We start from the raw sequence: 144,179 nt of genomic DNA on the forward strand, positions 1-144,179 counted from the left end.
TGCGGCATGATGCCCCAGTGAAAATAGACATCACTATAAACTGCCACACTGAAGGCATATATGCAATATGACTGAAAAATTGTTAAAGCTACGTTAAAAATCCAAATAGCACACACACACAAACACACACATACAATTATTTATTCATTTAAACAATACTTATATTTATACTGTTACAAATTCGGAAAAATCGGAAATAGTATTCATACAAAAAGGAAACAAGCAAAAAGTTCTTATTTAAATCAATGAATTTGCATCCAAAAATAAAATCAGTCGGCATGATAACCAAAACAATGCAAAATTAAATTCAAAGCCGACACGGAATTATTGTGGAAAACTCAAGCCGTATGAAGTTATTTTTGTTGTTGTCGTAGGGTTCAACGCCATTTTCAGCACAAGATAGGCTATACATGGTGGCCACTATAATTGGTGGAGGAAGAACCCTTGAAAACCCAGGAAGAACCACCGATCCACGAGAAGATACTGGCAAGCTTTCTCACGTACCCACGTTAGCCGAGCCTGAGACTAGAACATCCATATGAAGTAAATTAGAGTGTCATAACGTTGTTACGTCACGCTTTGTAACAAATGGTATCTGCTTTAATATTCAGGATATTGGCGTGATATTATATGTGAAAAAGATTTTTAATTTTGAACGTAAAAATAGCTCGAAATGTTTATTTTATCTCGAAGGCGGAAAATCTATAAAACGAAGAATAAAACGAAAAGAAGTAAAAAGGAGAAGAAAAAAATTTGATAAATGTCTTAAAACTTGTCAACTACATGTATATTTTGTGCTGCAATCAGCACAACATATTTGCATAACAAAATCAAAGAAGGGATTATCATGCCTATCGCACAAAAAACCAAACTGGACGTTAAAAAAATATGATATTTGCTCGTCTTATTCGTTACACTTTCGTATGCATGAATGTATAAATACGCAGCAAATAAGCAAATTGTTTAGAAATAGCTAAAATTCAAAATATCTGGACGGTTTAATGTAGGATAAGGATGTTTCATTAAATAGTAAATGGAAATTCAAAGCCATCTTTGTGTTAATTTTCATCAAATGGCTATTTAAATATACAAACCTAGACAAATTATTTACTAATATACTCGGTTTGATTTAACATAGAATTCAACGTTGATTGTACTACACTTGGGTTCATTTCAGGGGCTTTCTCAATGAGCAAATGTTGTTGTATCGACTGGCTAAGTGTTTTTTCGTATGGGTAGCTAAGGTTTCTGAGTGGAATTTAATTTTTCCGTCAATATTTTGTATGAGGAAAACAAAATATTTAAATAAAGCATGTAGTTACATAAATTGACGCTTAATTTCAAACTTTGTGTTTAAATATATACATTCAGGTCACACCATTACATCAAACGAAAATACACGTACGACAAAAAAAAAAAGGAACACAAGTAGTATCGTATTTTAATTGGAAATTAACACAAGAGATTGAGATATTTCCAAGCATATTTCATCTTAAAAAAAGAATAACTTAAGCGTTCTTCTTTATCCCTACTTTCGTCATTTCTATCCAAAATTGGGTTGCAGTATAAATAACCATCACTAAATCTCTTTCCAATTGCTTGGTAGATTTATTAAGTCATATTTTCCACAAAATTCCTTCCAGTCTGCAGCGAGAATGTCTAACATTTTCAGGAGGATATTGCATTTCAATCAATTGAGTGACGTAAATCAAACGCTGGGTATCACGTGATTTTGAATTTTGAGACATCATTTTGTTTCCCAATTTCTCTTTTTACAGTCCTTAAGCATACGAATTTGTCCAAGTTAACGTATATACTCACTTATTAATCGGATACAAGGGCAAACTAAACAGACCCAAATCTGCTGTCGAATAATGCGCTTGCAGAAATGTGTCAGTTCTGTTTGTTGGCACTACTCAGCACAACAAGTAAAACGGAACCCCATCTTATGTCATACAATGCGCTGGGAGATCAAGGTCCATAATGATTGCCTTTGGACCACACTAAAAATCGAGTAATTAATGTAAGTAGGTTATTTCATTCGTTTATCGACCACTACGTGGTGATAATTGAGTTGAATACATTACGAAATAACGAAGATCACGAAAATGCATGGCGTATCGGAATGATCTGAATACATTTGAAAGACGTTCATGCCAGGATGATTTCTGTCAAATCTGGTCGAAGTCTATTCAGCGGCATTTGAGATGAAACTGTTCAAACGATGTTTTTAAAATATTTTTTATAATTTATTTTAAGTTACGGTGGTCATAATAGGCATCAACTGAACACATCCAGAAAGCCTGGACTCCAGAATGCTCCAGATAAAATAATTTTTTAAATTGGCTGAGCTGTTTTTGAGATGTAAACAACTATGAACGGATGACGCACAAAGGACATTGGACCAATATTGTAAGCTCAATTCGACTTTGGTGTAGCGACCTATAAAACAGCCCCAAAGCAAGTCATTATTTGGCACTTTTGTAATGATCAATAATACAATTATAAATTTAATTTTGTGTATGTCATATGTGTATTAATTAGTTGATACGGTTAGACATACCAATTATTACACGACTTAGGTTAGACTATACCATACAACTAACACTGTTGGTAAAGGTTATATACACAGTACAATTCTAAGATAATTTGACAAAAATATTGAACCTTTCAGAAGCTAGTTTAATCCACTTGGGAATTAAAAAATTTCAATTTATTGCAAGGTATACTCATCAAATATAGTAATTTATTTATCCCTACAACATTTTATTTGAAATAAAGTCCATCTAAACAATCACCGCGTCGAAGTAATAACAGCTTTCTTTAATTGGTATTGTACTAATTCAACTTCAAAAATATTTAGAAATTATAAAAAAGTGCCACCATGAAGTACGATTTGGAAGAAAAAGATATCCACGTTGAGATGAGTTGCACAGCAGGGTTTTGAAAGACCTAACGAAGCAAAGTTTTTTTTTTTTTTTTTATGCAGAATTTGAAGCTATGATGATAACACAACCTGAAACTATGTTTTCAATAATTAAATGATAATTACATTGCCCAAAAATAGACATGACTTTTTTCAAAAGGTGTTCTTTTATGGTATACAATTTTGATCGAAAAATTTCACTGACATTTTAAACTTTAATTCAATGTCAACTCAACAATCACGTATCAATCGAATTAAAATATCCAAGACTCAAGATCAGACGTTTCTGCTAAGTTTCCCATTATTTGGAAACCTTCTGCTCTTATATGCCAAATTAAACACCCGAAAGTTCTAACTCCAGAAGTCTATAATGTTTGTATATAAATGCCAAACAAAATTTTACATTAAATAATAGACTCCCAATATAACATCGAATTTAGAAACAATTTGGATATTTATCATAAATTGTGTTGGAAAAAGCATCAAAAACACAGTTAAAGATTTAAAAAGAAAGATTTCTTGCAATTGCACCTGGAAAAGAGTAAATATAAAATTAAAACCATTAACTTCCTTGAAGTAAAATGTATTTCCTCTTGAATCAAAGGAATAGATTCTGACGGTTTATATACGTGATCTTGATGTGTCAAATTGAATTAGATATAATTAGCCCATTTTTTCCAATAAAAATTCTTCAGCATCATATTCAGAATAATAATAATAATAATAATAATAATAACAATGCTAGTATTAGTAGTATAATAACTATGGTTATCACTGCAGTTGACCAAATATTTAGCTTGAATGCATCTATTAAATAGGAATTTGATATATGGTTCTTTGTAAGATCGTACATATGATACTTCACATCACATAATGTGCACACAGCACAGGCCCAAATTTGCCATCTCATAAATGTATTTTATGGCATTTTTTACACACAGAAAAAATAAAAAAAACTGACAAAGAAAAATAAATGCTTTTTTAATGAGAGTATGGAAAAGAAGTTGTTGATAATATGCTGGCCAGCAACGTCATGAAATAAATACTAACATTTTATTTCTAGAACATAATTTTTCAAACATTAAAGTACCAAATATACCTGCATGTAAGTCACGTTACAACTGCAAAATCAAAATAGACCCTGATTTGTCATCACAAAATGCTAAAGAAGATCTGGGTCAATGTTGTTCGTTCTACTGACTAATCATAACAAACAGCAGAGACCCAATTTTTTTTGCAGAATAAGTGATGTCAAATGTGGCCCATGCTGTGTGCACATTATGAATTGTCAAATTTGGATCTATGTTGTGTGCACAGTAGGAGATTGCTAATTTGGGTCTATGCTGTGTGTACATTACGTGATGGAAAATTTGGCTCTATGCTGTGTGCACAGTAGGAGATTGCTAATTTGGGTTTATGCTGGGTGCACAGTAGGAGATTACAAATTTGGGTCTATGCTGTGTTACATTATGTGATGGCTAATTTGGGTGTATGCTGTGTGCACACTATGAGATGGCAAATTTGGTTCATGCTGTGCACATTATAAGATTAAAAATTTGTGTCTGCTGTGTTTACATTATGTGATGTCAAATTTGGGTCTATGCTACGTGCATATAATGAGATGTCAAATTTGAATATATGCTGTGTGTACATTATGAGATGTCAAATTTGGGTCTATGCTATGTGCACATAATAAGATGTCAAATTTGGGTCTATGCTATGTGCACATTATGAGATGGCAAATTTGGGTCTATGCTGTATGCACAGTATGAGATTTCAAATTTGGGTCTATGCTGTATGCACAATATGAGATGTCAAATTTGGGTCTATGCTGTGTGCACAGTATGAGATTGCAAATTTGGGTCTATGCTGTGTGCACAGTATGAGATGGCAAATTTGGGTCTATGCTGTGTGCACAGTATGAGATGGCAAATTTGGGTCTATGCTGTTTGCACATTATGTGATGATAAATCTGGGTCTATGCTGTTTGTAGCCTGATTGGACTTATATACACTAAACCTTTTAAAACTTTGGTCGTGCATCAAACTACTCACAAATGGCAGAGAAAACCAATTTACGAATCCTGACCACAACCTAAAACGCAGAGAAAGACACTCTTCATAAACTTTGTTGAATTTATCCAGGAAGACTTACCACGAAAAAACGATACATAACACATGCATCATTATTAGTCTCTTCCTTAAAGAAGAGAATAATACTGGTAAAACCCGTTATAACGCGATGGCAGCATGGCTCCCTGTTTTTAATTTAAGGTGACCTCTCTTTTTATCATCCTATATACATGCTCTCTGAAAAGCCGATTATTCGTATCCTTAGCAGATCTTTAATCCCAGCACTGCGTTGAATGTTGCCTTAACTTCCGATATTTTCCCAATCAAACGATATTTGATCAAGAGATCTGTTAAAAGTGGTAACACTCAAATGTCAATGCACATTTTCTGTGGGGAAGTTTTTCAAAATATTTGTTAACGCGATCCCACTAATATCACGATGGTAATCTTTGGATCCCGATCATCGCGTTATAACAGGTTTTTACTTGTATAGGGAACTGATTCGTGGTAAATGTAACGTGTATAAAAGTAGAATTTCCATTGTGCTGAGTAAACACTTTCTCCTAATTTGTAATAACATTGCTGTAATTTTTGTGCTTTGTTTTGTTTTATACAGTTTTATTTGGCAACAAACTGTTTTCAAGCAGATTGAATTGTGAACATTGATTTAAAACTGCTTTGAATAACATAAGAAATACTAAGAATTATTTTATTCATTATGAATTATAACCTCTATCAATTCTTAAACAAAAGACCTACACAAAGTTTATATAAATACTGAATATCTTAAACATTATTGTAGACTATATGAATATAAATACTAAACATTATTGTAGTCAGTATGAGTGTATATTGAACATTAATGTAGTCAGTACAAATATAAATACTGAACATTATTATAGTCAGTATGAAATATAAATATTGAACATTATTGTAGTCAGCATGAATGTAAATATTGTAATTTAATGTGATCAGTATGAATATAAATACTGAACATTATTGTAGTCAGTATGAATATAAATACTGAAATTTAATGTGGACAGTATGATTATAAATATTGAACATTATTGTAGTGAGTATGAATATAAACATAGAAGATTAATGTGGTTAGTATGAATATAAATACTGAATATTACTGTAGTTAGTATGAATATAAATACTGAACAATATTGCAGTCAGTATGAATACAAATATTGAACATTATTATTCAATATAAATATAAAACATTATTGCAGCCAATATGGATATAAATACTGAACATTACTGTAGTTAGTATGAATATAAATACTGAACAATATTGCAGTCAGTATGAATACAAATATTGAACATTATTGTAGTGAGTATGAATATAAACATAGAAGATTAATGTGGTTAGTATGAATATAAATACTAAATATTACTGTAGTTAGTATGAATATAAATACTGAACAATATTTCAGTCAGTATGAATACAAATACTGAACAATATTGCAGTCAGTATGAATACAAATATTGAACATTATTATTCAATATAAATATAAAACATTATTGCAGCCAATATGGATATAAATGCTGAATATTACTGCTGTCAGTATGAAAAATAATAACGATTAAAATGATTACATTAAGTACATGCAATTCAAAAAATTCCCTTTAAAAAAAAAACAATTTTTTTATACATAATATAACCATTTAACAAGATGGGATATATTCCAGTAACTGTTTTAAAACAATATAGCCAAGATAATCATAAAATGCATATAAAAATATGCTACAAGTCTCAACCATTATATTTTAAAACCAAATAATTGAAAATTTGAAAATGCAGAGCATCATAATTTGAGAACAAAATGCACACTAAAACTAAATATTCCAGAAAAATAATTATAATGCTACAAAAATAAAATATTTCTTTCTTGAGAAACTAGTTTTGATAAAAAAAAATTGTTTCTTCTTGACAATTAACCAAGCAAGCCATTTCAAAACTGGTAGATCATACAGCAACAATATCATTAAAGGTCATGTGTTACCATTTATTACCAAGATCTTGTCTTGTGTACATTTCAGCCCTGTCAATCGTTCCACAGTACGTGTACATTCACTGATAGATGTATCTCCTCTTTCTGTTTACATACCAAGGTAGAGAAAGATAATTTGCAGAGTCATTTTAAGCACATAAGATCAAAGCAACCATATCTAGGAAGAAGCAATTTAAATAAAGAGACAGTCAATAAACTTTTAGCCATCCTAAAATAAGATAGAAAAGTTGATACAAAAATAATGTTATGAACCCCTATTTGATGATTTAATTGAAAAATAATACTGCAACAATACTTGTTAAAAATCAATATAAGAGGAAGTTATGCGTCTAGACTTTCAGTTATCAAAGTGCATACTGTATAAAGGCATTCTAATATTATTAACAATTATAACATTTATAATTTTGTTACAAAATATTTTAAAAGGTCTCCTTAAGAGTTGCACTAAACATTTTTTCATATAAATGAATGATGCGTGTACTTCATTACATAGTCGAGTACATATTTAGTGAATTTTTACTAATATTTCTTAAATAAATTCACATTGCTTGAAAGATTTATTTTATCAATAATTTTATAAAAGTTTACATGAAAAATTATGAAGTCCTGCTTATTTCATTTTGACTCGTAATGGAACAGTATTATATACTTTTGGAACCAATACAGAATAATTATGTATATGAAAGATTTGCTACAACAGATGTGAAATACCATTTAATAAGAGATTATATCTCTGCAGGGTCTAAATGAGAAATAAAATATTTGGGAGACATTACCACCTCCTTTTTGAAGAAAGGGTCAGATTTTTAAATATAGAGAGGATTTCATGAAGTAATCAAAGGCAAAAAATATTTATATCTGATTTTGTTGTAATAAGTCAAGTTTTGTCATGATAGTTTGAAATTATGATAAATCCCACATGGCATCAAATAAACGTTCTGTTGGTTTTATTCTACTCCTTCTCATCCTTTGGATGCTGGAAGTTTTCATTTTTATAACAGATTGATTGTATCCTTTTGATCTATCATATTACAAGTTATTTAGAAACCTGATATACTTATAATGTACAACAGATTATTCACTAAGTTAAAGACAAATTATAAAATAGGATGGTCATTAAATACAATACTATTCAGAAATTATCCATGTCTTTTGGTAGAAATCTAATAAAGGAGTAAAATTTGGAGTTAAGTAGGTCCCATATTTAAAATGTTTTATGTTGTCAGTGGCTTATTTTCAATGATTAGAGAAGCACCAGTGATTAGTGTTCAATATGGCTTTCACATGGGTGACAAAAAATAAATTTCCATCAAATTACAAGCTGAGACCAGTCTGCTTCTCTTCTGAAAAAAGGATTTATGTCTATTGAAAGGGAGAGAAAAGTGCTTTGCATGAGCCTGATCAAATTCAGTGTGAAAATTCTGGCAGAAAGTATGGATGTATGGATGTTCAATGAACAAAGTTTGCAAATGTTCTCCACAGGATATACTTTTCATTCCAACACCAGAAATGTTTGCTCACCTTTTCAAGTTGGGTAAGAACATTTTGAACCCCTGCTGTAGAACAATCACAACTGTAAACTGGGGGCGAATAAAGTGGAGATGACCACACTTAAATTTGGAAGGAAAGACAATCTATCCAAGTTATTAAAATATTTAATTCAAAATAAAAGTGTCCATGTGTCTGTGGATCACTGCATACTCAGTTTTGATTTAATGAAGAGCTGGCCAAAGATCCAATTTTACTCAAGAAAGATTGAGACCTAAAAATAAGGTTTCCTGATGGAAGGAGTGATGGTGAGAACCTCTACAGACAGCAACAGAAAATCTTGAGAGAAAACAAACCTGTCTTAAGAAGATCAAGGCACAATGACCTATTCTATATCCTAGATCCTGCAGGGAAATAAATAATATTGACCTATTCTACATCCTAGAACCTCCAGGGAAATAAATAATATTGACCTATTATACATCCTAGAAACTCCAGGGAAATAAATAATATTGACCTATTATACATCCTAGAAACTCCAGGGAAATAAATAATATTGACCTATTATACATCCTAGAAACTCCAGGGAAATAAATAATATTGACCTATTCTACATCCTTGAGCCAGCAGTGGGATAAATATTGACCTATTCTACATCCTTGAGCCAGCAGGGGAATAAATAACAATTGTAATGGGATAAGTAATATTATGTCATACATGCATGCATGTGTGTGTGTGTGTGTGTGTGTGTATATCATGCATGTATGTTGTTGCAGGTTTAATATCATTTTCAGTATGGCTATACATGGTGGCCATTATAACTGTTGGAGAAAGAACCCAAGAAAAGCCAGGAAGAAGAACCACTGATCCATGGGAAGCTACTAGCAAGCTTTCTAACATACCCACAAAGGCCAAGACTGCGACTTCAACTCAAACAGACAGAGGTGAGATGTCAGTGAACAGGAAAGGCAAGTGCCTCTGACCACTTGGGCACAAGGGACTCCTGCATGTAAGTACATATATATGTAATGGGTGTGTATGTATTAGTTTTATTTTCATACAAGCACAATATTGGCTATAGAGTGCCAATCAAAAGTTAAGCCCTAAAATTGTAAAGATAAGGAATTGTAAAAAATTTTACATCAGATAAACCTTTCCAAATAAACTTAAACATGAAGCAGTTACAAGATAACTGTAAGAATATTAAAATTCTGTAAAAGATATTATATAATGAAATATCAAGGTAAATATATTTTGTTTAAAAATCATTAAAACACTGGATAAAACTTAATCTTCCTGAATCCTACAGTATAAAGCAATCCATTGAAAATTTATCTTATTTTAAAAGCTGATTCACAATTATCAACAATAATAGCAGTTTCAATAATTCATTGCCAAATTTCTCTCACAAAAGCAAATTTATATCTTTATAGAAGGGATAAAATGAAAATAAAACCCCACAAAATAGGAATGTTGTACACTTTTATTTCTTTTGTCGTCATCATTTTTGAAGAAAATAATAAGAATAAAGCAATCTTAATATAAAGTAAACTAAGTGTCCAGGTGATTATGAGAGTAAAAAATTACAAAATAAAATCAACTTAATAGTTTCTGGAATACAAATTTCTGAACATACAAAATACTGTTGGTGCAAAAAGGTAGTCTGCTCATGTTTATATGAGATAATGTTGCACTAATACATGTTAAATTAGCCAGACTTATTAAATATACTTTTGAACCTCGAAAGTATACTGTATGTACTTGCTTATAAGACGAGTCCAACTCCAAAATGCAACAACAGATCTGCCATCGCATAATGTGCCAGCAGATCTGGGTGTGTGCAGTTAGGAATAATCAGCAGAACAAACAACATAGACACTGACTTGCATGCATATTATGCTACAGTAGAAATGGATCTTTGTTGTTTGTAGTTAAACTCGACTTATAAGCGAGTACATATGGTATTCATAAACAATGGGTATATCAATGTGCTATACTTTATAAAGATTCTCAAAATGGATAAATGATTGTTGTCATGGAAGTTGAATGAGCTAAGAAAATAAAATTGAGCAAAATCACCCCTTCAAAGAAATAAACAATTAACCTCGGACTAATAATTTTTGCAATAAATATATGTAATATTCAACTTTTACCATCAGCTGAACCTTAAATTATAAAAAAGAAAATTTCCATCATCTGTGTTGATTCTGATTGATTTAGTTATTAATGCAATCTTTCCAGTAAAAAACACCACAAACAAAAACCTAATGTATAAATATTGGATTGTATCGGTGATAAGCTTACACATATATTGATATAATTAGTAAGTAAAAAACTGCATTTTCAATCAGAAAATTTATAAGTATTAAATATACAATGTATGTATGCTATCCCCATGTAAAATTTCAATAGAGCTGATGCACGTTCCCATCCGAGTTAACTGGTTTCCAAGTGAGACAAAGAAAATCAACCATCAAAATGGGATCCTGAAATTTTGCAGTATTCATTTATTTCTGGGATTTTGTTTATGCAGGTGGAATGACTGGGATAGTTTTTTTTATGCAATCTAATTCAGCTTTCAAATACAGCTTGTTCCTGCAGCAAGAAGCTGTCATTTTAAAGAGAAAAAAAATGTAAAAAAGGCTTAAAATTTGAAACAGAATGGAAAAATTCTGCATAAAATCTATGTTCAAACACTTTGTGAGCAAAGGTAATAAGAAAATCAAACTGAGTGTCATAATAGAACATACCAGATCTTCATTATACATTCATAATTGAGTGTGTGTGTGATTTGGATTTTAATATAGCTTTAACAATTTTAGTCATATTGCTATGATGTTGCAGTGTGGTAGTTTATCGTGATAAGTAGCACTAAGGCATCATGTTGCAGACATGTAGCATCATGTCCCACCAAGTCACATTATCCTGACACCAGGCCAACCAGTCCTAACACTAACCTTTAATTGCCAAGTACCATGCAAGGCAGCTGCAAGTACCAGTTTTATAAGTCTTTGGTATGACTCAGTTGGTGTTCGAAACTGCAACCTCCAGGGCCGACACTCTAAAAACTTGCCACTAGTGGAGTCCAAAATGTTTGTACTTATCCACACACACTGATCCTTAATTTAGTATTTCTGATCCAGGAAAGAACAATGGACCAACATTATGGCCAGTTTTATCTAAGATATTATACTGGTTCAAAATTTTCAAGTGATGTTGGACCAAGTTTTGTAAAACAATCAAAGTGAGGACAAAAACGCATGCGCATCTGAAAACAGAGAAATGATGGGACCAGTGTTTACTGCACACACAACTTAAAGGCACAGGCATTCAAACAAGGGTGACTTGTTAATCATTGGGTTGACACGTTTTGTATTTGGCCTATGTCTGTTACTTCTGAGGGCTGCGATAGCGCAATTGATAGAGTGATGGACTTTTAATCCATGGGTGACAGGTTTGTTACCTGATGAGCCCAGTCTGTGTCAGCTGCATCGGCATGTCTTTGAGAAAGGCATTTAGCTCACATTTTCTTGGCATGATATAGCCAAAATGCATTCAAAGTTAAACCAACTTCTAAGGATATGGACTCCAGCTGCAGAGTGACTTTTTTACTATACATACAATCATATATTGTACATCCAAACAGATGGGAAAACCCAAAGAAATCTATGAATAATATTTTTTTTCCCCACCAGATTATCTGAATAATAGTTAATCGCCTGAATATGAAATTCTGCCAGTATCCAGAAAAATGTCAAAAAATGAAACAGTCATTTTGTGGAATATGGTTTCTTGAATTGGAAAATATTAAGTCAAAACAGTCATTAAGTTTAATATTGTGTCTTCAATTGGAAGAACTAAATTAAAAAAGACAGAAAATTTTAATATTTATTGAAGCAGTTTTTAAAATGGGAGTGATTACAACAACAATAGCAATAATGGTAGCAATTGGAGGAAGTATTGTTCAAAAACAAACTTTTTAAAGGCAAATCTGCATTTAGAGATCACCTGTGTTGAAAGACCAGTTAGACCTGTTTCCAAAGGTGACTGTTTGAGAAAAGGTTGACTTTAAATATAAGAAAACTTCTCAACTGTTGCTGAAACTAAGCCAAAACTGTATATCTGAACATACTGGTGTCTTTTGAAATGTTTAAGTTTTTAGGAAATATGCTATTTTTATTTTATACATGTACTTAACTTTTCAGATTAGTGTACATTTTATCTGACAAAATGTCTGCACTGTTAAGACAGGCCTTGTACTAATTAGAACTTTTCTGAAGATTTCATATGTATGGTGAATGTCTTTGAGGAATTAAGATGTAACTAAAGAAATTTTGAAATCCATTCTATTCTGTATCTAACTCAAGGAAAGCATTTTAATTTGGACATAAATAGTAATTACTGAATAAAATAAATCTTCTTAGTTCCAAATTATTCTGAAAATCTTTTAAAACACAGCACTCAATTTGCACATCGATGTACTTTTTGTTGTTCAGTCCATGACTAATTATTATCTACAAAGATACAATGTAGTCTATCATAAGAGATCATTTGCAAATTGATGTCCTCCAATTGTAGACAGTTCATTGCGGTTAAGTTTTGTAAAGTACAGCCATCATGAAACAATATTGTAACAATTTTCCCCTGTATCTCAGGTCGGCCATTTTGACAGGTACTCCCATAATGAGAATGGAATGGTCCAGTTAAGAACAAACTCGTCTGGGTAACATGACAGGGCCCAGGGTACCATTGTACATAAAGCCCGAAGGCGAGCTGATTTGAGATTCAGATGCATATTGTCTTCAAAGAAAACTAGAGAAGTGGTAAATCATGAAGATAATTGTGTGATAATTTTTACAATAATTAGGCTAGAGGTGAAGTGGATGATGAAGGTTTTCCATGACTCTAGCAATATTAAAGATGATAAAGGGAATCGTTTGTATCTTCTTTGCATAGGCTAGCATCTTGGCTCAGTACCAATCTCTGAGTAAAAACAGAGTACTATCAGCAAGGGGGAAGGTTTGCTACCAAAGTTGTAAATATTCCATTATGCACACCACCTTACACATGACAATATTATAGTTTTACCAGTATTATTGTTGTTGTTGTAGGGTTTAACGCCATTTTTCAGCACACGATATACATGGCGGCCAGTATTAATGGTGGGAAATGCCCAGAAAGAACTACCAACCCTCAAGAAGCTACTGGCACTATCAAGATGTTCCAACCCAAAAGATTGAAAATCTGATGAACAATATACATCTGAATGCATGCCATGTGGTCCATGCAGAAAAAAAATTGATAAAGAAATAGAGATCAGCTTGAAAAGTACAAAAGTGAATAGATTACAGTGAAACCTTATCAATGAAAATGAACCACACTAGGATATGCTTAATTTCATAAAAGAAATGGGAAGAGCTCATTCAGGTTGTCTGGTTACAAAGATACATATCGTATTTAGTTTGAGTATTTTCTTTGGAACAACCAATGTCATTACACTTCTAGAACTGAACTGAAAAAAGACAAAAATGGATATGTGGTGAAGATGATTTGCACAGATAAGCAGATTTTGCAAAAAGTAGCCAAAAACCTGCTGGTTACAAAATTAGGCACAGCATTATGTTGCAGAAATTCATGCACTAAGGCATCAACTATTGGGAGTGGTTCCATCTGATTGCACTATGGAGAAAATCAGGCAAAAAACAGCAAGATGCCAACTTGAGACCGTTATTTCAGTGGTATTGGGATGACTTGGAAATGTGGCATGGAATAATATTTTGTAAGCTTAGAAAGAATAGTGGATCTGGAACATACTTGCAGTTACTGTACCAACAGTTACCAGAAATGAAGCACTTTTCAGATGCATAACATATTGTTAGCAGGTTATCTTGGGAAGAAGAAAGCCCGATGAATTTGCAACATTATTATGGTATGGAGCAAGAGAGGATGCAAATAATTGGATTGCTCAATGTGATCTATGCTGAGTTAACAAGCCATCAGTAAAAACAAAACCAAGGAACTGCATGTAATTGTTGGTTTGGGCTCCATTGGATCATCTGGCAATACACATGTTGGAGAACAGGTATCATCATGCAGGGAACATGTTGAAAACTTAAAAGAGAGGCTGCACTTAGCCCATGAACTATCACGATCAGATCTGAAAGATGCACCAGAAAGGTATAATTGATTCAATTCTGTGAAACAACAACTGCTGAATGACTAAAAGAATGGAGATGCAATGTGATATCTAAATGACAGCAAGGCTGACCTATTATGTCAGAAAATGTGTATATCATATAATGGAATCATTCGCTCTGAAAATGAACTCATTTGGTTATCAATTACAGATGGATGATAAAGAAAGAAAAAAAACTGATATATCAAATGAAGTTGAAACACCTACATTTGATCAAACATCTGCAGCTGGATTGTGTGTGTGTGTGTGTATGTGTGATTTAGATTTTTAAGGTAGCTTTCAAATATTTTTTCAGCTGGATGGTAAAATTACAGATGAAATTGATCAAGACAAACATTGCAGTAAAAGCACGGAACAATGTCTGTTCTAGGTGTTTTAATTTCCAAAAACCTTTATTAATCAAAGAAAATAACTGGCAATGCAGTAATAATTTTCATTCTTCTTCTGGATCATCATGCTGGCAATGGTGAGACCAGTAAGAATTAGAGGAAGAACGTACAAATGTGGGAAATGTTTGAATTATGTTGGAGAGAAAAGTAAAGTGGTGGCCCATATTTTTAAGCCTCATGTCCCTCTGGACATGTTCAGATGCACAATAGAGAGAGAGATGGCAAGCCCTGACTGGGGATTCAGGGTCCATATAGAAAAAGTGAAGGCAATGTGGAGCCAACAAGCTTTTGTAAAAGAGTTAATATCTCTCCACCAGAATGACAACCCCACTAGAATGATGACTCTTACCAAATGCAAAAGATTGATGTGTCGATCCGAAGAATCAGAAAGAATATTGCTAAAGAGGTTCAGAAATATCAAATATCTCACATCTCCATCCATTTCAGCAAGAACATCAGATTTTAATGCTGGGCTGACCATAGAAGACTTCGCAAGTCAAGCCATGAACACTGCTGGCCTCCTTCCTGTTCGTGAAACAACAAAAGAAGAGGAATTTAATATCCTGCCTGACCATACTGGAGACCCATACAGAGTATATCAGGGAATTTTACTGTGGGGTGACATCTTGCAAGATAACCATCAGCAGACAACTGCATTAATCAAGAGTAAATATTTATGATAGAAAGCCCAACACCAAAACACCACCATCCATCAAGTGCCACAAAACCAAGAAAGAGACAATGGAACTTCCCAATTATGTACATCATCCAGTACACCTTCATGCAGCCTGCAAAGAGTACCAAGTGATAGTAGATTTTATCACAGAGACCATTAAAGAAACAAGGGAAACCATCACTGAGTTGAGGAGGTCAATCAAAGACCAAACCAGAGCTTTTAAAGGCTTTCAAAAGTTTGATGATGGAGCACATGTGTGTGGGATTGGATCAGAAGAATAACAAGCTAAAAATGCCTGGACTCTAAATCACAACTGCAACACATCTGAAATAAACTATCAATGTATCATACGTGAAGCAATATACAAACATCAAGTTTCAGAAAAAAATGCAAAAGGAAGAAAGATTTAGAAAACATGAGGATAAACATCACAGTTCAATGGATGTGTCTTCTCTTGGACCCCAAAATCAAATTGTTGGGAATACAGATATCATTTGAGATCCATTCCTAATGATTTTTCAGACACTGTGGAAATCAACTTTGTTGAAGGATTCACTTTTGAATACATAATGAGTCCTACAGTGTTTGTGAACTTAATGCCAGTAGAGATAAATTTATCCAATTCAGCCCGTGTCAAACCCCACCACCAACAGCTTCAGGAAACAGAATCCCCATTCTAGAACCATCTGAAGATGTTACAGTTCATCCATTCATTAATCCTGTGGACAATCTCACTATACCACCTGGATTAGTATTACATGACATAATGATACCCCAGTGGACACAAAAACAACCACAAACTAGTTATTACCATGGCGATTCTATGTTTTGCAATTCAAACTTAAACTCTGTTTATTCATACATACAGGATAACCAGTACTTTTAATTATAAAACAAATACTTCACAAGAGTTTTCTAGCCACTCCATTTGTTTATATTCCTATTCTGATGTAAAACCTTTTTTGGGGATTTCATGTTCTATCACTAATTAAGCTGATCCCAGCTGCATGAAACAGTAATGTCATTCTAACGCCTGCTGCATTAATGCAGTCCAAAATTTTTAATTTGGCTGCAACAATAGGTTTTGATAATACAACCATGCCTCCACCCCACCCCATCCTGAAAATGGGAAACAGTAAATGTCTCATTATCCAAAAAGTGACTGCATCATTCACTAGTTTTATATAAATTTTGCACTGATAAAACATAGTGCTCAGTTGAAAAAACTAATCAACAAGACCAATGCCCTCTTATGAGTTATAAAGATAACAAAACCAGTCAGGGACTGGTAGTGAATAAGACCATCCCAGATGATGAGAGGGAATGGCTCTTCATCATATTAGGTAGTACATTCTTTAAGAAAAAAAGGGATGACCAGAGACGTAGAGATAAGGATATGAGACCACTGAGATCAGAAAAAAAGTTAATCAGAAAGGTGCAAGAAAGAGGAAGAACAAAAAAAAGGGAAGAGAAGGACAGAAAGAAGTTAAAATGATGCATCAGTTAATATTTGAATTGTAATTGCAAATTTTTAACCATTAGGACATTTGTTATCAGTAACATAATTTTGGATAGAAATGTCATGCACATACCACTTATACTTTTGCACGGAAGCAAAATTTAAAAGGCAGAGGGCAGTGTGATGACTGACCTTGTTAAGTTTCAATAAAATCAAGGTTAAATACTTAGCTGAACTGAAAATCTAATAGGCTTAAAGTACAACAAAATTGGATCACTAAAGTGCAATATATTCATCTATGATGAAAAACAGAGCAAGAAATACACAAATATTTAGACATTTTAAATTATCTGTTTTGGTTTGGATGCAAAATACAGGTAAAGTCTTAAAAAACCCTGCCCCAAAACAGAAAAATACCGGAGTATATATGTCCGTAGGGTAAGAAAACTCCCAAGACTAAACTGTCTGATGAATTGGGTATTTAAAAGGGTGTGAGATGCAGCATATTGATAAACAGAAGCAGAAACAGCAAGTGAAAATTTACAGGGTTTAGTCAATCCCTACATCTATGGGAGACCACTCTAGTCTTGCCTTTTATTTTAGCATGCAGATGATTTTCAAACACTTCTGTTGCTAAACATGCCAAAAGACACAAGTAATGTCCATTTTAGTTTGAGAGGGCTATTTGCAAGATAGTATATGTAATCTTAAAATAATCTGATTAGATAATGCATCTGAAGAAAAAACTTTATTTCAATGGGATGAATATCTTCCTTACCACAGTCATGATCAACATGAAACTATGAACCTTTTAAAAAAAATATGGAAAATATTCAAAATCATACTCAACCTAGATAGGGAAGAATCAGATATAAAATTTTGATCTCTCCATTTTCAATCAATCTAGCATATCTTTAGCTCTTGATTTAAAAAAAAAATCAAAAATGGAATCTACATATAAACAAATTGATCAAGAGAAAACAGACTTTACAGCTGAGATCAGGCATTAACAATGAGACTTATGAGCAACTGAATGTCTTGATGAGTCACAACATGGTTTATATTGGCTGGGATTCAAATGACTTTACAACATTTAATTAAATTGTATTCAAAGTAATGTTTATGCATACCTCTTTTTATTTTTCAATTAATCCTCTTTTTATAGTAAAATGTTATGCTTTTATTTCTTCCAGAAACAATAATGTCAAAACTGAACTCTACACTCAAACTAATATGAATGTTTCTTTGTTCATGTCCAGCAACTGAGCTTAATTTGCCAAAAATGTCCATAATAAAACATAAAACTTTAGAAATCTTCATTTTCAGACATTTGCCCCACAATACACATGTAACCTAATGGCTGATAATCATAAAATGGCAAACTATTGATGTCTTTTATTGGCAGCATACATGATTGTTTCTTGTTTTTCAGATTACCATTCCATTTCCTCAATAGAAACAACCAGTCAGGCAAAATGTAATTTATCCAAACAATAATATGCCACTGTAATCATATGTTCAGACAATATTTTTAGATATATGAATTGCTGTGTATCCATGACTTCTACACTTATATCATAGTATCGTTCATGGCATGTAAAAACACAATATTCCCATAACTCTCATGGTTAATTCTCAAAACTGTCAATTGCTTTTCTTACAGAATTTCTCAACAACAACTAAGAAGCTCTTTAGAACAACTCTAAAAGGTATTTTTAAGATGAGTTTGCATCACAAAACAAAACATAATTTGCAAGGACTTCATTCATCAATAAAACTAAGAATCCAAAAGCATAAATAACATGTAAATTAGTTATTCAAAATGCAAAAATAATTTTTTGTGTATAAAACCTGATACTGACATAGTGACATCTGCAATATAAAATATTTAGACATATTTCATGTCTCTTGACAAGTCTCAATTATCAACAAATAGACTCAGTCAGGCATATTAATTATCTGTTTGCTATAATCCATACATTTATATTCTGTACATGTTATTTATACTCTGTACACATTATTTATATCTGTACATGTTATTAATACTCTGTACACATTATTTATATCTGTAGACATTATTTATACTCTGTACATGTCATTTATAGTCTGTACATGTTATTTATATTCTCTACATTTATACTCTGTAAATGTTTTTATACTCTGTACATATTAGTTATACTCTGTACATGATAGTTATACTCTGTACATGACTGTTCTGCTCAGTATATGTTGTTTATACTCTGTACATGTTAGTTATACTCTGTACATGATAGTTATACTCTGTACATGACTGTTCTGCTCAGTATATGTTGTTTATACTCTGTACATATTAGTTATACTCTGTACATGATAGTTATACTCTGTACATGACTGTTCTGCTCAGTATATGTTGTTTATACTCTGTACATTCTCATCACATACCATGAGGCAACATGTAATCTTGGTAGAGCTACCAAACTAAAAAGATGTCTGAAAGGCAGTCAATATTTTTCAACAAGCTACATCAATTTTTTCAGTAAGGTGCAAACAAATATTGTGTACTGCTTTTGTTGACTTGGGTCCAAAAAGGCATCGACCAAGATCTGCATACATAATGCACTGGCAGATATGGGTCAATGCCTGTTTGTTAGGAGTAATCTGTAGAACAAATAACATGGACCCTGATATGCCAGCACATTATGCAATAACAGATCAGGATCTATTTAGTTTGCAGTTGGACATAAGTTATAAGCAAGACTTATAGGATATGTGTGCACTGAAGGAAAAGACATTAACATCATTTATAAATCTGTTGACAAATGTTAATGTATGTCATCAAAAATCAAATTAGCTGACATGAGAAATTAGAATGGACTGCGCGATATTCTGAATAACATTCTATTCTGACAGTTGTTAAAAATGTTTCACAAAAGATAATCCCAAAAATCTGTGAGAATTCATGGCCTGTTAGAGTTATGAATTTTCTTCATCAAGGCATATTATCAAGGCCTCTAACACTAAGCAACCAATTCAACAGAAACTTGAAGTCAGCATTTTCCTTCAATCTGTATCTACGATTTGCCAGATTTTCCTTCAGTCTTTCAAAACGATCCAGGCAGTATTCATATAGCTTGTCCCGTTGGAGATCACCCTGAAAATGAAAAAAGATCAAAGTTAAAACAAGAAAATCATACAAAATTTCACAACATATCTATGCTGGATTAAATTTATACATATTAAATAAGTTCCAATTGTCTTCCTCAAGAATGAAACACAAGTATTAAACAGAAAAATCTTTCTATGAAACTAGAAAACAATATGATGACCTAATATCTATATAAAGCAAACCTAAAAGGTGAAACTTGCATGCCTAAATGTATTCCTAAGGTTAACAATCATATGGTGGACAAGGACTCGACATTAGCTGACTTTCTGTAACAATATTCAGTTTAGGATTTCTCATTGTGTTTCAAAGGTTATCTAATGTCTAATTTAATAAACTACTTTTACCTAGATTTTACACAAATTTTGATAAGCTGCAACACACATTACTGACCTAAAGAAGTACCAAGGACACATACAGCTGTCAAGTTAACAATCCAAATACTAGTATAGAACAAATCTTTGCAAGAAATTAATCCAGTGATCTTTCATTGTAACACCATTCAGTGGAGTCATAAAAGTGAACTACTTTGTAAACCTGGTTTCCTTATAGTGAGATCCGTTAAAAATCAATGTATTCAATGCATCATAAATATGGGATTCTTGCCCCTAGCCATGCAGTAAGTAGAATATTGTACCAAGGTGCTTCATAGTCAAGGGCCATTGCAATTGCTAGCAGAAATATCACTAGTCTGGCCACATAACCTCAGTTTTATTTCTTTTTCTATTATATCTAATATGCAAATATAATTATGTTCTAGGGACCCTCCCACCCACCACCAAAAGGCATATTCCTTGAAAATGGAACCTGGATTCTGCTCAAAATGCCTCAAGCAATAAATTCACTACACTAATGCTGGTGTGTTATAGATAACCTTATTCCTTAATTGGAAACTGTTTTTAGTTCTTTTAAACCCCCCTCCATAGCCTGAGATATAGACAAAGATCAAAAGAAAGTAAAGGAAGTAAATTTCCACCGACCTCAAGGGGTGCTGTCCTGATCCTCATAATAAAGTCTCTGACTGGCCCAGAGCATTTTACTGGTGGTATCATCCCTTTCATGAGGTATTCCACACTTTCCATCTTGTGAAAAATCTGAAATTAAGAATGAGATGAGTCAGTTGTATGATACATCAACTAATGATACTTCATTAGTTCAACAAGAGTTGCATCCCTTGAATTAGCAACACTATTAAGCACTCAAACAATAAATACCAATGTTTAGATGTCTACGGAATTGCATTCTTTTCAACTCTTTACCTTCTGCTAATGCATATATGTGCTGCTAAAATAGCCTTGTATCCTCTGAGACACATATACAAGTTGCTAATAATACTCTCTTTGTAACTGTTGACTTGTAAATGGGTTTCTATCCAATGGGTGGGAAACCTCCAAGATGCATATAAATATTTCATATCAAAGCTTTGCATTGGATGAAAATGCAAACTTTCTGGTCTTTTAAGCAACATTTAACCAATGAAAGTAGTCCTTACATAAAGTGATAAAAGTGTTCTATTAGAAGTTTTACAGCCTATAAGCAAGAATTTCAAATGAAATTGAGGTCAGTTGTGAAAGAGAAACAAAATGGCAACATTCATGTATTCAGATGATTCTAACTAAACATTTTAAAGGATCTGACAGTCATGACATTGCAAACGACATCAACTTTAATGATCAGACTCAAGATGAGTGACCAGGCATTAGTTTAAATCCTGTTTTGACACCTGATATTTCAGATTTATCTGAATCTAAGGATGAAACACTTGGCGGTCTTGTATGTTTGGAACACATGAGGCCAGTACATGTGGACAATTTTACAGCAAATTCTAGGCCAACATGTCTCTTCAATGAAAATGCAAGGGAGAAGAAAGATTCCGGCCATTGGTAGCTTAAACAAACAGATATGCTGAAAAACAAAGTAGTGTGAAGTCTGATCCAAGATTGATATAGAAAACTTTGCATATGCAATAACTCAAATAGCTCTCACTCAAGTAGCCATCATGATACACTGGGGTTTAGCCTACAAACAGCCACTAGAAGGTAGGCAGCTTAGCAGGCTTCATTGGGAGAGCACTTAGTACTTACAAAACATAAAGAGTTAAAAGGTAACACCTACTAATAATGACTATTAGGACCGATGTTAATGGTTAAATTATCATCATCATTACCACCACCACAAACACAACTATCATCATTATTATCATGATGAAATCAATACTGCTATTGTAGTTGTGAAAAAATGACATTTTTTGAAAAAGCAATTTCTTCTATACATGTCTAATAGATGGAATAACTACAAGATAGTGTGAATTGATTTCGACTGAAATAATTACAATAGTGAAGGGCACTGTATAATGAGAGTACTGCAAAGGGACTGATTCTTAAGTTACCAACAAGAATTTGCACATTAAGCCTGAATTTTCCTGCTTTTTTTTTTTTGGGACATAGGAATATTGAAACTATCTCAGACATTCCTAATAAACTCCATCATACCAAATTTGTTTGCAAAACTATTTTGTTATATGTTTGAGTTAACATGTTCACATTAAGTGTAGTAAAAAATCAAAATGCTGTGTGTCTCCTATAAACACAAATTCATTTTTTTGTAAAACCCAGTATCATGGATAGAAGATCAATGAACTTCTCCCAGATAATGTCAAGCTATATCAAAATGTACAATTTAAGTTATTGTTGTTGTTTTGGGTTTAAAGCAATTTTTCAGTGCATTGTAAGTGGCCAGGATAAATGGTGTACAGAGAACATGGGAAAACCCTGGTAAGAACCACTGACGCATGGGAAGCTACTGGCAAGCTTTCTCACATACCCACATGGGCCAAGCCCAAGACTTGAACCCACATGAACAGAGGTGAGATAACAGTGATCACTAAAGGCAAGCACTTCAGGCCACTTGGGGCCCCATATGTTAAATTGAAAATTAAAAGGATGCCAAAACTGGTGTAATTCAAAGTATGGTTCTGATATATCCAGAAATAGGATTTTATGAAAAAACTACACGTTTGTGTTATCATGCTCAAAAATCACTATATATGAAACCCCAAGCCAGGAAGTGTGGCTTTAAATCAATATCTGAGATCTCGCTATCAATATGTTCATTAAAAAAGAATTAAATACAAAGTCTTATTTAAAAAAATCAGCTAAATAACTTACAAGTCACTGTGTTCAAAAGCTCACAGAAGTTTTAAATAAAAGCAAGCTGTGACCTTTGATTAGACCCCCAGGTTAAGCAGCTCCATTTGTCCAAACTTATCTTTAATAGCACAGACATCTTGGTGGCCAGATTGGTATTACTTTCACTGAGGACCAATCACATAGTGCAAAAAAGTATTTTACTGAAAGCTCCATGAGAATCACACCATTCCTTCAGGAGATTCTGCACTATATAGCAAAGACTGTTCTTGTGATGTTACACTGTACACATCCATCATTTGAAAAGGTTCAGTACTATATAGCCAGGACTGTTCTCATGTCGTTAAACCCTACACATCCATCTTTCAAGGGGTTCAGTACTATATAGCCAGGACTATTCTCATGTTATTAAACCCTACACATCCATCCATCAAGGGGTTCAGTACTATATAGCCAGGACTGTTCTTGTGTTGTTAAACCCTACACATCCATCCTTCAAGGGGTTCAGTACTATATAGCCAGGACTGTTCTCATGTTGTTAAACCCTACACATCCATCCTTCAAGGGGTTCAGTACTATATAGCCAGGACTATTCTCATGTTGTTAAACCCTACACATCCACCCATCAAGGAGTTCAGTACTATATAGCCAGGACTGTTCTCATGTTGTTAAACCCTACACATCCATCCTTAAAAAGGTTTAGCATTATATAGCCAGGACTGTTCTCATGTTGTTAAACCCTACACATCCATCCTTAAAAAGGTTTAGCATTATATAGCCAGGACTATTCTCATGTTGTTAAACCCTACACATCCATCCTTCAAGGGGTTCAGTACTATACAGTAGTCCCCCTCTTGAACGGACCCCTGACCAGCGGCCACCCGCCCCTTACGGCCAGAATCCGTTGGCACCGACGAGTTTGTGTTCAAAAGTACCCCTCGCGAAAGGCCACCCGGCTAACGTGACCAGCAGCCAGCATATTAGTGCAAAATCGTAAAATTTACCCCTCACAAGCAGCCGCATTTTATTTGAATACGTATCCAGAACCAGTATTGTATTCATAACATGTGTTAAGTAATCCGATTTCTGTTTCCCGATGTCAGGTTTTCGTTACTGAAAGAAGTGTTGAGTAAAGTACATTTACCACTAAGGTTAATATTATATCATTTACGCCTCACGAGAAGCCAAATTTATTCCATAAAAACCGAGAAAGACTCAAATTTTAATCCATACAAAAGGGTACATACATGTAATCCAATTAGCCTGACTGCTGTGTTATCATAAGATGTCCGGTTTAGTCACTCTGATAATTGTTAAGAATACAATTATCGAACAGTAGTAACAGCTGAGAAGTGGCAGTATCAATGTACAATACCCAAGTCAGCAGGAAAATGGTTTAATAGCCTTTATGGCTTCCCTTAGTAAGATGTTGAGCTTGTTCACTTTGGAAATCAGTGGCTATTACTACTGACAATAATTGTCAAAATTACGAATCCTAGCGGCCGCGAGGTCAAATCTGCGTGATGTTATTCGTACATATCGAAGCCGTTTTGGCTTCTCTCACCTAGTTTCAAGAATTGTATAAAAACAATAGGGTACCAGACTGCGACTAACAAATCACGTGACAAGATCACTTCCTTTAAAAACACATGGCAATTTGTTTAGATGAATACAAAATTGTTTTATCAGTATTATAGTTGGCAACATGAATAACTTACTGCAAAAAGATCAACATGTCATCGAGAAAAATAAAAACTCTCAGTTTAGAGGAGAACGTGAAAGTATTTCAACTGATGGCAGGGGGGAGGGTCGTCGAGGATCCTTGCAGAAAACTAACGTCGGGAAGACTCAGATAAACAATATCGTCAAAGATAATGAAACAATTCTGCAGAAGTGGAAAGGTGAAAGGGACGGAGAAAGGAAGATTGTTTGAGGCAGGAGATGTTTGTATCCTGATTTGAAAGGCAAGAAAAAGCAAAAAATTTGTCAGTTGAACTGGGATATGACGACTTTACCGCAAGTAACGGATGGTTGCACAGATTTCAAGTGCGACACAATATGAAGTGTTCTGTCATTAGCGGCGAATCAGCTGATGTTAATAATGAAGTTGTCGAAGATTGGAACAAAAGACTAAATGATATATGCAGGAGATATGACAGCAAGGATATTTTTAATGTGATGAGACTGGTTTGTTTTTTAGACTGTTTCCAACAAAGTGACGTGATGTGAACTGTAACATAATTAAAAAGACAGTTTTAAAACTGTATCAATGGTCATTCATAGCATTCTTTTGCAAATGATGACAAAGTTTGTTTTACATTTATTTCACATCATGCATGTGATTTTTTAATTAAAATATTAAATATTTAAAATTAAATGTACTTGTGACTTTTTTCATATGTATTTACTATTCGCATTTGTCATCCCCCTCTAGAAAGGCCACCCGCATTATAAGGCCACTTCCCTGCTGCATTAGGGGTGGCCTTATAAGAGGGGGACTACTGTATAGCCAGGACTATTCTCATGTTGTTAAACCCTACACATCCATCCTTCAAGGAGTTCTGTACTATATAGCCAGGATTGTTCTCATGTTGTTAAACCCTACATATCCATCCTTCAAGGGGTTCAGTACTATATAGCCAGGACTGTTCTCATGTTGTTAAACCCTACACATCCATCCTTAAAAAGGTTTAGCATTATATAGCCAGGACTGTTCTCATGTTGTCAAACCCTACACATCCATCCTTAAAAAGGTTTAGCATTATATAGCCAGGACTATTCTCATGTTGTTAAACCCTACACATCCATCCATCAAGGAGTTCAGTACTATATAGCCAGGACTGTTCTCATGTTGTTAAACCCTACACATCCATCCTTAAAAAGGTTTAGCATTATATAGCCAGGACTGTTCTCATGTTGTCAAACCCTACACATCCATCCTTAAAAAGGTTTAGCATTATATAGCCAGGACTATTCTCATGTTGTTAAACCCTACACATCCATCCATCAAGGAGTTCAGTACTATATAGCCAGGACTGTTCTCATGTTGTTAAACCCTACACATCCATCCTTAAAAAGGTTTAGCATTATATAGCCAGGACTGTTCTCATGTTGTTAAACCCTACACATCCATCCTAAAAGAGGTTTAGCATTATATAGCCAGGACTATTCTCATGTTGTTAAACCCTACATATCCATCCTTCAAGGGGTTCAGTACTATATAGCCAGGACTATTCTCATGTTGTTAAACCCTACACATCCATCCTTCAAGGAGTTCAGTACTATATAGCCAGGATTGTTCTCATGTTGTTAAACCCTACACATCCATCCTTAAAAAGGTTTAGCATTATATAGCCAGGACTGTTCTCATGTTGTTAAACCCTACATATCCATCCTTCAAGGGTTTCAGTACTATATAGCCAGGACTGTTCTCATGTTGTTAAACCCTACACATCCATCCTTAAAAAGGTTTAGCATTATATAGCCAGGACTGTTCTCATGTTGTTAAACCCTACATATCCATCCTTCAAGGGGTTCAGTACTATATAGCCAGGATTGTTCTCATGTTGTTAAACCCTACACATCCATCCTTAAAAAGGTTCAGTACTATATAGCCAGGACTGTTCTCATGTTGTTAAACCCTACATATCCATCCTTCAAGGGGTTCAGTACTATATAGCCAGGACTGTTCTCATGTTGTTAAACCCTACATATCCATCCTTCAAGGGGTTCAGTACTATATAGCCAGGACTATTCTCATGTTGTTAAACCCTACACATCCATCCTTCAAGGAGTTCAGTACTATATAGCCAGGACTGTTCTCATGTTGTTAAACCCTACACATCCATCCTTAAAAAGGTTAAGCATTATATAGCCAGGACTATTCTCATGTTGTTAAACCCTACACATCCATCCTTCAAGGAGTTCAGTACTATATAGCCAGGACTGTTCTCATGTTGTTAAACCCTACACATCCATCCTTAAAAAGGTTTAGCATTATATAGCCAGGACTGTTCTCATGTTGTCAAACCCTACACATCCATCCTTAAAAAGGTTTAGCATTATATAGCCAGGACTATTCTCATGTTGTTAAACCCTACACATCCATCCATCAAGGAGTTCAGTACTATATAGCCAGGACTGTTCTCATGTTGTTAAACCCTACACATCCATCCTTAAAAAGGTTTAGCATTATATAGCCAGGACTGTTCTCATGTTGTTAAACCCTACACATCCATCCTAAAAAAGGTTTAGCATTATATAGCCAGGACTATTCTCATGTTGTTAAACCCTACATATCCATCCTTCAAGGGGTTCAGTACTATATAGCCAGGACTATTCTCATGTTGTTAAACCCTACACATCCATCCTTCAAGGAGTTCAGTACTATATAGCCAGGATTGTTCTCATGATGTTAAACCCTACACATCCATCCTTAAAAAGGTTTAGCATTATATAGCCAGGACTGTTCTCATGTTGTTAAACCCTACATATCCATCCTTCAAGGGGTTCAGTACTATATAGCCAGGACTGTTCTCATGTTGTTAAACCCTACACATCCATCCTTAAAAAGGTTTAGCATTATATAGCCAGGACTGTTCTCATGTTGTTAAACCCTACATATCCATCCTTCAAGGGGTTCAGTACTATATAGCCAGGATTGTTCTCATGTTGTTAAACCCTACACATCCATCCTTAAAAAGGTTCAGTACTATATAGCCAGGACTGTTCTCATGTTGTTAAACCCTACATATCCATCCTTCAAGGGGTTCAGTACTATATAGCCAGGACTGTTCTCATGTTGTTAAACCCTACATATCCATCCTTCAAGGGGTTCAGTACTATATAGCCAGGACTATTCTCATGTTGTTAAACCCTACACATCCATCCTTCAAGGAGTTCAGTACTATATAGCCAGGACTGTTCTCATGTTGTTAAACCCTACACATCCATCCTTAAAAAGGTTTAGCATTATATAGCCAGGACTATTCTCATGTTGTTAAACCCTACACATCCATCCTTCAAGGAGTTCAGTACTATATAACCAGGACTATTCTCATGTTGTTAAACCCTACACATCCATCCTTCAAGGAGTTCAGTACTATATAGCCAGGATTGTTCTCATGTTGTTAAAACCTACACATCCATCCTTAAAAAGGTTTAGCATTATATAGCCAGGACTGTTCTCATGTTGTTAAACCCTACAAATTCATCCTTAAAAAGGTTATGCATTATATAGCCAGGACTATTCTCATGTTGTTAAACCCTACACATCCATCCATCAAGGAGTTCAGTACTATATAGCCAGGACTGTTCTCATGTTGTTAAACCCTACAAATCCATCCTTAAAAAGGTTTAGCATTATATAGCCAGGACTGTTCTCATGTTGTTAAATCCTACAAATTCATCCTTAAAAAGGTTATGCATTATATAGCCAGGACTATTCTCATGTTGTTAAACCCTACACATCCATCCTTCAAGGAGTTCAGTACTATATAGCCAGGACTGTTCTCATGTTGTTAAACCCTACACATCCATCCTTAAAAAGGTTTAGCATTATATAGCCAGGACTGTTCTCATGTTGTCAAACCCTACACATCCATCCTTAAAAAGGTTTAGCATTATATAGCCAGGACTATTCTCATGTTGTTAAACCCTACACATCCATCCATCAAGGAGTTCAGTACTATATAGCCAGGACTGTTCTCATGTTGTTAAACCCTACACATCCATCCTTAAAAAGGTTTAGCATTATATAGCCAGGACTGTTCTCATGTTGTCAAACCCTACACATCCATCCTTAAAAAGGTTTAGCATTATATAGCCAGGACTATTCTCATGTTGTTAAACCCTACACATCCATCCATCAAGGAGTTCAGTACTATATAGCCAGGACTGTTCTCATGTTGTTAAATCCTACACATCCATCCTTAAAAAGGTTTAGCATTATATAGCCAGGACTGTTCTCATGTTGTTAAACCCTACACATCCATCCTAAAAAAGGTTTAGCATTATATAGCCAGGACTATTCTCATGTTGTTAAACCCTACATATCCATCCTTCAAGGGGTTCAGTACTATATAGCCAGGACTATTCTCATGTTGTTAAACCCTACACATCCATCCTTCAAGGAGTTCAGTACTATATAGCCAGGATTGTTCTCATGTTGTTAAACCCTACACATCCATCCTTAAAAAGGTTTAGCATTATATAGCCAGGACTGTTCTCATGTTGTTAAACCCTACATATCCATCCTTCAAGGGTTTCAGTACTATATAGCCAGGACTGTTCTCATGTTGTTAAACCCTACATATCCATCCTTCAAGGGGTTCAGTACTATATAGCCAGGATTGTTCTCATGTTGTTAAACCCTACACATCCATCCTTAAAAAGGTTCAGTACTATATAGCCAGGACTGTTCTCATGTTGTTAAACCCTACATATCCATCCTTCAAGGGGTTCAGTACTATACAGCCAGGACTATTCTCATGTTGTTAAACCCTACACATCCATCCTTCAAGGAGTTCAGTACTATATAGCCAGGACTGTTCTCATGTTGTTAAACCCTACACATCCATCCTTAAAAAGGTTAAGCATTATATAGCCAGGACTATTCTCATGTTGTTAAACCCTACACATCCATCCTTCAAGGAGTTCAGTACTATATAGCCAGGACTGTTCTCATGTTGTTAAACCCTACACATCCATCCTTAAAAAGGTTTAGCATTATATAGCCAGGACTGTTCTCATGTTGTCAAACCCTACACATCCATCCTTAAAAAGGTTTAGCATTATATAGCCAGGACTATTCTCATGTTGTTAAACCCTACACATCCATCCATCAAGGAGTTCAGTACTATATAGCCAGGACTGTTCTCATGTTGTTAAACCCTACACATCCATCCTTAAAAAGGTTTAGCATTATATAGCCAGGACTGTTCTCATGTTGTTAAACCCTACACATCCATCCTAAAAAAGGTTTAGCATTATATAGCCAGGACTATTCTCATGTTGTTAAACCCTACATATCCATCCTTCAAGGGGTTCAGTACTATATAGCCAGGACTATTCTCATGTTGTTAAACCCTACACATCCATCCTTCAAGGAGTTCAGTACTATATAGCCAGGATTGTTCTCATGATGTTAAACCCTACACATCCATCCTTAAAAAGGTTTAGCATTATATAGCCAGGACTGTTCTCATGTTGTTAAACCCTACATATCCATCCTTCAAGGGGTTCAGTACTATATAGCCAGGACTGTTCTCATGTTGTTAAACCCTACACATCCATCCTTAAAAAGGTTCAGTACTATATAGCCAGGACTGTTCTCATGTTGTTAAACCCTACATATCCATCCTTCAAGGGGTTCAGTACTATATAGCCAGGACTGTTCTCATGTTGTTAAACCCTACATATCCATCCTTCAAGGGGTTCAGTACTATATAGCCAGGACTATTCTCATGTTGTTAAACCCTACACATCCATCCTTCAAGGAGTTCAGTACTATATAGCCAGGACTGTTCTCATGTTGTTAAACCCTACACATCCATCCTTAAAAAGGTTTAGCATTATATAGCCAGGACTATTCTCATGTTGTTAAACCCTACACATCCATCCTTCAAGGAGTTCAGTACTATATAACCAGGACTATTCTCATGTTGTTAAACCCTACACATCCATCCTTCAAGGAGTTCAGTACTATATAGCCAGGATTGTTCTCATGTTGTTAAAACCTACACATCCATCCTTAAAAAGGTTTAGCATTATATAGCCAGGACTGTTCTCATGTTGTTAAACCCTACAAATTCATCCTTAAAAAGGTTATGCATTATATAGCCAGGACTATTCTCATGTTGTTAAACCCTACACATCCATCCATCAAGGAGTTCAGTACTATATAGCCAGGACTGTTCTCATGTTGTTAAACCCTACAAATCCATCCTTAAAAAGGTTTAGCATTATATAGCCAGGACTGTTCTCATGTTGTTAAATCCTACAAATTCATCCTTAAAAAGGTTATGCATTATATAGCCAGGACTATTCTCATGTTGTTAAACCCTACACATCCATCCTTCAAGGAGTTCGGTACTATATAGCCAGGACTGTTCTCATGTTGTTAAACCCTACACATCCATCCTTAAAAAGGTTTAGCATTATATAGCCAGGACTGTTCTCATGTTGTCAAACCCTACACATCCATCCTTAAAAAGGTTTAGCATTATATAGCCAGGACTATTCTCATGTTGTTAAACCCTACACATCCATCCATCAAGGAGTTCAGTACTATATAGCCAGGACTGTTCTCATGTTGTTAAACCCTACACATCCATCCTTAAAAAGGTTTAGCATTATATAGCCAGGACTGTTCTCATGTTGTCAAACCCTACACATCCATCCTTAAAAAGGTTTAGCATTATATAGCCAGGACTATTCTCATGTTGTTAAACCCTACACATCCATCCATCAAGGAGTTCAGTACTATATAGCCAGGACTGTTCTCATGTTGTTAAATCCTACACATCCATCCTTAAAAAGGTTTAGCATTATATAGCCAGGACTGTTCTCATGTTGTTAAACCCTACACATCCATCCTAAAAAAGGTTTAGCATTATATAGCCAGGACTATTCTCATGTTGTTAAACCCTACACATCCATCCTTCAAGGAGTTCAGTACTATATAGCCAGGATTGTTCTCATGTTGTTAAACCCTACACATCCATCCTTAAAAAGGTTTAGCATTATATAGCCAGGACTGTTCTCATGTTGTTAAACCCTACATATCCATCCTTCAAGGGTTTCAGTACTATATAGCCAGGACTGTTCTCATGTTGTTAAACCCTACACATCCATCCTTAAAAAGGTTTAGCATTATATAGCCAGGACTGTTCTCATGTTGTTAAACCCTACATATCCATCCTTCAAGGGGTTCAGTACTATATAGCCAGGATTGTTCTCATGTTGTTAAACCCTACACATCCATCCTTAAAAAGGTTCAGTACTATATAGCCAGGACTGTTCTCATGTTGTTAAACCCTACATATCCATCCTTCAAGGGGTTCAGTACTATATAGCCAGGACTGTTCTCATGTTGTTAAACCCTACATATCCATCCTTCAAGGGGTTCAGTACTATATAGCCAGGACTATTCTCATGTTGTTAAACCCTACACATCCATCCTTCAAGGAGTTCAGTACTATATAGCCAGGACTGTTCTCATGTTGTTAAACCCTACACATCCATCCTTAAAAAGGTTTAGCATTATATAGCCAGGACTATTCTCATGTTGTTAAACCCTACACATCCATCCTTCAAGGAGTTCAGTACTATATAGCCAGGACTGTTCTCATGTTGTTAAACCCTACACATCCATCCTTAAAAAGGTTTAGCATTATACAGCCAGGACTGTTCTCATGTTGTCAAACCCTACACATCCATCCTTAAAAAGGTTTAGCATTATATAGCCAGGACTATTCTCATGTTGTTAAACCCTACACATCCATCCATCAAGGAGTTCAGTACTATATAGCCAGGACTGTTCTCATGTTGTTAAACCCTACACATCCATCCTTAAAAAGGTTTAGCATTATATAGCCAGGACTGTTCTCATGTTGTTAAACCCTACACATCCATCCTAAAAAAGGTTTAGCATTATATAGCCAGGACTATTCTCATGTTGTTAAACCCTACATATCCATCCTTCAAGGGGTTCAGTACTATATAGCCAGGACTATTCTCATGTTGTTAAACCCTACACATCCATCCTTCAAGGAGTTCAGTACTATATAGCCAGGATTGTTCTCATGATGTTAAACCCTACACATCCATCCTTAAAAAGGTTTAGCATTATATAGCCAGGACTGTTCTCATGTTGTTAAACCCTACATATCCATCCTTCAAGGGGTTCAGTACTATATAGCCAGGACTGTTCTCATGTTGTTAAACCCTACACATCCATCCTTAAAAAGGTTTAGCATTATATAGCCAGGACTGTTCTCATGTTGCTAAACCCTACATATCCATCCTTCAAGGGGTTCAGTACTATATAGCCAGGATTGTTCTCATGTTGTTAAACCCTACACATCCATCCTTAAAAAGGTTCAGTACTATATAGCCAGGACTGTTCTCATGTTGTTAAACCCTACATATCCATCCTTCAAGGGGTTCAGTACTATATAGCCAGGACTGTTCTCATGTTGTTAAACCCTACATATCCATCCTTCAAGGGGTTCAGTACTATATAGCCAGGACTATTCTCATGTTGTTAAACCCTACACATCCATCCTTCAAGGAGTTCAGTACTATATAGCCAGGACTGTTCTCATGTTGTTAAACCCTACACATCCATCCTTAAAAAGGTTTAGCATTATATAGCCAGGACTATTCTCATTTTGTTAAACCCTACACATCCGTCCTTCAAGGAGTTCAGTACTATATAACCAGGACTATTCTCATGTTGTTAAACCCTACACATCCATCCTTCAAGGAGTTCAGTACTATATAGCCAGGATTGTTCTCATGTTGTTAAAACCTACACATCCATCCTTAAAAAGGTTTAGCATTATATAGCCAGGACTGTTCTCATGTTGTTAAACCCTACAAATTCATCCTTAAAAAGGTTATGCATTATATAGCCAGGACTATTCTCATGTTGTTAAACCCTACACATCCATCCATCAAGGAGTTCAGTACTATATAGCCAGGACTGTTCTCATGTTGTTAAAACCTACACATCCATCCTTAAAAAGGTTTAGCATTATATAGCCAGGACTGTTCTCATGTTGTCAAACCCTACACATCCATCCTTAAAAAGGTTTAGCATTATATAGCCAGGACTATTCTCATGTTGTTAAACCCTACATATCCATCCTTCAAGGGGTTCAGTACTATATAGCCAGGACTATTCTCATGTTGTTAAACCCTACACATCCATCCTTCAAGGAGTTCAGTACTATATAGCTAGGATTGTTCTCATGTTGTTAAACCCTACACATCCATCCTTAAAAAGGTTTAGCATTATATAGCCAGGACTGTTCTCATGTTGTTAAACCCTACACATCCATCCTTAAAAAGGTTTAGCATTATATAGCCAGGACTGTTCTCATGTTGTTAAACCCTACATATCCATTCTTCAAGGAGTTCAGTACTATATAGCCAGGATTGTTCTCATGTTGTTAAACCCTACATATCCATCCTTCAAGGAGTTCAGTACTATATAGCCAGGACTATTCTCATGTTATTAAACCCTACACATCCATCCTTAAAAAGGTTTAGCATTATATAGCCAGGACTGTTCTCATGTTGTTAAACCCTACACATCCATCCTTAAAAAGGTTTAGCATTATATAGCCAGGACTATTCTCATGTTGTTAAACCCTACACATCCATCCATCAAGGAGTTCAGTACTATATAGCCAGGACTGTTCCCATGTTGTTAAACCCTACACATCCATCCTTAAAAACGTTTAGCATTATATAGCCAGGACTGTTCTCATGTTGTTAAACCCTACACATCCATCCTTAAAAAGGTTTAGCATTATATAGCAGGGACTATTCTCATGTTATTAAATCCTACACATCCATCCTTCAAGGGGTTCAGTACTATATAGCCAGGACTATTCTCATGTCATTAAACCCTACACATCCATCCATCAAGGGGTTCAGTACTATGGTGGCGCTATACAGGTTCGCATTTTGCATAGGGTTAGGAATTTAAAGAAAAAGAATGTCCCCGGCTTTCCTCACTGGTTATACTGGCTATTTAAAAAAGACCTTGTATATCTTAGGTATAATGCAAAGAACCTTTAATTCCCTTTATTTTGGTGTATGATTGATGGGTGTACTATGGGTTATAGAGTATACAGCTTGGCCTTACTTCAAATGTGCACCTTTCAAAAAAGTGCTAGCTCTACTTGGTCATTTTCACTTCCTGAACTTCAGAGGTCAATTGTATAAAAAAGAGCCAATAACTTTTTTTACATTTTATATATTTGGTAATTCATTCATTGCACTTTCAGAAGCTGGTATTGTCTAGTCTGGCAAAATTCATTTTCCCTATTTTAATAGCTGCTATGTATAGTGTACTTTAGACTAATTCAGACTGATTTTTTAACACAAGGGAGCAGTCATTTTAGTTAGCAGTGTGCTTAAATCATGTAAAATTTCCAAAAGTACAATATCCAAAAGAAATATCATCCACATTACATTAATGTAGCATTGAGGTATGCAAACATTCTCTCCACTGTGCATGTTTTAAATGCGAACTGCTTCACCTTACATACATCACTCTCTCAAAAGTACATATTATCTGGTGAGCGCCACCTATATAGCAGGGACTATTCTCATGTTATTAAACCCTACACATCCATCCTTCAAGGGGTTCAGTACTATATAGTCAGGACTGTTCTCATGTTGTTAAACCATACACATCCATCCATCATGGGGTTTAGCATTATATAGCCAGGACTGTTCTCATGTTGTTAAACCCTACACATCCATCCTTCAAGGGGTTCAGTACCATATAGCCAGGACTGTTCTCGTGTTGTTAAACCCGACACATCTATCTATCAAGGGGTTGAGTACTATATAGCCAGGACTGTTCTCATGTCGTTAAACCCTACACATCCATCCTTCAATGGGTTCAGTACAATATAGCCAGGACTGTTCTCGTGTTGTTAAACCCTACACATCCATCCATCAAGGGGTTGAGTACTATATAGCCAGGACTGTTCTTGTGAAGTTAAATCCTCTATATCCAATTTTTTTTCAAAGAAAAAAGCATTCTGATATGACCATCCATTTAGGAAAAACAGTCATAAATATATTTTCAAGCTGGCCACCAAGCACACCATTTTGGAAGCAACAGAGGCATCGTTTTAATTTAGGAGCAAGTACATACTGCATGAACTGTTTGGTGAAGATCCCATGTTGAGATGAGCATGTAAAATTTTTAGGATTGCTACCATGACACCTATATTGGCAACATTTTCCCATGGGACCATTGACAGACTAAAATAGGTCTCTGAGTGAAAACCCCAAGTCAATAAACATTCATTCACGAGAAGTAGCAATATAACTTTCAACATGGTGACCATAATGAATGTCTGAGAGGGAAAATGTTTATTATGAACAACTAGGCCACAAAATGAAACTGTGTGCCAAGTTTCATAATGTTTCTTCATGTAGTTTAGGAGGAATTACAATAACAATGAAATGTTAATGTATGATGGATAACAGGTGCAGGACCATTGCATAAACTCTTCTGGTCATTGATCATTTAAACTACCCATTTTTGTAATAACTGCTGTTATTGCAGACCAACCTGATAGAACAATTTTCTTTCCTTTGTATTATCTTTAAGCTTTTCCTTCTGTAGCATCAAGATGTTATTCCTGATTAGACCCATGTACTGCTGAATTCCTCTCTCTGTAACAAACAGGGACCTCTTATCAGCTAGAGCCCTCCAGGCAGGATGTGTGTAGTTGTGACCATCTTTAAATAGGAGCTGAAATTGAGAAAAGCAAATTTTTAGTAAATTATGTTTCTCCGAGAATACTTACCCGATCACATTAACGTTAGGGATATAAGCCTGCTACCTTTCGAATCCAGCCTTACTAAAAGACGAAAATTCGTCTTTTCTGTCTATCTCATATAGACCAAAGGGCAATAACTCTTGCCCCTTACCTCCCCTTGCCACCGCCAGGTGTCACTAGTTTTTTTTAAGCTCAGTGATATATATTATACGAGGATGCTCGCATAGCGGGGTGGTTGGGAGGGTTTTTAAGTAATGTGATCGGTAAGTATTCTCAGAGAAACATAATTTACTAAAAATTTGCTTTCTCCTTCAAATACGTTCCCCGATCACATTAACGTTAGGATGGGGCCCCGAGTGGCCGAGTGGTCTAAAGCGCTGTCCGTTACAGATCACTGCCATCTCACCTCCATCTGCGTGGGTTCGAGTCTCGGATTCAGCCAATGTGGGTATGTGAGAAAGCTTGCCAGTAGCTTCTCGTGGGTCGGTGGTTCTTTCCGGGGTTTTCCCGTGTTCTTCCTCCACCATTAATACTAGCCGCCATGTATAGCCTATCATGTGCAGAAAAATGGCGTTAAACCCTACAACAATAACGTTAGGAGAATAGGTAATAGGAGGAGGGAATGCTGAGCATCCTACCTCCACCCCGGGTACCTTCTAGGGAATGATAGCTGGATTCCCCATTTGAAAGATAACCCGTTCTCCTAATTTCATCAGCAACACAGCCTAAGGTCCCGTGATATGTGACCCCTATATACGGTTAAGAAGATAGTTATTGAAATCTTCTTACCTATGAAATTTCACTGGCGAATCCAGCGAAGCTGACAGGCTATGCTGATTGTTTTAAATGGGTCTGGTGGTCATCTGGGCTGCCGACACCGGACCTACCAGATTCAAGGTTTGCCTCTGCGAAGCCAAATCTCTGAGATAAAACTGGAGAAGGTTGACTCTGCATGCCAGCCAACAGCTTCTATTATATCTCGGATCGAAATATTGCATTCGAATGCAAGGCTCGCTGAGATTGCTCTAATCTCATGAGCTGTAATCTTCATGAGGCGACTCTGATCTTGTGAGACCTCAGAGTAAGCTGAGCATATAACCCACTTCAGCCATGAAGCAAGGGCTTGAGGGGTGATATCCCGTTTACCAGCTTTGACTGGAAGAAAGAGGCGTTTACGCGTGTCCCGACACGCCTCTGTGCGTTTTAAATAGTGCATGAGTGTACGAACAGGATCTTGCATGGCTCTTGACTTATCTATGGAAGAGAGCGAGCGAATGACGATTCTTTGATTGCCAACGGATGGTAACCTATTTTTGGCTACAAAGCCTGGTTGCATCAGGAAGACCACCGAACCATCTGATCTGGACTGAAGAAAGTTCGGGTCACTGGAAAGGGCATGTAACTCACTCACCCTGCATGCTGAAGCTAAGGCTATCAAGAAACATGTTTTGTATGATAGTAGCTTTAACAAAGTGTGGGATCAAGGTTCAAATTTGTCCGAATTGAGCCATGTTAAAACCCAAGACAGATTCCATTTTGGAAACAGGGTGAGGGATTTTGGTCGATTGAAATCAAAATTGGCTAAAAGATCTGATAGATCTTTGTTATGCCCAATATCACATCTACCATGATGGCGGAATGTGTCTGATATGGAGCGGTAGCCTTTGATAGTAATTGGGGCCAACTGTTTCTCCTCGAAAAGCCAGAGAAAAAAGTCGGCCAGTTGATGGATTGAGACACTCAAAGGGACGATGTTATTGATATGGCACCAGTCCCTAAAAACACGCCACTTTCCCTCGTAAGCCTTCAGAGTGGAGGGCCTTCCTGCTCTTGAGATTCTCTCCACTATCGAAGGTTTAAATTGTTTGTCTCGCAAGGCTGTCCGGACAAGAGCCAAGCGTGAAGAAGAAGACGGTCCGGGGAGGGGTGGAACACCCGTGACCGCGGTTGTTTGAGAAGATTTGGGCTGGTTGGAATCTTCCTGGGTAGATCTACGCTAGATCGAGTAGATCGGTGACCCAGGACTTGTTCCATCTGAGAGGGTCAATCAGAATCATCCGACAGTTCTGACCCCTTAACCTCTGGATTATTTTCGGTACCAAAACCGTGGGAGGGTAGGCGAATGCCCACAACCCCTCCCAGCTGATTGACAGAGCGTCCACGGCCCAAGCCTCTGGGTCTGGAACCGGAGAGATGAAGATGGGCAACTTGCGATTCCACCTTCTCGCAAAAAGATCGATCATCGGACGCCCCCAAAGTGTGCAAATCCGAAGAAAGACTGATTGATGGAGTGACCATTCTGTTGAATGACTTGACCTTTCCTGGATAGAGTGTCGGCCAAGACATTGAGTCTGCCGGGAATGTGTCTGATTTGTACGTTGATGTGGAGGTTGTCGCACCAACATAGAAACTGCCAGATCAGAATGCACAGGTCTGGTGATTTGGTGTCCACTTGTTTGAGGAGGTAAGTCACCACCACAGAGTTGTCTGACATAATGAGGAAAGTTTTTCCTGAGAGTTGATCCTTCCAGAAATGAAAGGCATTGATGACAGCCCTCATTTCTATAAGGTTGATGTGGAGAGGCCTCTCCCCTGGCTCCCACGTGCCGCTGACTGTAGTGAAGTCCGGCAACAGGTGGGCACCCCAACCATAGGTACTGGCGTCGGTACATACTGTTATCTCCGCTTGGGGCATCTCCAGATGAATCCCCGTGGACAGCCAACCGGGGTTGTGCCACTGACGCAGGAATGATTGTATCTCGGGCGTGATCATTATTGTTTGATTGAGGGGACTTGAAAAGGGGCACCATTGTGCCAGTAACGTCATTTGTAAGGGACACATAAAAAGACAGCCAAGCGGGATCAAGTCCGCCGCTGCATTGAATAATCCGAGGAGTTGCAAGAATTCTCTTGCTGAAATCCACGTCCTGTTGGAAACGGACTCGACGAGTTCGACGATCCGGATTATGCGAGCGCGAGGAAGCCGTACCAGATTCAGATCGGTGAGAAACTCCATACCCAGATGGACAAAACGCTGGGATGGACGGAGATCGGACTTTTCCCAGTTCATGAGAAAGCCTAGATGATCTAAAAGTGCTAAAAGATCGTTTCTGCCTTTGAGCAGAATAGAACTTACCATATATTTCTGGAGGATGTCGTCCAAGTACACTGCCGTCCCTGTAGATGAAGTCGAGCGGAACAGGGTGACGACGCACTCCATAACCTTGGTAAAAGCCCAAGGGCTGATGTTGAGGCCAAAGGGTAGGACCTGGAACTGATAAACCATGTCGCGGTAAGCGAATCAGAGAAATTTCCATGACGCGGGGTGGATAGGGACGTGAAAATATGCGTTGGTCATATCTAGACTGATGGCATACTCGTCCCGCCGGATGGAAAGACGGATTGATCTCGCCGTTTCCATCTTGAATTTCGGTGGTAAAATGTATTGGTTGAGGTGACTCAGGTCGATGATCAGCCTCAACTTGCCATTTGCCTTCTGGATAAGAAACAGCCTGGAATAAAACCCCGGCGGCTTTCTCACAATCTCCACTGCCCATTTTTCTATGAGCGACTGTATCTTACGTTGTAGAAAGGTATCCTTCTCCCGATCAGACGGTACGTCTGTGAAGAGGGGAGAGGAGGACAGGGGAGGGGGTTGGATAAATGAAATCCGAAGCCCCTCCGAAATGACCTGGATCACCCAATCGTTCTGAGGAAAAAAGGTGGTCCAGTGGTCCTGAAATCCGGGCCGTCGCTTCCCAAGCGTGGTCATTGTCGGATTTTTCTGCGAGTCGGAAAATGGCTAATGAAGCCAAGTCTAACATTGAAGACGTAGCGACTACATTCCGGACTAGCTTTGACGTGGCATGAAACACATTTTTGTCCACTTTGTAAACAGTGGAGCGGACATGTGAACTGCTGCCATATTTTTGTCCAGGGCCAGAAGATCCGTACTGAAGGCATGTGAATGAGTTTTGTACCAGCGACACAAGAACATTGCTGGTACTTGGCTTTCTGAAAAGAATGCCTTAGCTTTCCCCGGATCACCTATTCGTCCTGATAGACGATCATTGATCTCCTTAATTTTTGCCAACTGGGGAAGGAGCTGGAAGGACGGCGTCTCTTCCTCCCAATCAAGATCTACAGACACCTTAACTTTGTAGTCTTGAGTGGCGGTAGGAGGTGGAGGGCATTCTGAAGTTGCCAACACCCTATAAATTTCTTCCACTGCTGCCTTGAAGCCAAACTCAGTCTGTTCCATGGTTGGATCTGTGTACGGCTGATTTGCAGGAGTTTCATCACCCTCACTGTGTGCCGAGTCATGTTCTGGAATAGCTTGCATTTCTGGATAGAGCATACCAGGTGGCATAGATGATGCGATTCCGTCATCCTTGACACTGTCACTAACTCTCCGTTGTGGATAAGCCATGAACATATGGATGGCCGGCCCTGCCAGCTGGTTTGTCTGGCTTGTGGTCGGCCTGAATGTTGGCAATGGTCATGCTATCACTGGTTCTGGCTGCTCCAATGGCCTGGCTGGACGGACAGATTTCTCACTAAAATCTCCGCCATAATATTGGTATGTTGCCGGCGGTACAGCTTGACGGACGGATTTATCACTAAGATCCCCGTAAATTATATTTGGTTGGACCGTTTTAGCAATAGGGTCCCCATGCTGGGACAGCTGGACGGCCGGTGACATAGAGGTTGTATAATGAAATGGATCCGATGGATCCGGTAAAAAAAAACATGCGTCCTGACTTACAGGCCCGAAGGCCATGCTCGGACATGGGGGGGGGGACTTACACCCATTGGGCAGCCTAAAATTGGGGGAACATTCCCCCAAAGAGTCAGAAAAAGCTGTGGAAGCGAGCGAGGGAAATAAGGGTAATATCTGGCCTGATGTCAATAGCTGTGTCGTCGTTTCCTGGACCAAACGACGCATCTGTTCAAAGGTGGACTGTTGTACCCTGTCAACATTATTTTCCTCCATTGCCGCTGATGTTACTGTGGCTGACGGTTGCAAACGATGAACTTTAGGTGGAGGGGGGACCCCAATGTCCCCCACAAGACTAGCAATGGAGGCTGTCTTCAGATGTATACTGAGAACATCAATGCTCTGTCCAAGTATTACATACGCTGCATGGTACAGATGATGTACACTTGGTACATACAATACAAGAGTCATGGTTGTCTTCTTTTGCTTTGAACTTTTTGCATTTCATGCATTTGGTTGAGATTTCTACTGAAACAACACAAGAAAAGAAAACAAAGCACAAATTAGCAATTCAGCATGTTCTTAATTTGCTAATACCACAACCGTTACTAACGGAGTAAGTAAAATTAGTCAGTGTTGCGTAAAATCTTAATTGACAACACGAGTTCAGCGATAGCATGTGTAACATGGTCTTCAGTAGACGAAATCCATAAGGGGGACAAAGTCACTCAATTTTGACAAAATTGTTAAAATAATGTATACAACCTGTAGAAGAATGATTGTCCAACACAATAAATCCAAATTTAACTTCAGATGGTCCAATTTAACACTAAGATGGCTTGGATTGTTTGGCGGTATAATGTATGTGTTATCAGTACAAGCGAAGCTTAAAAACTAGTGACACCTGGCGGTGGCAAGGGGAGGTAAGGGGCAAGAGTTATTGCCCTTTGTTCTATATGAGATAGAAAAGACGAATTTTCGTCTTTTAGTAGGGCTGGATTCGAGAGGTAGCAGGCTTATATCCCTAACGTTAATGTGATCGGGGAATGTATTTGAAGGGGAAAAAAAAATGACTACCTTGAAATATCACCATACTGCCAAACCTGAATGATATTTCCAAGTCTTCAATGCAGGAGAATAATCAAATCCTTCAGATGGTGTGCAGGATATCAATAAATAAAATTACAATGAAAGAATGTTTTTTTTGCTACTTTCTGCGGTCAAAATGGTGTACTGTCGCAAATACTGTTATCTGGATTAGGTCCCCTTAAATGTGTCATCAAATACCAAATGAATGTTACCTGCTTCAGTTAACGAGTTATAACACACGATGAGTATGAAATGAAAGCAACTACTCGATTGTCTCTGATGTGGTTGCCATTTTAATAACCCTCTAAGCGCAAGTATACATGCATGCACACTGACTAATTTCCAAAGAATTCCAGTTCTAAACATAAACTGTGCTGAATTGTATTGGCTTATGAAAAGAAGACTGTAGTATATTTTGAAACTATTTGAATTTAACTACATTTGTATTACAATTATGGTGGAATTTTATATCAAACACATGCAAATGTTATGTTTTGCATGACTTCTTCCTTTTCAAAATTTTAATCTTACAGGAGTTGCTCACAGAAGGGGAAGTGGGGGGGGTATTGCAATTGCAAAGAGTGGATGAAATGATGCAACTGTAACAAACAATATGATGGTGAGTGATGTCCTTATGACACCATTTGGTAACCAAGGTACATGTGTATGCAATGGCAGCTACTGAAATATTTTAACTCATTGGCAGAAAGGCCCAAACATGATCTAATTTACTACAGCCTCTATGAAATTATCTTCCCTAGAAAAATCTTCATGAGGGAATCTCAGTACGCTGCCTCTTCTGTTAGCTTTTGTCCCTGAAGCCAAGAACTATTTCACCACATAACTGAGTGAACGGCTAAATGACAAATGTGCAACTTCAGGATTTTCTTACTGAACACAGATCATACAGAATATGCCACAGAAAACAGGACATTACCTCCAAAATCACCACACTCCCCTTCATCAACATCTCACAGAAGCATCTCACTTCATATGCTCCATACTCAATCGTCTTTTGGGGCCCTCTGTCCTCAATACTTTCAGGCAGTTTCTTGCAAGCTGTTAAAATTTTCTTTTTGAAAAAGATATGAAATTTAGTTTTTTGTACAGTATGAAGAAACACTGCTGATTCTATAATATTTTATTGAACCAAGCCAAAATTTAATGAGATGTACACTGGGTAAACTATTGTAAGTAAACCGGGGTCAATTCTAGAACTGAATATGGCGGTGTTTTCTCCCTCATTTGAAACAAGAAGGATGGGGGATTTTCTAAATACAGGAGATATTTTATGAATTAGAGTTTGCAAATTTGATGAGCACTTCTTATGGATTCAGATGTTTTCTTGGTGTGAAAACTAAGCATATATCCCACAATTGTGCATCCTAGAATAAACCCTGGTTAACAAACTTGGCCAAAAAACTTGAAATATAAAATTTTGCATATTTATTTTCAAAGAAAAAACTCAATATCTATGGAACACAAAAAAAAAAATAGCATATGCATGACAAAGATTCCATTAGGAAAAATATATCCAAGTTTTATCAAACTTACATTTATTTACAAATTATATCATGTTATAAAAAGGAACATAATATCATGCACTTAAAAGAAATGAACCTGTCGGAAGACAGCAGAGCTCCACTGCACATAATGATTCAGACACAACAGTTTTGTATTTATCAATACTCAAGATAATCAACACTAAGTAATGATGAAGACAAAGCTGTTGATGTAGGTCACACCTACTTATTCTTTTTGATGTGGTGATGCTGTATTATTCAGGATGTATGCTTATATACAGTTTGATGACTTTACAAGTAACAGGGTCCCAAAAACTTACCTAAATATAAAAATCACTTAAGTGTTTTTATAATCACTTATGTGTAAAATGTTGGTCAGAGTGACCCATTTATGATATCACAATTTAAAGCTCAGGATGTGCACACATATCAAGTATCATGACTGTATAAGCAACGTTGTAAGAGAAACCCGTCTAAACATGAAAAATGTACATTATCAATGGAATGGAAAAGTAATTAAAGAGAGCTATTTTTTTAATATGACTTGTACTCTACGGCATGAATGCACATATCTATTTTCATCATTTCATAGCAACAGTGTCCAGAAAGTGACTTAAACTTAAAAAGTCTACCTGATTGCTAGAGTGTGAAAAGAAGGTCAAGGCAACCTACATTTGGTATGGCCATGTAGTACTCCTCAGCTTGTATGTATAAATAAAGTTTTATGATTGTACATGCATTAGTGCCCGTGAAACTGACATAACACAAGGATGTACATTTGCTAATGCCTATGCTGATGATGACGATGATGATGGAGGTAAAATATAGCTCTTCTGCATTTTTGTGAAGGAAAACGTTTTGAGTAGAGATGACCATAGTAGATAACAAGTACTATTTGTTTCATCTCAATCCAGAAATTTGACTTTATTTTTTCCTTAAAAAAACAAATTAAAAGTATTATGATGACAAGACTGACTGAGAAAGGACAACAACTTAGGAAAAATTAGTGAAAACTTGGAATCCAGTTATTTCAAAGAAAATGTACCTCACTTGGATCTGCATATATGATGATATAATCTATGTCACTGGTTGCCATGGAAAGGTCATACATGTGACTCCCAGCCCGAGTTACCATAAGGATTTGTTCAGGACGTAAATGGCTCATTGGGCCCCTAATATCCTCCATCAGAGAAAGCAATTTGGGATGCTCATCTTCAGGACCTGTATACAGACAAGAGATAATATATTGAAATCCTTTCCTTAAAAGAAACCTATAATACAAAACAGACCTATTCCACATGCGCATGCCAGGACCCTTCACATAACAATAAATCCTGCAAGAACATGTGAGGTTCCACTCAAGGGGGCAAACTGTTCAGCTAGTCCGCAGGCCAAAGAGAAGTTATCAGTAAAAAATAAAACTCCACAACATTTTAAAATTATACCTTGCACAGTAATGCTTTCATTTCATATAGAAAGCATAACAACAAATATATATCCTCAATTTATTAACAAGTTCTGGCAGTGATATTTGAGAGCATCATTTTCATTTAAACTTACTAGACATCATTAGAAGTCTTCTGGTGAAAATCCAATGTCAATATGACTCTCCATTGTGAAGTAGTGATAACAAGATTTTCAAAATGGATGTCATGGTGGCCATAATGGAGGTAAAAGCATCAGAATTCTCATGTAGGACCAACATGGTATCATATGAAGTCTCTTAGCAAAAACTCCATGCTCATACAAACATCTTTTTAGAGATTTATAATAGGGATAACAAGATTTTCAAGATGGCCACTGTGGCAGCTGTACTGGATGTCTGAGTGAAACCATTTTTATTTAGGACCAACTAGACAATAGAATGAATGTCAAAGGTCAAATAGTTTAGGTGGAGTAGCAGTGACAGCAATAACAAACTTGTGCAATGGATGAACAGACAATGGACAAATAAACCCATCCCATTAGCTTTTCTGGTCTATGACCAGCAGAGGTAAAAAAAGAAAATTATGCATCTGAAAATCTGAATGTACAGATTTATAATTCGAATAACCTTTCCTTCATGGAATAAAACTGCTAAAGAACTTGTCATGCAGAAATATTATAAGAACCTGTGTATCTCACGATGTTTATTAAAAGTAATTTTGATGCGTAAATTAGTGCAACAGGTGAGTTAGGAATGTGAAAGTGGTCTATTACATAAAAGTTTGGAAGTGAGCACAGACTGCACATCAATTTCAATGACACTGTATAATTACAGACCACATCATGTGATGCATAACAGAGGGTTCATAATGAACTCTGAATGATAAGTTCAAAGACTTTTCCCAAACTTTCAAAGACCACAAACATAGATTTTCAAGACCTATTTTCGCTAACATTTTGTATACAGGTTATATGAGAAAGGAATGAATGCAAAATACTACAATATTGTTTAATGATGAAATTCAAACTCTAATTAATTTCCTAAAATTGCTTTATAATGACCTAGAGGATAGGTTAACATTCGTTGTTATTTCAGAAATATGTAACTTATGCATAAGATTTAATACAAAATAAATTGTTCTCTTAACAGACATCAGTGCTGCTTTAAATGCATTATTATAGTTGCTGTTTTTTCTCTTCAATCATTTTGGAAAGAGAAGCCACTGCTGTCATCTTTTCCTCTGCTCTTCTCCTAAGAGCATTTGACACTGTGTCAAGCACAATGAGCCCTTTTAACTCTGCTTCTTCTGCCTTCTGAACAGAGGAAGCATGTAGGCTTTAAGTTCTTCCACTTCATCCATGGCTAACTCCCGTTTCCTTCCTTTTCTGATTTTCTCCTCATGCTCCTCCTCTGCTTTCTTCTTATCCAGATAGGCATAGTACTTATGTCCTGCAGAGGAGGCATATGTCATCATTTCATTGATAATGATGATTTCCAAAGGTCCACCTGCTTTTCTCATTGTGTCAATGATTAGCCTTTGAGCTCTGAGGCTTTCAATGCTGAGGTTCTCAACAGATATCTGTTTATTGACAGAAAATCCTTTCTCCACTGTTGCCTGCCCATGTGACAACAACATTTTCTGGAGAACATTCCGAAGTTCAACATATTCTTTTCTTTTGGAAAGGACAGAACAAAACACCTCATCAAAGCCGTCATCTGTTCTATTGAAGCATTTCAAAGGATGATTGTCTGATTGGATAACTTCATCCACTAATTTTCCATACTGAGTCAATATTAAATCATATTGGGACTCTACTTCCCTTCCTGCCTCACACATAATTCTGAGGACCCTACGGAGTTTTGCTTCTCCCTTTTCCTTATCTGACAATCTACAAAACACTTTTCGTTTACAGGTTTTATCCTTTTTCAGCCATTCCTTGTAATTCTCTCGTACAAGCCAGATATCATTAAAAGAACAAAGGCCTGGCATTTTTAAACAAGAGGTGAAACAAAACTGAAGATGTAAATCAACTGAACAAATTTTGAATCCTCGAGCATGTGTTACTTTCGCGCACTTTCTACATAGAGTGAGCGCTTGTTCAATGTAACCAAAATTCAATTGGCTGAACAGTCTTGTTAGAAAAAATTGTGAATTAGTGTAATGAACATTTTGATTGGCCAAAGCTGGTGGACTCGTCCAATCAAATTGAATAAAGAAGCCAGGAAAACCAACTACATCCGAGTCTAACTACCTTAGGCAATTTTATGTGATTATAATAATACTACTACTACTACTACTAATAATAATAATAATAATGACTTTGAATAGCACCTAATCTTTAGAAGCTTGAAGTGCTTTATAACATTAGATAACAACTAAAAACATATATAATGATATGATTACGAAAAACAAACACCATGAAATTAGAAAATAAAAAATGTACTGAAAATAGTTATTGTGCTGACTTCCTTTGATGAAGGATGTAGCCAGCTTGCTTTGATGAAGAGTGCATGTGTTACTGAAGTCACCGCCAAGGCCAACTTTGGATGGCCAAACAAATGCTCATTTGTTATTGTGGTGGCATTGAAACTGAATGGGTCATCAAAAGAAAGAAACCAGGAAAACTTGACTAAACAGTCCTGTTTGTTTGAACCCCACCAATTTCAATAATGAAAATGTTTAATGTGATAAAAAGTGCACAGAACTAAGTCAATTGAATCAATGATTTATAATTTATAACCTGACTGTGACCAGATTGGCACTAATACTGGCATCCCCTGCACCTTTCATGCTTAACAGACTTTCCATACTAACATGACACCATATTGCATACACTATGGGTTACTTTATTTCCATCAGACAATATAATGACTTAATTCATCCTATTCGATGCTGCCGGATAATTCCATAAATTACCATAACATTGATAGTTTGGAATTATATCCATTTGCACACATGAACATAGAAATTAAACCAATTAAATCAACGTGAAAGGCAAATTTGTTGTTGCCATTCTTTTCCTTTGCTTGATTTGACATTGTAAATATCAGAAGCAGACAACATATGTATGTACATCTGTAGTTGTGCACACACCCCTTTGCTGAAAACGGACTTGTCCAGGAACTGGAAATGGATCTCGAGCATGTCCATCTATTACAATGAAAACTTCCGTTAAGCATGAAACGTGCAGATGATGATGGTGTTAGGGCCACTCTACTCAAAGTCAGGGTAGAAATTATAAATCAATGAATGAATTGACTAAGTTCCTTGTACTTTTTATCACATTAAAGGTTTCCATTATTGAAATCAGATGGGGCGGGTAAAAACAAACAGGTTGGTATAGTCAGACTATACATCCGAATCTAACAACCTTGGATAATTTTATCTGTGATTATGGAAAGAAAATAAAAATTTTGGATTATTTCAATTTTCAAAGATTTTTAAAGACCTCAGGGTGATCTGCTTGATTTTCCCAAACTTTCAAGGCCTTGAAAATGCTACCTCATTTTTCCCAAACACTCAAAGACCTTCAAAGACCGCATGAACCCTGTAACAGGATACTGGCATTCTTTCCCTGTCAAACGGAACTGCAGCTATGTTATACTTAACATCTATTGACTTTCTATATCTATGCTGAAAACATTTATTTGGTGGATGTGTTGTTTGCTTTACAAAAATAAATCCCCTTGTTGTTTGCAACTTTGTTTATTCTTTCATTTTCTGAAAAAAATTATGGAAAAAACATCCCTATAAGGGACTGACAAGGGGTAGAGTAAATTTGTCCCTTTACAGTCAGGTGTCCTTAATATCAAGGAACTTCACTGAAGGTATTGGCATTTATAATTGCACATGAACATATGATGCATATCATTTTCCCTTACAACAATTAATGCTTAATTAATTGAGGTTTACTTTTACGAAGATGGTTATGCATTCAATTACAGTCAAAAGTAAACAGAGGAATAGATGTACCATAACAAACTTATATGAAAAAATTCAGCCATCATGCAGACCATCTACACTGTCTTCTACATCCAGTTCAAATTACCTTATCACAACAATTATTATATTTTTGTGGCCACTTTATTTTAAAAGTTCATTATTATAACAATTCTGAATCTGTTTATAAGTTACTATCTTGAAAAGTTAAATATTTCTTTTGCACTTTTGACAATTTTAAATATCTTTCTTCATCAATCATTCAAAGTCAAGCACTGTATCAAATTTCTCTGATTCTGAAGTTTAAAACACCACAATTTATTTCTAGATGGCTAATTTCAAATTGTTTCTGAAAAACTTACAACTGGATAAACATCTTATTGGGTTCCCCTGTAGTCTTACTTCCATCTGCCAGTTACCCACAATTCTGTACACTTCCTCTGGGTCAGTGAAGGTGAATTTTTTGACTTGCAGACTAACAAGCTTCTGCCACTGTTCTAGGAATTCAAACACATCCTTCTTGGATATATCTAAATTCTGTTAATGAAAACAGACTTCTATTTGTAAAAGGCATTAAAAGTACTGACTGTTGTGCTGTCAAAAAGAAATTTGTATATTCCACCAATGGGACTGTTACAAACACTGGAAAAATAAAAAGCTTGAAGCATTATTCAACTTTTTTAAGTGACATTAGAAATACCAAATTAACAGGAATGACCTCTCCTAACCCCAAAATGTATTACACAAAATACTGTACACTGATGATACATAAATTACTGCAAAATAAACAACAAAGAAACATGCAATTTTTTAACAAGATGAACATACTATCAGAAAGAAATTATCCAACTGCAATTACTACAGTAAAACTTGACTTGAAAGATCACTGTTGTAGGAAACCATGTATCAAGTAAGACCAAATTCTCAATGAACAGGTTGATGTTATTACATAATGTAATGATTTCTAGTGAGACCACCTGACTCAAGAGACCACTTTTCTGTTGGTGGAGGGAAGACATGTTGACTCTTGCTAATACAACAAGATGCTGCTGTTACACTAATCTGTTTTTGAATATTTAGCAGAAGAAAATATGTCTCCACATTTATAGACGATCATTTTCAATGTTAAACATAAGGTGAAAATCTCTAAACAAATTGGGTTAAAAACCTTCAGCAAACCTGATACATGTCTTTCAGCATAGTAACAGCCTCTTGTGCAACAGAGGGAAGCTGACTCTCATCCAGAGTGTCTAAGCAAAGAGGTTGTCCATTCAGTGTACTGTGGGCATGTTGCATCAATCTGAAGAAAACAAAGATATTAAAACCATTTAGTCTTACAGATCCTGAAATGGGCAAGTTTAATGAATCTGCATTAACATCTGCATTCCATTCATATCTGCATTTCATTTGCATTCCATTCACATCTGCATTTCATTTGCATTCCATTCACATCTGCATTCCATTCACATCTGCATTTCATTTGCATTCCATTCACATCTGCATTTCATTTGCATTCCATTCACATCTGCATTTCATTTGCATTCCATCACATCTGCATTTCATTCACATCTGCATTTCATTTGCATTCCATTCACATCTGCATTTCATTTGCATTCCATTCACATCTGCATTTCATCTATGATCTCATTTTTAGACCAAAGTCTCGGCTATTGTGTTTATTGTGTCCATCCATATTTTCTTTCATTTGTGCTAATATAGAACTAAATGCAAATGCATTTAAAGAGGTCAAGTTATCCATTTTCCAGTTTTATAGGAAGAAAACTATAGCTTTTATATCATTTATGTCATCTTATTAACAGTTTGCTTTCATGAAATACCAAACAAACAAAACATAAAGCACTAAATATAAACAAAAATGCATAAAGTGTATAATTATTCCTATATTGGACAGCAAATTTTTAGTTTTTATTTCACTTCACTCAAACACTGTACACTGCCAAATACATCAAAGAGACGGCAGTTATCTTTTTATGTCTGTGTCATAAAGAACAATGTCACAGCCTGAATGGGATGCAAAGTCACTATAAAGAATTGGATCCTGGATTATCATGCAAAATGGCTTTCAACCTGAACCAGTAGAAGCAGCATAAAATATATAAAAATTCAGATCCCTTTGGCTTTATGACATGCATTCACACTTCAGATTACTGTCATTTATCATGCATCATTCTGTTAAATCCGAGGGGTTGCACACAGTATGTGGGTTTTTTGATAAAATAAACAAAAATGAATGAAAAGGAAGTTCATAATATTTGAATTCAAGAAAGTAAGTCTTTACTTGAAAAGATTTGTTATACCAATCAGAAGACTTCACACCATGTAAGTCCATTTTCTAAGTCTCTATCTATAACAGTGCAATATTACATACACAACAATGTAAATACACAGATCTGACTGATCACATGTACGTAATTCCTACTTAGTCCAATATGTTTCCAAAATCTGTGTTGGTGAATCTATCTACTATATTTGACTTACACACTACTGGAAATACAGAGATAGGAATGATCATATGTACATAATTCCAACTAGTGATGGATGGGTACCCAACCAGGTCTGCACTACCTGGAAATATTCAGCCATGCCAGGTTTTAAGATAAATATTTCATCTTGCCAGGTCAGCCCCCCCCCCTTCCTGGAATAATATAATTTTATTAAAAAACAACCATTAATGGTTGATAAGAATGGGGGTGAGAGGGGTGGGGGTGGGGGAAACTGGACAAAAAAGGAGTAGAAAAACCTGACACAGTAAAAACAGACATGGCAGAGTGCCCAGACCCAGTAAAATATATGTACCCATCCATTCCTATTTTCACCGGGGTCCTAGAGAAATGTTCCGCATCTTTGTGATGATGTATCCATTGTATTTGACTTATTACTGTAAGTAACAAGATTGGAATGATCACACATACAGAATTTCAACTGAGTCTGATAGAAATATTCCACTTGTATGTGATGTATCTACTGTATCTGACTGCAAAACTTTTTCACAAAACTTTAACATAAAACTGGAATTTTGATGCCACCATCGTTGCTGGAAAAGTGATATTTATATCTTACCTTGTTCCAGGCTTTTTACAGGTGAGATAACATGAGTCTCATTAAGAGAGTGACACTCTACCAGCCAAAAAACAATTTCATCTTCTGAACCATTGAGCAGTGAAACCAACTTTGATATTCTTCAGTGATATCCAGATTTTCAAAACAGCTGCTCTGTTGTCCATATTGGATGCAAGATCAGTGTCATTTTCATTTATGACAAAATAGAAATCATAAGAAGTCTTCTGATGAAAACCAGATAATTACATAACCATACTCCTAGGAAGAATAGTGAAAACAAAATTTTCAAGATGGTTGCTATGGTGATTATACCTGAGGACAGGTCAGCATAATTTTCATTAACCAACCGAACATCATAAACATTAATCTGGCAAAAAAAACAACACTATGCCAATATGACTTTCTGTTCAGGAGGAGTACCAATAACAAGATTTCAAGATTACTGCCGTGGTGGCCATACTGGATATCAGATCAGCACTATTTTTACTTTGGACCAACTAAACACCGTAGTAAGTCATTTAGTGAAAACCCCATGGCGATATAACATCAATTCAGCAGGAGTAGTGATAACTAGATTTTAAATTTTTTTTTTTTACTGCTTTGGCAGCCATACTGAACATCCAAGTGGAACATTTTCATTTAGAGATCAGCTCAATGTCCAGTGATGCACCTGAAATTAGCTGGGTAGTGAGAAATTCCCTTTTGTCTTTTAAAGTGTGTGTGTGTGCATACATGCATGCATGTGTGTGAGTGTGTGTGCATGCATGCATGTGTGTGAGTGTGTGCATGCAAGCATGCATCAGGAAATTATAGGATATAAAACGTATTCTTCATATGTGTTTTTTCTTTTTCCCTTCCATGCATCCAGTTCCCTGTGAATCTGAAATCATTTTATCAACCACCATGTAGTTGTACTAACTTAATTTTGTTGATATCTACAGAAGTTAATCTCTTTTTGACTGAATGTAAGTCTGTACAGATAAACCCTTCTCACAATCTGTGGCTTAGAAAGGCATTTGCATGGCTAGCTTTTCTTGATTAACATAACCATGATCTCTGAAATTCTGATTAAATCATGAGAAACTTAAATTATTTCCATTTGATCTGATGTCTCCAGAGATGAATTTCATAGTACAAACTTTCTCCAACTTATCCATGACATGTTCAGTATCCTGACTCAGACTGCAGAGGGAACTTTCAAGCAATTAACTTATACTGGTCATTGTCTTGAACAAAACCAAATGGACTTCTAGTTATGCACAGTCAGGCAGTGTTAAAGATGAATAAAAAAGGTTGCCTTACAAAAAAATATTCCTGGTGATCAAGACTAAAGCAGATTACCTTATCCTGAGCAAAACACGGACTGTTACCATTTATTTGTGCATAGTATATTTCTGTTTTCAGTAGTTCAAATTTAATTGCACGAATTTTCACATATAATTTTAAATCACACGACAGAATGTCAATTTTGCATGATAAGTACACTTATGCTGCCTAACATCATCTGATTCAATGGATATCATAAGACTTCTTACGAAAACAACATGTCCATATGACTTTCTGTTCCAAAAAAGTAGTACAACAAGATTTTAACATGGCTGCTGTGTTGGCCACATTGGATATGCAAGCAGTACATGTTTACGACCAACCAGACATCATAGGAAATATTCTAGTGAAAAACTCATGTTTATACAATCTACCGATCCGATGAAGAAGCAAAAACAATATTTTCAGGATAGCCATTGTGGTGGCCATGCTGTGTGTCCAAGTGGCACCATTTTTATGTGGGACCAAGCAGACCATGGGATGAATATAAAATGTTTCTGGGTAATCCTTCAAACACTTCAGAAGGTGATAACAAGTTATAACAAACTTATGTTCATGGACAGACAGACAAATGCTACCTCATAGGCTCTACTAGTCAATGACTAGTAGAGCTCAAAATGGGATAACACATAAACCACCTGAATGAATCACAGAGGGCCTTAAATGTTGTGGAATCCTTGATTCTGAATTTTCCATCTTTCCCCTTTTTACCAACACCTCCAACAGACTGGCCCCTACAAGCTTCCAGAAACCCTCTCAAACCTGAAACACAAACTATACTGTCAGTAATCCTCAATCAACAATTACATTTTAAGAGAAAAACCAGAGTGTAATCAACAATTAAATATCAAATACCATTAAACCTTATACAAACATACCTATGGGACCATGGGTAGTCAAGTGGTCTAAGGTGCTAGCCTGTACAGATCACTCACATATCACCTGTCTGTCTGGGTTTGAGTGTCAAGCATGGCCAATGTGGGTTACTATGTGAAAAAGCTTGCCAGTAGCTTCCGATGGGTCATTGGTTCTTCCTCCACTGGATATACTGGATACTATGTAAAGCTTATCATGTGTTGAAAAATGGTGTAAAAAACACAGCAACATAAATGCATACATACTGTGACAAGGCATACAAGATATGAAACAAAAAAAACCCCATTCTTTTCAGTGATATCAAAGTTGAGGTACTATGACGAGCTGATAAATCTTGAAATTAGATTAATGTTGCTCTGTATTCTATTTTTTTTAAAAGAAAAAAATGCTCTTAAAATCTACTTCAGACATTATTATCTACTCCATGCCTAAGAAGCTAGATTTTACTAGATGAAAATCATAGGCAATGAATAACCCTAGAGCGAAAGCACATAATACAAGCCAATATCATGCATCAATAATTACCTAGATTTGACAATACAACTTAGGTATAGAATGAAAAGCAAGCTGCATGCTGTCCACTCATCTAATCAGTATACTCACTCATATGTACAATGTATGGTTAACTAGTACAAATCTATTACAGGAATCAACCATTACCTAGATCAGACAATGAAATGAAAAGCAAGCTGCATGCTGTCCACTCATTTAATCAGTGTACTCTCTCATACGTACAATGTATGGTTAACTAGTACAAACCTATTACAGGAATCAACCATTACCTATATCAGACAATGAAATGAAAAGCAAGCAGCATGCAGTCAACTCATTTAATCGCCATACTCATTCATAACTACAATACCCAGGTAACTAATGAGGGTAACTTATCAGGATGAACAAAGTATAGCAATAAATATGGAAAGTTTACCATTCAGTAAACCTATCTATTCCTACTTCCAACGGGGCCCCGAGTGGCCGAGTGGTCTAAAGCGCTCTTCGTTACGGATCACTGCCATCTCACCTCTGTCTGCGGCGGTTCGAGTCTAAGATTCAGCCAATGTGGGCATGTGAGAAAGCTTGCCAGTAGCTTCTCGTGGGTCGGTGGTTCTTTCCGGGGTTTTCCGGGTTCTTCCTCCACCATTAATACTGGCCGCCATGTATAGCCTATCGTGCTGAAAAATGGCGTTAAACCCCACAACAACAACAACAACAACCTACTTCCAACTGCAATGGACAGAAAGGTTCTTCTGAGTAGGCAAGGATATAACATATAACATGAAAGAGCCTATGAGCACAACACAAATACTCAACCCATGTTATCAAGGCATAAACTATAGGTCACAGTGACCTCTTTTGGGTGTAGTACCATCATAGATACAAACAATAACTCATGTGACAGTGTCCATCAACAACAACTGCAGCACCTGCAAGAGTGCAAGATACAGAAGATGACTCCAATTTTGGCTGGGGGTTTTGGGGTGCTAGCAGTAACTTACAGGTTATAAGTACCTACTTTTGTGATGAGGGAGAACTTATCAAACTGCATCTCCTCACCAAAGAAATGCGTAAAACCATCTAGTTTTTATGATTCTAACATGAACAGAGCTTCAGAACTGACTTAAAAACTTTGTGATAGGTTACAGTGGAGATGCATATACTTACTAAGCTGCATGATTCCATATATATTTACAAATTATAGAGGCTTGTCTGAGGTACTATGAAATATAAGAAACAGAACTCATTATTTTGCAGAAACCATTTTTCTTCTTTCTGACCCTTTGACCACAACATGAATAGTTGTCTTTCTTGTCACAAATGCTAGCCAAGCACAAAATCTGTTATAAGTATGAGATAGAGAACTGAAGATATTATGCAGAAACCATTTTACTTCTTTGAGTCAATGTGACCTTCTTCAAGCTGGCCACTGTGGCAACCATATTAAGCCCAGATCAGCACCCTTTTCATTGAGGCGTAAGTAGATATCATAGGAAGTCTTTTGGTGAAAACCATGTCAATATGACTTTCGTTAAGGAGAAGCAGCAATAAAAAGATATTGTAGATGACTGCTCTAGTGGCCATTTTGGACATCAGATTGGAACCATTTCCTTTTCAGACCTACATCATAAGAAGTCTTTCAGAGAAAAGCAAATATGTTTAAGCAAATTATGTTTCTCCAATAATACTTGCCTAATCAGATTATATTAGGATAACTTTCTGTTACTTCAGAATCCAGTCCTCCCTTTATGATGAAAAACATTTTTTTAATAAAAATTATATACACAATGGGAAGCAACTCTTATGGATTAACTCACTTTGACACCTTCCAACTGGCCACCATATTAGCTAGATGTGTCAGTTCTGTTTTTTTTTTACTTCAGTAACACCTTAATGGGTGCTCACACTACTGGAAAGGGTGGGAGGAATTATTTGTAATGTGATCAGCTAAGTACTATAGGAGAAAAAATTACCAAACATTTTCTTTGTCCGTTAAATACATTACCTAATCACAAAACATTAGGAGAATAGGTAAGATGTAGAAGAAATTATGAGCATCCTACCTCTACATAATGTCACTCAGAAGGAGCATGATAGCTCTACTAAAAGGATGAACTTCTCCCAATTTAGTTTAGCACAACAAGAGATAATTTGTTTATACATGTGTACAGGATTTCCATGTGGGATTCCACACTTTATTATCTCATTATCAAACGTTTCCCAGATGAACCCAGCAAAAGAGGCAAATTCATGGGTCAAAGGTTGCACTGTCTCTGCAGCTACCACTAACCCAGAGAGATTCAGGTCTCTCTTTAGTGAGGCCATTTCATGCAAATGGAAGTTAAAGAAGGCAGATTGCGAGTGCCAGTCATGTGATTCCACTATGTCCCAAATTGAGGCATAAGTTCAACACCAGGCTCATGGAAATCACTTGTATTCCATCAGCTGAGACATTCATTAGTGCACCTGATCTTGTGAGAGTTAAGAGTACACTGATTTAATAACTCCCATCAGCCAAGCGGCCAGTGCTTGTGGGATTGTGTCTTGCATTCCTGCCTTCAGCAGTAGGAATAGTCATTTACAATTGAAGCCGACATGGTCAGTGTATCACAGGTAACATCTGAGAGTACAAACAGGTTTGCTTCTCTGGACAGATCAATCAAGAACAGGGAGCAAATAGTTACTGCTGGTTGAGTAGTGACCACAAACTATTTACCAGGTTGTGTCATCAGAACGACTGAACCATCAAAATGGATCTGCATGTTGCTTGTATTTATGGGTATTGGATGTAGCTCACTCACTGCATGTTGATGTTGGAGTTCTCATATATTTCAAGTCATGTATGATAGCTGCTTCATGGGTTTTTTTTGGGGGGGGAGGGGGGCAATGGCTGAAACTCGAGTTTTGCTATATAAAAACCCAAGCAAACTTCCACTGGAGAATAACATGAGCAAGCATGGTCTGGATACATCAAAACTGGACTGCAAGTCAGGGATTACATTTTTCTGTTCAAATTTGTTCCTTCCATGAAGTCTGAACATGTGTGAGATATGGAAAAGTATTCTTTGATTGTAATAGGGGCTAACTTTTTATATTCAAGAGAAAATGAAAGAAATTCATTATGAGTATGGAGTGGTGTGACATCATTGATGTGACACGAGTCACTGACAATGCAAGATTTCCCCTTGTATGTCCTCAAAGTGGTGGATCTTCAGCCATTACAATCCTCTCCACAACTGAAGCTCCAAACTCCTCTGTTCTTAGGAAGTACCTGGAAGGGAGCCAGGAGTGATGAAGGAGCTCTTTGGTCATGGATGGAATAGTGTCAATCTTGAATTCTTTAGCAGAGTGGAGATTGCTGTGACTTGTCTAGGTATGTCTGTTGCTAAATCGAGCAGATAGTTGATCTAGGATGTTTCATTTTAGTGGGGCAATTAGAGCTTTCACAGTCTGAGCCCCTCATTTCTGAATTACCTTCATAATCTAAACTAATGGTGCAAGGGGGTATGCCCATATTACCTCACAGCTGATTAAAAGCATGCGTGGTCCATGGGGTTGGGGGCAGAATGAAAAAGAAATGTCAAGCATTAGATGGGCAACTCTGTATGAAGTTGTTGTACTCCATTGATAATAAGTTAGCAGAACATGGATAAGACCAGGAATGTATTGGAATTGAATATTACCTGGTATTGGGAGTACCCATGAAGATATTCCCATAACATGAGGCAAAAGTCTGGTGATTGCTCCCCACTTGCAGTTCACCACAACTGAATTGTCTGATATTATCAGGACCATATTCCATGGTTATCAACCTAAATGTGGAAGGCACTGAGACTGGCAGATATAAGGAATCTTCTCCTAAAGAATCCACTGCAGGTCCAGTAGAAATCTGACATTGTAAAAGATCCACCACCACCCAGACTGAGTAGGCTGAGGAGCTGTAAGAAACTTCTGCACATAACAATGTCTTCTTTGATGCTTTCTCCAATGCATGAGTATACTTTTGATGCATTTGGGAGAAAGATGCCAAGTTAATGTGTTAAGAGTTCCATATTTAGATGGCAAAATGATGAGAATGGATAAAATCGAACATCTCTACACTGATTGTAAATCATGAGGTGTGAATGAAGAGAGTATGGTTGTTCATGTTGTGACAACACCCACAAGACCAATCAATGATTCTACTGTACTTACAAATACAGTATGTTCGGTGACAGACCTGCCAACCCCAATGAGAGTCCTCAAAGGAGATTTTGAAAATATTTCAGGGAGATTTCAATAACTGCAGGGAGGATTTCATCAAGGGAGAAACATATTGAACACATTTACAAAAAGTGAATGGTTTTAAAATAAACATATACTAAATTCAGTTCTAAAATGGTTTATTTTTAGATAATAAATAACAATATATAAATAACAGACTGAACAAAACTTAACAGTGAAGAACATCAATTAACACTACTCCTGAAGAGACATGGCTGTTGCTCCTTTGCACCTTTTAAGGATAACGTTGTCAAACTGTCTCTTTGAGCAAACAATACCTTCTTGTTTAACATCAAGAAGACTTTCTAGTGTCTCAGTTTTCATAATGCTCCTGAAGTCAATCCTATTCTTCCTCATAAAACTAAATATTCTTTTACAGGATGTGTTGCTGTGAGGGATGGCAAGGATATGGCTCATCACTTTGGCAAGAAGTCCAAATTTTGCTTAACCCATGCTATCTCTGAGCTCACCAATCTTCATCCAAGTTTGGTCCATGGCAGCTGCTCTATTAGGCACCAGCATACCAGGAGGTAGTTCTTCAACCTGGTATAGAGAAACTGCATCTGCAGCTGATCCAGTGAAGCTCCTGCAGGCATGATTGCTGGAAACTGCTTCACAAAGAAATCCAGCATTGTGAAGCTGATGAAGGGCCTCTTTGTCACACCTGCTACAACCGCAATTTTAAGATAAGGTTCTGAAATATTTCCATGCTTAATTAGAAGTTACATGTTGTTGTAAAGAATGCTTTTATAGAGATAAAGAATGAGTCATCCTTTTCTTTAGGAAGTTTACATTCCTGCATGAAGCTCAAGCTGCTTGACCAATCATTATTTCTTCATCATTCTTGATGTTGTATCCAATCTGGAAGTCAACAGATTCTGTATCCTTGTAGATCATGGCAGAATGTTTCACAATCATGGCCATAATCTGCTTGATACGTTGTTTTATCTGAGCAGCCTGTTTGTGGATCATTGGTTCTTCTGACTGCAGCTCAAGATTCACCCTGTCAAAAAAGGGAATGATGAAGTCCAAGAAGAGGAGGTTCAACTTAAAAGTCATGGCCCTTAAATTTTCCAGAACTCTCTGCTTCCAAGAATGGCTGGCTTCCACACTTTGTCTTGTTATAACTTCTTTACTGGCAGACTTCTCCTCTTTGCTCTGTGCCTTAAAGAAGGCTGTAAGTGGATCCCACTGCTTGAGTACCCATTTTGTCATTTTTCCAAGAGAGAGCCACCTAGTACTGCCATGCTTGCACACCTTAGTGATATCAACACCTGCTTCTTCTTGGCAATGTATGAATGCATGCATCCTATTGGTGCTCTTTTCCATGTAGTAAAAAATGTCATGAAAGAACGATTCTACATTAACAGTGAGCTCCTTGCAAGCCCATTCGAAAGCCAAGTGGAGTTGATAACAAATGCAACCAGTTGCATATAACTCTGGCTGCTTTTGCAGCAAAAATCCATAGGCACCACTCTTCATTCTTATCACAACATTGGCATTGTCTGTGGTGAATGCAATACAATTCCTCTAAGGGATGCCTTTTTCCTCAAAATTGTTGTCAATCATTTGTGCAATATTTTCCCGTTCCCTTTTCTGTGCCATCCAATAATGTTAGCAGTTTCGTTCTTGTATTTCCATTTTCACTATAGTGAACAACAAGTGGGTATAACTTGTCTCTACTGTCATTGCTACCATCTGTAGCAATGCTAAATGACCCACTTTTTATTGTCTGAACTAAAGTTTCTGTAGAAGCTGCTGCCAGTTCCTTAACAATACATCTTGTCTTTGTTCGTCCACACTGATATTTTTTAATGATGTCATATGCTGAATGGGATGGATGCAGGAACATAGCCTTGAAAAGGGCACCTGCATGATTGGTTGCAGACAGAGGGATAGTATGTTCAACGAGAAACCCAGTAAAAAAAATGCTTCAGCTTTGGTCACAGGTTCTTCAAGGGATGAATCCACAAGTTTGAAAAAATATGACACATCCTGGGTGTTTCTCTTTGTCTGTGCAGATGTTAAGGGCCTGTGAAATAAAGTAAATCAAATTTAAAATACTGACTCAGAAACAAAATAAAACAAAATATAAATTGCATTCATTCACAGAAATGAATTGCATTTAACGTTTCTTACTTTTTAAAGTACATTTTCGGGTTTATGGCTAAATAATAATAATAATAATAATAATAATAATAATAATGAAGTCTTAGTATTTTTATTATCTGCAGATGAATCAATTCAATTGTCGTTTTTTCAACTGTACCTGATTTAACCAATCTATGAGTGTATCCTAATTTTGCTAAAGATAATCATAATTTTCATGCTGGCACTCAAATCAAAATTTGCAGCATACAATTAAAATAAACAGTAAGATTAAAAACTTACTTTTGTGACTGGAGATGTTGACAACAATCATCACTCTCGCCATTGGCAACAGTGAAACATGAATTGCATGTCTTGCAAAATGCTGTAGAAGAGATCACCAAACATATGGATTCAAGTTTGTGCACTTTATAAAGAACTTCTGCACACTTCCAGTCTCACATGCTGGGGAATTTCCAAAACATTTTTGGTTAAACAAAACAAATTTTTTCTGATTTGTTTTTGAAGAAACTAATTTATTTCAGAAGAAAAAATAATGCAGGGGTGCAGGAGGTGGAGTTGAATTCAAGGAGTCTCCTGCAATAAATGGGAGGGTTGGCATGTCTGTGGTGATAATTCTGCATCTGCAAGAGGGGTGGAGACAATAACAAATGATATGAAAACTGCAAAATTACTAACAAATTCACCAGATTTTATAAAAATGCTTCATGCACCATATGATACCAATAAACATTTTTACTTCCTGTACTACTGAAAAGGAGACATGGATGAATAAATTTCAGCTATAAAATTTATACAATTAAGCTGGATTGTCTGGAGGATATCTTAGCATATGGTAGTGAAAGTCAAAACTGACACATCCATGTATAACAGTGGCCACCTAGCAGGTAGATAGGGGGAAGTTAACCTGTAGGAGTTGCTTCCCCTTATCTATAAACTCTATTGACAGTAAGTTGTAAGTTATCCTAATGTAACATGATCAGGTAATGTTTTTTATGGATAAACTTCATGGTGATATGACCATGTAGGAGGAGTAGTTATAACAAGAATTTCAACATGGCTGCCATTTTGGTCATACTGGACCCCTTGATCAGCACCATTTTCATTTATGACCAACTAGACATCATAAGAAGTCTTAAGTGAAAATTTCATGTTTCATGTTGATGTGACCACTCATCCAAAAAGATTAGTGATAAAACAATTTTCATGATAACTGCCATGGCAGCAGTACTGGACATAAGATTAGTGCCATTCTCATTAATAGGACCAAGCAGACATCATAAGAAGTCTTTTACTGAAAACCAATGATATGACCACCCATTCAGGAGAAGATGAGATAACAAGATTTTCAAGATGGCTAATATGGTGGCCATAAAGGGTGTGCAAGCAACACCATTTTCATCAAGGACCAACTAGACCATGGGATGAATGTGTGTTTAAAGTTACACGGCAATCCTCCAAGTAAATTAGGAGGATTAGTGATAACAATCTTGTGTTAATGGATGGATGGACAACAAACCATCCCATAAGCTCTTCTGGTCTATGACCAGTAGAGCTATAAAAATCTATCAAAAACTTTAGAAAAAACATTAACATATTATTTGTTTTTTTTATTCTAAGAAAAGTTTTCATGGATGTCCCACCAGTGCCTGAAATGACCTAAATGCAAACCTTCAACATAAGTGTGATGGACCGTCAAGTGAAACTCTATATAGCTGCCAACCCCCGAATATAAAAATACTGACGTCTTCTGACAAAAATACTGATTTTCAGGAACAAATACTGATTTTTAAAATTTTAATGTATATGTAACTATTTACAACATATACAACCATCAGTAAAGTAGGACAGTGCTTTACATAATTATTTAATGTCAAATATACATGTGTTGTACCATATTCCATTCGGGTGCCCATTCAGAAGGTGCACGAGTGCAACACACTCAGACACATACTTTTTACAGTAGCCTTTTCCACACCTTATTTTTTTTCTCAATCATTATCAATTCTGTGTGATTTTCTTATTTAACTGTTTTTGTTCTAGCATATGAGTAATTCTTTGCGATTTTACTGTCTGGAAAACGTGTGCAAAAAGAATCACCAGCAACACTAATAACTGAAAGAGGAAGGTTAATTTCCAAAAGAAATTTAATAAACCGAATTTTGATCAAATTACATCAAGGTTCTCTCTGGTATTTATATACGTCATAAGTTCAGGCTGAGTTGTGTATGATGAAGCAGCAAACTGATGTTTATTAGCTTTTTCGTACTCTTTATTTCATAGGCGCCCAATAGCGAAATCACGTTACACAACTTGCAAACCGTAGAGTTTTCTCCATTACTAGATGATTTCACAAATCTAAACAAGACGGCACAATTGTCCTTCTAGTTCTGTTTTTTTGTCTTTCCTGGAGAAAATTTTGAATATTCTGCTTTCCTATTCAACATGATTAGAAGTTGAATATTTTGTTGTTGAGCTGAATTAAAGTGGTGTGCGCTCGCATTGAGCATGTACCACTGTAGTTGAATATTACAAAAATGAGATACAGTGACAGCAGTAACTGTTTATGCGAAATCCAATATAGCAGATAAAGACAGGCATTGTAGCCTTGATTTTGAATGAACCAATCAAATTGTAGAACTGTATTCCCATATACATGCGATACATTTCTTTCAGAATGGAACTGAGTGCCTGTTCTAAACTGAAAATTGCAAGGAACTTTTTTAATATATTTTTAAAAATAAAAAACGTATTTTTTGCCAAAAAAACGTACACCCGTATTCAGGTCCAAAATATGGGACAAATACAGAAAAAACGGGACAGTTGGCAGCTATGTATGCCCCTACTCTTGTCATGGTGACACATATCTCTAAATATTTTTATAGAACACAGGCACCTGACCACAGTGTCTGAAATTACATCAACATCAACCTTAACTGGGTGTGATTATCCAATGGACAAACAAGGGAAACACTATACTGCCCTATCACTGTCATGATGGGGCATGAACAAAAACAACAAAAACCTATTATGCAATGACAGAGGTGACAAATAGTCTTTACTGTGTAACGCAGAAGTTTAAGAAAAAACTCACCAAAGACTGGCAACCATTGATCTATTTACATGAGAGAACTAGGAAGCCAACCTGAGATATAAATTTGCGGGGTACCAATTTTCATGGATTATGGTGCTGCCCTGAGCCATGAATATAAAGACCTAATCAAAATTTGCCATATACAGTAAGAATGCCCCCCCCCCCTTTTTATACTGTGTTGCATTCAAAGAGACTAACAAAACTAGTTGATAAATCAACATTACTTCTGTAATCTGGTCAAATATATTAGCTTTTACTCAAGTCTGTTTTATTTTCACCTTTTCAAAACAGGAACAAGAATGCATTTTGTATTCTTTTAATGCAAGTGTATCTATAAAGTCAGGTAGCTGTAATTTCCACTCACTGCCTTAAACTGATATGTTGTAAGATAAGCAAGGGCCGAAGAAAAAAGAGAAATAGCAGACAGTATTCAAATGTTGTCACTAAAAATCAAAGAAAAAATACAAAAGGATACTGTAAATGAAAATTAGATTTAATACTTATTCAAATTGATATTCAAATAAAACTGTTGTAGAAAAATAAAAATCCTCAAGACAGCGTGTCTCCTTTTATCCATGCTTAATGCCATACATCACTGTAAAATATTAAAAGTATTGCTTAAGGCACAATTACTAATAAAACCCTTTAAATCAACTAATTATGCTTACACTTTTGGGACAAAACCACTGAATCAACATCGTGTCAATCAAGTCAGCTGCTACACACAAATGTTTGTTGGGTAAATATTCCTGAAATTGTTGAATTTAACAAGTCCAGGATTCTCAAAGCCATGATAATTAGGTCTTATCTTTCTAAGCTTTTGTGTAAGACACAATTATCCAGTCAGCATCTATCATCTTCATGGATGATGTTTTAAATAAAGTCTAGCAGATGAAGTTGGTTCAGACTTGAGGCAGGCTCAGACAAAGGAGTGATTCTATTGTCATTCAATTTAGTTAGCATCTTTGCACTTTGGTGGGCTATGAACGCATCAGATGTTGACACTACTTCCTGTCTGTATTGAGCATGGTGCTGCTGGTCACATGTTTCATTCACACATGGAATGAAATTATCCAAACCAATAGGAATTTAAGTTGATTTTTACCAATCTTATTCCACTTTGTCAACACCATGGTCATCAAATAATTGATGGTGCAACTTTATGAACAGAATCCCAAGGAAAAAATCATCCACAAACTTTAATAACTGATTGGTTTCTTAGTGTTGTTGGCTGTGTTGGCTCCTTTTGATGCTGAATGCATTTATCTTGAAATGTGTTTAATTTGTGCTCATACAGGTCATAGTATTGTTTTAAAAACTGAAGTGACCATTGTTTTTTGTCCTCATTTTTTTTGGTAATCTTTATTTGAGGTATTTGTTGATGTTAATCTACAAAATGAAATACCTACAAATATACAAACTGTGATGGGCAAAACCATGAATTTAAGTACCCATGAATTTTTTTCTTCTTCAAAACCATGAAAACTAAGACTTATGAAAATAACAGGTTCTACAGTAATTTGTATCTACCAGGGAGAACTGAGATTTCCCCACTAAAACAAAATCCTGTAGAATTTACTGGTAAGATGATCAAATACAGAGATGCAAAGCCACATGTGTAATTTTAGGATATGCATTACCATGAGGTTCTTAAATTCTTGCCTGACAGAGTTAGTTTAAACAATAAAACAGATGAATAAGCATAACTCAGTTACCAATCTTTGTGGAGGTAGGAAAATTTTAAACCTTGTGACAGAATGTTCATGACAAATATCAATTATACCCTGAGTTTTGCCAACTCCAACAAAAACCTGAGATACATTATATTTTTCTTACCAATGGTCTGAGATATATTTAGATCTGTCCTTAGTGAGTTCCACTGGGGATCTTCATAAAGAACAGCTTGAGGGGGGCAGTAAAGAGCCTCAACATTCCTAGTCTTCCCTTTACATAAGTAATGGCAAAAATGGTACAGCTCTGTTGCACTGAACCATCCCTGCAAAAATACATGCATATGAACATTCATACTGAAACACAACTGTGAATATAATGTAATTTATAATTAGTAGATTTAAATATTTTCTGGAAGTTAAATCAATTCTATACAGGAAGAATTTTAGATGATACTGTGATATTATGACTTTTTAAGATTTGGTGCCACACACTCATCTGTTTTCAGCTATTATGTGACAAAATTCCCACGTGTTGGAACAGGGTTTTAGTGGGGTTTAAGATCATTTTTCAGCACATTACTGGCTATACATGATGGCCAGTATATCTGGTGGAGGAAGAACTTGGCAAGACCTTGGGAAGAACTATGAACTGAGAGGAAGCTACTAGTAAACTTTCTAATGTTGGCTGAACAGATACTTGAGCTCACACAGACAGAGGTGAGACATGTAAGTAATGTGTAAAGGTGTGCACCTTAGACCACTTGGTCATCTTGGGCCACTGCCTTCATTATAACACAGTTCCTGTTAAAAAGGCAAGAATGTTCATGGATCCAACATTCATTAAGTGTCAGTAACATCACATGAATCATCTTCTTCACAACAGCAATATACTCTGTAGCTTCCATGGATAGTGTTAAAATGATATGGTAATGTACAAAGTAGATACCGTATATACTCACTTGTAAGTTGAGTTAAACTGCAAACAACAAAGACCTGTTCTACTGTAACATAATGTGTCAGCAGATCAGTGCCTATTTTGTTTTACTCCTAACAAACTCCACAGACACAGATCTTCCAGTGCATTATGCAATGGCAGATCTGGGTCTGTGCAGATCTGCAGGTGGACTTATCTTTTATGCCTGTATATATGGTAAGCTTTCATAGCAACATAACTTTTTCTTCATGAAGTAAAGAGGAAAGTAGGATCTTCAATTCCTTAACATTTTGAAGACTTTTTAATACTATGATTTCACCATTTCTCCATGGTACCACTTTTACTTCAAGGTTGCCAAAAGCCACAAATTTAAATAACCAATGAACAGTAATCCTACTGCAAAAGCAAGATGACCCTTTCTGGAAACTCTGTGTGTGTGTGCTTGTGATTTGGATTTTTAACATAGCTTTAAAAGCATTTCAGTCATATTGCTATGATGTCTACAGTGTGACAGTTTATAGCAGAGGTGCACAATCTTTCTCGGCCAAGGGCCAGATTGCATTTTCGAAGACCACTCAAGGGCCGCAAACACTAATTTCTTTAACATAATTACTGTTCATGGGCTCGATTTCTGTGTGGTTTTAATCTGCCCTGGGGGACAGACAGAACACTGTCGCGGGCCAGATTTCGCCCATGGGCTGGGGGTTGTGCACCCCCAGTTTATAGTAATGTCTAGCACTGGGGCATCATGCAGCATGATGTCTCACCCAACCACATTATCCTGACACCAGGCCTACCACACCTAGTACTAACCTCTTAAAGCTGAGTGCAAGTGAGGCAGCTGCTAGTACCATTTTATGTCTTTGGTGTGACTTGGCCGGGGTTCAAACCAGCGGCCTCCCGCATCCGAGGCAGATGCTGTAACCACTAGGCCACTAGAATAGTTCGGAAGCTATGAATTTAGGTATCAATGAAAACATGCATTACAAAACCATGCAAACTGATACACATAAAAATAAATAATTAAAAATAATCCTAGTGAAATTATTATGTATATGTTGTTATAGGTATAATTTTCTATACTCTACATAATTACTGTTATCTTGCAAAATACTTTTCAAACAGTCTAGTGAAACAAAATATACATCTACCTATTAATTTTTTTTAAAACCATAATTTTGCAAAAATATTCTTTCCCTCCAAAAAAGTCTAAATATTTTGATGTTTAACCAGTGATCATCCTTAAATATAAACTGTCCTTGGAAATTTCACCCATGTGATTGAGAGTGGGCTAAAGAATGCAGTTAAAGGGGCAAATGGCATGAGAGGCAATGTCAGATAAAGGGGGTGGGTAATAAGCAGCAACGTTTTGAGAAGAGCCAATGTACATCCTTCCTTGATAAAATTAAGAAATTGCAACAATTCTTACAAAACTATATTTCATGTTTGCAAAATACCAAATGATTCCACTACAGACTGAAAATATATATCCAAAATGCTGTTATGTCATGAAAATCTAAACACACTGAGATGGTCATGCAAACATGACTGCCAAATTCCATTTGTCAATCTAAAATGGTATCTATGTCCAAACAAAGCCCAAATATTTTACCAATTTATAGATATTTTTCAAGGCATTTAATTTCAGAAATATTGGAACAAATATTAGTATTTTACAGGGAAGTCATAAAATTGTATAGATTACCATGTGCCAGTATTACCAACTGAATTCCACATTTTTTAACTATTGTATCACAGAACTGATCCAATATTAAAAAAATATAATGAACTGAAATAATAATTTCAGCAGAGATAATCCCTTACTGGTACTTTTCAATGTTGTAAAAGTAAAAAAAAGCACCAATATGAATAATAAATACATATGCATACTTCAAGCGCTTTTTCGTAATCCTGCAACAATCTTGTCAAAAAAGTAAAAAAATTACATAAAAATTAAAATTACTACAATGATCTAAAAACCAAACCTCATCATCTGCATATGAATAACGATGTAATAGCAAATTTCACTTGTCAATGCTCAGTGGCTTTTGTACAATCTTGCCAAGAAATCTGTTATGCTGGGCAGATGTTAATGACCAGACGAAGGTGCCCCTGTTACAAGAGTGGGCATAAGTGACTCCATACATTTATGCATTTTTTTTAATGTTTTGACACACATACTTTGTCTATGACATTTGCCTGCTCGTGGACATGGGAACTAATGGGAGACAAATACTGGGACAGGCTGCATTTGAAGACGATGAAAATGATGTTATGCTTGGCTTGTTCACCTCGCTCCCTCTGTGTCCTGGCATACCATGGGCATGTGAGTAATGCAGCATAAAGAACCGTGACATTCTGACCTATGAACAAATGAAAAAAGGAGTACACCCATATTATTAAAAACTATATTCCTCCTGGAATTTAAAAAACACTTCATATCTGAAACGCGTGTACAATTCTAAATTCAGAAAAAATAATTATGTGGACAAACAAAGTATTCACTCCTGAGAGAAATTAAAGAAGAATGAAATATAATCACATGTAAATTAAAGATGGTTAAAGCATTTGTTATATAAAAAGCATGGTAACTGATTATAAAGAATGATATTTACAAAAATAAATGTTTCTTATTACTTTGGTTATATGCACCTGTGTCTTCCTCCTCTTACTCAAGCTTTCCATTACATCCATCCAATAAAAGATCAAATGAACACATGAAGATGAACTATGAGTAATCAGAGATCTCGGAAACGCTTAATTACGTGTATTTGGACGCCAATTTTTGATCTAGGATGCAGAAAATCGCTGAGGCGGGAGTCCTCCGTACGCATGTAATAGGTGTGAGACAAAATTCAAAGACTTGCCAGTCCTGCTTCAGCCACCTGCTTTGTGGGAAAATGTGTTGATCAGTTAGCTGTGCTGATATTTACAATGACAAAATTCAGTGACTGAAAGACCCCTTGATGTACATACATGATGCCATTATAAGAGTACATCAAAAAGAACATGATGCAATAGCTGGGCGGCCAGTTCAAAGGCTTTGACTGGCGACCGGGTGGGAAAATGTACTGATATTTACAGTGAGTCAGAAAGACCCAGAGATCTACATGTGGTCATCTATAAAAGTACATCAAATAAACAACTTTAGCTTTCGTTATTGTGTTCATTTCCGAATGTATCGGAATAAGTAGTACACGAGAATCAAGACATGTTGAGAGTTAGACAAAATGCCAAATCGTAAATTTGGATAAGTATTTTGTGGTTAACGGCAAACTTAATGAAAATTGTAACGAGATTCAGAAGAGTGCTAAAGCTGCTAGAATTGATAGTTCGGATAGGACAGTAGTTAAGTGTAAGAAAGTGTGTGATGCCTAGCTTAGTGTTTGAAATAAATCTTTACTTGGATTGACAAAATTCAGTATCACTCTGATGGACGAACAAGAGCTATTTAAGAGAAACATTGACTGACCATACTTTTTTTTAAATGCCCCTCACCTTAGCCCGGTTAGTTCTAGTGTTTGTAGCGAAATGTATTCATCAATAGATTTGTAGCTAGGCCAAGTTTTGATATCAATTATGTTGACAAACAAACTCCTACCCCTTCACAAGCATATGTTTTGATAGCTGACTGATCATTAACCCTTTTCCGAGTAAGGCAGCAACTATCAATTTCCTGCATGATATCCTTTGATGATAAAACATACAAACATGTTTTTTAAGATCAGAATGATCGGTGATCTGGATATATATTAACTGCCTCTTGTACACTATTTTGTCATAAAATTAGTTTGAAACTGTAAGTGAACCAGTAGGCCTAACAGGAAATAATGGCAGAATTCGCTAAGTCTGGGATGTACCAGTTTATTAGATTGTCTGTTTTCGTACACCATCGGGCAAATATTTTCAGAAAAATATGCAAATCATTGAAAGCAAAGCCAAGGTATTATTTTATTAAAGATTTAACTATAAACTGCAAATTATGTAGGTCAGAAACGTAGAGGACAATGCTATGTTGTGGAATTCGTGAGATGCGCTTTAAGGTCTAAGCTGTTTTCCGTTTTGACACGTATTTGCGAAAATATAGGGAAAAAACAGCAAATCAGATACTATTTAACCATTGCCTAAAATTACTACAAGGACGTAGACAAATAAATAAACCATAAATTTGCAATCTTGTCAATGGACTGTTGTAATGAAACTATATTAAAGTGAGTGATTACATTATGGAAACCTCTCCATCTAAAAATAGATGCACTCACATCTGTGTTGATTCTGTATGAAAGAAGGGACTGTAACTTTTGATGGTGGGACTCCTATTTTTACCGAACTGGGAGTCATGTACTCCTTGTTTTAAAATCTTAGTGAGATCTCTGGTAATGATCATGCCTGTCTCCTACAGCCTCTAATTGCTGGTTCTGGACTCAAAACCATAAATATGGATGTTACGGTTTCGTTTACACAAGAATGTAATGCAATCATGGTTCCTGAGGAAAAAATGTAATACCTGCACTTCCAGTGTTAAAATTCTAGCAAAAGTTTGCAGTAAAACAGTTTGCATAATGTAATTTTCAGTAGGAGTCAAATTTACAGCAAATATGACCAATTCAAGTTGCATATCTTACAGTGATAGTCAACAGATCCACATATCAACTTTTCCCTCCTGGTTTGGGGGTACAGAACAGGTCCAGTGTGCCCTCCTGTATGTCCAACAAGATAACAAATGGTGATAGGAGCTGTGATGGTGCAGTAGTTTGAATGCTGAATTGGCAACTAAAAGGATCCTGGTTTGAATCATCAAACTTGTTCAGCCTGGGTCAACTACAATGGTGTGCACTTTGTCAACACTTCACTACAATTGCATCAGTACTAAAAAACTATTTCTCTTGCTGTGCTGTAAAACACCAAACCAAACCTTTCAATGATTCCCATGTTACAAGTACCTTTGAAAAGGCTGAGAATATAATGCTGAAACTTTTTCCTGGCCTCATCTGAAATGGATTCAGGGATGTGCATCAGCGTTAACTGTTTTAGTTGAACGAGTTCATTTTCATCCAAGTCTGGAGTTGAAAAGTCTACATCTGAACCCTCTAGAGAGGCCTTTACTTCCCGAAGCTTTTCTAGGGAATCCTTGATTTTCAGAAAGTCTGGAAAAAATGTTAACAGCCTCATCTGAATACAGGAACAACAACATATTTTAGTATGATTATCAGTTCTGTAGGAATAGTCTGAACTAGATTTTGATGATAAATGATGTTGTGGTCATGCTGGGATTATCCAGTGCAGAACAATAATACATTAAAAAAAAGTGTTTTAGTGAAAATCTCATGTCAGTATGATCATTTATTCAGAAGTAGCAACAACATGAGTTTAAAGCTGGTTACCAGGACGATAATCTCAATATCATATCAGCATCATTTTCATTACACACCTACTACACATCATAAGAATACTTTTAATGAAAACCCCATGCCAATATGGCCAATAGGTCTGGAGGAGTACTGATCGTGATTGAGTGAAAATCCAATGTTGGTATGAGCATCAGTGCTTAAAAAACAAAATTTTCAAGATAGCCACTATGCTGAATGTCAGACCTATTTTATTTTGGACCATCTACAAGTCCACAAGTAAAAACCCTGTGTTAATATATCAATATATGTTAATATGAACATCCATTCAGGACGAGTATAAAGAACAAGATTTTCAAGGTGGCTGTCATGTTGAACATCAGGCCTATTTTCATATAGGACCATTTACACCTCATAAAATGTCTTCAAGTGAAAATGCTGTTAATATGACCATCCATTCCAGAGGCGCAATGATAAGGCTTTTCAAGAAGGCATCACAGCATAAGATCATGTAACTTCTAAGCTTCAGTTTTAACAAAAGACTGTACCAATAAAATGGTCTATCATTATAAAGCTCTTATATAAGATAGGTACAGTTATAAATCATAATGGGCCAAATGCATGTGCAGATTTTTCTTAAGGGATGGCATCTTCATAGAAATCTGCTATAAATAAGCATATCCTCAAATTATACTCCACCATCACCATGACAAACTATCTCATTTCAAACCCTAATCTAACCTTTTGCACCATCTCTATATGTATGAGTGTCTACAATTACTGTACACACCTTCACAACTAATTAATCACATCTTAAAGACTCTGTATCTTTGTGTAACTCTGGTGAGGACGTATTATACAATACAAAGGATGCACACAGATAAGCACAACATCATACATTAATCAAACATATACAATTTCTACTTTTCATATGAAAAGCAAGGGCATTATCAGGCATTAAAAGCCTATGATAATCCATTGTTATAATAAATATTCCTCTGTAAATATATACCACAACATAAAAGAATTACCCGTTCTCATCAAGAATACAACAGAACAATTATTTTACTGATTTATTCAAACTACTACATAAATCATTCAACTGCATGTATCTTGTTATTTAGGACCCTTCTAAAAATAGATCAACTGAAGCAGATCTCTCCACCTGCAGAAATCATTCTCATAATCAATATTTACAACACTGTAATATATTCATTTATTTTATTTCATACAGTATATTTCCTTTTAAATAATTTTGACCTAATTATCTAAGTATTGATAACAATGTAAAGATGTACTATTGATCCATAAATGAGATTACAATTTGTAAGTGGAAATCCATATTTGTACAAAACTGGTGGATCTAGAAAAAATTTTAGGCTGCAAGTATACATTATCCAATGCAGGGATGGTCCTGGCTTTTAAAAAGCTATCGCCAAAAAAATCGCCAACCTCAATATTTTGTCGCCAATTTTCAAAAAGTGTCGCCAGAACAAGTAGTGTACATTTTTTCAAGTGTTAATTTAGCCTATTAATGTAACAGGCAATGAAAATTACAAAAGATGGGTTAGTTAATACTCTGATTACAACAAGCATTAACAAAATGTTACAGAGTGTTACATGAAGATCCGTCGCGATTTTAAGGCTGTCCACTTGTTGAATGCAGTTTCAAAGTCTAATTTTTCACATCTGTACATGCTGATTCTCATTAAATTCTCGAGAGATGAGATGCGGAGTTTATTTCTGATGTCAGTTTTTATGAGGGTCATCTTAGTGAATCCACATTCACAGTCTACAGTGCTGACAGGTGACACCAGTAGTCTCTCAGCAGCCCCCCCCCACCCCCTTTATGGCTAGCTTCACAAAGCTTGTAGTGAATTGCTTCCTAAATCCCAAGAATGATCACTGAATGCTGTATAAATTTTCTCGACAAGCAAAATAGGATCTCCATTCCCACGAATGAAACTTACATGAGTCAACACCTGGCAATATTGGACCGTATATATAAGCATAAATTCACACCAAATTTAGGGATTCTTTCACTCCTGTATTTTGAGAAATAAATAATTATTATTAATTATGCAAAACTGGTTTTTTTTGTTATTTTTTGTTGCGGAGTTTAAGTCTCTGCAGCCGTAACACGGATTGATGGCAAAAGGAAAAGATCAATGAGTAAAATGCTGCACTGGCAACAGATATAATTGTGATTGAGATTTTTTCCATTTGCTTTGTATTTATACGCAGTAGTCAGTACTTCAAAGGTTATCAGTTTTCTATGAAGGTTCAACAAAACTGTTGTATTGGTATATGTAAAAAAAAAAAAAAGCAACAGAAGGATTAGCCATTCAATTAATTGTATCTGTTCTATTTGCATCTTCAGAAGTCAGTCAGTTGTAGGTATAGTTCGGTAGCATGACTGACTGTAACACAGCATACAGGACTCAGCCCAGATGTCAGCATAAGCAGATTATGATGTAACAATGCACTGTAAAGATGGGGTTGTCAATACGAACAAAGGATCGTTTGTGTAACAGATTGATTCCAATGCATTGCTTAGTCAAGTTTGTGGCTTCCTTTCATTCTCCCTTTTAACTTATCCAGTCCAAATCCATGATTGTATGTACAAATTAAATAACCAAAAAGTCTGTCACCACAAAAAGCGCCAGATGGGATATTTTTGTCGCCAATAAGGAAAAAAAATCACAATTTGCGACATTGGCGAAGCCCAGGATGATCCCTGCAATGGCTAAATGAATTGCAAGACACAATTTAAGACTGATTTCACTTTAGTGTGTGTGTGAAATTTGGGTTTTTATCATAGCTTTAACAATTTAATAAAATGCAGTATTTTATACTTAAGTTAACAAATGCTTGGCTATTTAAAACAATGTACAGTAAATTTACAAAATAACATACAATAAACATGCAGGTAGCATTTTGCTGACAAAACATTTTATTAAAAGAAAAATATACCATCTTCCTTGCAATTCTTGGATCTTTTCAAACCATGGTAAAGTCTTCCAGCTGCCTGCACAGCATCAGTTGCTAAGTTGATGAGATTGTTACTGGAAAACTCTTTGACCGTTGACCTAATGAGAATGAATCAAAACAAAACTGTTAAGTGCTTTCCATAATTTTCTTTTCTAAAACTATCAGACACTTTTAAAATTTCAACTGAAATGTAGACCAACGGAACATGAAAACATGTACATTTGCTTGTGTGGGAATTTGAATTTATTAGGAAAAAGACATCAGAGTAAGTAAAGTCTGACTAAAACATGATAACTTTAGTTTGTAGAAAAGCAATGATATGGGCTGCCAAGTGTTTGAGATATTTCTGAAAATTTGACTTATCGTTCTGAAGTTAATCGACATCAAAACAATTTATATAGCACCGTTCTTTGAGCAGTAAGACCTCAACACATAAAGCATAAATATCATAGTTGTGGTCTTACATTGTAGGACTACTTATACATCAGTGGAAAATGTGTACAAACATGTAAATCCTTTGTGGACTACTCTTTGTCAAAGTAAATCAAAATTTGTCTATTTCCATCTGTCCATGGTTTGTGCCCCTGAAATAAAGGCCATGTGATGTAATATTATAATGTAGCAATTAGACCAGAGTGCAGAAATCTTTTTTATGGTGTTCCTGAATTTTTATTATTAGCATCTGTAGAATATTTCACTGCTTTGAAATGCATGCTGACTGTAATAAAATGCTTATAGATAATGATAACAAATAATCCCCCCCCCCCAAATAAAAATATGACATATTATTAACTTGTCTTTTTTCAAACTATTTTGATCAAAATGATAAGTCTTACATTGTAGGACTAGAGCTTCCATTAGGGTAGTCCAGCAATGTAAGACATAGCACACGTTATTTACATTTTAGTGGTATGTCTTACTACCCAAATAATGGGCTTGTATAGCATGTTCCGATGTTGGTTGACATCGGAACTAGTAATCAAAGTTTCAGGAATATCTCACACTTGGCAGCTCATATCAACACTCTTCCACAAATTGATATGTCATTAATATACTTACTGTGCTGTTTTTATCCTGGTGGAATCAAAATCTGACACTACCAAATGGACACATTTTCTTGTTCTCTTGATATACATTTGAATTTGTTCAAATGTGACAGAAGTCGTGATATGTTTCTTGAATGAAACAAGACGTTGCTCACAGTTCCAATAGGCATAATATATTGTTATTTGCTTCCTTAAAGAATAGTATTTCAACCCGATTTCTGCATTTCCAGCTTTCATTGCTTTCCAGCCAACTGAAATGTAGGCCAACGAAATTTGAAAACAGGTCCATTTCTTTTGTGAGAATTTGATATTTTTAGAGAAAAGACATCTTAGTAAGTAAAGTCTGATCAAAACATTATGACTTTGTTGAAAAGCGTCGTTATTTTAGTTGCCAGTTGTGCGAGATATTCCTGAAAATTTGACTTTCGTTATCATTTTAGACGAGATTAAAACACGCTACACTGACTACACAGCGCCGTCGAGGTCTTACATGTAGGACTACCGTTATGGACCCCTTGGCGATAATCAGGTTAGAAATTATAAATCAAGGAATGAACTTACTAAGTTTCGTGCATTTTTTAAATATCCTTGATGCTTTTAGTTTTTAAATGGGGTAGGTGGGTTACAAACAAACGGGAAGGTGTGCGAATTCCATAGAACTTAGAAGGCATTTCTGAGACACCTATTGGCGTTAATTTTTCACCTGTTTGGATCACACTCATCCATAATGGAAATCAGACAAGATCACGAACAAATCTGAAACTGCATGCTGAAAAAACGCTGCGACAACCCGTGTATTGCAGTCTTGTGCAACAGAAACCAAACTTCCAAAGTTCAGGGATTTTCCTTTACTTAGCTGCGATGGTGCAGACTGCCATAGGAACACTAAGCTTGATTCATCTGAGTTATACAAATGCTTTGTAACAGGACGTTCAGAGCAAAATCTGTTCTAAGTTATGTCCCTTAACGTTTTCACCTTTACCAGAATGTGTGGGTTTTTTTTATTATTATTATTTACTTTTTTTCCATTTTAAAATTTTGTCGCTCCGTGATATCTTGTCTACCAATACTGAAGGTTACAGTTGATAGTACACCGCTCTGAATCAATTATATTGTTTCAACATCACGAAATCTAACTCGTTTGATGCCTGAGTGATCCCAAGAGACATTTTAAGTCAGGCCCATGGGATAGGCCTACGGCTTTGTTTCCCATATTGATGTCGGTTCCTTTAGCAATTTGTATCAGCTTATTGAAAATATTCAACTTTTCGTCACATTAAAAGGCAGAAGTTACAAGCCCGTGTTTGAAATTACGTCATAATAACTTCGAAAACGTCAAAATTAGGAGATAATGTGTCATAGCAAACAGTCACTTGAGCGATAGTTTTAGGCTGTTGAAACCAATATATTTCTTTTGTTGCCCAGTGAAATGACCAGTGTTTACGGGTCAAAATAAAACACCATATTTTCACAGAAGTACAGAACGGGGTCAAATATGCAGAAAGTTTTAAGCACCAATAAAATCTGACGAGCAGTGGGTTAATGTGACGTCATTGTCATGTCAATGCTCTAAAAATACCTCAAAACAAAGACAAACTTATTTAAAATGTCCTACAAGTAATTTACGGGTTAAAATTTAATGTTTCAATAACATATTTATTTAGGATGAAAATAAGTCATGGAAAATTTTTTAAGATGGGGTCATAATTTTGTGATGTCATGTTAATGATGCGATTATCTTCAAAAGATATTAAAATAGTGATACGACTGAAATTCTTTACGTATGGTTCAAATTCTTTCCTGAGAGGTTACTCTCTTGGATTTTTGCACCAGGACATCCTAAAGAGAGAAAGAAAGGCAAGATGAGGCAGGTGGTGTTGACATGGTAACGGTAGAAACCTTTTTCTACCATAAATGCAACCCATATTTTCATTTCGGATACGAGAACAGCAAAGGAAATATCTGATCAATCAAAATGACAAAGACATATGTGTCTACTGTGCGAACAAGAATTTGAAGCTGCAATTTCAAATGAGTGACAAACATGGACGCGATTCTGGTGCCTGTCTCCTCTTGTGTACATAAGTTTGAACGTTACTGGAAACATATCAGCACTTAATTAAAGTTTAAAAGATTGCCTATAAGCACAATATAGAACGGATTGAAATCAAATTTAAAATTAAATAGTTTTGTATTGTAACGAAACATAAATTGGACAAAGATCTCAGGCAACATGCACAGTTAGTTGTATTTTTCACCACGTTTTGATCAATATTAGCTTTTACATATTTACAATAAGACCTTAGTCAGGAAATTTAAACAAGCATTTACATTTACTATCCACCAGTAACCATCCTGTGCCATATTATTCAAATTTTTCAAGTGCTTGATTTGTAAACATGAATATGGTTCAATCCCTAGCTCAGAAGACTGCAAGGGCCACTGGACGCCTTTCACTTGTTTTTTATTTCCTCCAGACTTTCCGATTGTCTGCCATTGAAAGACAACATAACGCCACGACATGTACCGTTGAGAATACTCTGTAACTTTCTAAATTTATTCTTGATGTTTATACATTTTTCGTGATTACGATCCATTATCCAAGTTAGGGCAGACAATTAAATTACATTATATGCGGTTGTTTGATTCATTTTTTTTTCTCAAATGGACGTAGGATTTGGCTTCCCACCTTTTCAGAATGACAACATATACGGATTTTTTTCCGTTTCAAACGGTTTTTTTCATAGTTGTTAATACACAGATGGATTGTTCAAAGCGCTGCATTTTTTATTGTCAAGATTAAAGTAATACTGTTACCATTTCTTTTGAGTTCCCGCACTCAACTTTTAAAATGTTTTTAAATATCTCGGGTTCTTGAGTACTAATATATTGCCGGCTGAACGTTAAATTATGGATAAATACCATGATAATGCTAGATAACTCAGTTTTTGTGCTATTCCTTCCAATTTGATTTTGGGCTTTTTAAAATGTGGATTTTCTTCTTTAATAGTGAAATAAGAGATAGTTCTTTAGCAAAAGCTGGACCACCTTTTCAGAATGACCACATATAAACCTCATGTAGATCTACCAAATATAGCTATTGTGGGGCTTCACTTCAGCTCATGGTCACTGTACCAATGTCCAAATAAGTATGGTTCAGCTGAGTTCAAAATTGCATAGCACACGAACTTATCTTGTTTATAGTTAAATATACTATTGTCTGTTTCTTTTTCTATGCATAGTGCAGGTGAGCAGATAGTTGATAGATAGTATATCATTAATCTCTTCAACTTCGTTACCGTATATACCAGAAAGGAAACTAACGCCTTCTATCGAGCACCACCTGCTTGGATTTTCTGATGAAGACCGCCACAAATTAGTTCATATATAGCTGTCATTCCCTACGACATTCAGAGGTTTATAGAATGGCATGCATTGTAAACCACGTTTACTTGCGTGTCACCAAGGTGATGCTTAACTTAGGCGACCCATCGTGAATGTGGGGTAAATATGAAAATTGCTAAATTCGTCCAAGAAAACAGATACAACCGCAGAGACTAACCTACATAATGCATGGTATACGAACTAATCTTGCTTATAGTTAAAACTACCATTGTCTGTTTCTTTCTTTATGTATAAGGCAGGTGAGCAGTTAGTTGATAGATATTGTATCATTAATCCCTTCAACTTCGTTATCGTGTATACTATGAAAAAACAAAACAAACAACGACTTCTATTGAGCACCTGCTTGGATTTTCTGAAGAAGACCGGAACAAGTTAGTGTATATAAAGTATTCATTGTCTATGACAGTTGACGTTTTTAGAATGGCATGCGTTGGAAACCACGATCAACTGTGTGTCTCCAAGGTGATGCTTAACTTATGCGACCTATCGTGAATGTAGGGTAAATATGATAATAGTAAAATTCGTCCGAGAAAACAGATACAATTGCAGAGACTAACCCACTAATAATACAACATCTAAAATTCGATTATTTATTTCAACACCATTTTGTTCATGAGTATATGTCGTATGCAAACATATGGAATTCACTAATTGACTGGAATACGCAGTTTGGACAAGAAGATGACAGTACACGTCTTCTCGCTGTTTGTGATTTTCCTAATTCTATGTTTTCATATCCGCAAAGGTAAGCATGAATTATACTTTATTTCTTGAATTAAAACTATAACAGACAGACAACTGCAATGTCGTTAACGTTGGTAAGTATTGGTCTCAATATCAACATAAGAATGGTATGACCTCCCCCGTACAGAAAAAGTGCAATAACAAAATCTAAAACCTAATGACCTCGTCTTGTTATGACTTTCTTCTACTTGAAGATTGTAGCTGTATTTCTTTTGCCAGAGATTTATATTTATTCAAATTTGGATAAAAAAGGAGAAGTATATAGTAACAATGTAATAAATGTTATAACTGTATCGATGTGATGTGATGTGATTTGTATTTTTAACGTAGCTTTAACAATTTTTCAGTCATATCGCTACGATGTCTGCATTGTTGCAGTTTATAGTGATGTCTAGCACTGGGGCATCATGCCGCAGACATGTAGCATGATGTCCCACCCAGTCACATTATTCTGAGACCAGGCCAGCCAGTCCTAACACTAACCTCTTAATACTGAGCGCCAAGCGAGGTAGCTGTTAGTACCATTTTTGTAAGTCTTTGGTTTGACTCGGTCGGGGATCGAACCCACGACATCCCGCATCCGAGGCGGTTAGTTGTATCGAAGTAGGTGCAATATTTAGTATGCCATAGAAGGATGAGTCCTGTTAATAATATTCAAATATATAATTTAATTCGTAGTTCTTAAATAGGAATATTTGTTTACATCGAAAACAAGATTTAGTTTAAATTATTAACAAGATGTCAGCGCCCTTCCTTTCGGTTCCTTATTATATATATATAAATGGTTCAGTGGCCATCAATACAGAGCATGTTCACTGAAACATTATCGAAATAAGTTTGGTTCATCTGAGTTAAAAATTGTATGTCAGGTTGACTTTTATGTTTTTGTAGATAAATTTATCACACATACTCATCGCAATAAAGAGAAATATTAGATACAGCAGGGAAATTGTGTTCGTTTCCAGTTTCTTTCCTGTCATTTTGCTTATTCTTCAGTAAAAGTCATTATTATTGTTGTTCTTGTTATTATTATTATTACATTTTCTGACCTCTCTGGTGGCCTAGTGGTTATAGCGTCCGCCTCGGAAGAAAGAGGTTGTCGGTTCGACCCCGGCCGAGTAATACCAAAGACTTACAAAAATGATAAGTCTTTGGCATGACGCTTGGCGCTCAGCATTAAGAGGGACTGGTCGGCCTGGTGTCAGGATAATGTGACTGGGTGGGACATCATGCTACATGTCTGCGGCAGGATGCCCCAGTGCTAGACATCACTATAAACTGCTACATTGCAGACATCGTAGCGATATGACTAAAAAATTGTTAAAGCTATGTTCAAAATCCTAATCACACACACACATACACACACACAGAGACACACATACACACATTATTGCATTTTCTTTGGATTTACTTGTAAATACATTCATAGTTTTATTTCTCATAATGGTAATTATATCGCCGATGTAAAGGTAGAAGCGTAAGCTATTGCATATTAACAAAATGGAGCTTAACTCATTGACCCCTGTTTTTTTTGTTTTTTTCGCCTGAAATGCGAATAGAAAACACATTTTGGTTGCTATTTCTGAATACATCCTAATATAACGACTTTCAAGAGATTTTCCATTAGCCTAATGCATAGTTGTTTTAGAACATCGTTTTTGATTATTTTGCTTGCGCGTGAGCAGAAGTGTAAAAGTTGGAGTTCTTTTTTGTGTTTTTTGCTTAACGGACCAATCATTTTCGTATCGAGACCACTCTTTATTCCAAATGCCCACCTTATCCTACTTTTTGCAAAGGTTCACCTGTCTGTGTGAAGTTTAGACCGGTCTTCCTTAGATCTGAGGCCAAAAAGTCTAAAATCGAACACAAAATCGAATTCCGACCACGGGCGAACTTTGGGTGAAAAAAACCGGTAAAAAAATTAGGGTTTTCCCACTGTATTTTGTAGTGCAACTTGAACGTCCAGATTATTTGGTATCCTTGTAAAGCTAAATCTGTCTACCTTTCTATAATTCCATCCACTTTGGTGTATCATACATGACCTTGACGCTAGGAGCTCGGCAATAGGCTACTACCTCCTGTCACGTAAACGAGGCGCCAGGAGTTAATGAGTTAATGAACGCCGATCGGAACACCTCCCAGTCATTTCGGTCAGACCTTTAACTAACCTTGGAAGGTGTTGTAGGACACAATTTGATGCATTTGGTAATTCGCTTATGGCAGAATGCACCACCGATGTTACGACATCAAAGCGAAGAATGTTCCGAGTGTGACCTGGTCTCCTTCTGCCTCAATATCCCATGTGAACGAAAGTGGTTAAGAATATAGTTCTCAATGGTCTATCCTACATATCATATCTTGAATGTATATAGAGAGTTCCCATTGTGACCAGTTTGGCTATTTAGGAAACAAGCATTGGCCAAGAAGTTACCACTGACCGAACTATTGTTTTCTCATTCGTAACATTTCCTTAACAGCCAAGGCAGTCCTAATATATTTAGATTTCTGCTCTTGGACTCGGACCAAAATTAAAATAGTCTCTACATTTGTTTCTCAGTACTGAACTTTCCACTGTGTACGAATCATAATAAATCATATGCTAATCTAAATATCTTCAAAGATGAGCTCACAGCGAAGTTCTTGCCATAGGTTATCCTACATTTTTATTGAGACGCTGGACTGCAAATAAAACAATGTGCTCAGTCGCGGAAATACAAACAGACAACAATATAATGCTCATATTCTTAAGAATAAATCATTACCGTTAAATCTATGCCGAGAATGTCTCAATGTAAATGTTTAATCACCACCAAAATGAGAGGGGAATATGCTCTAAACTAGACTGGGACTACATTCATGAGTACTGAACCGGAAGTAATAATTGTGACCCGAGTCTTATCAGGACAAATTATTTATAGCTAATTTTAGTTAAACTTTTATATTTACATGCCACATCTATTTCAACTTAGCACATGAAATCTTTATGAATTTCATAGCAAACAAAGTGTGTGACAGCTATCAAGATGTGTGAGGTGCTGGTGTTGCACAGAGTGCAAGTTTGGGGTCAAGTTTTCTTGCTATACCAACACTAAATTTGCTATATCTTTCATAATTATTGGAAATGTTCAATGCAGTAAAACTTAAATGTAATACAAGCCAATTTCTATCTGGACATGCATTTTGAATTTAAAAGTATTGACAAAATAAATTTAAAAGAATTTTAAACATTTACATTTAAAAAAAAAACAAAATTTGTATGAAAGATTAAATTTTCAGGCAAAATTTAAAATTCAAAATTGCAAAATTTATACTAATAAATGGCATTTAAAGCAAGCGGTAGCTTGGGTCTCTACATCGTATAACCTCTTGTCCAGAAGTAATGAAGCACGACAATCACTAGACAATCAATACCACGAACGCCTAACCCTTGTATCACCACTAAAATAAGAGAAAGGAAAATTACATGATGACTGATATTTTCCCTTTGATTTATTCTGCTGACATACGTCCGAGAAATAGCCAAGGTAGGTCCGAGAAGAATTATATCCGAGTCTTCTTTCTCAACATGACGGAAGCTATTTTGAACGATTAAGTCCATCTCTTACCAGTTAACTTGAAAACTTGGTCACGTCCAACGATATAGTGCCATAGTGTACTAGCGTACATCAAGTTTCTAATAGGTCCCTTTTAGGGCATATGCTTATTTATAACTATTATGCAATTATATGATGTTTCTTATGCTTGCACCTTATAATTATATTAGATTGTTTTGACTTTATGTGCCTAAACATAAATATTTATTGTTTAACGCGTATCATTCTGCACGGGCGTGAAACTGTATGATCCTTACCGTCCCCAGATGAAGCTATAACTTTGTGTCTAAATGTAAGGTAGCTATGATGTTTATATTATATTTAAAACAGTCTATAAAGGATACTCAAAAGACCACAAAATATTTCTTCTATTACTTATTAATTTTACCAAGGTCAAAATAATACGAAAATGAACAAAACGACCTATTAACATTGTCCATCATATACATGTGTCTGCAATGAAACACAAGTGTATATATATATATATATATATATATATATATATATATATATATATATATATATATATATATATATATATATATCCTTTCTAACACGCCCGTGCGCGTGTGTGTGTTATTCTCTTTAGGTTATTCGTCATTTTTTGAATCCCTCATGTATATTTTCTCTTTATAATAATAAACTTGATATTTTAAGAGGCGGAGTGCCCTGCCCCAACCCTCCAACACACACGCACGCACACTCACATCGCATCCCACTGCCTATGCACGTTAATATACATTATTGTATAAATCAATATGTCCCCTTCCTTTATGCGTCATAACTTTTCTTGTACATTTGATTCAAATATTATAATGAGAAATATTTAAAAATAAACAATTAGTTATTTGAACAATACAATTTTTCTTCGATAAAGCAACTAAAAAGCACATATATTTATGGAATACAAATTTTACAAATATTTTGAATGAATATATTATTTAATGAAACTACGTTTCAGACAAACAGATTAACAAAAATTATACATAATTTGCACTATTTAATAAAGTTTGCTCATCTAGCAGTCTACCCGATATTCCGACATAAATTTGAAAGGAGCCGCAGTAGCCCATTTGGTAAAGCTTCGATAACGTTTCTTTCCATTCCAGGTGAGCTGCACCAAAGTTACTCCAATAAATCATCCCCCAGACCTGTATTGGTATCTTGGTGGTTTGGTGTCTGTTCTCACCTATCTACAATGCACTGCAATTATCGCAGACATATTTGTCTGCATCAGATCAATACACACATCAGTTATTTTTAGACACTTACCAGTAGGTCTTGCTCATCTTGAGTTACGGTCTGTTGAAGGCGTCTTTCGACGATCTGGACTCCATCTTTCCAACCCCCAACCCCTCACAAAAAAGCTCAATGTTTCACAACTTGTAAATCAACGTGGAATCATGTAGCCCCGTTACAAATTTGAATTTCCGGGCTATATGAATGTATATTCGGTTGTTTAACCAATATCTGGAGACCAACTTTAAATATTTTGGTTGTTTAAGTCATGTGACGCAAGCGTCCGAAGATTGCCATGTAATTGTCACGTGATGAATGTTTCGTCATGTTTCTTCATTCAAGATTCACTGTCAATTAATTATTTTTAGCTTGAAACACAAACATACTAAGAGACGTATGAGGCTGATTTATTGGACTACCTTCAGAGGCGGATCCTCCTACTCTCTCCTTAATAATATTGACCTAAGAATAAGTTTTTTAACAGCAAATTGGTTAAAATTATGCCCTGGAAAACGCTTCAAATTCACTAGCTTCCCACAGTTTCGCCCACTTGATCCCAAAATGCGGGGGGTTTTGGGGCGCCATATAAGCCTCTGGTCTATTTGCTTATGTCAATTCCCCCAGCCAATTCAAGGATATATTTCTGGATCCGTCCAAGAACTCATTGCGTCCTTGAGACAGGCACTTCTCGTCTTTTGGCAGAATATTGCCAAACATATGTAAAAAGTGTTGTAAACCCACACCCCACTCCCCCCCCCCAGAAATCAAATTAAATAATAGAACAATCGACCAACCAACTGGGTAAATTTGTTACTAACTATAACTAGTATTGCAAGTGTGTAATAACATTGCGGAAGCAAATGCAACCAAATGATTACAGTGAATTGCAAACAAGACAATCATCATGCTGCACAGGTTATTGATTGGGGAACAGAGCACATACTGCTTGAAAACGTCAAGAAGAACCCCGTTCAGAAGATTGCAAAGCCATCAGACAGAACTTCAAATAATCTTATTGTAAAACGTTCAAATTTGAAACATGAGAGCTATGCACGATATTACTTAGTAGAATATTTGCTTGATTTCATGCACAAACATGAAAAGTGGCAGGTACTAACAGTGCGAGTATGCAGCAATGCGATGAAGAATGAAAGGAATGACACGCAGTAACGGCACGGAGGTGTGTCCCACCTTCAATGATTAGAATGTATAAACAACTAATTTAAAGAAGAGAAAGGGGGAGAGGGGCTGTTAAAGGGTCCCGTGGCAGGTGCTAGAGGGACATCTTGTCCATGATGTAATTTGTCTTAGAGGATTATTGAAATTTTTTAACATCTTTAACATAAAAGTCTGGAACATTTCAAAGATGCGGGTGTTTAGGTCATTTGATAGCTCTACTGATCCAAGCAGCAAGACATTTATACTAACAGGGACGAATGACTGGTTTGAGCAATGTGTTAGTCTCAGTATTAGTACTGTATGTTTCTTACAATTAAAAATTATAATGTTAGGCAGTCTCATCGTTTTCTTTACATGCGCACGATGGGCCATCAGCATAGATCACTACAGTTATTTCGTATCCTAGCACGAATAATTGATGATATCCTGTTACCAGAATACTAATATAGTGGGACATGATTATGTGAAGGTGAAAATATAGGTTTAAATATTAAATAATTTGTTATGTGTTTTACTGGATCCGGCAGAGTATTCCAAACCTTTAACGTGGAAGATATATAAGAATTTCTAGAAATTTGTTGTGTAGTATGTTTTTGCTGAAAATTAATTATATTTCTCAAATTATATTGTGATATGTGGGCATCTAATAGAGGTACAAGATCTTGGAGGTAAGAAAGAGAAGAACCATATACAATTGTGTACAAGGTACAGAGTTTATGAAAGTTTATTCTTTCTGATAATGGGATCGAATAGGTTTCTTTGTAAATACTTTAGTAGACGCACTACGGGTAAGTCAAGTTACAGTTCTTCCAGTTTCAAATTGCAGTCTTTCGAGTAAGTCATCGGGAGAGCAATTATCCCCTATTGTTTCAACATAGTCTAGAGACAAATTCTTTCTTAAGTTTTACTATCTAGATTGCAATGTATGGGCCTCAAACAATTCAGCATTTTAGATACATGTAAAAGTATTATTAATATCTTTCAAAAAGCTACCAGATTTAGTGAATATCGGACCACTGTGTTGATGGTTCTCGGCAAAATGTGGAAGCACCTTTTGAAATTCAAGTTCAGGAAAAACTGCGTTTGTTTCTTTATGTATATGTAACAGTGGACCTCGAACAGATATTTAGGCGCCTCTTGCAAAACCCATATTTGTTCATTGATTCAGAAGTATTAACACATACTTCTTTTAAGTTAACCAGAAAGATAGTTCCTTAGCTAACTAATTAATTGAGAATCTAGTTCGCATGTTTTCAATTTAAAGAACAATCCTTTATGCTAGACGTGATCGAAAACCGTTGAAACATCACAAAATACAGTGCAGTGCATATGCTATGGTAGATACATATTAACTGAGAAATGGTGGAATTTTGGGGCAGGAAAACTAGACTGTTATTGATCAAGGAGCTTGCTTGAATTCAAACAGTTGTAAATAAATTTAAAAGCAACACTTTTCATTTTTCCCCGACACAGCTTAACGAAGAAGAGGTATTTAGTGTGACGGATCGTTGGGAATATTTTTTTTTAATTTAAAAAACTGGCATCGCAATAGCGTATTTCCAACTATGTGGAAACAATTGTTTTCTTAATAATGTATTGAATAAGATGATCAGAGGTTTGGCAATGGCTCAGGAGGCAGGAACCTTTTAACATTCGATGACTGATCTTGTCAAGTCCCTAAAACCTTTTTACTGCATTTAGCTAACATATCATGCTCTATAATCGTTACTTCCGATAATTTTTCATTCTTCTTGTAATAGATTTGACTTTCAACGCTAGTATCATCCACTTCGGATAGAGTACTAAAAGCATTGTTTAAACATTCTGCTTTTTCATGTATATATTGGTACTGACTTAAAATATTAAGAAGACACGATTATTGGTATTTTTCATCTGTTTTAGTTTAGTACTGATAATACACAATTAAAGATGTGATCAGAGATAAATCACAATTTTATTTAAAGTGACAGCAGATGGCGGCATCGCTGTACAGACCGAGAACTCCTATATAAACGTGAAGTGGCATGCAGCCGGCGACTCAGACAAATATGACATCAGCTTCCAGGTGATGGGTACCGGGTACCATTCCACAGTAGAAGTTCCTGGGACTCAAAAGGAGGCAAATATTACCACTGTATCGTACCCGGGGTCACTTTATATTGTCAAGTTGTATGCTGTTCGTAACGATACGAGGTCGGAGCTTGGGACGCGGTACGTTAGATCAGGTAGGTAAATTGTACAAATCTTAGTTAATGCAAAAAAAAAAAAAATCATATGCATGCTAAAGTGTTGGCCTGTATAATTAATATAATAGATGAATGGAATAGGTAACCCTCTCTCTCTCTCTCTCTCTCACACACACACACACACACACACACACACACACACACAAACACACACACACTCGTCCTATCCTATTTGAACAAGCAACTATTGAACATGACACGTCAAGAATTAAATAAATTTAAACCCAAAAAGGACTAACACATACAAAATAGATACTTTCAGTAAGTTAAGATTATAAATATGCATAAAATGGGTTCAATGAACAAATAAAAACTTTAAAACGAAGCAGGTAAAAGACAACTAGATTGATATAATTTGACAGTTTCTCCCAACCACGAAAAATAAACTGCAACAACAACGACAGTAATTAATATATATATATATATATATGTATATATATATATATATATATATATATATATATATATATATATATATATATATATATATATATATATATATATATATATATATATATATATATATAGAGAGAGAGAGAGAGAGAGAGAGAGAGAGAGAGAGAGACTCGGCCCTATATATATATATATATATATATATATATATATATATATATATATATATATATATATATATATATATATATATATATATATATATACAACATTTTTTAAATTATGGGGCTTTCATCCTATTATATTTAATACTCATAAAGAAATTATTAAAAAGTCAACGAAAATACTTTCACTTAAAAAGGAAACTATTTGTAAATGTTTAAGTTTACTGCTATGTCTGAGGCACATTCAGAAACACAAAATGATCACCAAGCTTGAAAAGCCAAACTCGCAAATACCTCAAAGCAAACACAAAATCCATCAAACTGGAATCAGAATATATGAAGATTAGCGAATGGACCAATCGCATCAATAGCAGGATGAATAATAGCCTATTCTTCTGATCTTGCAGTATTCGCCCCTATGACGAATTCGAACCCTATGTGAATGAGTCAATCAACGGAGCTATCAAGTTTGATTATTACAGTAAATGAACGAAGTCTAAAATGATGAATAACGTCTTTCATCTTTTAGAATCTTATATTAAATTACATTGCCAACAACTATTCCGTTGCTTCTTTACTTTTTTTTTTTTTGGGGGGTCTCTCCTTTATTTGATCTTTCCAGACCAGTACATATGTATGTATGTATGTATGTATGTATGTATGTATGTATGTATGTATGTATGTATGTATGTATGTATGTATGTATGTATGTATTTCATTCTAGATATTCGTCATTGTCAAGCAGATGTTGTTGGATCATCTCTTCATCCTCTTGTCTTTTACGTCTTCTTTTTTCTTTTTTCCTGAATCTTCTTTAAAAGCTGAGTAACCAACCCCAAAAGCCATCATTTGTGTCTTGTTATTGAATGGTTTATGTTGTTTCAGCATGTGGCTACGAGGTCAATACAACAGTGGGCTCCAAATACAGCCTTTTGTCGCCTAGTTATCCAAACGGAATTAACACAGGTGTCATCTGCAGGTGGTATTTCCATGGGAATGATGTCACATGGTTCAAAGTCATACTTTGGGACTATGACATTGAAGGAATTGAGAAATGTGTAAACAGTCTGCAGGTTTCGGACGCCATAACACTGTGCCACCCGATGGAGAGAAATCTCACTCTTTTGGTGAAAAATAGCTCCATATCTCTACAGCTGATCAACAAGTACACAGGTCCAGGTCGAGGAATGAACGTATCTGTCATTGGTAAATAAGTCTTTAAATTCATTGCACACTCATATGAAATTATGTAATAGAAATGCATTTAATATAAATGGACTATCAAAATCTGGGAAAAGTATTGTAACCCTTATGAGGGAGGCTCAATTTTTTTTGTCTCGGTTTGGCTATCTATTGTCCGAGTCTCCATATTAGAGAAAAATGCTGACAAATTTCACGAATATGTTATATGTAATGGATATCACTAAAATAATTTCACCATATTAATTGTTGATATGTTCACACATTGTAGCATTTGATTTCAAATCGAGTCGATGATAGCCCTAAATTAATGCATTATCATATTCATTTATTCTTTTTCAGCAATTCATTTAATTGATCCACCAAGGAACCTATTAGCTAATCTTTCCAGCCATGGTCTGGACCTCACCTGGATGCCACCCCTTCATCACCCAGACAACTTCACATACATGCTCTATTTTTCCTTTCCACCCCACCTTGGTGACGATTTGGTACAAGTGATTCCGGTAGATCAAAACGAGTATAGATTAAATGTCTCGGACCACATAGGGCAAATCTTAGCCATCGGGATTTCTTCAAAATCGCCAGAGATCGAAAGCAACAGGACTTACGCTAACATATATATTGGTCAGTGTTTATAGCTTCTTCTTCTTCTTCTTCTTCATGCATACATTATTTCACTTTTCCTGACATTTATCAGTACATAAGTAGATATCTGGCCGTAGCTTCCACAATAACAATGCAAAGAGAGCTATATAGTTATCTTAGATAGCAACTAGTATCCTTGTAGCTTCCACTCTGATACAAACGTTTAATCATTATATCAGACGACTTGGACCTGAATCCGATATAAAGTGGAGACAGCCTTGAGAGCATCTGTGTGCATGTATGTGGTGCTGGTGTGTTTCATAGTTTCTGTTTCAGATCTGTAACAGTTCTTAAAAATTGCATTTAATTGGGAGAGCGGGTAAAGATTAAATAAAAAAAAAGCCCAGAAAACGAGTAATAGAAAACAAAGATAGCGTTTCGTTATATGTAATAATTTTCTACCCAAGAATGAGCCATAAATTTACTATATAATCTCGAAAGGAGGAACACGATACCATCGATTTCTGACGTTTTATAACCATACTCTCCAACGAGTTAGGATTTTTTAAATGAGGTTTCCTAACTAAAACTGAACAAGTGTGAACAACTATGGTAATGCCTCACTTGACATTCAAGTGGAAATGGGTAGCATTCTCTTTACCAGATCTGTAGCATCAAGTTCCAACAATTTGTCTGTTCTCGCTGGAAGAAGTGTCAAAATAATGACACCATTCCTATGATAAGTCCCCATCAGAGCAAGGTTACAGTGAAACGTCTTTGAAAAATTCCTTATTTGGTGACAGAATTTTATATTGTTTGGTAGACATAGATCCTAGTTATTCAGCTGTTGAATTCTTCCATGATGCAAAATGTGATGTAAGTATGTATGTATGTATGTATGTATGTATGTATGTATGTATGTATGTATGTATGTATGTATGTATGTATGTATGTATGTATGGTTTGACAATAGTAGATATGCCTTTGCTTTTTCATGCAGTTAGAGTCACTGTCACAATGGTGAGAACAACCAGTGTCTTAAGTAGTCATATTGATTTTCACTGACCTGGTATTTGAAGTCTCTTTCAAGGGATAATAGTTCCCGATTAATGTTTCTTGACAAGACAATATCATTTCGGTCAGTAATGTTTAAAGTTCAGTTGATGAAAAGAGGTTTTCTTTTCATTATAAAAATTAGGTAGCTGGCATTCCCTGTATAAAAACGAGAGTTGAAAGTGTCCGTGGACAAGCACAAGTTAATCAAGGTGACAGTTTGATAAATCCACTAATGTTCGAGCAACTAGTGCATACGGGCATTGATAATTCGTATCATTTTGACTTCAGTGTGATTATTATATACAGAAAGTTGATAAAGTTAAACCAGTTCCTCATAGATACAGGTAAAAGAATCAACCATTTGAAATAACATAACCGTATTTAAATGGAGAATCAGATATATATATATATATATATATATATATATATATATATATATATATATATATATATATATATATATATATATATATATATATATATATATATATATGTGTGTGTGTGTGTGTGTGTGTGTGTGTGTGTGTGTGTGGACAAACGAATAAAGTTTTCAGAAATGAATGAATCCCCTTTTTTCATTTTTCAGCCTGTTCGGAACATATTTACCTACCACCAGAGGGTGCAATATCAGTAACATCTCCCAAATATCCAGTCGGATTCCGCGCTGGCGTCAACTGCATGTGGTATGTCCATACAGAGCCCGACTTTTTCATCCTTGTGACAAGGGCTGATGCAGACATAAGAAGTGCAGACGGATGCATGGACGCCTATGTTGAGATCTCCAGTCTCGGTAAACTCTGCTCGGCGATAAAATCCGGATCAGTTATTCAGGCGAATGTTGTGAACATCTCGTTTTCGTCAGGAAATATCACATCTGGACGTGGTTTCAATATAACACTGGAGTCGGTAGGTATGTCGCAAATTATTTTCTTTAGTAAAAAGTTATTTTGCCTTTATATTTTGACTTTTATGTATTAAGAAAGTTACATATCTTTAGTAGCAGCTATTTTTATTTTTGTAAATACACAATCTCATCTATAGTGTAAGCTGTAATGCATTTCATTTAACACAGGAGGTTCAATGCCTTTCATATTTAGGAACATTTATGATTTAATTTTCAGCCAAACCTTGTGGCCCACCAAAGGATGTCCAAGGTGCCGTGAACCATACGTACATACATGTCACGTGGGGAGAACCACCAGAAAGATCACAAAAAATCATTGGCTTTTATGTGGAGTATTTCATCGCGCCCCACACATTAGGGGCTTCACTGTATACTGAAAAGGGAACAAGGGAAGTATTCATATCAACGGAACATCAGTCGGGGAAAATGTTCATCATTCGAGTTGCCAGTGTGACCAAGGGAGGAAGAGGAAATTATTCAACTCCACTCTATGTTCGCTCAGGTAAACATAGGTATAAAAGAATGCATGTATTTTGCTTACTCCATAATCATAAACATTTTACAGTATTTTCACATTTTTACGTTTTATCTTGTACTTAGTATTACATTTCTTTGGAACTGTTTTCTTCCTAATGATTTTGCAATTCATTATACATTTTTTAAACTTTACATTTAGATGGCAAATATATAGCCACTCTTAGGCTGAGGTACAGTAAAACAGCTGCTACGACACACTTCATCCTGTGATTTTTCGTAAAATCGAATGTGAATTGAATACATGGTTAGGATATGAAAAGATTATTAACAAAGCGGCGCCAATGTTCTTTTGACTGTGGAAGTGATTCTAATTGGCAAGTTATCTGAATTATGGTAATAGGGAGGTATGATATCACACTTGTACAGGTCTTACTGTGTGTTTTCAAACTCTTGCCTTTAAATATTGTTAAAAAGCCCAAATATTTAGTTTGGATTAGAGTGATATAGCAACCGCTTGATCTCTTGTTTAAATGAGAATATATAGGACAGGTGTCTAACCTTTCCCCATATACAGCTGTAAAACCGTTCCGGCGTTGAATTTACAAAATAAAAGGTATTGGAGATTTACAATAAAACTGTCGATGATTCTGTTATACATTTACCTTAAAATACAAGCAGAAATATTACTAGAAATAAGTCGTATCTGAATGTCTGCAGGTGATATTTTTAATGCTTAGTTTCAACTGCTTTATTTAACTTAATATGAATTTAACTTTACAACTTAATATACACCGAAATGTATATATATTTCAGTTCGATATATCCATATTAAATTTATATGAGCTCCAAAATCATCAATATTAAACGTATTTTAAAAGTTGAGTTTTGTGCTCGCCAAATAATCATGTAAAATATTTCATTAGTCTATGAAATTAACACAAAAAGAGCATATATGTATATCGGATGTTGTCACCTGCCCCCTACGGTAATATTAAAAGATTAAATAGCTCCGAGTCCCCAGTCAGCAAGGCCGACGGTCTAGGCGTTTATATATATAAAATAATAAGATGAAACGTATGTCAATTTAATAACCTATATCATCGTATTTAATAATTAAGGACAATTTTTCAAAGCAATTTCTTTCAGTCAATACAAAGACCTATTCAGACTGCCAGTTATTTCATCGCGCGAAATTAAAGGTGGGATTGTTTCCTTCCCGTGTCCCTTCTATGTTACCCGTCTGCAACTTCCACCTTGCATCCCGATTCGGTACTTTCGGTACCCTTGTTTCCGTTCTCCGGCCCTGTACCGTCGCACAACTGCATTTTTCTACCGACCGTGCGCCTTCGCACAACTGCCTATTCTTCTGTGCACTCCACGTCTTGTCCTCTCTCAAATCTTCAGGTGGCGCCCTATCCCACCCTGAAAGCTTCATGTGGATTAGTAGGGACGCAAAATTTTGTCTGCTTGTTCAATCACACTAGAATCAACATACTCTCACATACCTTTCCTCAGCATAATGGCAATTAAATCATTAGATCAACTCATGCACTCACATCTAAATATTCCATACACGCTTGTTCTATAATAAAGGCTACACCAACACCAGAACTATCACGACTTCTCATGCATACACACCTATCCCTAATACTCTATAGTAAACTATCAATGTCAACGATATTTGTACGCATTTCCTAACCTACAAATTATAAAAGACACACTCAAATATAAAAATGCATAATTATATCTGCACGAGACCATCAATGCCTACTCTGCATAATCCACAACTATATATTAAAATAAGAACAAGTACAAGTTTCAACACCCAATTAAATTCATTTATGAACCACGACGCAACATCGTAGCATATTACACCATCCACTTCGATTATATCCTGACAACCTACATACATTAATCTTGAATATTAATAATTCGCAATACGCTATATTACAACATGTTGATAATTCATCTATACATAGAAGATTAAATTTCTACTAAATTAAATGCACGTAATAACGTATAAATCTTACGACACCTACTTAGGAAAGTGAGACAGATTCGGGCGAAGATATTTTACCTCAGAAGCCTTTGTTCCGAATCTCGTCCGAATTTCCTAGAACTCTTTTTTCGCCGCTCCTTTTTTTTACGACGAGTGCACACTTTGCTCTCGGAGTACCGTAATGTTTATTTAGTCCGTCAAAACCTGAACTGATTCTTCCACAATGAATGTAACAGGATAGTTTCTGGCTGTGTGATAAACCAGTCCAAAATTTGACTATCTTAGTTCTGCTTGGATACCGGCGGTTCTTTGAAAACCTCCTGGGGTAGTAGCATTGACATATTATAATGTCTGGTTTTTCGGTCTCTAAGCCTAAGCCGACAGGTGACGTCACTGGCTGATTGCAAAACAAACACAGTTTCTTACCACGGTGGTAAGGTTCTCTTTGAATTAACCGCAAACTTGACTGTGACGCAATGGCCAAGTCACAGACAAGTAGTTGTTTCAGAATCGGTCTAAAGTCGTAATATTAATTAACAGGTATTGACATTACCAAAAGTAGTTTGAATTACGAATTCTATCAGAAGACAATTGTAAACATGAGGCAGGAATTGTACGCAAATTTTCTTCCACAACGTGACAGAGGTCTAACAGATCATGCACTTTGTTTAGTTTTATGGATCGAACGTTTGTTTAAGTTTTTCTTCCTATAACATATGAACACATACTTAGGTACCAGTCTAGTATGTCAATTCCTTCGATATTGTTTTTGGTGACAATATATGTACTTGACTTCACCTGTACAATATCTTTATATTTTATAGTATGTGAGACGACTCTTACACTCTCTCAACACCAGACGTCTCTAATATTTTCACCTAAGGTGAATAACAACGGTAATTATCAACCTGGTATCATATGCAGATGGATTATCCAGACTGCGGAGCCTATGTGGCTGCAAATTACCATAGAAAAGTTTGCACTGGAACAATCACGAGACTGCTCCAAGGACTATCTTGAAATTTCTGGGGACAGAAAACTTTGTGGTCAAGTCTGGAACCAGTCATTTCTGTTGAAGAAAACAAGTATAAACATGACGTTTGTGTCTGATTTTGATACAGAAGATAGTGGCTTTGTTTTAGCGGTCAGTGCTGTAGGTGAGATGTTGTCTTTGTAAATACGAGCTATGAGTCTATGAATTTCTCATATATATTTATTCATACATGAAAATACATTGATGTGCAGGATGCTATCAAAAAGAGTATATATATATATATATATATATATATATATATATATATATATATATATATATATATATATATATATATATGGCTTCGTGATGTTTAATTTATAACCTCTGAAAATTAAATACTTTGTGGAAGTTGAAATATTGTTTTTTATGGATTAAAATTTTGGATAGCTTCTACTAATGTAATGTCAAGGTTGAGTATCAAGCAGCGTTCCCTCTAAGCGAATGGTAGATGTGCGCGCTATGCGCGCTGCATTGTGCAAGCATTACGGTTGCTTGAGCGGAGAACAATTCAGCTGCATTGTGCAAGTATTACGGTGACTTGAGCGAAGAACAATTCAGCTGCGCGGGGATGTCTGAGCAGTTGCGCGTCCGCGTGCGCGCGCAGCTTAGAGGGAACGTTGGTGTCATTGTCTTTTTTATTTTGTGGTGAATCACGATCTCTCTCCCGTCAATGATGTAAACCTCAAAGTCATCAGGATATTATTATTTGAGAAAATACAAAAGAATGTCAACTTTGTAAATTTGAATATAATTGTAGGTCCACCACCAGGGGTTCCACAAAACCTAGGTGTAATATCTAGCCAGTATGGATTAATTTGCACATGGGATTCACCCAAACAAAATGAGATATATGTTATCGGATACCATCTGACTTATAGAATACATCCAGAACGGACAAATCACACTGTGGAGGTAACTCGAAACACACGTCTATATGCAATTGACACGACTTATTTTCCCGGTCGTCTGGTTGAGGTCTACATACAGGCTAAGGGAGACGTCGAACCTGGTCCAACATCAAGGTCCCAGCTAGCTAGGTCAAGTGAGTATATTAATCGTGTAACTAGTATGATAAATGACCAGTATTCATTCGTATCTGCCTTCTTTTAATTTATTATGAGAAACGTTTCTGGAGTATTCATTCGTTAATGCATTTATCTATCAGTTAATCGCTTTTTCTAATTCCATTAGTCCGAACATGGCTGATACATTAACACAACTGATACATGTTCAAAAGACAATTTATCTCCAAAACAATCAGACCTTGCAAAGGCCTTTAAAAGAAACATGCGTACATTAGGTCGGAGGTTTGACATTAGACTGCGGGTCAAAATAGCATCAACATATATTATTCTCTAGTACCTTAAACAAACCCTTTGAGTGATAAAAAGATGCTAAACAAAGACAATAACTTGAGCCTACCTTTATCCAGATGTTGATAGCAAAAACACTGAGTTTAAAACAAAACCACACAAAAGCAAATTTTGCCCACAGCTTTGTAAAAACATATTCGCAACCAGTTAGAACATATTATTGAGAGCGTCCGTGTGAAAATGGATTGCGTCTTTGAAAAACTTTAGGTCTGTTTAGATCGGTTTGAGAAAGACGAGATCTGGTTTCAGATGTAGTAAGAAGAGATCTGGTTTCAGATGGTTTGCATCTTTGAAAAACGTTAGGTCGGTTCGAGACAGAGGAGATTTGCTTTTATATAGATACACTTGGATTGGCTGACTGACCATTTCTTTATGTGGTCAAGTTTTAAATCATCTGTATCTGTTGATCATCGTATCCCAATATGAATTTTAAAACGTTATGAATAGAAGACGTTTATTTTTATCCTTAATTTACTTTCCAGGTTGTGGTCAAGATTACTCTTTGACAAAAGGGAGGCGACTGTACATAGCATCCCCAAAATTTCCAGCACAGTACGACATTTCTGTAAGTTGCAACTGGTCCATCATGCTTGCTGATCTCTACAGCGTCCACCTCTCGTTCATTACACTGGATCTGGTAAACACGGAGGGGCATAACTGTTCAAAGGATTATGTCAACATTAGTGGTCTGGGTGTATTTTGTGACAAAACAGTGGAAAATACTCAGTTTATATTACAGTCCATTCAGAAGATTCAAATTACATTTGAAACGGATGAGACGGGTACTGGAAAGGGATTTTTGCTTAAATTGGACGTTATCAATGGTGAGCAAAGCAGTTAAGGGACGTTTAAAATCCTCTTAGATTCGATTCGCGTTTAATTTTCATCTTTATTCTTCTTCGTCTTCTTCAAGTACTAAAACTGTTAAGATGTCTTAATCCTCTATACAATCCTCATCCTCTTCGTCTTTGTCATTGTCTTCTTCCTCTTCAACTTAACATAAATATGTCACATAATATAAGAAAACAAACACATTTTTCCTATTATTATGTCCTTCCTCTTATTTGTTAAACATGTTTGGCATAAAAACAAAACTTAACTTCCCGATCTAAATGTAAAATTTGTTGACAATCTTTATGTGTAACTAAAACAAGGTTCAATCATAAACTTCTCTGGAAATTTTTTGAAACTTTGTGTCCCCGAATCATACAGCTAAACTTCATTGACGTGGATTTACTCGAAGTGTGAGATGTCATTTTTGAGATTGTCAGCTCGATCTCAGAATTTCTGGATAAAGTAAATGTCTCGTGATTACAAGGCCAATCAATCTCTAGTTCTTTATTTAGCTGGTTTGCTCATTGAAATTCAAACCTTTATTGAAAAGTGTAAACGTAGAATAATATGTCAGTGAGCTAGTAACTCATGTCCAGGATATATAAGCTGAACCCAATCTGAATACGCCTTGATTTGTTTTGCTTGTTTGTCATCATCACCATCATCGCCGTCGTCGTCATCGTCGTCGTCGTCGTCATCATCATCATCATCATCATCATCATCATCATCATCATCACGTGGATATGTAATATATTGGAGTCGTATTATAACATTAGCTGTTGATAAATGTTTTGCTAACTTCCATCATCCTCATGCTCTTTTTCATCTTCCATCTCCTTCTCCAACATGACGATAATAATGCTAATGATGACGATTATGCTTATTATAATAACAATAATTATTATTATGCCTCTCAGACACTTACTCAGAGCATATCAAGAGCATCAGACATGCATATGACCATGAAGATGACCATCAATATCTCTCTTCTGAACTGTATAGTTCAGCCTCTGATATGGACTTGGACTCAATGGCTGTGGCTTACACGCATGTAGGTATACTTATTTACTTATCTACTTAGCCTCTTCATTTTTTATCGTCCAGTAAATCTACGAAATTATTTATGCTTCAAACGCATTTATATATTTTAAATGCTACAGAGACCAAAGACGATCCTTAAGGAGTGGCTCTGGCTTCATTGTGCAAATGTTTTCATCCGCGACTCAATATTCACACCCTGCACGCCTTTGATAATTCTTTTCTGTAGTTTATTTATTCATTGATCTCATGACTAATGCTTCCTACAAAGTCGTTCTTCTTTCAAAAACATTTGATCAATAGTAATATTCACTGTCTTCTATTTTGTTAGTTGGCAGACCTGATTTTGTAGCAAAAAATGTAACTAAGCTAGGGTATTTAGGCTATTTGTTTTTGATCTTCATTTATAGTTTTTCATTTTAGATTTTATTATATACCTATCGCCACAATTCTTAACATAAAGAATTCTAGGGATATTTCCACGAGTAAGTGTTTAGTAATCTCACACATGCCTAATTATGTGTATTAGGTGTGTTTGGGTCATGTTTCCTACAGCGTGGCATAAAATACCGATTTGCGGCTGAGAATAGCATACAAATATGAAGCAAGAAAAAATATGCATGTATGAAATTAGGGGGTCTCTTGAATATGAGGTCTTTAGTTGTTTTGAGGAAACTATTTTATAGCATTGGCGCGTTTAAGAAGCAGTCGAAAACAACTGATTTCTTAAGGTCCTTGGAAACGGGAAATATTGATATCAATCCCGTCTCACGCAGTGGTGTTTGATTCTCCCAGTAGTAAGGTTCTCAAAGACTTCTCACGTGTTACAGTAAGACACAAAATAGTAAACTATACCATTCTAATGCCTAACTGTTCTTTCAATTTTGTAATGTTTGTTTGTTATTTTGCTTCGTTTCGTTTTTTTTCTTTGTGTCTTTCTTTATATTTTTTTAAAGTTTATTTTTGTAAACCTCAGATTCATCGAATGGAAATTATAAGAATAAAAGTACTCGAAAGATCCAAGCACGTTTAAAAACCGTATGTCTGACTTAAATTGTGGCATCACGCACTAATTTAGGATTTAAACAAAGATACAAACCCACCCAATCGCCAAAATCAATTTAAGTATGAAACCAAATAATTACCTATCAAATATTCGTACGAAATAAGGTAAAACTAATTCTGAAATCGTTGTAAGAGAATTTGTGCGGATTTAAATTCTGTGACTGTAATGCGAGAAAGTAGAAAGGATTACGGATCGTAGATAGACGTATGGTTGGTTGGATAGTTGGTATTTTCAACAGTATTTTGAGCACAGGTTTGGTTATATCATGCGGATGAATTGGAAGCTACTTGCCGTTCACAAGGACACACAGAGGCAGTCGACTCGGGCTGACCTGGGCGGGTATCGAACTCGCAACCCTTGGATTATGACTCGTAGATTCGATAAAAGCCCAGGCCTGACTGGACAGCAAAATTACAACTATAGGTACATGCATTGAGCCCCATCGAGTCGAAACTATCTATGAATGCATAGTTAATTTAAAGCAAAACATTACAAGACAGGGTACAACATCTCTACGAAAAGTACATGTGGCCATGTGTAAATCGGCAAAATAACTTAACTTTGCTATAACTTTCCATGGTATACTGACCAATATTTCTCATTAAAAGATGTACATTTGCCAGAAATTAATCCTTTGGTCAATTTCCTAAGCACTGCTACAGTCTGTCGTTTTATTTTCAATCCCCCAGATATACCGAACTCACGGAAGCTACTCTCGTACCAAATCATCAATTCAAACAAGTCATCCACCAGAAATTGTTTCCAGCTTCGTTAGTTCTGGAGACTATGTTTTCGCTAGCAGTTTGCAACATGGTTCCTCTGCTGCATCTTTTTCTCTCCTTCCTGAATCATCTAGTGTCATGACGCCATTCCGAAACAATGGTGGTAATAAGGTGCACACTGTATCATTCTCTGTTTCAAGTTCATCGGATTTTGCGTACTTGGTTGGGAATGATTTTAGCTTATCAACAAGCCAACTTGCAATGACTATGTCTACTGGAGTCAGTGAATTCACTAGCAGCTTGAAACGTGGTTCTTTTGATGAATCGTTTTCATTTCTTCCTGAATCATCTAGTGACATGACGCCATTCCTAAACTATGTTGATAATAGGATGTACACTGCACCATCTTTTACTTCAAGTTCATCGGATCATGCGTTCTTTGACGGGAAGGTTTATAGCGTATCAACAGGCCAGCTTGCAATGAAAATGTCTATGCCATTTTCCCCCATTCACCAAATGAGATCGACGAGCGCAGATGCCGACCAAAAGCGGAACCTAAGTGTCACCTCTGTTATTAAGGAATACTTAAACCTTGGTGTGGGTCATACTTATTTTAAACCTTTATATATGGTCATGTCTACCACATATAACCAAACAGCGACTTTCTCCAAGGCTCAGTCGTCGGTATTTATGACGGAAATGTTTTATGTTAAAAATGTTTCACTGCATAAAAGTTCAGATGTTAAGGAGACTATTATCGATGTAGCAAGTTCCTTCAAAACTCTGGATGGGAATTATCATGTTTCAAATGCCATGACATCGCATTTGGAGACAGTTTTCGAGCTAAGCAGTTATTATTCCTTAATTTCAAATACTAACAAAGACGTTGAAATGAGCATTGGCAAAGAACAGATTTTACAAACTGCTTTATTTAACAGTCAAAGATTATTTATACATGGGACGTTTTACTCGAATACACATAGTACAGTAACATCTAATTTTCCAACTATCACAGTGTCATCTGATACGAGGAAGCCATCAAATATGTCTCTTTCAGGTATGCTACGATATATTTTTCGCAAGTCTGTTTGTTTTAATTACAATTTGTAAAAAAAAAACGCCATCAAGAGATTAAATTTGTATTTGTAAAAACAACTGCTGCAGAAAATAAAAGTTCCAGTTAAATTTATACATTCCGTATGATATAGTGTTTAAGTCTTTCAAAATGGCCTTTTCATAACAAATTTGTATATAAAAAAGTGATAACTGTATATTTTACTTATGTAGCTGCGTGTTTAAAGGTCTTTCAATAACTTTGGGAAGTCATTGCTAGTAATTAACATTTAAAAGTGTATCATGCATTGTTTACTAAAATCATACAATATCATGAACCATCAGGAAATGTATACTATGCATACAATGCCATAAATCATCAGGTATTGATTATTAAGCATACAGTATCATGAATCATCAGGTATTGTATACTCTGCATATAACATGAATCATCAGACATTGTATACTCTGCATATAATATCAGGAATCATTAGAAATTGTATACTAAGCATACAATATCATGAATTATCAGGCATTCTGCACTATGCAGAAAATATGAATCATCAGACTTTGTATAATATGTATGTATATCAAGAATCATCATGCATCTACACTATCATGAATCATCAGGCATTGCATACTGTTCATACAGCATCATGAATCATCATGCATTTCCAATATCATGAATCATTAGACTTTTATAATATGCATACAATATCATGAATCATCAGGTATTGTATACGATGCATTCACTGTCAAAAATCTCAAATAACATAATCAGTTAAAGTATTACACTAAAAAAACTTAGATAGCAACATTATAAAACATACAGAGATACTGACTGATCATTAAATCATTGTTTTTACTTTGTCAACAAAATTGCTTTAATAAAATCTCATTCTTAATAATATTTTCGTTCGGAGACAGTAAACTAAAAAATAATGAGATGATATTTCCTTATCATAATTTGGCAGAAAGGGAATCACGTGCCAAATGCCAGTTAAGGAAGATACCTCACAACAGACAACGAAATTTGTTTTAATTTAGTCAGTGCTTTATTTCTAATAATAAAATATACTATGTATAAATAATTTTAATATTTGTTTCGGAAGAATTATCCGACTAAGAACATTAAAATGAATTTTGATGATAATAGCACAAAAGAAAATAACAAGGTAACATTAATCTAATATGTGTAATCGATTCTTTGAGCAGATTGTCAAAGTATGATTTTCTTAATTTTAAGTTTTAAACCATTACTCTATTGTAAACATTAACACTTCTGTTCTATTTAGTTATTAACAGTTATTAATAATATGAACTTAAATTATCAAATCGTTTTAAAAATGACTGACACAGAAAATTGTTGATTAACAAATTAACTTCTAATAACGAATTATTTATTTTATCTTAGCAAACAGTACTCATATATAAATCCGTAGCAAAATTCTGCTCTTGCTGTTTGAATACTATCCTGCACTAGATACATATTGAGTTAGGCAATACAGTTTGTTTACCACTTTCAATTAAGAAAAAGAAATAATGTGTATGGCACTGGATAAAATATTGCGTCTGATACATTTTCGTTCCACACGAAACAGAAAACTGTAAAATATATGCCTTCAAATTTTTCTATTTTTTACAGAAGTCACAGAAACCACTAAAGTGAATGGAAGTAACTTACAACACTGCTGTCATATATGGACCTTTTTCACGATTTTGCTTCTGCTGACTGTTCTTACGTAAGAAGAGTAAGTCATTAAGTTTCTGCATGGCTATTTCAACAAATATTGGAATACATTCCTGGCCGTGATGCACTGAGGAACATCTTACCACCGGAGAAAAATAGAGTTGTTAATGTTTACACCAGATAATTATCAATGATTGTATTACATCAACGTGTGTCATTTTTACAATGGCTATAGAGAGTGGATACAGTCACGTGTACATTTCAGTCACTCTCTGATGGGGTTGAGTCACTATCAACGCTGCTGTCGGTGGAACTAAACTCTTCTTGTGGTATGCATGCATAACATTTTCCCTGAAAATAATTCATGAAATTAGAAAAGCGGATTATTTTGATGTATATAGCAAGTTGCCTATACAAACTTGTACAGTATCAGTATGTGTTGTACCATCTCTTTGAAACAATATGAAATACTTCCCGGAAATGAAAATTGCTTATGTACGCAAGAATCACACGCAAGTGTAAATTCTCGGAATTCGTTCGTACTATAATAAACTACTGTCTCGATATTACAAGGAAAATTCTTTCCGCTGAATATACGTAGAGGTGTAATCACTACTTGGCTCGAACATCGTCTTGTTAGACTGTGTAAATTCTGGTGTCTTTAATACATATGTTCAATTGCTTTTTGTTAATATGTAGCAAGAAAATTGGTTTGCAAATTGTATTTGCCACTTTAGCAAATGAAGGAGAATGGAAGCAAATCAATGCAATCTGTCATAGATACAAATATACAGAAAAGTAGTTGGAAAAATTATTTTCTGAGTAAGGTTTGTGTAAGGAAAATTATAAGTCTTTCTTTTTCGTTATTAGAGATAACTTAATCTGTCTTTTTATGTCATTATCAGAGATAATTTAATTTGTCTTTCTAATACGTTATCAGAGGCAACATATGTCTTTCTGAGTCGTTCTCAGAGATAACTTAAGATGCCTTTATAGGTCGTTATTAGAAATAACTTAATGTCTTTCTATATCGTTATCAGAAATAACTTATTAAGTCTTTCTGCGTCGTTTATAGAGATAACATCAAATGTCTTTATACGTTGTTAGCAGATATAACTTAGTATGTCTTTCTGGGTCATTTTTAGAGATAACTTAAAATATCTTTATAGGTCTTTAGCAGATATAACTTATTATGTATTTCTATGTCGTTATCAAAAATATCTTAATAAGTCTTTCTGGTCGTTTTTAGAGGTATTTCTTTCTATAGCTCTAGTTAAAGTTATACAGGACATGCAGGCGTTCAACATCGACTATTTCAGTAATGGGTACCATTTGTTTTTAGAATTTGATTCAACATACCTTCAAATGGTAATTATTCTCTTGATTTGGATCCTCATAGATCCATATTTCTTTGGAAAGCCATTCTTTACACGCCCATAGAAGTACATACAGCAAAATCAATATTAAAAGTATTGGACATTTCTGGACGAGAGCAACCTAAAGATGTCACAACGAAAGCTACGCATGTGACGAATAGACTCGAACTGTTGTTTTCTTTACATAGTTTAGTACCTGATCACCATTGTCAAGGTCCAAGTTTATTGATGACAGTTAAGGCGCAGAACATTCAATAATCATGATTAAATAGATTTTAGTTGAACAAAATTAGTATTAAAATTTAAAACAACAATTTATATTAAATTTAGGATGAGTAAATGCCCATACATGACCTGCATGACTTTTACTAATGGTCGTTATTAACGAGACAACCTAATATATATTTCAACTTGTTTTTTCGTGACATAATGCAACACGGCTCTTTGTTTTGAATCAATTTCATTTTTAATTCGGCGAAAAACCCACCTTGACATTACACTATCCAAGGTTTTCACAAATGGTTGTATGGTTTATAGGTGTTTTTTAAAGGTACGTTAAACACATTGTTTACTATATTATGCCGAGGAAGTTAGAGGTAAGTGCATTTCCCAAATATTCACCGAGGCAGACGACCTGGGTCCTTAGCCCTATCCAATAACCTACCACGACTTCCTATATTCTTTTTAAGAAAAGAAGAAATAAGTTAAGGTAATACTAAAACTCTATAATACTGTGAAGTCTTTGTGAAGAAACACTATTGTTGATGTTGCTGGGTTACTTTTTAAAATTATTTCAGCAAATTGTAAGTTTTTTTTATATCTATACTTCATTACTGTTACGAGGATAAAGTGCGAAGTATTCTACAGTTGAGTAAACGATCAGTGCCAAAATACTCAGACGCAAAACAATTGAAACTATGTAGCAGTAAAGAAGATGGCGAGGGTTACAATAAAGTAAAGTTTTAAATATGTATTGTAAATTAATTAACCCTAAGTCTAATGTTCAGGTTAGCGCCAACGAAAACAATGACTTTATGTGTAATGGATAATTATTTACTGATAGACTCTATGGGATAGATCTGTGACCTGTATGAATTTCGATACAACAGTTAATTTATTGACATTGGGATGGAGTTCCCACTTTGCCACGTACCTCGACATCTTCCCAACACTCTTTACAATATCCGAATTTGCACCCATTCCTCTCGCACAAATGAAATCCCGGACCTTCAGGATCATTGCAGATGAGACATTTACTTTTTGTAGAAGTGAATATTCTGAGACATTTGCACAGGCGAGGAAACTGTTGTCGCAAAGCAAACAGAGGTCCGGTATTCTGCTATAAAGAAATAATTAGGATTTGATTGGAATGCTCATGGTGACAATCATCAACTTAATAACTAGTATATAATGGGAATGATTGTGGTGAAAATCATCAACTTAATAACTAGTATAAAATGGGAATGTTTGTGGTGATAATCATCAACTTAATAACTAGGATATAATGGGAATGATTGTGGCGACAATCGTCAACTTCAATTTAGAGCGAGGGTAAACTGGAATACGATAATGCATTCTTCTTTCTTTAGACTTAAAATATTTACAAGCCAAACAAATGTATGCAATTTCGTTGTATTGTACTCTGCATGTATTTCATGCAAGAAAATACAAAAAAAAAAAAAATTTAAAAAACTTTAGTTCAGATAATGACAGCACTTCCTTATTTTTATAACATGTGGTTTAGATTATTTTAATGAGATGATCATAATGTTTAAAACTAAACATTGCATGATAGAGGATACGTTACATCCTCCCTCTCTCTCTCTCTCTCTTAAACAAGCAAAGGAAAGTTGTTTTTAATATAACGTTTAGAAAACTGTTTACATGACGTACTCTTAACCCTTCTTTCTTTGCCTTACGCTTTATTTTCCTTCTCATAAAACGCAAGTATCCTTTCCGTCTTTTCAGCATGTTGTTGTAATGATATAACACGCGCCTTTTTTCCCGCTGTAGAAGAATGATAAATAATATATTGTAAATATGGTATAACACACGACTCCTTTCCCACTGTAGAAGATAGATAAATAACATAACGTTGTAATGGTATTATAACACACGACTCTTTTCCCGCTGTAGAAGAATGATAAATAACATAACGTTATAATGGTATAACACACGACTCTTTTCCCGCTGTAGAAGATTTATAAATAGCATATTGTTGAAATAGTTTAACATGTGCCTCTTTTCCCGCTGTAAAAGATGATAAATACCAAGTATGAGGTAGAAAAAAATTGTTTTGTGATAACCTGTTGATCATGTAATTTTCTTTGCAATATAAAAAAGTTGTCATCGTGTATTAAAAATCTCGAATTTAGAACGGTGCCTAAATATGCTGGAATGAAAGCTACCAATTTAATAAAATCATCGAATCAGAAATTAACATCGTTGGGTCCAATGGATGGTTATTCTTAACCAAACGTTATTGGTCGTGGTCTCTGTCTCAATCTTCATTGTACGTTCAACATTAGTAGGCAGCTAAAGGCACTTTAAATAGTTCAATTCAATATCGAAATTTAGAAGACATTTTAAAACAACGCAGGATTCAAGGATGAGAAGTTTGTAAGTCTGATAAATTCAAAACGATACTGTAACAAAGCTCACCTTTCTGTAGAAGAAAGAAGCAATCAATCGTCTAAGCCTAAGTCCATATGCTTCCAAAAAGGCCAAAAGCCACATTATTCCATAAATACCAAAAACGTACATGTAGTAGACATCATCAAGCTTCTTGGGTCTGGGAAGGCATTCTATTATTTAAAATTGCAAGAAAGTTTTGTTAAAACTAAATTGATTTTATCATTTTTATTGAATTTAAAAAATTAAAAAAATAATTGCAAAAGAGATCTTACCAACGCTTAGTGATAAAAGTTCACTAATGTTATGCCATACTCAAACCGGTCTTAATAATTTCACCAAAAGCCTATTTGGATATAAATCCTAAACATCAGTCATTTTATCATTCGTGGAATAATCATTCACATCGTTGAAATGTGATTTCAGATATTTTATATTATTTTTCAAAAGCATAGCTCTTGAATATTGTAAGTTTACTAACTTTACCATCGGAGCCAAAGATACACGTAAAACTTGGAAGAGATTTTTTTACCAGCCTCGATATATTCGTCATTACGCATCTCATGCACGTATGACGAAAGCCAACACATGTTTCTAAACATACGTACTATATAACAAACAAGACGAAAGTATTTGTAAACTTGTCCATAATATGCACAAGTATGTCACAGACAAAAATCGAAGACCGTCTCCCAAAAACACACAAAATGTAACAAGAAATTACTTGAATGTATTCGAAATTTGTATGGACAGTGCTAATCAAATATATATTCAGGATACACATAGAGCCAGGATAAATCCAGATTGCACGATATCTTACTGTAAATATATTGTGATAATTACACTGGTACACTGGAGGAGCATCGATAATATTCAGAGAGAGAGAGAGAGAGAGTAAAGTTGATACATGTATATATACATTTCATGAGAAACTATTGTATTGAGGCCATCAAATCAACTTTACAAGAATGAAATGATTTTAGATTTAAATGAAGTATTATTTCCAAAAACACTGACTTCTAAGGGCTCTTTAATATGGAAACTGTACTAAAATGTCTTAAGTTTTCAAGTTTCGCCCGAGCTCCATACCATTCATAAAAATTTGCGCTCATTTAGAAATGACACCGATAAATAAAGAGAATATAAAAAATCGGGCAGAACCTCAAAAGCCTACCATAATTTGTAGTCACTTGCTGTAGGTCATGCTTGGTATTAAATGCCTCAAGGAAAAGTTTCACAACGTCACTCATAAACCCCTTTCCTCCTACTTGTATATCTATGTGGTTAATGCCTGCAAAAGATGTTACAGGGACGATGTCTCATCAAAAAAGTGAACATGTGTAGCTGAAATAAGATTTATTACACTGAGCAACTCTCTTTCAGTCATACTTTCTATTTTCCAGAATCGGTTATGTTCAAAAAATGAACAAAATAAGATGGTTGCTACAAAAGAAATTCAACGATTGTATAGAAAATTATTATTTGTTTTATTATTTTGAACATGAGATAGTATGTAAATTAGATAAAGTATTTCAAAACAATATGTTTTTAAACATGGTTTTACTTAACTATTATATGTTACAGATGGCATTGAACTTTAGCTATTATTAAAAGTCGCGATATGTTTTCAAATACCAAAGTGTCCTCTGATTAACAACAAATTATTAACTTTTGCTAGCTTTGCATACTCTTTGACTCATTCTTACAAAATGGGACGGATTCTAATGGTTAGATGTATACCTTTGAAGCGTCATCTATACGTAGACATTAATTTCACGTGCTGCTTGAGAAAGATAGGTTTCATTTTTTCTTTAAAATATCGTGTTTGTAGATATTTAGTAGATTAGTATTGTAATTATTAATTATTAATGGAAGAATAAAAAAGTTACCTGTAATCCACAAGTTTAAATTGTTCCCTCGCGCTCTGACAAATGTTAGCAAACATTAAACCGTATTCAATATTCATATATATATATATATATATATATATATATATATATATATATATATATATATATATATATATATATATATATATATATATATATTAGAGGGATTCGTATTGAGTTTCCCCTTGATGCCAGTAGTGTCTTCTTCAGATATCCAGTTGATGAACTTCGTGTCACTAAACTCATCGTATCTGGGTACATTCAAAAGTAAACTGTCGGGCTTATGAATAAATTCATAAAGCAGTTCCTACGATTTCATACCGTCCGATAAAACTTATAGGAAAATCTTAGCTTTCCCCGTGGCCTTTATTTTTAATTACACAAAGTAAAGCCATCGAGGTATTGCACTGACGGCCGATGTACCTAGAGGGATTATACATATCTAGAACCAGAGTTCGCCAGTCCTTTGTACCCAAGTTTACAATAGTATCAACAGAATAAATAAATAAATGGATTACCAGTCTGCTTGTAATCGACTTTGCTGTATCTCCGAATGATATCCAGGGCACTATACAGCAGATAGTCAGTACTGAAGATCATGGCAGCCAAGAACGCTCTCGCCAAAAGAATAAACGTTCCTCTACCCTAGGAAATTTAACAAATCTGCAAACGGTTTAAGAAATACAATTCATGAATATTATTGGACTTTGCTTTAATGTTTAAACTTGTTTTTACGTCTATTGCATACAACTTTCTTCTAACTTAAACAAACAACGAATCTCTCGACGGCTCAGATGTCGTAATGTGATTTGTCATGCTGGAAGAACTAGAGAACCCGGAGGAAGCCACTAACCTTAAATGGACACCTACCATTGTAAATCCCATGTCCAGCTTTTGTGTATCTGCAGCTGAATAATTCATACTTATACAGGTATTCCAAAATGAGCGAGTGAATACGTCATACCTATTCAGGTATTTCAAAATGGGAGATTGCCACCTCCAATTTATTTTTGATCTTTTTCTAGAATGACCCAATATTTGAAAATAAATTCTTATAAAGTTTTTCCATAAATATTGTCTCGGTAATAGATCCATAACGATTACTTTAATAACTTAGCATTTGGTGTAAAATAAGTTATTAATTTGAAATGAATAAAAATAATGGTTAAAACTACCTTAGTAGTTAACTCTGAAATAGTCACGTGCATATGTCAGTCAGCTAAACAACCATTTAGTAAAAAGACCTGTCACACTTTATATAACAAGAAAAATCAAAGCTTTATGCAGTGAATATCTAAAATAAATGATATATTTGCCATACTGACCAATTTTCTCCTTTCAACTTTCATCATCTTCAAACTGTATGGGGTTATGCACTCATTCGCTTCTGTCCTTTTCAATGGCAGGAGTGCTTTCTTCTTCTGAGACAAAATGTAAGAAAATATAAAATACTCATAGTCAAAATATAGATCTGTTTTTGGATGCTAAAGGAGGTAACTGAACAAAGATATACATGATATTTCCTTAAAACGAGCGAATAACGGATATATTTCATCACAAATGGGTGAAAATACTTACATTTTTAGCCACAAGATGAAATATATATGTTATATGTTATTAACTCGTATCAAGCAATGTGCCTTTAGATTTTATGCTCAGACCTATTGGCCAGCAAGATGTATTGTGTGCGTAGTCTGCAAAACAGATTCAAGTAGCAATCCATGGCTTACCGTTTATGTTCTGCTGCACTTTGTGATTATTTAAACAGAAAATGTAAACAGTTACTTAATAATACTTCCGAATTCAAAGCAAACTAGCACATTAAGGAAAGAATATTTCTGCCTTTTTGGATTTGAACTGGAGTCGGCTTTGACACAAGGCAGTATTTTACTACAGCCATGTAAATCATCTAAGAATAGTTTCGAATTTCACGTTTATCTTGTTGTGGACGCGGCAGTTAAATTATTTCATTCCAGTGAATTGTCGCTTTTATTTTACTTAGCAAATCCAGAAATTCGCAGCCTACCATCAAATAAAGACGCTCACCCATCCGAAGAAAAAAATAGTCCTCACCCAGTTCTACCAAATAGTTGCTACGAATTATAAGCAATTATATTCTTCTCCATGACAAAGAAATCTCAATTACTTTTCACATGTCCGTGTGTTCACTCTAATTTATGAAACTGTCCAAATATAAAGAAAGACTTCATAAACCTGGTCAGTCCTTTTTTATGTTAAAGGAACTATATTTATATTGTTATGTATATTTAATTAAATTGTTTATTGTTATTTTTTTTAAAAATTATTTCATTACATGCTATTATAATGTAACATTGTATGTTGGATTTGACATGGTCAAAAACTGAGTTCATTTCTGCTTGACCTGACTGACTTTTGGATATGTTTTTTCTTTCTTCATTTGTGTCAACAACTATTACATAGCTAAATTATTATCTACGTGTATGAGCGTAATATCAGGATTATTATTCAGGTAAACAAGGAGTAAATATGTTGATTTGGGTCAGCGTTTTGGAGATTCCTAAGTGAATTTTACAGATTGTTGTGTTATAAATAAACAAGGCTCATTAGATCATTCTAGAAGGTTATTTTTCATAAGGTAATGGTCTGTTTTAGAAAATGCTAATTGTGACCTGAGGTCAAGTAGAGAAATATATAATCTTGTAACTGTGAGGATTTGGTCAGTCGTGCTTTAACATCTATCACCTTCAGGTTGTATTATGTTGTTACAGGTTTTGGCTGAATTTTATTTTCTTCAAATTATTGAATTCAAGTGATTTTTTTCTCTGTAAATACATGTGCTCTAATAAAATTCTTGGATAAAGACATTCACTGGAATTTGTACTGAATTCAAACCGGGGATAGTGTTTCTGTGATTCAGCAAGAGACTGTTGACATATCAGCACTCCATAAGCTTTAACAGTCACGTTATCGCTTTCATTTTTAAATCTCTTCGGGACTTAGGGACTTTTACTGAATTTTATTCAGGACTTTAAATTGCTAGGACATGTGTATTTAATTCGTGGATTATTTTGGAATTAAATCGCAATACCGTAAATTCTTTTTTTCTCATTTTTACTTTGTATTCTAGGGAAATAAATTATTTGTAAAATTTTACAAAGCTTGTTGTCTTTCACTATTTTCTGTTACTTATTTTAAGAGCATAGACTCGTAATAATACTTTTTCGGCGAAGAGAAGAAACCTGAAAATGAAAGGTTTGATTTTGTTTTTCAGACTACAGTATTTAGATATGTGAACCGTATTTGTGAAAACCGAATGAAATTTGTTTAGATGCACGTACAATCATATCAAAGATAGAGATAAAATATCGTTTTCTTTTCAATTATGTGATACGTCTGTTGTTTGAGAGGAAATTGCGCTGGGGTTTTCGATAGTATGTCCTATTTGATAGTTTTACCTGCACGAGACGCCTTGCATCTATTTTCCGGAAGTAAGAGGTTACATAGCAGTTGTCGAACCGGAAGTCAGACAGATATTTCTTGTTGTACTTGTATGCCCTGAAATACGTCGAAGTATTGATAGAAAAAACAAAATAGCACATCCATGGAAAATTGACAACGCTAGTTATATAATACATTCGTTTGTTTCTTCAGTACTGTATATTTTCTCTCTATTTTTAGTCAAAAGCTGTACGTGATCACACGTTAACTCGAATGATTTAGTTTCTCTTATATCTAGATGCCAAACCCAGTATGTATAACATGTTACCAACTTAAACCAACAAACCAAGAAATGTTGGCTAGCGACTTTTTCGTGCAAAATTTAACCAAATAAAATGTCTGTTTAAATTTTCAAGGAATCAAGCTAACCTTCCAATGACCTTGGCGGATTTAACATATATTCTTGCTAAGGAACGTAAGTTGAAAAGCAGTTTAATCCAATTTTACTGCTATGACTGTAACCTTAATAGGAAAGAAATTAGAAAGAGCATACAAAAGCTTCTCCATTTATTGTGTATTTTTTAATATAAAAAATCATTACATGAATAGATTAGGACTAAATTGATTTAGGAAAGACAAAGCTCTAAAATTAGCATATAAACCACTCTAATAATGCTTATTACTGATAACATTAGGTTAAAGTGTTGTTCAAAATGAGCCCTTCTAACATGGTGATAAGGAAAAATAAAATATCACCAGGCATTGTAGTTCGAAGCATAAGTACTATTAGAATTTAAAAACATGAGTAAAAAGGTTACACAAATCAGTTTTGCAGACTGAGGTAAACTTTTATCACACTAGGTCCCAGGTTCATTAATAATGATTACTAAGTCTGGACTAATACTTGATTATTCAAGTTATGTCAGACTTAGTTATTTGACAATCCAGCTCAGCTTAAAATAACTCAAGTCTTGGTATAAACTTAAGTCTAGATTCCAAAAATCGGACTCGCTGAAATTTAAGCAGGATTTATAAATTACTAATCAGATTGTCTTAAGTTAAATTTTTACCTCTTATCTTGGTGAAATTAGTGCAACATTGTTGAATGCAAGGCTTATGGTTTATAGGGCGAAATTCAGGTCTGGTGTCAATTATCAGATTTAATTAATTTGACTTTTTTATATTCTAATGACGGTAATAAAAGAAACACGATTTGAAACATTTAGTAAGTGATGATTTATTTCAGGCAGCAAGAACAAAACCTTTTATAAAACAAACTCGAACGTAAACAGGAAACTATACCACTAGCTATAAATTTCTGGCCAGTATCCATACTTACATATAAATCGAAAGCTATATGATGACCTAATGTAATACACGTAAGTCAGTCTTTTTCAAAAGAAACAGGGGAATTTTTTTTTTTTTACATTGACAGGTTAAACGTCAAATGACTTTTCATCAACATATTTAGCGTCGTAAATTTATATTTAACATTTTGGAAACGTCTGTCCTTCTACTTGTTTGTAAGGAATATACTATGCAGATCCTGACCCCTAAATTTGAAACTGACTGACCGATTGCATATCCCTGATGTGACAACATGCCTATGTTTGTCTTTACCTGTAAATGACGAGAACAAAGCTAAAAGCCAGAAGTCGATTTAAGCACGTCACGACAAAGTCTACCCATGTGCGACTTTGACTGAATTCGTGCATTGTTTTCTTCCGCCTCTCCTCAGCGCTGGAATAGTCGAAATCCTCTGGAGTTTGCTCTATCTAATGAAAAACAAAGCAATATATCCGGTACAACTTTTTTGTGTTAATATCGTTCTCCATACCGAAATTAAATTCTCTATATATTAAGTTTTTATTTATTTAAAATAGTCTGGTGGAGACTCTATCTCAACATCTTCTTTATTTAAATAGAGACGCATTTAATAAAATGTCGCGTATTCTTGCTGTTGTTGATTTGGGCTTAACGCCATTTCTCAATCCATTATTGACTTTAAATGGCGGCCAGAAAGCAGGAAAATCTCGGTAAGAACCAGCGACTCAAGGGAATCTACTGGCACACTTTCTCAAATACTCTTATTGGCCAAACCCCAGACTCGAACCCACATGGATAGTGGTGAGATGGCAGTGGTTGGTAAATGCGAGAAAACCGGGGCACCTATTGCGTTTTGAAGAGGGGCATTAGATCTATTTAATCTTTCATTTGACTTATTAAAATCTAATGCCCAAATCATTGTGGGTTATTTTCAAATATATTCAAACTTATTGTTTGATGAAATTAATAATATACCTTTACTCTAGTGTACAACGTGAATACTCATTCTTACGTAACTGTCGCTTAATATATCAAATTAATTTTTGATATATTATCCATTCTCAATTTCTCTGTATTTATTCTTTCACATAATTCAGCCAGCATCTAAAACATTAGGCACACGACGCAATTACTGACTTTTTATGGGGGTAGATATAAGATTGTATGATATTGACCAATGTTGCAGACTAAGGTGTTTATTTATTTTAATGTGACTGATGAATCTGTTCTATCAACCGAAATCAAACGTTAGTAATCGATGCATTATATGACGTTTTCGTGTTCCATCAATTTTATAGCACGATCACAGAATTCAGTGGAAAAAAACTAAAACAAAAAAGAAAGCGTTGATAATAAATGTTCCTCAAATGTTCAACGCAAAGAAGTCTGTTTAGTTCATTATTTACTATGATACCTTGTATTTATCTACATAATGGAACTCTTGAAAAAGGAAGCAGCAAATATTCAGAAATAATATTATTTTCAATAACGTTTTCCTACCAAAATAATGTACGGCAAGTCAAAGGAGGGACAGACAGACGAAAAGGCGGACGCATAAGACATTCTGTAACTGATGAATGGTGTGATGCGCTGATAAGAAAGTTTAGTAACGACTGTGTTTTCCGGATTTGCTATTTTCAGGCGTGAGTTTGGCACATAATTTTTACTACAAAAAGAAAACAATTCGTTTGGTATTAGAATAATGTGTACATGTTGACGAATATGAATGTCCTGTCCAGTTATTCATATACAACTAAAGTTTTCAAAATGCCCTGAAAAAGTGTCTGTATGGTCATTCAATTTTTAAAAAAAAATAATTTGTATTTCGATTCAGATTGGATTCGTCGAAACAATAACACATCTTCGGTATAAAAAAAAATTAAAGCGAAATCCCTCAAATATATAGTAATGCTACTACGCTGCAAAATAAATCATTGGCGATTTGTTATCAGGCTTACCGCCAGATTTTATCATTATAACAATCGTTCGCACAAATGGCCACTATAACGTTTGAAGTAAAATAGCTGCTGCCGATTCGGCATTCTGAAAGCATTGAATTGGGAAATTATAATAAACGGGTAACTAAAAGCTAAAATGTTATAAATAATTACAATTCTTTATTGTTGATGTGTACATTCAGCGGTATGCTTACCTTGTATTGTATGTTAACGTCAAACTGTTGATCCATCTGATCAGTTGCCCGACTTGAAGCGTCATAAGCCTCGCCAAATGCCGGATTCACCAGATCCGCAGAGTCGCAATTGACACCTATTGCGCCAGGAATCACTTTAAACGACAAACAAGAAAAGAATTCTTCGTAGTGTCAATGCGTCATGATGACGTATATACATCTCCGTGAGTTGTTCTGTTGACATTCAAAATTTTGTTAGACACATTAATTTCTGTACAAATGTTTTCCTATGTAGGACTGTTTTGGAGACACAACAGATGGTAATTCCCAATACCTTAGGTGATCTAGTTCACACTAACCAATCAAATTACTAATACCTTGTGGATTAGAAGGAAAATCTATTATTGTATTTATCTGAACGTTGTCATACTGAAATGTGGCATACATAACAATAAAAAAAACCACATTCTACATATATACTAAATATTAGTACTCCTAAGTAGCGCTTCAAGCTTGAATGAAAGAAAGCAAATTTTTATGTACATTATATTTCTCCGATAATACTTACCCAATAAAACGTTAGGGCATAAGCCCACAACCTACCGAATGTAGCCCTACTAAAAAACGAAATTTGTTTCTCGTCTTTGTAATAAAGGATAGGGCAATAACCCTATTTTAGTTAAGCGATATGTAAACACAGATGCTCGCATGGCGGGCTGATTGGGAGGGTTTATAAGAAATGTGATCGTGCTAGTATTTTTGGAGAAACATGACATTCTTTAAAATTTGCTTTCTCCTTCAATTACGTTTCACGATCCGTTAATCGTAATAAAAAAGGTAATATGAGGAAGGAATGCTGAGAATTCCTCCTTTACCTTGGATATCATTCTAGGGAATTTAGACTTGGTTTTTCATGTGAACAATAACCCGTGCTCGTAACTGAAAAACAGCACAGCCTAAGGCCACAAGATTGTAACCTCTATCGGTTAAGAAGATGAGTATTGAAAATCTTCTCTTACCTACAACATTTATCTGGAGAATCCATCGAAGAATATTGGCTGTGTCGACTACTAACTGGGTGTGGTTGTCATCTGGGCCGCAGTTACATGACCCACCAGATCCAGAGTTTGTCCCTGCAAAGCTAACTCTCTAAGACAAAATCTCGAGAAGGTTGATTCTGCATGCCAGCCAACCGCTTTTACTATGTCTCGGATCGAAACCTTGAGTTCGAACGCGAGGCTCGTAGAGATAGTTCTAATCTCGTGAGCTGAAATCTTATTGAGAAGACTGCAGATTATCCAGAGTTTATAGTCCACCTCAGACACGAAGACATAACTTGAAGAGTGAAATCCTGCGTCGTTTGCGCGTGCTGAGACTTGCCACCGTGAGTTTCAAGCAGTGTTTGAGAGAGCCAACAGGGTCTTGCATGGCCACTCCTCTCAACTTGTCTATAGAGGAGAGCGAGAATATGACAACTCTTTGATTGACAATTGACGGTGACCTATTTTTGGCTACAAAGCTGGGTTGCATTAAGAGGACCACCAAGCCATCTGATCTGAACTGAAGACAGTTCGGGTCAACAGAAAAAGGGCAGGTAATTCGCTGACCCTGCATGCGGATGCTAAGGCTACCAGGAAATACGTTTTCTATGAATAGTAGCTTCAGCGACATGGTGGCTAAAGGTTCGAACTTATTTGAGTTGAGCTGTGTGAGAACCCAAGACATATTCTTTTTTAGGAAACAGGGTGATACAATTTGGTCGACGCAAATCAAAATTAGCTAACAAATCCGAAACGTCTGCTTTATGACTGATATTGTGTCTGCCATGATGTCTGAATGTGTCAGAGGTAATTGAGCAGTAGCCTTTGATAGTAATTGGAACCACGTTTAGATTTTTCTCTCGAAGAGCCAGATAATAAAGTCGGCCAGTTGGGAAATTTAGGCAGTCAGAGGGACGATGCTATAAATTTAATACCATTCCCTGAACACACGTTATTTTCCCTGACAAGCGTTCAAAGTGGTGGGCCTTCTAGCTCACGAGATTCTCTTCTCAACAGAAGGTTTAATTGTTTGTTCCGCAAGGCTGTCCGGACAAGAGCCATGCGTGAAGAAGATGACGGTCCGGGAAGAGGTTGAACACTTGCGACCATGGCTGTTTCAAAAGGTTTGGCCGTTTCGGAATCTTCCTGGGTATAACTTCCTGGGTATAACTATCAATGGATAGTAGATCTAAGACCCTAGACTTGTCCCGTCTGAGAGGGGCTATCTGAAACATTTTGCAGTTCTGATCCCGTAACTTCTGAATTATTTTCAGTACCAAGACCGTGGGAGGTCAGGCGAAGGCCCAGAACCCATCTCAGCTGACTGACAGAGCGTTTACGACCTAAGCCTCTGTGTCTAGAACTGGTGAGACGAAGATGGGCAACTAGTGAGTCCATCTTATAGCCAATTATTTTATGGTCGGACGCCTCCAAAGTGCGCAAATCCGATGAAAGACTGATGGGTGGAGAGACCATTCTGTGCAACTGACCTGACCCTTTCTTGGTACTGTGTCTGTCAGGACAATGAGTCTTCCAGGAATATGTTGTACATTGATGCTGAGTATCTCGCACCACCGTAGTAACTGCCAAATCAGATCACATAGGTCGGGTAATTTTATGTCCCCTTGTTTGAGGAGGTAGGTAATCCACTACAGAGTTGTCAAACATAATGAAGACCTTTTTACTTAAGAGACGATTAAGCCAGAACTGGAAGGTATTTGTACTAGGATAATGATTAGTAAGCCTGATCCCCATTTCCTACGTGCAGCTGACCTTGGAGAATTCCGGCAACAGGTACATACTATCATTTCCTCTTGGGGCTTCTCCCGAGGAATCCTCAGTGAACCCTGGATGAGACAATGTCCCATGAATGATTGAACATTAGGCATGATCTTGACTTTTTGATCGAGGATACCGGTCAATTGGCGCCTCTGACCTTGTAATGTAATCTGTAAGGGGTGCATAAAAAATCTCCCGCCGAAATTAAAGTCTTATCGGAAACGGCCTCGGCCGTCTACGAACCGGGCTATGTGATCTCAGCGAAGCTGTAGCCCACTGAGATTGATGAGAAATTCCGAACCTAGAAATTCCGAACCCAGGTGAACAAAAGACTGGGATTGACGTAAAAGTGAAAGACGATCGCTCCTGCTTTGCAGTAGGATCGAACTAACCATATGTCTTTGGAAGATGTCGTCCAGGTACGATGCCGTCGTAGTAGATGATGTGCACGGACGAGAGTGACCACACAGTCCATAATATTGGTAAAAGCCCAAGGGCTCATCTTGGGCCAAAGCGGATGAGAAAAGGCCTTGATTAAAACTTCGGAGATTGTAGTATCTGCACAATCTCCACCTCCCGTCTGGCGATGAGTGACAGTATGTCCTGCTTTGACTAGTTCACGGGCCCTGCCTTAAGAATATCCATGGCAGAGAAGAAATGCCTTTGGTGCAACCATGGCGATTCTCATGAGTGTCTTCTCTAGCCTTGAATTTCTTACACTCTGTACATGTGGTCGCCATTATTTTGACTGAACGTTACACAAATATAAAACATTTAATTAAAATAGAATACATAACGATTCAGCGTGTAAATAATATGCTGCTATCACACCCGTTACTAAGAGGATAAAGGGGAAAAAATTACACTGGCGTGCTTAACTGTGGTCACCATTTTGGTATAATGCGTCTTAAATGACTAAGTCCGTTATTAACAAATTCATCCAAAAGTCTGGAGAAAAATATAAAATTAATGTCTACTGCATGTCTAGTAATGATCAATCTACACAGTAACTACAAATTCAGCAGTGGCTGCTGATAATTTCTTTAGAAATAGGCTTGAAATGTTTGGAAGGTAATTCTGTGCATGCTCAACATGACACTGAAGCTTAAAAACTAGTGACAGCTGGTGGTGGCAAGGGAAGGTAACTGGCCAAAGTTATTGCCCATTTCAACATGAATTGATGGAAAGGACAATTTTTATATATATATATATTTTTTTTGTATTTTTAGTAGGGCTGCATTTAGGAGGTAGCAGGCTTATATCCCTAATGTTAATGTGATCAGAGAACATATTTGAAGGGAAAATATAAATATTGCAATTATTAAAATTAAAATTTTCAAAGTATATAGAATGTATTTCGGGTTATTATTAAAGAATGAATCCCACTAAAATAGAAAGATCATTGTTACATGGCACAAGAAGCCCCTGTTTTCACACGAGTGCCATTGGTTAATGTAACATATCATGTATCATGTAATATTTCAAGACAAGGCATGTCAGTTAACTGAAAAAAAATATTTTGCACCTCTATCCAGGTGTACTTAGTTGCGGTCAATATATTGGTATAATGAGTCTTATAAGACCGTGATTAACACATTCATCCAAAAGTCTGGAGTAAATATAAAATTAATGTGTACTGCGTATCTAGTAATGATCAACCAACACAGTAATTCCAAAAGTATTCGGTAGTGGCTGATGATAATTTCTTTAGAAATAGACTTGGAATGTTCGGGAGGTAGTTCGTTGCTTTAGTAACAAGACGTTGAAGCTTAAAAACTAGTGACACGTGGCAGTGGGATTTGTCTGGTTGCCTATTTAGTATGCTCCCTGCGTTGCACTCCGCCTCACTATAGTATAGCTGAGTGCAACGCTGGGAGCATACTAAGCAGGCAACCAGACTACAATGGAAGATAATGAGCAAGAGTTATTGCCCTTTGTCTATAGGCTATACACGGAAAAGACGATTTTTCGTCTCTTAGCATTATTGAATTCGGGAGGTAATAGGATAATATCCTAAAGTTAATTTGACAAGGACCGTATTTGAAGTAGAAAGGTAAAATCACTCTCACATCACATTTAAAAAAGAGAATTATAAAAATACGTGAATCGAAATAAGCCATCTGTGATATTTAACTGTAAACAAACAGGTTCAAAACTCATCAGGCACTTTAAAATTTATGGAAGTGACCTCATTTAGGTCATAAAGTGTCAAAGCCATTTACGCCACTGCCCCCAAAAAACCCCAAAAACAAATGTTGCATCAAATACTTCTAAATTCAGAATGGTTGATTTTTAGAATTTGTTTGGCAAGGAATTGGAATATGTTAACATGGCAAATGTTTTAATGATTTACAGACTTTATCAGCGATGTCATTGTTACAGTTATGGTTAACTTGGTGTCTGATTTCAGTTACAGCACTGACGACAAAGATGGTGATACTATTGCTGACGATTCTTAACTGAATTAGCCAATTTATATACAAGTAATTTTGTTTACCTTCAAACAGACTATATTTCCACACTTGCAATCAATGGTCACGTGTCAATGCAATTGATAAATTTGCATAAAGATAAATGAATACCGGCATTGGCCATCCTACTTGGTGGTTACTGTTATGTTATGTGATTACGAAACGCTAAATGCATTTGTCGCCGCTTAAATTTGTATAATGTAAGGTAACGAAAATTTTAAATTTATAAATGGGCACATAGAAAAATGTTATTAATAATTTTTCCGACTTGTGATATGATTGTTAGTCGTAATGATTGCAGGACTGGTTTTTAACGAATATTCTTTTCGCATCATGAGTAATATTTCTATCAGTTATACTGTCTTGAATGTCATTTTAAATCCACACAATGTCATTACTCGAGGGATCCACAGTAGGTCATTAATTTAATGTTGGTCTCATAATCCAGTTCTATAACCCTATAAGCCGTTAAAGTAAAAATGTCGTTAAAACAAAAAAGAAATACAGTACTCGAATTGTGAAACTGAATGAGACTTAAGGAATAACCTTACATTTGACAAGATTACAAATGATGGTCAGTTTCAGCGGGAGACACAGCAACTCTCCAATTACTGGAATCTTGTCTAGACACCTGTTTTCCAAACCCTGGAAATTTTGTTTGCACCTTTCAACGCCAGCTGTATAAATATCTACCAAAATAAATTCGCATGTGTGTTAAAAATATGGCAACCAATTTTCACGAAGCACGTTTAGATTTTACATTTTTATCAACGACAAAGAAACAACAACTTGTTATTCAACTTATTTTAAAATATTCCATTAATGGCATACTATATGTTTGATTTAGTTTAAGGCTGTATCCGAGAATGGCAAGGAAAGTGTGCTTCTCAATGGCTTTGTCTGACGTTCAACGATCTATGGAGATATAAATTGATTATTGAAATTCTTGTGCACATGGATGTGTTTCTTGCCTGACAAAAAGGCGCAATATCATAAGTCCTCTCTCTCTCTCTCTCTCTCTGGATATGTGTGTGTGTGTGTGTGTGTGTGTGTGTGTGTGTGTGTGTGTGTTGTAATGAACGATAAATCGTTTTCCATTTACCTTCACATCGGAATTCCACCTTCTTTTTGTACTTTTTCTCAACAAACTTGTCCTTGGTTTCCCCCTCATGAACAGAATTTCTCTCATCTATTACCTTGGACCTCTCTTCTCCACTATCTCCATTTTTTGTTTTTTCTTCCAGTTCTTCCGTCTCTTCTTTGCCCTCGATCTAATTTTGAGAAATTATCAAATAATGTTTGGAAAATGAAGTGTCAGTAAATTTCGTCTTGACTAGACTATTGAACTGTGTTTCTTGTTTTTTATTAGAACTCTGGTAAACGTTGTAAAAGATTGAAGGTTTGAAAAGCATATTTGCAAATATAGATTACGAGTGGATCTTGTTTATGAAGACTTTTATTTGTAGGATGAGATTTTTTTGCTCGTGCGGGGAAATGTATATATTGGTTTTCCTGTACGATTGTGTTCCGTTTAAAGCTTTTAGAAGTGGATGTTACATCCGTAAACAGTTTCTCACCTCTTTCCGCATCGGTTTGAAAGCACGTTGAATCTTTTGACCAGCTATATTTATAAAAAATCCTTCCGCCTGTCCAAAAGAAAAAAAAAAGATGATTTCAAAATTGAATTTTGGGTCGTTGGTACAAAATATACACACAGGACTATCAGGACTCTACGTGTATTATGTTACTCTATTAAAACAATAGTGGACGTCTGGTACACTTCACTTACCTCTGAGATTGGTTGGAAAAATGTATTTTTGTATAACAGAAAAAGTTTTATACTTCTGTATATAAAACAAAATTTCGATTTGTGCAAGATAGGATCTGGTCCTTCAATATTTGCTTTGTTATTTCTTGTAACAATTCAAAATGAAAATTTATTTTACCGTACAAGTGAATTTACGTGTAAAAAAATAGTAAAATGTTTTTTTTTAATTAAAAGAAAGTTGATTACGGCTTTATTTTTATATTGAAAATAAGTTGTCATGATTTTACATACTTCCCTACCAGCTAACCAGGTGTATGGGGCATTACCTTAAGATTATTTTCCATCCTGATCTTTACTCATGTTCATTCACACAGACACAAAGCACACACACACACACACACACTCGCACACAAACACGTACGCTCTCATAATATTATACAAAAGAACCAGTACAACACCGTATGTTTTCAGCTTGTGTATGATTTAAAATTGTCGATACTTGCTAAGTTAAGAATATCTTGTGACAAATATTCCTGAACAGTCGATGGTTCGTTTTTCAGTTGAGATAAAGCAAAATAAACATCGTGCCAAAATATATTTTTAATTGTTTTAGAAAATAATTTCAATTTAGTCTTTCCTAATTCTAATAACTCTATACCTCCAAATTTTCCAAATACAATGTTCGTAAACAAGTTTTTGCCATAAACCATCTTCATTTAGTATAAGGCGCCTAGACCAGGAAATTTTTGCATAACACATAAATGAGTGCAAGTGAATCATATTTCATCCCCCTGCTTTACAGGGAGCTATCAGATTATCTATTTTTACCCTCTCACTTTGCCACCCCAAATAAACCTGAAAAATAATGTATTCAATTCATTTTCTATATAGGGTGGAGAACTTGGCACAGCAGCACAAAGATGAATACATTATGGCATAATCAAGGATTTTATCAAAGTAATTTTTCCAGTAAGGGACGAATTCCTTCTTCTCCACCAGCTGAGTTATTTCTTTACTTCCTTCAACTTCGTCAAATAATTATATTGAACGATATCCTCCAAATTCAAAAAGAAATCTAAATAATCCAGTAATCTAAATTTGGCAACTGACCAGTCAATATAAATTTCAGGACATATTTTCTCATTTTAAATTAAATTTCCAATCCAAATAGCTTTTGATTTAAACAAAAAAAAACATTGCAGCGCAGACCTAATACCGATTCAAAGTCATTTAATATCTGCAGGGTTGTCTTCAAAGACAATGGAGAACCGTCCAATAATAAAATGCGTCGTCAGCGTACTGCCCTAGTTTGAACTCTATTTCATTATATAAAATACCTGTAATTTGTGTGTTCTTTTTAGCTCTATTGCAAGAAATTCTATTCCTATTATAAATAAGTAGGGTGCTAAAAGGTGTCCCTGGCGACAACCTCTCTCCAGTTTGAAATTTGGGGACAAATGTCCATTATTAAGGACACAACTTTAGACTTATTGCAGAATACTCTAAACCACTGACAAAAACGATTCTCCAAAGTTAAAAGAATTCAGGGCGTTCTCAAGAAATTCACATTCGACCGAGTCAAAAGATTTATTGAAGTCTATCAGTACGAGAAGATCAGATTCATTTTGTTCCTGCATAAGGTCATACCATATTTTTGTGTTTTCACCAATGAATATCCCTTTCATAAAACCCTTTTGACTGTCACTAACAATAATAGGGAGGACTTTCTTGACCCTAGAAGCAAATGATACCGAATCACTCTCGTAATCTACATTAAGTAGTGAAATTGGTCTCCAATTTTCAATGAATTTTCTGTCTTTATCTTCCTTTGGAATGTAAGTGATAATTCCCTGAGACCGAAATTCAGAAATATGTTGCATATAATTCCCAGTATTTAGATACCTAAAACGAAGGCCAAACAGATCTTTCGTAAAGAATATGTAGACTTCAACAGTAAATCCATCGGAACCAGTGCTAGTTTCATTTTCATATTTTTCAGTGCTAAACCGCATTCCTCGAAAGTTAGCTTACCTTCACATGAACATCTTTCAAAATCTGAAAGTTTTCTATCACGATTAAAAAGTGATTAAGAGTGTGTAAATTATAGTTGTTTTGGCTTTGTATAGTTTTTCATAAAAATCTTTCTGGTGATTTAATATATATTTTTGACCTGTTACCCTTATTCCATCTTCCATAATTAAGTATTTTATTGTTTTGTTTGTGTAAATTTTCTTTTCAAGGTTAAGGAAGTATCTGGAATTTTTTTCACCAGACTCATACCATCTGGCTTTTGATCTTAACATTACACTTTCAACCCATTTTTTCGCTCATTTCTTATAAATCTGCTTATTTTTATTTATTTAGTTCTTTTATAACAGAGGGGTCATTATTTTGATTCACTAAAGTATGTAAGGTCCGTATTTCAGCTTCAAGTTTTCTTAAATTTTGTTTCCCAAGTATTGCCTTAACTTGCGCATAATTAAATGATGCTGATCTATTACCATTTAAGGATTTTAAAAACCAACTGATCATTGCAAGTTAATTTCACCTGAAGTGGGGTTTTCTTATCGCCTGAACAATACATTTCTTCTACTGTGTTAGATATCTTTTACATCTTTTGACTAACTGAATATATTCTTCTTGCTTTAATAGCTTTGAATTGAATTTCCAGGGTTGATTACAGTTTCCGATTTCTCTATAGGACCGTCTTTGTACCCACTTTCGTTTTTAGAGAATACCAGGTTAAAATAAACAGACACATGCATTGAAACAGACCTACTGTTTGTAGGATCGTATCATCTATGAAATATTTATGAAATATGTAGCTTTGCATAAAACTTTTCGAAAGAAACTGATTCATACATCGAAGGAATAATAGTCCGTTGAAACATACCTGCATTTCTTGTAAAACCATAGCAACGGGAGCCAATCGAAATTCTACCCTCGTCCTTGTTTGATTCGCCGCAAGTTCTGCCGCACATGTAAGAGATCGTGTTACGTCCTGTGCATTTTCTATTATGTTTTGAATTGGACCTGTTCATGGAAACAACAGTTGTGTGTGCTAACCACACGTTCAGTATATTAAGGTCTTATATTGTAAAATTATGTAGTGTTATTAGAGGTCAAATATGTAAGTTTATATTTAAGCTTTGCTTTTGAATTTTCCATACAGTGGCGTTGTTAATAGTATTGGACATTTTAAGAAATTTAAACGACTAATGTTATACCTATAGTCATTGATAAATCGAAGGAGAAAAAGGAAAAACAAATATTCACAATTTCTGCAAGGACTTATGGGATTCTAAACGTAACCGATTGTCCTCTAACATAATATTTCTCTGTGTTTTACTTGATTGTTGATTCTCTTATTTCTCCGTCATATATCTATAAAACAATGATTTGATGAAGATATGTGATTGAGGTTCAAATATCTATGCGGTATGAAAGGGTACAACTTTTTTTTTAAATAATCGCCTTCTCTCTCTCTCTCTCTCTCTCTCTCTCTCTCTCTCTCTCTCTCTCTCTCTCTTATAGAATTTATGATGTTCGGATTGCTTGTAGTATTCTTAAGAAATAATATATGAACAGTAGAATTATGCTGGGAAAGCTCTTTGCAATAATTCCCGGTTTTTACATAGTATAAAATGCAGATGCCTATTTTCGTTCGTTCTTCTTTTTCGTTTAGGAAATTTTTAAAAGGAAAATAATAAAAAAATGTTTTGACTGTATGCTGTATAAAATGCTTTCGACCACAACCTTTGACTGTATACAGTATAAAATAATTTCGACCAGAAATTTTGACTTTTTACTGTATAAAATGATTTCGACCACAACTTTGGACTATACTATATAAAATCGGTCATTTTTAATTGAAATGAACTTCTACAATAGAATGACGTCATACATAATGGGAATGAGCCTTTGTCCATGAAAGAAATTCAATCGGTAATTTAGACAATCTAACTTTTCATTAATTTTAACAGTAAATTACGTAAATTCATCAGCAGTAAAATTTACCGGATAAGCGCTAAAAAAAATCTACACATAATGTTCTATAAAAATTATTAATTCTCTCTATAATTGAACTTTAAATCATAGCTAATCAGAGCACGCCTGGACCTAACGATTTGTTTATCACGCTAATAGAATCATCATCGTATTTAACAAAGAAGTCATGTATGACAACAAAGAAAAACCTACATTTGTGTCATATTTTGTTGTATATACTCAACAGGATTTTTATATCTATATTTTCTTAGCAATGAAATAAATTATTTAGTGCTTACAAATTAACTACATATGTACATTAAATACCTGACAGCAAATAAGCGATTGCAAATGTTCCTATGTACGATCTTCCTGTCTTGCTGAAAAAGGTGGGTATGATGAGGAAGACAATGCAGCGCACCTGCACCGAGATGGCGTAACCACCTGCTAGAACAAGGCCCATAACTCCTCCTACAAGCTCCCGTGTCTCTTTCCCCAGCTGGATAGGTTGTATTAATATCAAATACAGAACTGATATATAAAAGAAATGGAATCATAAATATTGCTTATAATTGAAACATCTCTTTAATTTTAAATTTCTGGTTTGTTTAAGTTTTATTTTCGTCATATCGATATCTGGTTATATAATAGTAAAATATAGCAATAACAGTCAAACTGAACCCAGCTCCCAGCACATAATTCCATTCCAGGCTTCAAACGCTAGCTAAAAATGACACTAAACACTGCCCTGTTCGTCTGCAGTAGGAATTGTATAAATTGTATAATAGCGGATATATTTAACCAGTTCTCTCTTACTATTTCATTCGTAAACGTGAATTTGATCTAAAATCTTGTTTGATCAACAATCCTTGAACAACGTTAACAAATGTGACAGCAAAACTGCTATGAAAATGAAACAAATGGACATTTCTAGATCCATTTCAGGGCTATCCTAAAAGAAATGTGTAGAAAATACAAATTCATTATGCATCACTATGACTTTTTTAGGATCGCATTCGATGTTCAGATGTTTACTCCAAAATGCTTTTCTTGTTAAAGAATGTGGTTTCTGTTACGATCTGTGAGTAGCAATCAGTTAACCAATATGCTAATGAAGCAATAGCCTTTGACCCTCATTTTATGTACACCCACCTTTAGGCCCGCCTTTCCGATTGAGGTAATACTAAACCCCATCCCAAACTCGACCCCAGCCCTAACCCTAACCCTAACCCTCAGAACCTTATTCCAATCCTGGTAGCAATATAGCAGCGAAATCTCCCCTAAAATGTGTATTGCTTCGTTAGATCTATAGGAGAGAAATTTTATATATTGCTAAGCCAACTATACAGCATATGACTAAAGACGGCATCGACTGTGCTGTCCAATCTCCTCTGTACTCACCATATGCAACCAAGGCACCAAAGGGGAATCCCAGACACATTTTGAGCATTTTGTACTCCTCTGGGGATGACCGCAGGAAACTGTAGATGGGGTCAACGAAACGCAAGAGGCAGGATATACATTCTTGACATAAAATAGTAAAAACGATTGAGTTCAGTTTGCAGCAATATTTCTTACATAGGCAATTGGCTCTATTATCTGCTATGATCACCCCCCCCCCTTTATTATAATGAGTGTAACTTTTGATGTAGTATAAAACAGAATTGAGGTTAAGTTTTGCAAAGGGTGTTCATCTCTTCTATATTCTCTACGTACTATAAAAAAAAGAAATCTTTAGAGAACTTATTGCAGTTAGTCGTTCTATTGAGGAGGAAGTCTGGTAAGTGTTGTTATAACCAGGCATGTCCTTGATCTTCTGCATGCAAAGTCGTTACCCATCTAGAATAAAACCCCACTACATTCCAGACAGATATATATATATATTCACAATGACCACAAGGAATCAAATACAATCCTAAACTGTCACCCCCAAATGCTCAAATGTCCACAAGTTAAAATATCCGAAACTTTGCTGCGCGAGAAATTTGCATTTTAAGAACAGGAGAGAGGCGAATGTATCTTCTACGATACTGAAACAGTAGATGAATTGACAACTTGCAATTTAATTACTAATACAGGACGTTATTCATTCTGAGTTGCAAATGATAGAATATTTTCTATATTTCATCAATTACTGTGGCAGTTTCTCAAAAAGAAGTCGTGTATTTGCTATCTTAAATGTTTATACGAACTAACGTAACCCAAGAGACGAAACAACCACGCCAATTTTTAACTCGTTGCAATTTTTATTTAATCATATATATACTATACTGATAAGGACTTGACGATCTTTCAGGTTTGACAGGTTAGGTGACTGTCACTACATAGTATGTACTATATGATTGATATGAAATGGTCATATATATATATATATATATATATATATATATATATATATATATATATATATATATATATATATATATATATATATATATAATGATGAATCGTTTATGACCATTTCATATAGTAGTATTGGTCAGCGTTCCATCGGTATTTTGTATGTGTTTTAATCTGACTTACATCTTGCGCTAGAGTAATTAATGATCATATTGGAGGGGAAAAAAGACAGGTATTGCTATGCTTTCATTAAATCGGCACAGCTATAAGATTGAACTTAGTATTCCTTGTATTAAATTATACAGCATGAACAAACACTGCCACTTACTCTCTCTCATCTTCGTATTATTTCTTGATCTTGGCTGTGACTGAGAGGTGTGATCACTGACGGTGGGTTCCTTGTTTTTCTTTGGCTCAGATCGTTTGCTATCCATTGTTAAAGTTGTGTTTTCTTATCTCGATTGCGGCGATGGATTTTCCACACTGAAATTGAAATCTGTGAATTTAGTTTTATATGACTTAGGTACCTAAAGTCAGTACAATAGATCGCTTTCGTAAATCCCCACGTTACACCAACCCAACTCGAACACCCACTCCATCCCCCACAATTGTCTCAAATCCGTTTTACATGTTTCACCAACTCAGCTCGAGCACCAACCCAATCCCCAACAGTTGCCTTAAATCCGTTACGCACCAGCCTTGAATCGAACCCGAACTCCGTCATCAATAGTTGCGATAAATCCGTTACACATATTACTCAAACCTACCTCGAACACCAACTCCACCCCCAACGGTTGCCATACATCTGTTACATATGTTAGACCAACCAAACTCGAGCACCCATTCCATCCCCAACAGTTGCCTCAAATCCGTTACACATATGGTGAGGTTTACTGCGATGAACCTTGGGAAAAACAATATTTTAAAATGGTAATGTGATTGATAATTAGTTTCACATTTAACCTTTGTCCCAGAGTGAGAGCCAAACATACTCTCTTGCACGTGGGTATCATATGGACAAAAAATATATCAAATTTGATGAGTTTCTCCACCCAGCAAAAGGTATAACAATATCAATATTCAATAATCGGTAGAAGATATTGCAAAGTAATATTTATTTCCATTCAGGAGATCCTCGAAACCGATTTTTTCCATTTTTCATGTCAAAGCGTTTCCAGCAATTATATACTTAAATCGAGCAAAATGTGAGAAGTAAATATGTACACGTACATATATGATGTTTTCATAGTATATGAAAATACTATTGGTGCTACCTAAGCTTCGTTTTTATCCCCATTCGACACCGTTCCCTCGTTTTTATTTAGCTGAAATTAACGTTGTCGAATCTGCAAATCGCATAACACAACAATGTTGTCTCACTTATTATGAACGTCGGGTTGGTTTAAGCAAATATGACGGGTTCTGGATGTTTACATTAACGTATGCAAGTGTTTCTATGCTGATTTTAAATTGTATTCGTGATTATAAGAAAACAAGACAAATCTGAGCAAAACTAATGAAGGATAATGATTGAAGTGTATATCTTTTCACCCATATATGCATCGAACGTTTGCAAAGTTAGAGTTTGGAACTATTTCAGAGTTTTCTTGGAAGGCTTCATATATGTTCCTAGACGTTGATTATCTGGTTCTTTTGCGGGATAAAATATGCCTACGAATAAAGACACAGGGAATAATTTACTGAAGTACTACATCTTCATTTTCTCCATGTATGTATGTATGTATGTATGTATGTATGTATGTATGTATGTATGTATGTGTATGTGTGTGTGTGTGTATGTATGTATGTATGTATGTATGTATGTATGTGTGTGTGTGTGCGTGCGTGCGTGCGTGCCTGCATGCATGCATGAGCATGTATGTATGTATGTATGTATGTATGCATGTATGTATGAAGCCTGTGCCAGTCAGAACATTCATTACTTTTCCATGTGTGTGGAATATCTCTGATCCTCTGATAAAGAATCGTAGGTAATCTAAATGATGCTTTATAAAATTGGCCTTGGAGGGAGAATATACGTTTTTTTGATGCGCAGGAAATAGATCCTCCTCACAGAAAGAGGTGAATTAGAAATGACATCAGACGACTCCAGATCTTTACAGTTCACACCCTTTTAGAACATAATTCTGTTATGCTATTTCAGAACATATCGCCTGCCATACCTTTTCAATGGGTCATCGAAACCTTAGTCATAGTCGCAACATATTTGTACGAGAATACATGGACTTGATCCACGTTTCGTTCTCCATTTACATATTCAAAACTATATTAAAAACGGATTTAAAAAAACCTAGACTAGATATGTATATGGCGGCTCAGATGAGCTTCATGTTGACGATTTTGATATATTTTTTGGTCTTTCGAGTCCTACCATGTGACCGATCTCTGCAAGTAAAGACTTTTCCTAATTAGTGTTAAAATCGGCACATTATGCACTAAACCACTGAAGAGAAAAGATCGCAGAAAATGCAGTAAAATCTGAATGTGATGCAGTTGTCAAAATACTGTTTTCTCCCAAGTGGCATTTTAACACATTTACAGGGTTGTGCGAGTAGCTTTAGCATTAATAGGGGAGGTAACCATCTGTGAAGAGTTATCCGACCACGTTTAAATGATGATGAAATATCTGCGCATTGAAATTTTATTGTATTCCTGCAACTTCTGAATAAATAACAAGTCACAGGGAAAGAAATCATTGAAACTACTTATTTCAATAGCATCAAACTAATGCTTTTACTACTACTGGTGATGACGTCAAATTAAACTAGTATGAATAATAACCACTTGCTTGATGGCACTTCAACATAGTCACTAGTTATATTAGAGGTCTTTTTCTTGGATGCGACCGAAAAAGATGAAGACATTTCAGCTGTAGCATTGGTCACCAGCCCTACTTTGGCTTCATGGCTATTTGATGGGAAGCCAAGCCATTCGTTGGCTAGTACGGTCTGTGTCACCCATTTAGTTAGTAGCGTTGTGAAGTACGTAGTAGAAGATATTTAAAAAAAACAAGGAACCTGACTGATGAATTGCAAGAAAATACAGAGAGATTCAGTACTTTCATTAAGATGGAGGATGTTAGTTATCTGCGGTCAAAGTGCAACAGACGTGAGACAGTTGTCAGTGAAACAGAGCCAAGGATTAGGACCACGGCCACCAAAACAAGATAAAAAAAAAAAAAACAAACAATAAAACAACAACAAACAAACAAAAACAAAACAGTGAAACAAAAACGAGCGCCAAAACCGTTGGTTCGCTGGAGGGCACTATAACCATTGACTGAGGTAAATGCACTCAATAACTACAGCAGAGCATATATAGTCACCCATTTAAGGTAAACAAAAGTAAATACATACCAGTTAGGTAGAATGTAGTTAAATAAATTTAGTATCATAGTAGCTTAACGTCAATTTTTTTTAAACAATGGAATATATGATGTCATAATCTCAATTTATACACACTTCCTGAACTTTGAATTGGATATAACAGTCCGCAATGGGGCGCAGTTTTACTTTATTTTCCCCAGACTGGTAGCTTCAAATTCTTTATGCAGATACAGTTTGGGCGGGTAGAGACTATTTATAGGTCTAATTCATATTTCAATATATATAATGAAATGACATCAGCCTTCATTTTATATATAAGTTAAACTGTATTACTAATTTATTAATTTAATTTGCTAGCTGTTTTCCTACGTATACTTTCGACTCGTGTATCGAGCTTTGTTTTATCTATATTTGAGCAAGAGAATGATTGCACAGGAAAGACACTAGAAACAAAAGGTTCAACACCGAAAAGTACTTGAAACTGTTGATTGTACTATATGAAAATGAGGTCTGATGATATCTTTACAAAGAACTTATGCAGACTCTTTCCAAGAAAACCTTAATGTTTTTAGTACACTAAAACTTGGTAACTAAATGTCAATTTAAGAAAAACACAAACATTAATTGCATTTGATTCAAAATGTGCAATGTATCGTATACAATTTATATTTGTGCTGAATTTACATACATAGGTATTATTTCTTCCGAAATTCGGCGATTTATATAAAAAATTATAATAACATTGAACAAGCAAAAACGCATTGCATCTTCTTTATGGAAGAATAAACAATCTGATCATTTCAAGCGATTTAAAGTTATAACTGTTCGATAACATACTGTTACCTGTTTTGCTGTACGGATTTGAAGTTTGGGGGATTCGAAAATCCACATTTCATAATAATTCTTTACATATATAACAAACCTTTGAAGGTTACTTTCCTATATTCAGAACTTGGTAGGAAACCAATTGACACTTATATTAAATATGTCATGATTGTATTTTGGATCTCAGTAATAATTGGAAAATACACACACACACACACACACACACAATATACAATATCATGTTGAGTCATATACATTCCGGCTTTATTTATAAATGGTTTGAACATATTAGAAACATTTTAATTCAGCTAAAAGAATTGATCTGGTCTATCGGCTTTGCACAATCTTTAATTGAAATATTTTACAGGAATGGATCGCAAGATCGAAACCTAAATCGAAATGTATGACTTACCAATTATTCAAACGAGATTAAACTTTGAGAAGTATTCTTGATATCTTTAGAAAGAAAGTTTTATTTGCCTTTGCAAAAATTTAGAACTAGCAACAGCAAACTTCCAATAGCGTCAGGGTGTTGGAAAAATATACCAACATATGATCGAAATTACAGCTTATGCGGTAGGGACCGTGTAGGTGATGAATTTCCCTGTTTGTGTGTCTGTCCTTTCTACTCAAGAGAAAGATGTAAATTCTTATCATACTATTTTTTTTCCTAATCCTAATATAATAAAGTTTGCTAAACTACTTTCCTTCAGAATGTGTGCAACATTAAAAAGTCTTGCTAAATATTTTGACATATTTTCCCAAAAATGATCATGTAATCACCGGCAACACACAGCAAACAAACTGCATCGCTGACTGGATGTGCATTTGAACACACACACACACACACACACACACACACACACACACACACACATATATATATATATATATATATATATATATATATATATATATATATATATATATATATATATATATATATATATATATATATATATATATATATATATATATATATATATATATGTAATTGCGTTTACGTATATATATGTTTATGTTATGTAATATGTATGGGTGGGTATGCGTACATGAGTGTGTGTAATAAGTTGCAAAATTTATTTTCATAATGTACTATTTACATTGCTTTTTACATCATACGATAGTACTGCATACCTCATTTTGTCATTTATTTGTTTGTACGCTATAATGCTAATTGCTTATTTCGATACCAAATGAAGGTTATGTTCTGTTTTGTTCGGCATTTATAAGCCAGGTCCTCATTTCATCACGGCAAAAGGAATACACCGATAAGTGAATACATTACGTGTGAATCTCCATGCTAGAGAATTATTTCAAAATATTTGCTATTATCAAATTCAAATGCAAGCATCTCTCACATTTTGTATAATAGGAAAGGATTTACTTTTTGTTTCGATATCGTTGATTATTAGTCTCAATTTGCAGCGAGTCTGACAAAAGTTTGATATTTCGCTTGTTATGAGGGCTTATAATTAGCCATTAAATACCCATCAATTATTAGAGTATTTTCACACAGAGGCGGAAATTTCCAATCTGGTATTTTTGTACTAGCAGATTTTCGAAAGTGGGGGTGGGGGTACGTGAAAATAGTATCTGCAGCTAACCATCTTACAGTATGTTTCAACAAATGTGTGTGATAAATAACTTTTAACGAATACCGATAAAATTTACACTTAATTCTTCATTATCGCTCAGAGTCTGCTATCGTGTTTATTACAATCGAACTTTGTCATACGCATGGGAGCAGATCTATTACCATCAAACACCAAAATAAACTGAAGAGGTGGCATTGTGATTTGGACAGAGGGTATGAGTTGCTTGTGAACTTGGAACAGTTTTGTTATTTAAAAAAAAGACCGACTGAGGTAAGATATAATATTTTCCGTCTCATATTATGATTTTATAGTCTCTGCAATCACTTCGAAAGATTGTTCCAATTTCAACGCCATATGGTTTGAATTAAATATCTGACTAACCCAGGACGATGTATTCTTATAAAATATTTTACTCATATAAAAATACAAAGCAACATATGTGCTCAAACAGAGTTAAAATCAAACATAAACACTGTGTATACAATTGACATTTTATTGAGACATTATTCAGAACAACACGGATGATATCTAGAAAATGCTTTTCATGGGAGACCATAAATCCTGTAACCCCAATGCACAAGAATTGCAGGACCTAGGCAATCTGAGGAATCTCCAACTCTTCTGAGTTGTTTCGAGATTCCTCATCATAGGCCCAACAAAGCATTTTCTTTATACCCTCACCTTTTCGAATTATTACATTAAATAGTATACACTAAAATATTTTCAGTCAGTTCAAGAAGAAAAAAAGCAATGAAATAAAACTAAAAAGATGTAATCTGTCGAGGCATGCTATGGTTCCAAATTTATTAGCACAAATTAACGTTGTACTGTATTTTCAACATAATATACTTGTAAGGGTCTCCGCTCTTTTTTTCTTTCTTTCCTTCCGTATCAGCATTGTATCACGCTTCCTCCAGTTATTATTTGTAATTTCCTGCAACTGTTATATCGAAACATCGTATACATATTATAAATAAGTATCATTCAGTGACGTCAAAAAAGCAAAATGCTGTACGCATACCAACAAAGCGAACCAAAACAGGTGACGAACCTATTTGCATATCTGGCGATAATCGATGAACTTTAAACGATGGTAGATTCTGATATTTCTAACATGATAGGCGACGTGAAAACTTCAGATAAATGGTGTATGCTCAAAACAGAGATGATAAAGATATATGTAGATAGAAACTAACCTGGCAAAGTCTTCTCAATTGATTGGTAAAATAATTTGTTTGAAAAGAAGTGAAATAAACAAATGGTGTAAAAATGAACGTTATTGTTAAGGAGTAGTCGTGCTAATAGTAGTAAAATTGCTAGGGGGAAGTGTGTTGATTTCCAATTTCAGTTTTGAAGATCTCTTTAGGAACTCCAGTCTCGCGTCATCGGGTCGTCCTCGTCGAATCTCGTCCACGATATCTCGTGCGATAACTAATGGAGGCACCTTGGAGTTGTATCTCTTGACTGGCTTCCCCTCTCTACTAACGAGAAATTTCTCGAAATTCCAGTTAACATCGCCAACACGTACAGGCTGGTACATAATGTTGTTAGAGAACTCAGTTTGGGTCGGAGGACACTGGGACTGAATATAAGCAAAAAAACATTAAGAAATGTCATTCGCAGATATCCAAAATGATTTGATCTTTTTTACTGAACGATTTTCATCAACGTGACCAAGAATAGATCACACGTTCTAATGTGCCGACCATTGACAGGCGTATTACATATTTGAAATTCTTACCTCCCTTCTACTTGTTTTAATTCTAACGCAATGTTCCATCTATTACTTTGAATTTTGTTTCAAACGCATACGTAAGGCAATAAGCTTCATCTTGCATGAATTTGTAGGCGCTGTTCTGATTGGTCAGTTAAATACAAGGGTATTAAACCACCCGAACATTGATAATAATATATGAAATACCAATGTGGTTTTTTCCCCAACATAAATTATCAAATGTATGAAAAATTAATTCCTTGTGCAATCATTCGTTATCAGTTTGGACTAGATTGATTGTATGTAAGGCTATTTGTATTCATAAAATTATACAAAAATGTATTAAACTGATCCGCACTTTTGTACAGATGATACAAGAAAACATGTACAGTGCATCAAAGCAAAGAGCGCAAGGCTGATTCTTTTGCATGTCTTAAATAAAAAAATAAAAAATGCTTTCAAGGACATTTTTTGTTAATAAAATGATATACAAGTTTTTCTTATATTTATCAATAGTACAATATCAATCAATCAATCACTCATGTGTGTGTAATTAAATGTTTTGGGTTTGTTTTACCTTGAGGTATGTAAACAAAGGATGCTCGTTTTCTCCATTAACCTTGACCTTCTGGAACATCTGAAAAGTGGGGACGTACCCTCCTCCAGGGCGCACGAAACGGATCCCATTCATTATTTCGAGTCCAGTTAAAGCTGGTTCTTGCTATAGAAAAAAAATATTTGTTGATTCTATCAATCCGACTTATTTATTTTTCTTTGTAGATTCAACTGATTCAACTTATATATATATATATATATATATATATATATATATATATATATATATATATATATATATATATATATATATATATATATGCCTGTAAAGAAACATTAAATGTCGTTTACAACCGAGAAACGTCACATTTTAACCTAGTGACATATCTCACCTGTCTACAAGTGAAATATCTAAGCGAGAAAACGGCCATAAAAAGTTTAAGTCGGACTGGCAAACGTTTGAAGCATAACTATGTCATACAGAGAAAATAAATGCTGTTATCTGAATGGGGTAACAATAGGTAATAGGCATTTACGTGCCTGAAAGTTAAAAATACTTGACATTTACATGTGTTAGAATTTTATTTTCACTTGACATATAGTTTACAATTATTATACAAATGTTTAGCTGAAATAAACTGGTTCTTATAAAGGAGTGGACTTTAAGTTACGCTACAACAAAATACTTTAATAATAAGACTTAGATGCAATAACTAGGGCCTAATCGAAGACCCCTTTTAAAATTATCTATCTGTCAGTCTGTGTTTGTTGAAACATACTGTAAGATATTTAGCTACAGATACTATTTTCATGTACCCCCACCCCCAACTTCGAAAATCTGCTACGAGAATATTTTTTTTCAGTGAAAGAAAGGAGTCAATTTTAATATATATGGTATAGTTTAGTAATAATGTTTTAAAGAAAGTTTGTCTTTCTTTCTTTTATAAAACAGCCGAATTTAAATGTATGACCGAGTTGTTTTTTTTATATTGATTTCCTACATAATTTTTCTGACTATGGTGTACTGACAAAACAGCCCGTCTCTACATAAATCACTTCTAACCACGGCCCGAAGTACATCTTTAACCATAAATAACTTCTAATAATCGCCTGTATTATATATTTAACCATAAATCACCTCTACCCAACTGCCCGTATTATATATTTAACTACAAATCACTTCTACCCACGGCCTATATTACATATTTAGCCATAAGTCACTTCTAACTGGGGCCAGTATTATATATTTAACCACAAGTCACTTCTAACCACGGCCCGTAGTATATCTTTAACAATATGTAGCTTCTAACCACGGCACGTAGTATATCTTTAACCAAAAGTCGTTTCTAACCACGGCACGTAGTATATCTTTAACCATAAGTCGCTTCTAACCACGGCCCGTTGTATATCTTTAAAGCACTGCACTTGTGTTCGTATGCTTCCGAGTCTTAGTTCATTTTTAAATTCTGCAAAATAATGTGATACATTTGTCTGTTCGCAGCTTGGCAGGGATATTCAGTAGCCTATTATTCTAATTTGACATTAATTTCTAGGCTCACCGTAAGGAATACGTCATGGAGCTGGGTATATACCTAGTTCAACGTAAGGAATATGTCATGGAACGGTGTGTATACCTAGTTCAACGTAAGGAATATATCATGAAGCTGGTTATATACCTTGTTCAACATAAGGAATATGTCATGAAGCTGGGTATATACATAGTTCAACGTAAGGAATATATCATGAAGCTGGGTATATACCTAGTTCAACGTGAGGAATATGTCATGAAGCGGGGTATATACCTAGTTCAACATAAGGAATATGTCATGAAGCGGGGTATATACATAGTTCAACGTAAGGAATATGTCATGAAGCGGGGTATATACATAGTTCAACGTAATGAATATGTCATGAAGCTAGGTATATACCTAGTTCAACGTGAGGAATATATCATGAAGCGGGGTATATACATAGTTCAACGTAAGGAATATGTCATGAAGCGGGGTATACACATAGTTCAACGTAAGGAATATGTCATGAAGCGGGGTATATACATAGTTCAACGTAATGAATATGTCATGAAGCTAGGTATATACCTAGTTCAACGTGAGGAATATATCATGAAGCTGGGTATATACATAGATCAACGTAAGGAATATGTCATAAAGCGATTCTTTGGAGTCGAGTTACATTCCGTAAGAATCTATTGTGTAATTTTGCTTTAAAATAACAATATGAGGAAATTATTATGATCAAAAACTTCATTTATAAATCATGTGATATCTCTAACTTCCGCATTTATTTTGCATAAAAGGTGTACAGCTTTCCGTGTTTGGTCCACAACGTAACTACGCGCTTTGCAAAAAGTTCCAGTTTCAAGAAAGAAAAAACACTAAGATATTTAAAATGCTTGACAATTGTAATTATTTTATTTATTCACCAGTCTGAAATTTTATTGCATGTATGTCACCAAAACTCATTACTGTTGTTGTACCAAAACTGTTATCCAAATTCCAAGTCTTGCAATGATGATGATGGGGGTGGGGGATCTGCATTTTAATTACATTTGCGAAAATAAATGTTATCTGTAAACGAAATAATACAAATTTATAAATATAATCCTACTTCATCACTGTCAGTCAAAAATCGTTTACAATTCCTTGATTGCAAATATAAACTTATAATTTTACACAAAAAGAAGCCTATCGAGAAACAAGCATTCTCGAAATGCCAACATAACATAGCCAAAAGAAAAGCACTAAAAACTAAAGCGTTTTATGTTTCTTTAATTACACCACGGGGAGTTAGACAGTGTTTCGAGTTACATAAAAATAATATACGACCCTAAGTTCACGAAGCTTTTAGTTTATGACTTCAATTGATCATGAAGTGAATACCAATTATTTTTCCCAAATATATTGGCCTATTACGTGATGACATAAATATGATGCTACGTTAATATAGTGTCGGATTTTTTAATGACTGGCGTGACATTAATATATGAAATTATCTGAGCAGTGTCACGCCTTTAAATAACAACAGGTCTAAGCGTCTGACTCATTAACTGGCTTGTTAACGCATATTTCAACATATGTCTTTTTATCATGGATTATAAATCATCTAAAACTCATAACATAATATTTTTGTTTAAAAATCATGTTGAATAATTGAATTCATTTACCTGCCAATGTTCGTAAAATATATAAATTCTACAAATCTTTTTTGCAATTTCTTTTCCAATTAAAAGCTATGTAAGTTTGTCTTTATCTTCGTTCTATTAATTATTTGATAAATTATTGATATATTAAAAGAAGTGTATGTGTGTGTATGTATGTGTGAGTGAGGGGTTTATACTGTATATTCAAGTCACGTATCACAAAAACATCACTTCTTCCCCTTGGTATGGTATCACAGCGATACTTTATAAGGAATTATATTCCGCTTGTTTATATTCCAATGTAAAAACGGAATACAATATTTAATCATTTGCAAATAACAACTTTCAAGTTTCAGCACCAGCGTTGATTAAATTTTGGACGGGGTAACAATTCATTGTGCGTCAATACTTGGCCACATTACTTATTTCTTTTTTGTTCCCTTAAGTTTGGCCAAGGGGTACAAATTTAAAATACACAAGGAGCTCTCTGCTTATAAGAATTTATTATTTTCTTTTTCCGTTTTAAATTTATTTTGAACTCCTAATTTTCATTATGACTTTCAATCATTTTCGTATCTTTTCGTCCGCCCAAATATAAAGCAAATAATCAGCAACAAAAATCAGAAATTAAAAATGAAAAGTCCAACTGGGGCAGTATCATTAAGTCCGAGTCTTTTCAGACAGTTGAAGTTATTCGACCCACATCGGAAAGAGACGAGGATATTACAATTCGTATGCAGTCGGAACGTGATTGGCTTTTCCATGATAATTCTCGAAAGACCTCGAATGTAAATAATGATAAGTTTGAACTGTCCTCATTCCCTTTGTTGTTATTACGTCATAATAACCCCATTAACAACACAATGTCTGGATGACGTGCAATCACCAACAGTAACGTAGGAAATAGTGTCAGATTATTGAAAAGAATAAAACTTCGTTTCTTTCTTTGCAGAGTTGAAGGAACAGTATTAACAAATTAAAAGTACAGGTATTTCATTGATTGTTGATTAAACATCTGTTGGTGAAAGTTACCAACATTTTGCTACAAAGTCGCCATTTAATTTTAACAAGTTTTTATAGCACAGTCCTTTTTGCATCCAAGAGAATCTAATGTTTTTTCCTACCATGAATTCATCTAACCTGGTCCCATATCCTTGCTCACTCGTTATCACTCCCTTGATTTTCAATAAGTTGATTGGGCAATATAGAATCTATGTTGGGGTTTGGACCGAGACAAGGAAATCCCAGTCGCGGGGTTACATTATTTGTCTCCCCACGAGGCTTGCCTCGTGCGGAGACATATAATGTAACCCTGCGACTGGGATTACCTCGTCTCGGTCCAAACCCCAACATGGTTTTTTTTCTCACCCAATATTTTCCTTTAGAGTAAAAAGAACTCTTCACTAGTGTAACATAGTTCACGTGCAAATGTTTACATGTGGCTCATTAATACAAATATGTGAATGAGGGCTGTGGTGTGACCGTTGCATCTGAAGTACACAGTTTATACGCGTGAGAAAAGAAAATAACAACATAAAACGTAGCATAGTATTGAGGTATTATCACATTTGATATATGGATGTTATATGAAATCGAAATAAATAATTTATATTTATTGCAAGAAATTGTTTCATTTTCATCAGTTCCCATTTTGAAAAGTTATATTGTAAATAATGAAACGATACTGGGAACTCAGCTCTACTGTAGTTATACTTAGTACAAGCTGTAATGAAGAGTAAATGTTACATTAGATTATTCATGGGTAATTAGTGATCTGTGTCACTATCGTATATAGCCCTCCTTTTCTTTGGAGGATGTGAAACTGTTTGTAATATACTTGTGTTGTAATTA

At 35.4% G+C, this 144,179-nt stretch overlaps 4 protein-coding genes across 5 annotated transcripts in view; 1 reads left to right on the forward strand and 3 right to left on the reverse strand.

Annotated features, from left to right (window-relative positions):
* Window positions 1-9,969: 9,969 nt before the first annotated feature.
* On the reverse strand, window positions 9,970-77,850 carry LOC149803435 (uncharacterized). Of its 2 annotated transcripts, XM_089953140.1 has the most exons (13): window positions 77,679-77,850; window positions 75,912-76,027; window positions 72,534-72,737; window positions 69,772-69,953; window positions 66,820-66,979; window positions 54,785-54,908; window positions 50,919-51,039; window positions 50,102-50,276; window positions 45,419-45,594; window positions 43,788-43,922; window positions 36,834-37,016; window positions 21,347-21,460; window positions 9,970-20,354 (listed from the first exon to the last, which is right to left on the reverse strand). In XM_089953140.1, exons 1-13 carry the CDS (start codon window positions 77,699-77,701, stop codon window positions 20,193-20,195), a joined length of 1,875 nt encoding a protein of 624 aa, XP_089809266.1. In that variant the 5' UTR covers window positions 77,702-77,850; the 3' UTR covers window positions 9,970-20,192. The 2 variants fall into 2 exon arrangements, with proteins under 2 accessions (XP_089809266.1, XP_089809267.1); XM_089953141.1 differs by lacking the exons at window positions 75,912-76,027; window positions 77,679-77,850 and having other exon boundaries at window positions 69,882-69,953; window positions 72,534-72,719.
* Window positions 77,851-80,785: 2,935 nt separating this feature from the next.
* LOC149803436 (cubilin-like) lies at window positions 80,786-105,057 on the forward strand. Its single transcript, XM_089953143.1, has 11 exons — window positions 80,786-81,125; window positions 89,100-89,360; window positions 90,824-91,144; window positions 91,481-91,765; window positions 93,369-93,692; window positions 93,904-94,188; window positions 96,987-97,319; window positions 97,956-98,240; window positions 99,054-99,395; window positions 100,323-100,456; window positions 104,930-105,057. Exons 1-11 carry the CDS (start codon window positions 81,062-81,064, stop codon window positions 104,951-104,953), a joined length of 2,658 nt encoding a protein of 885 aa, XP_089809269.1. The 5' UTR covers window positions 80,786-81,061; the 3' UTR covers window positions 104,954-105,057.
* Window positions 103,095-131,988, reverse strand: LOC149803437 (E3 ubiquitin-protein ligase DCST1-like). The gene is made up of 17 exons (XM_089953144.1): window positions 131,461-131,988; window positions 130,194-130,316; window positions 129,120-129,323; window positions 127,699-127,838; window positions 124,615-124,683; window positions 124,140-124,308; window positions 123,589-123,726; window positions 117,769-117,902; window positions 115,911-116,065; window positions 114,308-114,407; window positions 112,196-112,291; window positions 111,389-111,515; window positions 110,156-110,272; window positions 109,012-109,154; window positions 108,244-108,357; window positions 107,504-107,689; window positions 103,095-105,325 (listed from the first exon to the last, which is right to left on the reverse strand). Exons 1-17 carry the CDS (start codon window positions 131,564-131,566, stop codon window positions 105,236-105,238), a joined length of 2,211 nt encoding a protein of 736 aa, XP_089809270.1. The 5' UTR covers window positions 131,567-131,988; the 3' UTR covers window positions 103,095-105,235.
* A 6,048-nt stretch (window positions 131,989-138,036) lies between these two features.
* The window catches only part of LOC149803438 (glutathione peroxidase-like), a 10,711-nt gene continuing 4,568 nt past the window's right edge, over window positions 138,037-144,179 (reverse strand). Inside the window, exons 2-3 of the mRNA XM_089953145.1 lie at window positions 139,194-139,337; window positions 138,037-138,484 (exon numbers count right to left, since the gene is read on the reverse strand). Of these exons, the coding sequence (XP_089809271.1) occupies window positions 138,185-138,484; window positions 139,194-139,307 (414 nt within the window). The 5' untranslated portion in view covers window positions 139,308-139,337 and the 3' untranslated portion in view covers window positions 138,037-138,184. The remainder of the gene's footprint in view (window positions 138,485-139,193; window positions 139,338-144,179) is intronic.

This window comes from Sinohyriopsis cumingii, chromosome 3 (genome assembly GCF_028554795.1).
Source record: "Sinohyriopsis cumingii isolate HCF-2022 chromosome 3, ASM2855479v2, whole genome shotgun sequence".
In the NCBI taxonomy this organism is placed as follows: Eukaryota; Metazoa; Mollusca; class Bivalvia; order Unionida; family Unionidae; genus Sinohyriopsis; species Sinohyriopsis cumingii.

What these genes read in the sequence shown, in the direction of transcription:
- LOC149803435 (XM_089953140.1), bottom strand. Translation starts at nt 77,701, where the DNA reads ATGGATGAGTGTGATCCAAACAG. An exon ending in AATAAGATGTTTATCCAGTT is followed by an intron (nt 45,595 to 50,101) that starts GTAAGTTTTTCA and finishes GTCTGTATACAG; the next exon opens with GTCCTGAAGATGAGCATCCC. An exon ending in TATATGCAGATCCAAGTGAG is followed by an intron (nt 43,923 to 45,418) that starts GTACATTTTCTT and finishes TTTTTCAAAAAG; the next exon opens with AAAATTTTAACAGCTTGCAA.
- LOC149803437 (XM_089953144.1), bottom strand. Translation starts at nt 131,566, where the DNA reads ATGGATAGCAAACGATCTGAGCCAAAGAAAAACAAGGAACCCACCGTC. An exon ending in TGGTGCCTTGGTTGCATATG is followed by an intron (nt 129,324 to 130,193) that starts GTGAGTACAGAG and finishes TTTATATATCAG; the next exon opens with TTCTGTATTTGATATTAATA. An exon ending in AGTGTTGGGAAGATGTCGAG is followed by an intron (nt 105,326 to 107,503) that starts GTACGTGGCAAA and finishes AATTATTTTCAG; the next exon opens with GGAAAATGTTATGCATGCAT.
- LOC149803436 (XM_089953143.1), top strand. Translation starts at nt 81,062, where the DNA reads ATGACAGTACACGTCTTCTCGCTGTTTGTGATTTTCCTAATTCTATGT. An exon ending in AATGAACGTATCTGTCATTG is followed by an intron (nt 91,145 to 91,480) that starts GTAAATAAGTCT and finishes ATTCTTTTTCAG; the next exon opens with CAATTCATTTAATTGATCCA. An exon ending in TCCACTCTATGTTCGCTCAG is followed by an intron (nt 94,189 to 96,986) that starts GTAAACATAGGT and finishes TATATTTTATAG; the next exon opens with TATGTGAGACGACTCTTACA.